This window comes from Lupinus angustifolius, chromosome LG07, assembly GCF_001865875.1.
Source record: "Lupinus angustifolius cultivar Tanjil chromosome LG07, LupAngTanjil_v1.0, whole genome shotgun sequence".
NCBI classification, from domain to species: Eukaryota; Viridiplantae; Streptophyta; class Magnoliopsida; order Fabales; family Fabaceae; genus Lupinus; species Lupinus angustifolius.
The window spans coordinates 2140697-2257628 of record NC_032015.1 but is presented as its reverse complement, the minus strand read 5'-3'; the positions used below and the strand labels follow the sequence as shown (position 1 = coordinate 2257628).

The 116932-nt window shown below is 32.5% G+C and overlaps 12 protein-coding genes, 2 long non-coding RNA genes, 1 other non-coding gene and 2 pseudogenes across 22 annotated transcripts in view; 6 read left to right on the top strand and 11 right to left on the bottom strand.

Moving 5' to 3' along the window:
• Positions 1718-6178, bottom strand: LOC109351692. 2 transcript variants are annotated; one of them, XM_019593252.1, is made up of 9 exons: positions 6070-6178; positions 5118-5981; positions 4575-4693; positions 3610-4235; positions 3171-3441; positions 2777-3089; positions 2353-2515; positions 2125-2230; positions 1718-2022 (listed from the first exon to the last, which is right to left on the bottom strand). In XM_019593252.1, exons 2-9 carry the CDS (start codon positions 5940-5942, stop codon positions 1905-1907), a joined length of 2541 nt encoding a protein of 846 aa, XP_019448797.1. In that variant the 5' UTR covers positions 5943-5981; positions 6070-6178; the 3' UTR covers positions 1718-1904. The 2 variants fall into 2 exon arrangements, with proteins under 2 accessions (XP_019448797.1, XP_019448796.1); XM_019593251.1 differs by having other exon boundaries at positions 3171-4235.
• On the top strand, positions 27501-37993 carry LOC109351691. Its single transcript, XM_019593250.1, has 19 exons — positions 27501-27711; positions 27929-28883; positions 28992-29078; positions 29180-29384; positions 29482-29572; positions 31728-31820; positions 31961-32042; positions 32124-32183; positions 32286-32338; positions 32585-32751; positions 35439-35649; positions 35884-35938; positions 36054-36110; positions 36295-36543; positions 36722-36786; positions 37046-37102; positions 37196-37289; positions 37432-37572; positions 37648-37993. The coding sequence occupies exons 2-19, from the start codon at positions 27942-27944 to the stop codon at positions 37726-37728; spliced, it is 2790 nt and encodes a 929-aa protein (XP_019448795.1). The 5' UTR covers positions 27501-27711; positions 27929-27941; the 3' UTR covers positions 37729-37993.
• Positions 38807-40042, top strand: LOC109351690 (cyclin-dependent kinases regulatory subunit 1-like). 2 transcript variants are annotated; one of them, XM_019593248.1, is made up of 4 exons: positions 38807-38909; positions 39033-39102; positions 39201-39261; positions 39713-40042. In XM_019593248.1, the coding sequence occupies exons 2-4, from the start codon at positions 39050-39052 to the stop codon at positions 39854-39856; spliced, it is 258 nt and encodes an 85-aa protein (XP_019448793.1). In that variant the 5' UTR covers positions 38807-38909; positions 39033-39049; the 3' UTR covers positions 39857-40042. The 2 variants fall into 2 exon arrangements, with proteins under 2 accessions (XP_019448793.1, XP_019448794.1); XM_019593249.1 differs by having other exon boundaries at positions 38859-38909; positions 39029-39102.
• LOC109352515 (probable histone H2B.3) lies at positions 43951-44498 on the bottom strand. Its single transcript, XM_019594525.1, has one exon. The coding sequence runs from the start codon at positions 44435-44437 to the stop codon at positions 44015-44017; it is 423 nt and encodes a 140-aa protein (XP_019450070.1). The 5' UTR covers positions 44438-44498; the 3' UTR covers positions 43951-44014.
• LOC109352833 (protein SENSITIVE TO PROTON RHIZOTOXICITY 1-like) lies at positions 46594-47682 on the bottom strand. Its single transcript, XM_019595019.1, has one exon. The coding sequence runs from the start codon at positions 47680-47682 to the stop codon at positions 46594-46596; it is 1089 nt and encodes a 362-aa protein (XP_019450564.1).
• On the top strand, positions 50034-53023 carry LOC109352309 (50S ribosomal protein L9, chloroplastic-like). Its single transcript, XM_019594234.1, has 6 exons — positions 50034-50258; positions 50415-50542; positions 51201-51246; positions 51577-51674; positions 51757-51804; positions 52580-53023. The coding sequence occupies exons 1-6, from the start codon at positions 50121-50123 to the stop codon at positions 52698-52700; spliced, it is 579 nt and encodes a 192-aa protein (XP_019449779.1). The 5' UTR covers positions 50034-50120; the 3' UTR covers positions 52701-53023.
• On the bottom strand, positions 53352-53424 carry TRNAV-UAC. The gene has a single exon. It is a non-coding gene; the product is annotated as a tRNA-Val (tRNA).
• LOC109352269 (zinc finger protein ZAT5-like) lies at positions 57171-58984 on the bottom strand. Its single transcript, XM_019594178.1, has one exon. The coding sequence runs from the start codon at positions 58559-58561 to the stop codon at positions 57668-57670; it is 894 nt and encodes a 297-aa protein (XP_019449723.1). The 5' UTR covers positions 58562-58984; the 3' UTR covers positions 57171-57667.
• On the bottom strand, positions 61926-65136 carry LOC109351689 (superoxide dismutase [Cu-Zn], chloroplastic-like). Its single transcript, XM_019593247.1, has 8 exons — positions 64805-65136; positions 64071-64132; positions 63953-63992; positions 63740-63835; positions 63617-63648; positions 63390-63465; positions 63033-63086; positions 61926-62246 (listed from the first exon to the last, which is right to left on the bottom strand). Exons 1-8 carry the CDS (start codon positions 65046-65048, stop codon positions 62221-62223), a joined length of 630 nt encoding a protein of 209 aa, XP_019448792.1. The 5' UTR covers positions 65049-65136; the 3' UTR covers positions 61926-62220.
• Positions 69393-78758, top strand: LOC109352746 (annotated as a pseudogene).
• LOC109352747 lies at positions 74467-76535 on the top strand. Its single transcript, XR_002108398.1, has 7 exons — positions 74467-74672; positions 74757-74823; positions 74904-74960; positions 75775-75852; positions 75989-76067; positions 76173-76394; positions 76501-76535. It is a non-coding gene; the product is annotated as an uncharacterized LOC109352747 (long non-coding RNA).
• On the bottom strand, positions 82211-86785 carry LOC109351688. Its single transcript, XR_002108267.1, has 6 exons — positions 86114-86785; positions 85966-86035; positions 85539-85786; positions 85138-85262; positions 84105-84241; positions 82211-82703 (listed from the first exon to the last, which is right to left on the bottom strand). It is a non-coding gene; the product is annotated as an uncharacterized LOC109351688 (long non-coding RNA).
• Positions 87952-89691, bottom strand: LOC109351687 (receptor-like serine/threonine-protein kinase NCRK). The gene is made up of 3 exons (XM_019593245.1): positions 89339-89691; positions 88935-89231; positions 87952-88636 (listed from the first exon to the last, which is right to left on the bottom strand). Exons 1-3 carry the CDS (start codon positions 89360-89362, stop codon positions 88565-88567), a joined length of 393 nt encoding a protein of 130 aa, XP_019448790.1. The 5' UTR covers positions 89363-89691; the 3' UTR covers positions 87952-88564.
• Positions 89621-91102, top strand: LOC109352832 (annotated as a pseudogene).
• LOC109351685 (BEL1-like homeodomain protein 8) lies at positions 94242-99979 on the bottom strand. Of its 4 annotated transcripts, XM_019593242.1 has the most exons (6): positions 99822-99979; positions 98647-99068; positions 97821-98607; positions 95626-96038; positions 95455-95515; positions 94243-94747 (listed from the first exon to the last, which is right to left on the bottom strand). In XM_019593242.1, the coding sequence occupies exons 2-6, from the start codon at positions 99039-99041 to the stop codon at positions 94301-94303; spliced, it is 2103 nt and encodes a 700-aa protein (XP_019448787.1). In that variant the 5' UTR covers positions 99042-99068; positions 99822-99979; the 3' UTR covers positions 94243-94300. The 4 variants fall into 4 exon arrangements, with proteins under 4 accessions (XP_019448785.1, XP_019448784.1, XP_019448786.1 ...); XM_019593240.1 differs by having other exon boundaries at positions 94242-94747; positions 97821-99070; positions 99818-99979; XM_019593239.1 differs by having other exon boundaries at positions 94242-94747; positions 97821-99068.
• Positions 105085-109800, bottom strand: LOC109351686. 2 transcript variants are annotated; one of them, XM_019593243.1, is made up of 10 exons: positions 109424-109800; positions 108969-109022; positions 108233-108349; positions 107622-108074; positions 106665-107107; positions 106455-106554; positions 106220-106279; positions 105817-105903; positions 105580-105702; positions 105085-105488 (listed from the first exon to the last, which is right to left on the bottom strand). In XM_019593243.1, the coding sequence occupies exons 1-10, from the start codon at positions 109760-109762 to the stop codon at positions 105180-105182; spliced, it is 2085 nt and encodes a 694-aa protein (XP_019448788.1). In that variant the 5' UTR covers positions 109763-109800; the 3' UTR covers positions 105085-105179. The 2 variants fall into 2 exon arrangements, with proteins under 2 accessions (XP_019448788.1, XP_019448789.1); XM_019593244.1 differs by having other exon boundaries at positions 105580-105681; positions 109424-109776.
• Positions 112105-116932, bottom strand: part of LOC109351684 (ABC transporter G family member 28-like) — an 8364-nt gene continuing 3536 nt past the window's right edge. Inside the window, exons 8-15 of one of the 2 annotated variants that reach the window (XM_019593236.1) lie at positions 116484-116932; positions 116076-116372; positions 115453-115559; positions 113909-114293; positions 113455-113603; positions 113061-113350; positions 112474-112613; positions 112105-112390 (exon numbers count right to left, since the gene is read on the bottom strand). The exon at positions 116484-116932 is cut by the window's right edge and continues 405 nt beyond it. In XM_019593236.1, the coding sequence (XP_019448781.1) occupies positions 112234-112390; positions 112474-112613; positions 113061-113350; positions 113455-113603; positions 113909-114293; positions 115453-115559; positions 116076-116372; positions 116484-116932 (1974 nt within the window). In that variant the 3' untranslated portion in view covers positions 112105-112233. Of the gene's footprint in view, positions 112391-112473; positions 112614-113060; positions 113351-113454; positions 113604-113908; positions 114294-114613; positions 114763-115067; positions 115560-116075; positions 116373-116483 lie in introns of both variants that reach the window. The other variant, XM_019593237.1, reaches the window with a different exon arrangement.

The following is a 116932-nucleotide window of genomic DNA, read 5'->3' as shown; positions in this document are numbered from 1 at the left end:
ACTAGGGGAATAAAGTTTGGTATCTTTGTAAAATTATTTATTAAAAAACAAGTGTTACATACAAGTATTTACTGTTATTATCATTCTCTTTAGTACGGGTGGGAATCTCAATTCATACTTAGGGTTACGTAAATATTTTTATTTATATGTGATTAAGAGTGGAGATTAACTTACTCCAAGAATAAATTTTTAAAACTTCCACCTCATTCAAGCCGTCAATTTTAGAGAAATCTAATTGTCTCTTTTTTTTTGGTTTCCCACAGGTATCCTCGCACTGAAGACAATCCTGTCCGAGTCAGGAACATCCACAGGTACGTGGGGCTAACTCTCCCAACATGCATTTTTTTCATTCACAAGACTCGAACTTGAGTTCTTGCTTAAAGGGAATCAATCATGTACCACTTGAACTAACGTCCGTCAGTAGAAATCTAATGATTTAAATCAATCCATTAATTCAAACGATTAGATTTCTCTAGAATTGTAGCTAGGATGTGAAATATGTTTAAAAAACTTATGCTTCGAGTACGTTTAAAAAACTCACCCTTGAAGCAAATTTAAAAAGCTTAGTCTTGGAGTAAGTAGATCTCTCCTCTTTTATTAATGCCAATGTAGTATATTTATCTTTTAACACATTTATATTTTTCTGTAGAAAAAATATTAAAGTAAAATTAGTTAAATAATCTTGTCCTAACAACTTTAAAAGCGATTGATACCTATATTTCCAACTTCAATTTTTAAAGGCAAACCTATTCGAGTCGAACATTTTTCATTACTAGAGAGACAAGTTGTAAGAAAATACACTAAAAAAATAAAAAATAATGACATTTATGACATTTAGTTTTTATTGAAATTATTATTTTGGCCTTAAAAATACACTATAAAATATAATTTGTCTCTCCATTAATGGTTGAGATAGTTTAGATGTGCTCCAATCCTGTTCCAACAGGGAGAGAGAAATCACTCTCTTTCCAAATTTATATAATGAAAAAAAATATCTATACCTTGAGAAACATGATTTTAAATTAAAAATTCATATTTTGTCCTTTAACGTATAGTAATATAAGCTATTCGGGGGGAAGTTGTAAAAAAGGATTTAGCTAAGGAAATTGAAATTACCTCCACCCAAAGTTAAGAATGGCAAAATCACCCATGTGCAGGATCCTGCAGATTTCTTTATCTTTCATTTTCTATTCATGTCATTCATCTATGATAATGAACAATTATTTTAAACAACATGTAATATAATATTTTAAGATGCAACTAATTAAAAGCTGAAGATATAAGAACAACTTCAACAGCTTCTAACACTTGTTTTCGTTTTTTTGTGGAAGTTACCTTTATATGATTATCCATATTGGATGTTAGTCAGTCATAGCCCCAAACCCATACAGCCTAAGAAAATTGGGTGACAAAATTAGTTACATAGATTCCTAAAAGTGAAAAAATTGTTTAAAAGGGATGTTAATATTTGTTGTCTCACCAAACTACCAACGAGCAAAAGTAAATAAAAAAAATGCATTTTTAAGTGGTGAGATGGTATCCAAAATTCTTTCCCGTTGAATTATGCTGTCATTTTTCAAGCACCTTCTACCTATATTATTAGGACACCCCCAATTAAAAATCAGCATAACCTATAAAAAACACAATGCAGAAACAAGCCATTCTATCAAAGGGAAGGAATCTACATCCCCGAAATGAAACAAAAGGAACAAATAGAAACTACAAAAACAACATAATTTTTTTATTCATATCAGAATAATGGCCCCAAAAAAATGCCATCATGTGTTTCATTGGTACACTCCACATAAATACAATAACCACAGTAAGAAACATAAAAAAAACGAGTACCGGGGAACTTCCAAGAGATAAAACTGGTTGAATGTAACCCCTTTTCACTGTCAATTTTATAGCATAGAATATGCACGTATCACCTCCACCACAGGTGCTTGACACATTGGGCATTTCCTTCGACTTTGGAGCAACTCGTTAGCACATTTTAAACATGTGCACAAGTGTCCACATCTGCAACCAAAAAAAAAGAGGAAAAAAGCACAACAATATTTTAAGTGATTATACTCAGGTGCAAACTGGCTATATGATGTGTCCAACAAATAATGAAAGTACCTGTACAACAATGAATCAATACTGCTTTCGCAGCATATACAGCAAATCCCTTTTCTCACACATTCCCATTTAGATTCATCATATGATGGTTCACAGACATTTGTTCCTGGGATTAATTAAATAGATCTTCTCAGAGAATAATCCACAGAGCAAAAAAATCCCTTCTAAAATAACATAACAAGTCACATTGAAAGGCTTTAATATGAAGGGGCAAAATAAAGTGTGAACCTGATGAGTCAGCTGATCGATTTAGAGCTGCAGAAACTTCTTGTCGGATTGAGCGCTGCAACTCAACCTGCAAATCCATACAGGCCTCCAGCATTCTCTGCATAGAATTCATCCTTTGATGTAGTCTAGCCATGTCAAGTCTCAAGTCATTAACCTCCCAATCCTTCACAAAATACAAATCAGAAAATTATAATTAGAACTGCATGACTATAAAAACTACAAAATAAACAATCTACTACATCATGGAGCATATCAGCCTAGGATAAGTAGTTATGCCCCGTCAATCTCCATTATTTGGGACATACAGATAGCTGCAATGTAAAATCATCTGACATGCAAATAAGTTACACCAGTGCCAAAGAGAAAACACGTTTCAGTTGATTATAGCATATGAAACAAAAAGTAGCCGAAAAAATGAACTCACCATTCCTGGACGCTGATTATTTACGTCATTTTGTGACCAGTTGTCACGATGAGGACGCCGACCCCAAAGAGGCAAAGGAGGAGGTATTGGTAAAGCGGGTAGGCCATGAGGACTATTAACAGTACCCTCCTCACCAACAATCTGATCCCTACTCTGCTGCTCAAGGTCCTGTTCTACTGAGGCAGAAGACGGGGTTGTTTCTTGCAACTCCCACTCAATGTGAGCATTACCTCCTTGCCTTTCAACATATGATTGTATCAACTGGTCAAGACTCTCACGGAAGCTGCTATGAAGAAGGTTAGAAACACTTCTCCTGCAAAATGAAAGGAATACATATTCTAGGTTATCTTTCCATTTTAATAACAGCATAAACTCTCAAGTCATATTTACATACCTACTAAGCAGTTCCCTAAGTTCAACACTGTACACATTGTCATCATCAGGGAAATAAAAACCAGGAATTCTACCAACGGGAGTGTCTTCATGACCAGAAGGCCCTCCAAACCAGTTTTCCATGGCCTCTTGGAAGCCACTATCTTCTTGCCACACTTCAGGAGCTACTTGCAGACGAGTATTATCTCCATCCTCATATCCCAAACGGTTTTCAGGCCATTCGTTTGCTGTACTACTAATATGATTATCATCCACGTTTTCCTCAGTGCTATTTCTCCCTTCGGTATTACTCTGATGCCAGTCACTTCCTTCACTATCAATAACTTCTTCCAGCTGGTCTCCCTGCAGTGCATTGGATTCACTCCAATTCATATCATCAACAACGTTGCCCTCCATATGATTGTTTTCACCATTACGTATATCCCCCAGCTCAGAGCTATTTCTCCCTTCGGTATTACTCTGATGCCAGTCACTTCCTTCACTGTCAATAACTTCTTCCAGTTCATCTCCCTGCAGTGCATTGGATTCACTCCAATTCATATCATCAACAACGTTGTCCTCCATATGATTGTTTTCACCATTGTGTATATCACCCAACTCAGATTGTTCATTATAAGCCTCACTAAATTTCTGCAGATTACTATTCTCCGAGTTTCCAATTCGCAAACTTTCTTGCGTGAGTTCGTCAGCACTATCTTCAGTTAGCGCAATATCAACATTTTGCTCGGTGCTGCCTCTTCCTTTAACATCAACACTTGGTGATGGTTGGGAATGTAGTGATTCAATTTGCATAGACTGCAACTGATCTTCTACATGAAGAGTAGAGTCTTGTGTATCTACATTTTCAAATGTGACTCCATGTAAATAATTTCGGTCAGCTGATATGTGAAGTCCATCACTTCCTCTGTTATTAGGTTCAGAATGTATAGGTGGGACCAGCTGTGAACTGTTGTCTCCTGTTTGCTCACTAGAATTAAAATCAATATCACTGATAGATGCGGTATCAGATAGGTTGCTGGTTGCTTGATTGCAACCAGTATCATCCTTTCTAGAGAAGAATCCCTCCCTGCTCAGAAGACACGTAAATTGTCACTGGCAATTTAACAAAAAGCATATACATAAAAAAGCACAACCTTTAATTTAATCAGAACAAGAACCATTAAGTTTTAAGTGGTATAACAAATTAACAAGATAAAAGTTATGATTCATTTCATTTTAAATAGAAGTGGGTGAGAAGATTGTTTTCACCCGTCTATTTGCAAGTTGCAAACATAGAGGGAACGTTTTTACATTGGTTATAGAGTATTTATTTCAAATAATAGGAGGGATCTAAAAAATACAGATACAAATAATTAGTCAGGAATTCTCACTTTCCATCGAATTAACGGTATAGAAAAATGCATACCTAAGGCCTGATACAGTTTGTCTTTGCCTCAATAAGCCTAATTCACTTCGTGCAGTGGAAGTGGGCATGTTATTATCACCGCATCTATCATTTCTCAAGAACCTTCCTCTAAGCAATGCCTGAAAACATTTTAACAAACATTCATCAAATAGAGCACAAAGCTCAGGATTTAAACCATGTCCTATATTTTAAATTATGTTTGCCTTGTCAAGCATTTACAGTATTTCTTTTTCCAAGAATAGTGACATTTCAGATTAGTTCTTGTACTAGAACTTTGTTACTCATTGCCCCATGCCAGATTCTACTTTTGAATTGTAAACATAAGTTGCTAAGCCTACAAGGCTACAATAGATCATCTCATTTTAATTTCACCCGGAAAACCAGCATAAAACCAGAGTGCTCACTTAAAAGTACTTTCTGATTCAACTGAATAATCACTTCAGCTCATAGTAACAAGGTTCAAACTCCTGACTTAGTATATATAACCAAACAGTACAGGAAAATGTGTGATAAAAATATATATTAATCATTTATTTGGCAAACCTGTATACGATTACGGTGGGGGAAATGAGATACAGCCCGATGGTCCAATAACTCCTGAATTTCTCTTTGCCTTTCCCTCTCAGCCTTCTTAAGCATATCAAGCATAACCTGTCGACCACACAATTTACGAATGCCTCTCCGTGTATGCTCACTCTGGTTAAGAATAAATCCATCCCGAACACGTTCAATTTGAGTATCAATTTCAGCAAATTGTTCTTTCCTATTTTCCACAGAAGAAACACCTCTCTGCTGGCTACTCAGTTGTACCCACTCCCTTATGATTCTCACCCTTTCCTGCTCTGTTTCACCAAGCCATTCTCCCATCGGACTGCTATTTCTTCGGGAAATGTTCGACCCATACTCCCTAGCACCACTATTCATCCATTCCCTGAAAATTTGCCTCACTCTTTCTCTTTCAACTTCTCCCAAATCAGAAGAGTTTTCACAGCTAGAGTTGTTTAAATCCTCGTGATCATCATGCGATTCATTCTGACTTTGTGACTGTGACCACATTTCAGAGTCATTATCTGCCAAAACTGCCTCTTCTAGCATATTTCCCCGTCCTCTCTCACGGCTACGCGGCGTATCCGCATGTGAGAGGTCAACAATCAACCCATCACTCCTTTGTTCAATTAATACTTCACCAGGCCTGCCATGAACTTGACTCGCCACATGCTCATCCTCAATCTCTCGCCATATTTGCAACAATGATGATTGAGTGCTTCCTCTTCTTCCATCTCCGCGCCTCCGAGATGACTGAGAAAGGGATTCCCTGAGAAAAGAAGAGTCGCGTACGGAGACATTATGCAGACCAGCAATAGCCATATCTAACGTACTTTAAGCAAACAGATCTCTTCAACTCATCTGATTCAAATGCACTAAATTTACATCAGATAACATCCCGGAAAAAAAGAAGTCAGGAACAGATTTTTTATATTCTCATTGATTCAACCTTCATCAAATTTGTCAATAGCATTACTCTCCGTGCAACCATTAATAGCTCCTCGTCAAGGCAAAGAATTAAAAACTTGTAATTTCCCAATTGGAGGTTCTACTGCTAGCTACACAAAAAATAAAGGGAAGAATAAATCACATCAGTTAATGCAAAATTTAATTCACTATATAATAAATAAACATGTAACTAAATAGAAAAACATTTCAACGTGTTCTATACCAAGCATATATGTCTATAATATCATCAGAGAGTGGCCAAATAAATAGCTATGATAACAATCCCAAATCAATCTCGTGAACCTCAAATTCCACAATCCAATTCGGCTCAAGGCACTGGAATTGTTCGTTTCGACTCCCTTGGGGAGAAGAAATTCGAAATTTCATTTCTCACCATTTCACTCAACCATAAATCACAGAGAGAAGAGAAGAGAAAGAAATAGAATAAATAACCAAACCGAATTCAGATTAAAAAAATGCAGAGAATTCAGGAAGAGAAGGTAAAACAGAAGTTCACATTTAAGTGCAGGATTGAATAGTGATTATGGAAAAGGGAAAAGAAACGTACCAGTGAAGAATATGATTCGCTTTTAATTTACAAGTAAAAAGAAAAGAAACCCTAGCTGTGAATATAAATTTTTAAGAGAGAAAGAAAGAGAGAATAATGACAAAGAAAATAAAATGGAAGAAGATAAAGAGAGAAAGCAGGGGGAAAGAAAAAGGAAGGACGGCGAATTTAGAATTAATAAATGTTGACACGTCATTCGATGTGACACGTGGCATTTTCGTTACGGGCAAATCACGCGAAACCCTCTCATTCAAAGAAGACTTAGTTTTGAGATTGAGAGCACACATGGGCCCAAACGTAACGACGGGATCCTTTATGAATTATTACGTTTGTATTTTGAAAATAAAATATATTATTAATGGTAGAAACTAATCTATATCTTTTGAGGAAGTGTGATTATCCTCAACAATTATCATTCATAAAAATAAACTCTTCAATTTTTTCTTTTTCTTAAATCTAGTTGAGTTTTACCTCATTAGACCAATGTGTTATGGGCAAATAAAAAACACAGTTATTTATTTATTTGCTTAAAAAGAAAATTAATTTTTTAAAGGATACTTTCATTATTTGATCTAGCTCAGTCTTTTATGAATTATTACATGCTACTAATAATATTTCTTCTATTTTTTAATAAGAAATTAATATGTTTATTTTAGAGTGTGTAATTATCTTCTCCAATAATTTATCACTTAGTGAAATAAATTCTTAACATTTTTGTCTTTTCTAATATATAATTGAGTCTTACATTATTATACTAATATGTTAATCAATAAATAAAATGCGCAATTACTTATTTATTTGCTTAAAGAGAAATATAATTTGTAGAAGGATGCTTTCATAAATGCAATAGATTTTAATCTCATAATGAATATTCAAAATAAATATTTTAATTAATTATTATGAAGCAATAGTTTGCCGTGATGCTCTTCTTTTTTAATGAAAATATTTTATTTCTTTCAGTCCCATTCATTTTTTTATATGTCTTTTTTAGAAGGTCAATTATATATTAATTGTCATACCATTATTTAATACTTTATTAGTTCACATAAAAATAAGCGATATAGTCATAAAAGGAAGAATTGATTATTATAAGAGAGATAGAAAATGAACAAAAGATAAAAATATATAATATTTTATTATATAAATAATAATATTTTTCATATTAATTTTAATACTAAAATATTATTTTTTGTAAGAAACAAATGGAAGGCAAACAATGTGCTTACAATTTCTTATGCAATTGTTGTTGTGAAATTGAAGGTAAATTTGTTATTATTTCACAAATCCAAACTCCTCCATATTTTGTTTGCTCATGTGTAAAGTATGGTGGGTTACCGTAATTTTCTCTCTTCCCTATTTTTCATGTCAACCAAACCCAAGAAAAATGGAAACTTTATAATTCTTATTCTTTTTTTTATATTCTTAAAATTATTAAGTAAATAGTAGTGTATTTAAATTAAAAGTTTAATAGTTAAGTATTTTTTTGATCGATTATAATTAATGATACATGATGTGACACATTTTATAGGAGAATAGATACACTTTAAATTAAAGATTGGTCAAAGTAGTAACCTATCATTTTCTTCCCTGGCCAAAATGTCTCCAACTAACAATTAAACACTATAATGACATAGAAATCAAGAAGAAAAAATTAATTCCAAGCCCTTTCTAGGTAAGGAGGTGATATCAAATTATTAATACTGGCTTAAAAATATGGTTCTATCTAACATTAGAAATGACAAGTTGCATGTGTTTGGAAAACCTTACATTGAAAATTTCTCTTAGGATATATTTGCTATTTTTAGAGGTAGAGAATGGAAACATATGAGAGCCCTAAATATTTATAAGATGACTCTAAATCTTTGTTTTTATTTTAAAAATTAACTTCCAAACATGACTCATATGTGACATTTTTTTTCAAGGACCAGGTCATGGAAAATCTCCACATATGTAAAATAGAATAATGTATTTCATTATATCAGAAGATAATTTATATTCTACAACCAATGAAATATATGTGTACTGTTTTATTTAGTTTTAGAAATATTTTTATAGAAAATTATTAAATATAACACATATCACGATTTTAGTGGTCACATGAAATAATTTATTTCCTTATAACATGAGATAATTTATTTCCTTATACCAGGAGATAGTTTATTCTCTATCTAATAGGGCTCTCCCCATGAAACTAATATTTTCTATATAAAAATCTTAATACATAAATACACATATTACATTTGCAAAAGAAGTATAATTTCCGTTTATATAAATTTATTATATTAGTACTAATATTAATTAGAGTGGTTGAACTTGATATCTTGATATTTTACTACCTTTTGAGTTTCTTTGACTTTTGTATCTAATACATACATTTTAATGATAATCAACATTATACTGGTATGACATAACACATATATCAAATATAATAAAACTAGTCAAAATAAAAAATATTGTTAAGTATTGGTCATAATTGAGTTGTGCATGAAAAAATTTCATTTTTTCAAACTAACAAAACAAATGATTTTGCAATAATTGAGTTATATTCTGCAATTAATAATATTTGTACCTTAAAATTATATTTATTATATATATATAACATAACCGACATTTTTTCACTGGTTTAATAATCAAATATTTTGATAAGATATAGGATATTAATAAAATTACTTTCAACTTTATATTCTAGACATTTTTAGCTTTATACTAATATCTTATATTCTTTGACTTTTCTGTTTGTCGAAGATGTTAATTTTTTACCATCTCCGAGAGGTAAGTATTTGAAGAAAAATAAAAAGAAAAAATAACATGAGCATAACACTTATATTATTTTATATATAATATATAATAAATTAATGTTTTTGTTAATGAAAACAAATGGAAAGAAGAACTCTCCATAGAAGATCTTCCTTCGGCTTTTAAGAGTCCATGAGGCATTTTTTCTTTCAAAAATCAGGTGGAAAAAATCTCCTCATGCAACCTAATAACAGGGCAAGATACCGTGCCTATATAATAGTTAATATATTCTATGTAAAAAATTCTTAATATATACACATATTTCATATGTAAACAAAGTATAATTTGACATTTATATAAATTTATTATATTAGTAATAATATTTATTAGAATAGTTGAGTCTTTTGGGTACATAATCAGAATAGTTGAAATTGATATATTGCACCATGGTATTTTACTTTATTTTGAGTTCCTTTGACTTTTGGGTTTGTGGAAGAGACATTTTTAGTTTTATAGTAATATTATTCTATTTTACTAGGTTATAAAATTAAAGTAAAACGACAAGAAATTTAATGAAGAAAACAATATATATATATATATATATATATATATATATATATTTTATATATTATTATTATATTATCTATCATTCATTTTAATCATCATTAACTTTTAAAAAACACAATACAAAAAATATAATATAATAATTATATATAAATCTTTATGCGTACATATACAACTTAATTTATAAACGCTTGTGGCATGTTACAAAATTATGGCTGATCTAACTATTAATTCCAGGGAATCTAACGGTAGAAAAGTAATAATAACTTAATCACTCATGTGACACTTTCCCTTTCTCCTTTAGGAATTAATTCATAACCTCTGTTGCTATGAGACTCTATTTTATTATTCTTTTTCCATTGTTAGGGTTCTAAGAATGAATGCCACAACTAGGAGAAGGAAAGGGTCGCGTGAGTGACTAAGCTTTTGTTGGAATCACATTTAATCTAATTGTTGTAAATCTATCTTAGCACGATTGGATCTATTATATAGAGATTTGTCAACACTAGTTTATTCAATTAAGTAAATGATAATATTAATATTGTACACCATTTTTAGACAAAATTATTCACGCATGCTTCCTTTAAAAAAACTTTGTTATTAAGGTTATTTTATTAAATTTGTATTAATTTCAATTTAAAAAAGGTTTATTCTCCCTCTTATTCTCTCTCTCGTTTTCTATGTCTCCGTGAGCTCCATTTCTTCATTTTCTCCTCTCAATGTCATTTTCAGTATTTTTTTATTTTTTATATAAAACAATGAATCAATCAAATAGTCATACATTGTTTTATTTTCTACAGAATGTATCAATATTATTCTATATAAAGGAATGCATCAACATATAGTCAATACATTGTTATATTTTCTACAAAAAGCATCGATATTATTCTATACAAAAAAATGCATCAATCATATAGTCAATACATTGTTATATTTTCTACAAAATGCATCGATATTATTCTATATAAAAGAATGCATCAATCAGATAGTTATCATTGTAAGTTATAAACGTTTAATAATATTCCAGATCTCTTCATTTCTTCCAAAAGCTTAATGAACTACACCTCTTTGACACAATCCATAAATTATCACATTAAAATAATTGCTATCCAAGGCATATAACATAAATAAATGTACCAAAAGATATAACATAAATAAATAAATGTACCAAAAGATATAACATAAATAAGGAATTGACTTTAGGGCAGAGTAATAAACACTAATGCTGGAATTTTTCCATTGGGATGATGTGATGGTAGGTATGACCCTGAAACTAAAAGTGGTTTTTTCCCTACAAATATAAGATTGAGAAAAGGTGGGGAGTTAATTATTGGGATTAGGAACAAGAGGGAAAATTTAATATTGAAATTAAAATAATTTTACTAAAATAACCTTAATAGCAAAGTTTCCCAACAATGCACAATTGAGCAAATTTGTCCAACATAATCCTTCACAAAATCAAATGGACTTATGTTAAGCAAATGACATATATATCTGGCCTATTGGACAACATATAAATACTTGTTCAATTGGTACTACTGGAAGATGTCTATTTTGAATTGATATATTCAGTACATATTCATTGATTGTTAACTTATATTTAATAAACTTTAACGAAAAAATGTTATAAAGTTAAATAATATAACAAGGACAACTCCTCCAATACCTAATAACTAAATATAATATAATTGAACTGCACATATTTGTCTTCTGTTTATTTTTTTCTAGTTAAAGTTCTCTTTTCGATATAATTATATTATACTTAAATTATGGGTTATGTTATTGACACTCTCAAATGTCTACATGCATGTTTCTTTGGTCGATCAATTTTTTTTGTTAAATGAATATAAATAATTTTTTACTTCATTGAAAATTTAGATAATATTTTTAGTATAATGGTTTCATTATTCAATCATGTCTCATGTAAGTCTATTTGTATTATGTGTTAAGGTTAGAGCACAATGCGGAAGCACAGGATTGAATCAATTGAGAACAAAAGAGAAGCAAGTAAAGGATAAAGAAAATAACACACAAGATTTAACGTGGAAAAACCCCTCAGTGTGAGAGGAAAAAAACCATGGGCGATCAAGAGCAAAATTCCACTATGTAAAAAAGAAGAGTACAAGAAATCCTCTTATAATGATGAGGACAAATGACAATATTTTTTCTCACAAATACTCTCTCAAATGGAACAAGAATTCTCACCAAGAATGCACTCACAATATATGTGTAAATGAAAGAGATGTTGTGTGTTGTGAAGATGATTTTGAAGCTCTCTATATGTGTCCTTTTATAGGCAAGCAAAGTCTTGGTATCTTGGATTCCAAGCATTAGATGCTTGGAAACAAAGCCATAAAAGTGACATAAAATGCCCTTAAAGAGAGCCATAAAATTGTCATAAAATTCTTTTAAGGCATAGTAATGAGAGGCATCTAAGATTATGTAAAAATGATATTTGTACTCATACCAAAATAATATAATTATACATCTCATTTATACATTAAACCCCTTCACCCTTCTTTTTTAATTATAAAATAAAAAGGAAATAAACATAATTTGCAAAAAATAGTGAATAATTTGAGAGCCTTGATCTATAAATCATATTATTTTGTTTAAATGATATAAAAACATTATTTAATTATATATATTGTTAAGGATGGAAAAGAGTTGAGCTAGATGGCTTTTTTCATTAAGGACTTTAAAATTTTAAGAAGTATGTCTGATTATTTACTTATGAATAGCTTTTTTGTCATGTCTTGCCTATCCTATTTGAAGGTTTGTTTAGCCTAAAATATTGGTTAAAATCCTACTATACTTGGATGTGTAAGCAAAATACGATAACAAATTAGGGAGATCAAAGCAATCATGGTATTGTGACAAAGAATTAGAATTATTATCTTATTGAGTTAAGAAATAATAATAATAATATATAATCAAAGGTCAACATATTGAGTCTACTAGAGCAAATAAGCTCTCAACAAAGCTTATGTTTAGCATTTTTTCTGAACGACTTAGTCTAGGTCACGAGTCTTTAATAAGATATCTGATCTATTTCTATTCCTACTAATAATAATAATAAAAATAATGCATCCACTTCTCTTATATATGTCTCTTTGATCATTAGGATAATTAAATACAACTAAAAAGTAAAAGGAACGTGTATACAACAAGTGTGTAAATCAACTTTTGAAGAGTTTTAGTAACTTAATTAGATATTAAGTTCAAGTTTTAGGACAAAAGCTGTGGCCTATAATAATCATACCTGTTCATCAAATAAAGATAGATGTGATTTAGGGAAAAAGGCTAATTAATCATAACTGATGTACTTATGAGCCTGTACAACTTTTGGGATGGGGATCTAGTGTCCCCGAGCAAGTCTTCAACCTTGTTTCAAACCAATCACAATGAAGCAAAAATAAACAAAATTATGAATATTTAATTTTTTTATAACTGATGTATCATATTATGATTGATTTGAGATAGACTTTGGGACATGTTCAAGGACAATAGATCATTGTCCCAACTTTTGTTCTGGTCACCCTCTAAAATATTGCAGGGTTATCGACAAGTGGCGTTCAAAAGAGAGTTACTTATACATAGAAATTGTAGTCATCATTAAGGAAAAAATGTGTAATCCATCATCAGATTCAGAAAAAGCTGCCTCCAAAACATGAAACATTTGGGGACACAACTCCCTTCGGGTTGGTCATGAATTGGTACATTCATGTTTCTAAAAGGATAGATTTTGGTATAAGTTAGTAATAAACTAGCAGCTTAACTAGAACGAAAAGTACTTTTATTAATAAAAGGATAACCTATTCATAAACATGTCTACCTAAAGGTACTTCATCGCCTAATGATCAGTTTGCTTTATATACAAGAGATACCACATTAACTTTATGACTTTACCTTGTGCATTAATTATGCCTTCTTGAGACTAAAGCAATCCTAAAATCAAATTAGTTTGGCTCAAATTTTCCCATTTTGATTTGTTTTCCCTCTTTTCCATATGTGTGTCTCCAAGGAAATTTATTTTAGTAAAAAACAAACCTCTAAAGTTCACTGTTTATCATGTTATTCTTGTCCCCTATAGAGACTTAAAATCAGAAGTTCAAAGAATGAGTTTGACTTGAAGCCAATGCCGACAATGTTAGTTAAATAATTGTGTTAATAGTTTTATAATAGCACTAACGAACCTATAGTAGTTCATAAATATCAGATAATGCAGCCCACACAGAATGAAGATCTTTTGTCTTCATCTATATTTTTATTTAGGTATTGGACTAATTAAAATGTATCATTTAATTAAATAAAAAATATAAAAAATTATACTACTTGGTATAATTTTATTGAATAGGACAAGGAGAGACGATTTTTAGGGATTGAGAATCTCTGTTACCCACCGAGGTATCCCAAGTCCCAATATAATGATATATCAAACCATGCATGCACAGCCAGATTAATAAATCAATCAAATTGGTCCAAAGAGAAGCACAAAGTAGCCCCATTATATGGGTGTGTTCATGGTTTAAATCCATAAAATATCTCATCTTATATGCCCTTTTGTTAAACTATGCCCCTTGTCTCCACCCCACCAACTTGCCATTCATTGTCTTTCATGTTTGTCAAGTTTCCCAACACAATGCATGCACACTCCTAAAGGCGCGGGAATGGTCATGTCCTTTGTCTCTGTCTCTTGCTAATAGGATAGAATGCCTAAAAGTATTGAAGGTTGATCATTTTTATATTTCCGTGTTTTACACAAAATAATAATGTACTACAAGTGGGGTTTGAACTAGAGATGGCGAAACGGATCGTCCGACCCGTTTTGCCCATGTCCACAAAAATTTAAACGGATGTGCGCATGTCTGTATTGGTTTAACGGATAAAATTTAACGTCTTACCCGTTTTAAAACGGGCTAACGAACTTGCAGACAGCCGCAGACATTGTTGAATAATTAAAAAATATATAAAAAATCATATAATAAATAAAATAAAATAAAGTAGTTGAAGATAAAAAATTAACAAATTTTTTGATATTTTATATGAAGTTTAACAAATCACATTAGATTACAAATTTTTAGAGATTAAAAATCACATTACATTATAACTTATTTAAAATTGTCTTACTTTTTCTTTAAATTATGTTTATGGACCGTCCGCATTGCCTAACGAAAATGCCCACAAACTTGGTGGGCAAAATGGGCCGAGAGAAACACGCAAATAATGAGCAAAATGTATATGTCATGCTCTCAAAAAAATGTGGGCAATGCCCATTTTTACATCTATAGTTTGAAGCAAAAGTATCGAAGGTGGGTCATTTTAGTATTTCCTTCTATATATCAAAACATAATGATTAATAATATTTCTGATACTGTAATTGATTTAGGGAGTTAAACTTTTTTATTTTTTGGTACTACCAAGGGTATTTTATTTTTTTTGAGTAAAAAGTTAATCTCTTTTAGGGTTTGTGGTTGTCCTCCCAATAAGGGTCATCTCAAGAATCGAACTATTGATTTTGGGATCCAATAAGTCTTACACCATTAGACTAATGTCTGGTTGGTATTTAAACTTTCTTATAATAAAATAGTAATAATAATAATAGAAGTGTATTCCATCCTATCTTTTGTGAAAGAAACGTTAAACTGGAAAATAAAAATACATTAATATTGAATTTAAGTTTTGACATCTAGAAGAAAAAAATGAGGCTCTTTAGTTTATTATTTTTCAAAAAAATGAGGATGGTTGTCACACAGATATATCTACCTAACATCCAAACAGCCACATTGAGATAGAAAGGTGGTGTTAAACATGTTAGGTTAGATGTCTTTCATTCCCTCCTTTCTTATCTATTAAAATAATTATTTTGAGCAAAACTCCAATTGAAACTTGTCCAACCTGAGGGGTAGAGTAGAGATATAAGTGACTCATGAAACATTGCCTTTATTTGAATGACATTAATAACATGCCAAATTTTACATACCTAAATGTGAAATGTGAAATGTGCAATGGATCAATGAATTACCCAACCATCCCCTAGACTAGGTGATGCTTGTTTTAAAAGCTATTACCTTGTGTGACATCCCTTGCCTCACCCTTTTCAGAACAAAGACCCCTCCTTTGTGTTTTGTATTTTTGTTGATGCAAGACAGACCCTTTCCAAAAACAATTAATGAATACATATTCAATAGATGGGATCATGGGATAAATTTTGTCGATCTCGTGAGATAGCGAGTTCATCGAGTGTTCACCGATGGTGTAACTTTTTTAAAATATCACTGTATCATTTACTATGTATGTAAGTATGAGACTATAAAATTGCGATTAATAAAAGTTATATACATAAATGATGAAGTATAATAATGTAAAAAAATATATGTCTGACATATATCATACAGCACATGTTCTATTCTGATCAATATCTTTACTGAATGTCATTAACATGCATTCAATATGAGAGAGATAACTGGCACATGGACTTTGTCCATTACATTGAATGCATCGATTTTGAACCCCTCAGAATATTTTGCAGCTTCACCATGTATGGCATGTAGCTAGTGTATCTGGGTCTCAACAGTACAAAATCCTAATTTGGCTTTAATTTGACAAAAAATAGCTCTATTTTCATTTTGGTTGGTAAGAACAAAAGTAGTATGGATAAACCATGTTAGGGAATGGCGAAGAGTCATTTACTCTGAATTAATTAGTACTGTCTTAATCACAAGAGTCGTTTCCTCTCACCATTAATTGAAAGCTATTAAAGTTGAAAGGAGTAGGCAAGTATCGGTACACATCTGATGTTCCATAAATTGTGTTATTGTATATACCATTAGCTATGGTTAGTCAGAAAAATAATTAATTATTAATTTTTTAATTTAATTTTTTTTTAATTAAACACAGGCTAGCAGTACATGCGGTGGTACAACTTATAGTACAACCTATATGCTTTCTACAACTACTTCCACAACACCAACCATGAATATGAGCCCCTTAAAATAAATGTTTGTTGCAAAAAGTACCATCCAAACTTATATATATCTAGATTTGGACAAGTGAATTGGACATGCAATTAGCAAGTGGACTTCAGCCAATAATGTTGTGCTTCCAATTAAAGCCCAGAGGCATAAAATCACACTGAGCTCAATTATCTTTTACTCTTTTATAAACAAATATCAATAACTCAATATAGAAGTGAAAGACCAAGTTTTAAGGGCCTAGTGCCCAATTTGGCTATACATTGTTGCAAGCATGAATTTCTTAAGAAGGATCCACCATTGTTCAGCTTTAGGCTTTAGCCAACAACTACCCAGGAAGCCTCACTAAGGAAGTATTTGACAACTGTGGACAACGGAAGACGGATCTTTCATCCCTAAATGGGTATGTCCTCATATCCCAGACTAATCAACTTCATCCAAATAACATAAAAATATTAATCTATGTTTTTATAATTTTTCTTTTTAATTTAGTGGTACCTTCTCATTACTCTAATGCTTAAAAGACATCAGCAAAACATTTATAATCACTTCCATAATTCTCAATCTTAAGTGATAACTAGGTCACAAAATAACCTAATTGCTTGCACTGGTATTAAAAATCCATATTTCTTTATCTTAATTATCCATTTCCAAAGGATATAAAGCTATGCATAATATCAATCCTCTAAATCATGACACTGGTAAACTTTGAAAGGAAAGAAAAACCAAAGACAAATCATAAAAATAGAGAGAAAAGAAAGATTCAAAGCAGTAGTAATTTGAGCATCTTAGCTATAGTATGTTATTTGTTTAGAGTTCTACATTATAGTAGGTCCTCTCAATACCTTTAGAACTAGAATGTACACGAATTACACCAGTCAACAAGAAACAAAGCAAATTTGAAATATATAACACTTCAATTTCCACAGCCCAACCTTGAACTCTATTCTTGCCTTGACCAACACATAACCCCTAAGGAATTTTCAAGTCAAGCAGAAATTCCATAGTGACCAAGCCATATTAAGCCAAAGTTTGAGCAATAAGCCTCACTTGCTAGAGTCTTATCCTCATAACAGAGATACATCAAGGGTCTCATAGTGTAGGACTCTAGAATTTGATTGAAGAAACAAATGATTTTTTATATATTGTCTGAGCTACCATTGTGAAATCTTATTTTTAAGTTATACTTTTCTCTTTTAGAATGGCTTGCAAGACAAATTAACACATCCAAGGGGATTCGGGTCCTTGGATTGATGTTCTTTGCTTTAGCATGTGGTTCAAGTGCTTAATAATATACTATCTTACTAATACAAGGAATATTTTTTATATAAATGTGCACAACTGCACATGAGTCAAGGGTTTAACCCGAAACAAAGATCACTTGTCACATAGTTTGTCATAATTCCATGTCTCCATTAATTAAAAATTAGCATATAAATAAATAGAAAAAATTTAAAAATAAAATACTACATTTTGTATTACTTACTAAAAACTGATTAGATAGAGACAGGATTTGAGGAAAGAGTATGGAAATCCAAATACTCTGGCTTTATATCCTGAACACCATAGTTCTACTAACTGAAATAACTTTTGGAACTTATGACAAGCAATATATGGTTTTCAGAAATGAAGTAACACTTGGGAAAAAAATGGTATAATAGTGTGTACATTTTGCCTAAACTTAATCCTTTATCTACATTATCTACATGTAAGAATTAAACTTTTGGACTAACTTTTCTTTGATAATAATATATATTGCATCCTGCAAATTGTTTGTAGTTTTAGTTGACTAAGATTTTAATTTTAATTAGACATAAACAAAATATATTATATGGAATGTTCTTGTTTTAAACTTTTGGGCATGCATATATTGGCTAATCTTTGAAAATTAGACAGAAGAGAAAATGGAATATTATATATCATCATGCTAGATTGATTTGATTCCATTTGTTGGTCTTAATTCTGAGTAACATCTTATTTTAGCTAATAATTCTAACTTAACTATATAGGTTTTGGATTCTGTTCAAGCTTTGCCATCAAGGTATTCCAAAGCAACGATCGTAAGCTGATGCCTTGCTTCCGAACCATGGGTTGCTGCACATGGCCCCAATGTTTTAGTTATATATAAATAGTTTTACTTTCATAATTGGTTATTATTAATTATTACACTGCCCACATAAATTTGTTCAATATTTTAGCAATTGTAGTAATCACTGCGTTATATTATAGTTGATGTACAATTAAAATAATGGTCATATCTGAAATGTGCAAAATATAAAATCTTGAGACTCATTAAGAAGATGCAAAATATAAATATAAATTTTTACTTATTTAACTACGGTCTAACCTAGGCAAAAGAATCTTTGAAACCATGACCCCTCTTTCTCGCTAAAAATGTCCCTAACCAACTTTAGTTACATCTAAGTATTTGACTTGTTAAGATTTAAAATGTGGCTAAATAACAATTACTATAAATGTATATACATTTTATGATCTACCCTTCTTCAATTCCTATACTTTTTGGAATCATCCTCATTTACAACTGAAATAAACAAACAAAGAGCATGGTATTGAAAAAGTTTTTGTTTATTTCATATTTGACATAAAGGTAAGAATAAAGTAATTGTAGCATAAATGTGAATATTGAGGCTGATGAATATGAATAGACGAGAAAAAGATTTATCAAGTGATATAAGTTGATATTTAAATATTGTTGAACAAATAATTTTATACACTATCATTGTATCATATATTATTGATATTTAAATATTGTTGAACAAATAGGTCAGGCTACTGTCTGATACAAATTTCTTGGTTCAAATAGGACAAAACAGTAAAAGCATGGTAGTAAATTTAGTATATGCAGCCACAACTAATTCTAAACCAGTAGGCGTGATATAACTCAAAACCAAACATAAACTAGGTATATAGCATATACCCTATAAGATACTTGCTAGGTACTTCATAATGTTAAAGCATGACCTAACATCATAGCCACACCATTATATACAATTCTAAGTATAGTGAGTCTCACATGTTAAGCCAACCTCCCAACATCTTTCTTTACCAAATTCTTTTTGTGCCATTTAGTAATCATAATATGGGACGAAACTACTACTTAAACCTACCCTTTTTCTCCTTTTAGGTTTAAAGTCCATTTTTATGAACAGCGAAAGATACTGCTTTTGTAAGAAGTGTTATATTGGAGGATGCGTATTCCACACGCGCTTCAAATTGTATGATTTGTGTAAAGGTTGTATGTTGCTTGAGATTTTTACTCAAACTAAGCGCGTGTATCGTTATGAGCTGTAAAATTGAACCATACTTATGCAATTGTATAATATAATAGTAAGGGGAGGCAAAAGATTTTGAAAAAAGAAAGCAAAAGAAAATAAAAGAGATTCTTGCGTTCCATTTAGTATCTTTTCTTGTTTTAGATGTATTTCAAAATTATTGTTGTTTTATACTTTTATAGTTTAAAGATCTTGTCAAAATTCTTCAATTTTATTCTCATTCGTTAAACATACCACTGATACTTTTTATTAATTACACTTCTTCTATCTTCTAAAATAAACAATGATGTTTTTTTTGGGTACATAAATAAACAATGATGTTTGAGACAAAATATATTACTATTCAATGGTGCATTAAGCTTAAATAATAAAATATAGGGTATGAAGTTATGAACTATGAACGGGTTATATTTCATCATTAGTTATTAGCTATTTTTTAAAAATATGTTTAAAATGAAAAGTAGTGTTAATTACTCCTAATTTTCAAAATTAATGACACTCAATACTAGAAAATTTAAATGCATTATTCTTCACAAAATTTATTGCATAAGAAGTTAGTCTCCCAATTCTTTTTAATTAATTGGTTTACGTTTTTCATTTGTGTTAGTTGCTTATATGACTAAGCTAGCCATTACTAACTAGCCCTTTTCCGTTAATTTTTATACATAAACTTGACAATAGGAACTAACTTCGTAAGAAAGGTTTACATATCAAAATCATTAAAAAAGCAAGTGACAATCTTTGCATATCATCAAAAAATAAAAGAAGAAAAAATGCATATTTAGGCCTATAAAATTTTATTGTTCCACTAGCATCTGAATATTTCTATGAAAATGATCATGAGTGGTGATAAGTGTGTAGAATAGTGAAGGTGGTCGCCGCATATACTTAGAAGATTCGACTATTACAATCCCAAAACCTTTTGGAGAAGCAAAGAACATTTAGGGTACTTTTATCTCTCTTTATAAACCCATTGTATGCATGATATCCTCTCTATCTCGTTCTAGCAACTCCTTCACCATGAGTTGAACCTTTGTTCTCTTATTTGCTCTCTTTTACTTAATTATCAACCTCAACCAAGCCAAATTGGATACTATGTAGTACCTTTGTTGTTGTTGGGGACATGGTGTGATAGAAGGAAATGGCTTAACGAGATCATCATGATTTGGACAAAATGGAACTTGGTGGATTGCAATCTAGTTAGTTCCATTTTATCCCACAGGGCAACTTCAATCCTTTGGCATAACTTACTCCTTTGGTAACTGTTCCGTACACATTGTATTCAGATCTTGATGCATGGGTCAGTTAGCTATAGCTCTCTCTTATGTTTTCTTTTGTATAATTCCTCTAGGATTTGTTGTCTCCGATCATGTCATAGACTATGATATACATAACATGTTTTTATTGGTCTATGATATGTTTGAATACTATTTGAGACAACAAATATTGTCTGTATAATTGATATTAACTACAATCTGAGGGTTTTTTATGTAGTTTCAGTATGCAATCTTTGGGTGAGAATAAATGTATTATGTTGCGAATAAAGTTGAAAGCTATCATCTGGACTAAATATGTAATTTTATCGTGTACATGCTTACTATTGCTGATTTGCTGGGTTGAATGTATTTGTGGCTCCTAATGTATATGGAATCATTATGGTATCGAGAAAATTGATTCCATACTCTATATATTATCACAAATATATGTGTGATTCTTTCAACAGGGATCACCTGTCCCAAAATAAGTATATCTTCATGTCCCTACTCAGTGAGATTTCTCCAAATAATGCAATTATGTTATTTTATGATTTTAGAATTTTTCTTTTTAATAAAATATCACTTTTTCATTGGTCTAGTAAATGGGACAGTACTAACATTTTTGCAATAGATTATTTGAATTAGATATATTTTGAGTGAAGTGAATGAAGTAAGAAACATGGCTACGTTGGAAAATTATAACAATTAATATGAATTGTATAATTTTATTTGCTTTTTTAATATGAATGATTAATATTATTTAAAAATGACATGTATGCATTTTATTTTTATATTTATCAATTAAATAAGGTTAAATGTTTCATATTAGCTATTATTACTCACACTAACAAATGTTACTTGATTCACTTGTACCATTACTACCAAAAAAATACTACTTAAAAAAGAGAGAAAAAGAGTAACTGCATATCATTATACTATTTATATTGTGAACATTTATACCAACTATTTATATGAATCCATCTTCTTCTGGGTACGCTACTTGATAGGGATGATGATAATACTATACACAGATAAACTTTTAAGAATAAAAAATTAAAATTATTTTTTAATATGATAATTTTAAAAATTATCAAATTCTTATCTACCTCGCGTACTCTCTTGTCTCAACTCCTATATAAATCATCTTAATATGCTTTATAAATATTATTTGATTGATAGGTGGTTCAAATAAGATCGGTTGTCCCATTTTTGTGTCTTATTTATCTCTTAATCTAATTAAAACATTCTATCTAAATAAAAATAAAAATTATAAAAAAAATAAAAATTTGATATTATTTAGTGGAATGTGATTGACTTGAGATATGAACACATGACTTTTTTGAGATATGCGATCCTTGTTTCAGATGAAAGCACGCCTTCTGTCATGTGCAATGAGTTGTGGTTGACCATAAAAATATTTAATAATTAAAATTTTAACTTAAATATATTTTAGATCAATCAGACTTCATGTCACATAAAATGATACAATTTATAAGATATCAAATGTGATTCTGTTCCAAATAATGACCACTAGTTAATCCAATAACTGAATACAATTAGCGGTCCAAGTGTAATAAAAATGTTAAGAAGTCCATCTTCTCTTCTTGCTTTCTCTTAGCCTTCAATTAATTCGGTAAAGAAAGAGAAGAAAGAAGTTGAGGAGAGAAATGGTGGAGATAATAAAAACATAGGATCCACATAAAAAATTTTCTCACTTAACATGGAGAGAAAGTAGAGTGAGAAGTGTTAAATAATTTGAAATGACAAATATAACCTTAAAACTTACTTCTTATTATTTTTCCATTTTTTGTTGTTGTAAAAGTATTTTTGTCTTTTCAAATATATTGTTCATTAATACCAAATAATATAAAATCTACTATTTCTCTTACCTATTTCTTTCTCTTTATCGTCCTTTTCATATTTTGTTTCTTCTTCTCCCTTTCTTTTATAAATCAAACAAAGCATTAAACTGTAGCGTTTATAGGTTCACTCGCTCTCTAGAATTTGCACATTTCATTCTCCTACTTTAGAGTAGGGGTGTTCGCGGTTCATTTGGATCAGTTTTTAGGCAAAAAATAATTCGATCCAAACACGTAATTAACTTGCAGTCTGGATCGGTCAGGTCTGTTTATATTAATATGTCCGATCCAATCCAATCTAAATATAATATGCGGTTTCGGTTCGGTTTGGATCAATTTTTTTATAAAATATTAAAATTGCACTTATATTCGAAACTCATAAAATGACTAAATATTAAGCATAAAACAACAATAAAAATAATGTTCAACAACATTGAAACAACATTAAAATGTGTGTAACAATAATACAAGTAAACAATATCATAAAATAGTAATAAAAAGTAAGACAATAATAATAAAAGTAAAAAATAGTAACAACAACAAGAAGATATCAATAATAACAAGACAACAAAACAATAAGATATCAATAATATGAGCACATGTAATGTAATTGTAATAGTTACAATGTTCTATCAATGATTAATAACAATAATACTTTCACAACAATAAAATTGATAATAAAACACCTAGTCAGAATAATACTTGAAAACTCTTTATTTGGTTATGTGAATTATTTAAGTTCTAAAAAAATGTATCAAATATAATAAATATGATTTAAAACATAGCAATATATATATAAGTGTGCGTTATAGAATATAACAAATAAAATATAGATCCAATTTTGGAGTTTGGACTTAAGATTAAGTTTGGAAAACACTTAAAAGTATTACACACTTAAAATTTACATATTATTTCGGTCTGATCTGGACCGGTCTGGATCCAAGATGTGAAATCAAAATCCAGACCGGACCAATCGGTCTTTAAAAAATAAGTCCAACACGATCAAAATGCATTCGATTTTTACGGTTTCAGCTTATTTTGGATCGGTTTTCGATTTTATTGTTGGATCGGTTTGGATTTGAACATCCCTACTTTAGAGTACGTCACCAAATACCAAGGTTTAAAAAAATAATATTATTAGTTTGTAGGAAGAGTTACTTTATTTGTATTGTCTTTTCTATTATTAATACTAGCGTGTCGACCAACAACAAGTGATAAATGATATTAAATTATTAATATAAAAAATGAAAGTAATATGTGGAAGTTTATAATAGTTATTAAAAATATAAAAGGATAAGTTTGGAATATAAAAATTCAAATGATATTAAATTATTAATATAAAAAATGAAAGTAATATGTGGAAGTTTATAATAGTTATTAAAAATATAAAAGGATAAGTTTGGAATATAAAAATTCAAATGATATTAAATTATTAATATAAAAAATGAAAGTAATATGTGGAAGTTTATAATAGTTATTAAAAATATAAAAGGATAAGTTTGGAATATAAAAATTCAAATGATATTAAATTATTAATATAAAAAATGAAAGTAATATGTGGAAGTTTATAATAGTTATTAAAAATATAAAAGGATAAGTTTGGAATATAAAAATACAAATGATATTAAATTGCCTTTATCAATAGTATAGATTACATATTTATTTAAAAAATATGTTTATTTGTTATCACATCACGAGATCAAGGAAAACTTCAATGTCAACTGTTTTTTGTCCAACATTATGGACCCCATACTAATGCAAGAATAATTGATAAAAACTATTAAGGGGAATGCTCAATCAAGTTTTTTCCTTCACTTTCATTTAAAATTAAAACACATTTTTAATACACAATAATTACACTCGGTTATCATATTGGCCAATTTTTATTTAACTTTTTATGTTATTATAGAAAATCAAACACATAACGATATATAATTATTATATTTATTTATACTTCTAAATATATAACCTACCATCGAGACACATATTTTATTTCAACTAAAAACATTTATCACATTCTTTATTAAATTTTCAAATTAATGTTAATATAATATATAAATATATATAACTTCATTGATATATGATTTAATTAATGAATAATTGGTTGAACGATTTACCACCACATCATAATAAGATTATGGTGAGTTTGATAACGGTTAATATTAATAACATAAATTACACACAACTTATAATTATAATACTATATTATGTATAATATAGTAACAAAATATAATAATAATTTATTATTAAATTTATATACTTTGACTATATTATAATATTATATCAGGTATAATATAGTAACAAAATATAGTAATAACTTACTATTAAATATGTACACTTGAATTATATTAATTATTAATTAACAAATGAGATTGATAATTACTTTGTCTAGTTCAGTTTTGTTCTAGTTGATAACTTTTTTATACATAAAGTTTTATATTCTAAAATTAAATTTAGCATTATCAAAAATAATAATATGTGTGTATTGACTTATTGATTTAATTAGCATTATCCTCATTGATAACTTTTTTTCTTCAAATTTCATTGTTATATTAAAAAAATAATATGAATTCTGCATTTGTTTAACCTTTTTCCCACAAGTGATCATATAAAAATGCGAGGGAGCAAAATGTGATTTTATAACTGCGACATATAAAAAATAATATGAATTCTGCATTTGTTTAAGCACGTTGACTTGACCTTCTCATTCGTAGGATGTGTGATTGGCACCCAAGTGAACAAAGTAACATTTTGCATGTTAAAAAACGAGATTACATTTTCGGTTCAAAGATATGTATAAACTCCATGTACATTTTTATTTCTATTAGTAAGAAAATTTGAAGTTAATATGTATTTAATTCTTGTTTTATTTTGATGGCCAATAAAAAGTATGAAATACATGAAGTGTTACAAACTTTAAAACATAATACATAACTCATGAAAAAATACACAAATTTATTTACCTCGTATCATGGATAATGATGCATGTGTTTTAGGAATAAGATTCTCTCCGGTAATACAATTATATGTGGCAACAATATTTTTTAAAAGTGCATACGTTACTATTATTTTAAACCCTAAATTATTTTTATAATTTCTCCATCATATTCCACTAGTGAGGAGAAACCATTCTCTAAATTATTTTGTATTTGAGAGTTTGTTTGAGAGTTGAGACACTCATCCCCAAGCATGGACGGTGGTTTGTTGATTGACCATCAACAAGATTTTAAGTGTTGTGTGGGCCTAGATTCGAACCTAAATTTTGTTCTTTCCATTTTTAACAACAACAATTTTAAGTTTTAACCATTCAATCTTCACAATTTTTGTTTTTAAAAACAGTATTTTAATATATTAGGAAGTATTGAACTCAGTTTTTAACGTCAATCTCCTTATTTTATATTCCTTAAACAATCCAATAGTTTTTTATTCATTAAACAATGTCATACAATATTTTTCCACAATTATGAGTTACATGGTTGTTACAAGCAAAAAGTGGACCTTATCAATACCATAACGAAATCAACCTTTTGCTATAGAGGAATCAGACTCAAACGTCTAGCTTGAAACGTAGCGTAATGATGTAAATCTTGATCATATAAAACCATTCTTATAGTTTATGAACATTTTTAATTTTGTCCCCCTTAGAACAAGCACAAGCGCACGACACAAGTAGCTTATTAGTATAACATCTTTCTAACAAGCACAAGCACAAGCACACGACACTCTTGAGCAAGAACTATTAGTCCATCCATTAAGTTTTCTAATGGCTATGATCTCTATCATAGCACATAGAAAACCATAACATCCATTGAAGAAATCAAATAGTTGTTCAACTATAACACACATAATATACTTTCACTAACTTATTATTATCATATTTAGTAAATTAATGAATACAAATAATTAGAATTTAGAGGAAAATTTTACATAATTCATTTTCTATATTTACAGATGAGAAAAAAAAATTATACACTAATATTGTATAAAGTTTTATACAATGCTACTGCACCATCAATGTTTTATTATTATCGACTCTTCAAAAAAAATACAAAAAAATAGTTGACGACACATTCCCAAGTACAATATTTATTTATAAACCATCCACATCAATACTAATATGTGCAAAAAAAAATAAAAAAATAGGGTTTAGTAAAGAAGTGAGATATGAAAAGGCACTTAAAAATAAAAAAGGAAAAGGAAAAAAGTATTTTGAGAAAGAATATTGGCAGATATGTGGAGGGAAAATAGAACACAACACAAAACACGAGGAGCAGTTGAGAATAAAAGCCGAAGAAGAGAAGGAATGGGGAAAAAGACACCGTTTTTTCGCCATAGCAAGGTTATTTTTGACATTCCACAAAACCAACACAACACGCTCTTCGCCTTCTTCAAGGTAACCCCCCAATTCCCCCTTTCCCTTTTCCAATCCTAATTGTCTCTCAAAACCCTAATTTTTCACTTTTCAACGTTGTCTTCGATTTTTGATTTTTGATTCAGTCTACTTGCGAATCAATCAGACATGTAAGCGATTGCACATGAGAAGTTTATATTTTTATGATTTCTGAGTTTTGGGTTTCAAAATTTCTATTCCTTGCGTTCTTGTGATTCAGTACGCGCGGGTGTATGGCTAAAGGTACGGATTTGGAGCAATCTGTGGCAATGTCTCGGTTCCGTACAGGTCTCAAGAGGGAGCTTGCATTTGCTTTGAAGGCTCAGTCTGAAATCAATGGCGGCTCTCTCGGTCGAACTCGGTCAGGCAAGAACCGGAATACGATTCAGGTTCAAACCACTCCTGCAAGAAAGCGACCCAAGAAGGAAAAGAATGTGGGTGGTGATGCTGTGAGTGAGGAGGAGGAAGCGAAAAGTGACGTCGTGGATCCTAAGATTGGAGAATTGATTGAAAAGAGGGAACTTGAGGTTGAGAGAGCAAGGCCAATGGGTGTTTCTGAAGAGGAACCAAAGAGTGATGCTGTGGTAGAAACTGCCAGTGACGATGAACCTAAACCCGGTGGCGATGAAATTGTGCACCCCATTGTTAAAAGTGAGGTGAAAGAAGAACCCAAGGTGGAAAAGAGGGAGCTTGTTGTTTGTGGAGAGGAACCAAAGAGTGATGTCCTGCTAGAAACTGGGAGTAATGTTGGACCGAAATCTGGTAATGAAGTTGGGCAACCAATTTGTGAAAGTGGGATGGATAGAGTTGATAGATCACCTTCTCCTCCCAAGGAAGAAAGTTTTAATAATGGGACAACCTTAGTATTGGTTAATGATGATCCTAAGGTGAACAAGATATCTGTAGAGAAGCCTGTAAGACGATTTACGCGGTCAGCACTGAAGAAAACAGTGAGTGATGCAAAGGTTGCGAGTGTTGAGGAAAATGCTAGTATCAAAGCTGTTGATATTGGTGATGTGAAAAAGGAAATTGAGGCGGAAAAGTTAATAGCTGCGACAAGTCGAATGGAGTTGTCTAAGACTGCGACCAGGAAGAAGTTACCATCAAAGTTGGAGGACCTTCTGGCCACAGGGATTCTCGAGGGACTAGCGGTGAATTATGTCTGTGGAGTGAAGGTATTACTGTCTTGTTTTATTTTATAGTTCTTGAGTTTTGAAGTATCAAGTATGATAACTCCTGTTCAAATTGCCAGTGCGTGATAGATGCTTTTGTGAATTTTGTAGGGCCAAAGGCCTGGAGAATTTGGTCTTAGGGGAGTGATTAGAAGCAACGGGATTGTGTGCCATTGTGAAATTTGTAACGGGGTTGAGGTAAGCAAAACGAATATACATTTTATGTTTCTGTATCATCTAAAATCATATGCCTGAGTAAATTTATAATTAAAAGGTTACTATTTTATTGCTGAAAGTAGGTTGTCACACCCACTGTGTTTGAGCTTCATGCTGGTAGTTCAAACAGATGCCCGCCGGGATATATATATCTTGAGAATGGGAATACTCTTTTTGATATCATGACTACATGTTTGAATGTTCCTTTAGACACCATGGAGGAAGCTGTCCAAACTGTCCTTGGAGGGTTCACTATGAAGAAATCTACCTTCTGTTTTAACTGCGAAGGTTTTAAGATTTCCTACCCTTTGTTGATGTGTTTGCATGTATGTCTGTTCCAGACAGTTTTAGAAATAATTTTCAATTATATTGTCTACTTTTGAAGATGTCAATGTTGTATCAAGACTATTGTGCAATTCATGCTTGGAATTGAAGGACTGTCAACCTAGCCCAGCTCAAACAACTGTTCCATCCAGGTACCTTTTGTTTGGTTTGTAATCATAGTTACCATCATGGCACATTGTGTGAATTATAAGCATGTCCTTCATGGACTACTGGACATTAGTTGGATGTTGATTTTGAAATGTTAACAATTGAAGGCATCATGATTTCTAATATTAGAAAGGTTATCAAACTAAGATTCCTTTCATGCATCAGAAGACTTATTTTTTGAGTCGTAATTCAAATCGAGTCATGGATCGTAAGATACCTGACCAATAATGAAAAATAACAAAATATATTTTTCTCATAAAGAAACAATTGATACTTAGCATTTTAAAGTCAAAAAATTAATTAATAACCAACAAACTAAATAGAAACTGCAAAGTAAATCTGTAGTAAAGTCATAATCCAAAGTGTAGAACATAATCAACCTCACAATGATTCCATGTGATGTCAATCTCTTTTTTCCCCCTTGTTTTGAACCATGGCTTAAACTCTAGAAATTTATAACATTTATTTAAAGAATCCTAGAATGACTAGGAAGGGTAATTGTCCTTTTTCCATTAATAATATTCCTTTCAAACCATTTTTTCCAAAATTTGAAATTGCGCCAAACAGACCCGACCTGAGTGATGATTAAAGGATCCAGAAGGAACCCTCAATATCCCTCCCCACAATCAATTTAGGATTTGTGGTTCATGTGATTCAAACTGATTCTGCTATGATTCTCCATTGATTCTTCAAAGAATATGATACAATCCCTGTTCTTCATCACTGTGTCCTATTTTTGTTGTTTTCATGAGTTGAATTGCTAGTATTGTATGGTACTGATAACAGTGAATAGCTTTCAGTATAGTCAAGATAGTCAAAATCGCGATACTACTCGTGAGATCGCACGATCTGACAATCCTCGACCCCCAACCCATGCTCGATCTCAGTCTTGGGTGCGCCTCCATGGGATCGGGTGGGTCGTCGTGCAGGTGCGTAAAATCGGTGGAATCGACGAGCCCACCGATCCCTAAATCTCTGTCACTCATCGTCGTGCAGGTGCGTAAAATCGGTGGAATCGACGAGCCCACCGATCCTCTCACTCTATGCCTCACGTCCTCTCTCTCACTCTATGCCTCACGTCCTCTCTCTCTCAACGCCTGCATGACCCTCAACTCCAGCAGTCACAAGAGTAGATACACGACCAGAAACTCCAGCGCCGTCATGGGCAGAGAAGAAGGGTAGAGAAGAAGGGGAACCGGGTGATGTGTGACCCGGTTTGTTGAAACTCTAAATTTTTATGTATTTATAAAAAACAGATCTGATGGGCTTTTAAGCCAGTTTTTTAAGCCCAGTCTGTTTTTTAACCCTATAAACTTATTAAAACGTGAGCAGTGGCTGTAAAACACTAAAACCCTATTATTTTAGTTGGAATTTGTGGAGTTGTATTATTTTGAATGACCTATGAAATGTTATATCAATGACTCTTATGACTTGCATATATTTTACTTCATAATTTATATAATATTACCTTATAATTTATTTACTATATATATACACTATTACTTCATAATTTATATGATTTTTTTATTATTATGATTATCTTTAGTATTATGACTTATGAATATATCTGCATATTTACGAACATCTATAGTATTATATATATGAATTTTTATGAATATATATATATGTGAACTTTTATGCATATATATACTAATAAGAAGGATCTTACGAGTCGTGTTACGATCCTACGTTTACGATCTTTGACTCTTTTCCCTATCCTAAGTAAAATCTCGATTTTCACTACCATGAGTATAGCTATACATTAATAGTGACAGCATGAATTCATGCTACAGTGCTTGTTGGTACTTGTAAACTAATGCTGTAAGTTACCAGGCAATTTATTTTCCTTGTGCTAGAAACCAAGAGCTTATTATGTCTATGATAGGAATGTACTTCTTCCTTTACTGACAGGACACTTTGTTTATTTGGCTTCATTGCGTTGCCAATTTATTTTCGCACTTGTAGACATATTCGGTTGTGTGCTAAAGTACAAATGTACACAGTGCAGGATTCCTTTTAAGTGTACATATATACAAAACTTGCTATTTTGATGTTAAATGTATTATTAATGTTTAAAGATGACAGCTTGTTCTGCATTTTGTCATATGATTATTTGACATGAATTGGCTGACTATTCAGATCTCTGGAACCAGTTGTGAACACAAAATCATTAAACAATGGAATGAAGCACAGCACATCCCGTGATAAGAGTCACGGAAAACTAACTAGGAAGTAAGTGTGTTTCTGTTGTACATATCTCAAACATTTGCTTTTGTTAGTGTATTTTTGTATGAATGAAGTAATTAACATCTTCTGTTTTAGTATTATCAGAGATGTAATTTCCCCCTTATATGTGTTTGAAATTTTGAAAGGGATTTACGCTTGCATAAGCTGGTATTTGAAGAAGATGTGTTGCCAGATGGAACTGAAGTAGCATACTATGCTCGCGGGGAGGTTGATTTGATTGTGCTTTATTCTTATTTACCTATTTATGTTAGTTCCAACTTTTCTGAATGTGTTTTGTTTTATTGGCAGCAACTGTTGGTTGGTTATAAAAAAGGTTTTGGAATCGTTTGTAGCTGTTGCAACTCTCTGGTACTCTTCTTTTAATGAACTAATCCTACCTAAAGTGGCCATGTTTTTGTCTCCAAGTTATTTGACACCTTTTTTCCTTTCTTTTAAAAAATGGATGTACAGGTCAGCCCCTCCACATTTGAAGCTCATGCTGGCTGGCCATCGCGACGGAAGCCGTGAGTTTTTTTGTTTAAACTCTGTTATTGGGTGGTTGTATACCTGCTTTATGCATCTTGCTTTGCATTAAAAGGATCATTGCACACTGGTTTTTTATCTACTTTATCTCTGTCCCCCTTTTTTGTTGGCCTAATTTCCTAGGTCTCCGTCAATTTGCCGGACCCATAAATTGTAGTATGGTGGTGGTGTAGGAAAATTGACTAGTATTTTCTTTTCTGTTTAACACTGAGTTATCTGTATTGCAGTTACCTGAACATATACACATCTAATGGAGTCTCACTCCATGAGCTGTCCATCTCTCTGTCAAAAGATCCAAGGTTTTGTATCAGAGATAATGACGATCTCTGCACTATATGTCAAGATGGAGGGGATCTTTTGTGTTGTGATGGATGCCCAAGAGCTTTTCACATAGGTGTGGTCTTGTTTACCTTTTTAATGTAGAAATTGATTCTTTCTGAATCAATTTTCTGTTATTAAGCTTTATGAATGAGTACAGGTCGTAACCACTATTTATAGTATGTTGTTAGAAGGCAAGAGGTTAATCCTCTTAACTAATGTATATACACTTCAATCATACAACACTAAACTAGTCTCTAATATTCCCCCTTAAGATTGGAAACTTGTCTCTGATGTTGAGTTTATCTCTCAAAGTACTGAACCTGGAGTTTGAGAGAGGTTTGGTGAGAATGTCAGCTACCTGATATTCTCCTTAAACATGTTCAACAATTAGCTTCTTGCTGATGACCTTTTCTCTGACCCAAAAGAAGTCTATCTCAGTATGCTTTGTTCTTGAGTGTGGAACAAGATTTCTTGACAGCATTACTGTGCTAAGGTTGTCACAATAAATAACGGAAAGAGACACTCTTTGAAGTTAAGTTCTTGTATAAACTTTGAATCCACATCATTTCACCTGCTGTGTTTGCTAGACTTCTGTACTCAGCATCTGCGATAGACCTAGCAACCCAGTCATGTTTCTTTGACCACCTGGACACAAGATTAGGACCTAGGTAGATGCATGATCCAGATGTAGATTTTCTATCATATGGTTCTGATATACAATCTCCATCACAGTAGGCATAGAGACCAAGAGGACCATCAGGAGGAGCAGATCTTGGCAAGTAAGCAATGATCATAAATAGTACCTCTTATGTATCTTAGAATTCTTTTAAGAGCTTTTCGATGCTCTTGTAGAGGTTGAGCAATAAATTGACAAAAAATGCTCACACTATCGGATATTTTGGGTCTGGTAGTTGTGCGTACTGAAGTCCACCAGCAAGAGATCTATAAAGCGATGGATTCTCCTAAACGTTGCTAACATGTCTATAGTAAATCTGCACCCACCAATTTGGACTTGGTACACCTTTGAAATCTTCCATGTGAGCCTTTTCAAGTAAAACTCTTAAAAGGAGAGTGCCATTAGAGAGAGATTTAATTTTAATCCCTAGGAGGTAGTCCAATGTCCCCAAATCCTTCAAAACAAAGGCCAAGTTCGGATTCTTTGTGAGCTGCTTGACGAGAACAGAAGAGGTGCCAGTGATGATAATATCATCCACATAGCATAGGGCATGAGTAGGACTGAATTGCACAAATAGAGAGTGGTAACACTCCTAAACCCAAGAGAGGCTAGAGTACCAGCTATTACTGTTCACACCTAAATTTAGAAACTGAGAGGGTCAGAGGGAAATGAGAAAAAGAGAGAGAAGGGGATGCATAACTGAATCAGTTTTCTGTTATTGAACTTGATGAATGATTACAAGTATGAACACCTATTTATAATAAGTGGTTAGAAGCTGCACCAGCTGGCCATAACTAGCAAGAGGTTAATCCTGTTAACTAACTTATCTACACTTCTATTATACAACACTAAACTAGCCTCTAGTAATTTTTGTCATCTTGTGAAATATAGAAACTAAACTAGGAGAAGAGACGGAAAGAGAGAAATGAGGAAGAGAGAGAAGGATAATTTTCTTTGTTATCTTTCTATTTAATTGATTGGTTACAATGATTGCACATCTATATATAGAATCCCATGAGGGGAGTTGTGTCAGCTAAGCTGACCTCCTATTAACTTAACAGTAACAGTTTTGCTTAGACTAACTGTTTCTGTTTTTCCTTTTCTAACTAACTTTTATTCTCTAATACATATGAAACACTTTTGTTCCTTGCAACTTGATGTTGCAGTTAGTCTTGTCTTGTATGTCATCCTAGGGATGGCAGCGGGCGGGCGCGAGTAGTGCTTTCCCGTGCCCAAACCCGTAATATTTGCGGGTACCCAACGGGTTTTTAATTTTAATTATATATTTATATAATTTGTAATAATCAACATGTAAAAATAATTGTTACATGAATACTATGATATTTATATGATAAATTTATGATCATAGTTAAATAGGTATAATTTATTATGAAATATAATAAAGTATATGATATATAATCTTAAAATAATAATAAATATATATAAAAATTTAACTAAAAACTTAATACATAAATTTGCGAGTACCCGCAGGGCGGGTATCACAAAACCCGCTCCTACACATGAGCTATTATTGCAGGTACCCGTTCCGGGTATTTTCACGGGTACCCACGGGTCAGGTTTTTTTGCCATCCCTAAGTCATCCCATCTTCATTAGTATTTGCTTTTCTTATGCTTTTCTGTTGATTTCGCCAATTGCAGATTGTGTTCCTCTTCCATGCATTCCCAGCGGTACCTGGTATTGTAAATATTGCATGAATATTTTCCAGAGAGAAAAAATAAAAATAATTGTTACATAAATACTATGATATTTATATGATAAATTTATGATCATAGTTAAATAGGTATAATTTATTATGAAATATAATAAAGTATATGATATATAATCTTAAAATAATAATAAATATATATAAAAATTTAACTAAAAACTTAATACATAAATTTGCGAGTACCCGCAGGGCGGGTATCACAAAACCCGCTCCTACACATGAGCTATTATTGCAGGTACCCGTTCCGGGTATTTTCACGGGTACCCACGGGTCAGGTTTTTTTGCCATCCCTAAGTCATCCCATCTTCATTAGTATTTGCTTTTCTTATGCTTTTCTGTTGATTTCGCCAATTGCAGATTGTGTTCCTCTTCCATGCATTCCCAGCGGTACCTGGTATTGTAAATATTGCATGAATATTTTCCAGAGAGAAAAATATGTGGAACATAATGCAAATGCTCGGGCAGCTGGAAGGGTTGCAGGTGTTGATCCTTTAGAACAGATACACCAGAGGTGCATACGTATAGTCAAAACTGGAGAGTTTGACAATGATGGATGTGTACTATGCAGGTAATATCCTGCTGTATTTCTTTGAGCAAGTTATATATTGTGAATTTGGATATATTGTTTGTGATATTTTCTTCTCATTGCTCTTGTGTTTAGACCCGCAATTAAAAATGTTGTCATGTAATAAGCACTTGTTACGGTGCTCCTTTTAACTTGGATTAGGATTGCTTCTCTTTCTCACTCAATGGTACAAGTTCTTTTGGATCTGAATTTTATAAACTTGAATGTGATTTTCAGAGGCCGTGATTTTAGCAAAAGCTTTGGTCCTCGTACAGTAATTATTTGTGATCAGGTATTGCTTCATGTGAATCATACATTTTCAAGCCTGCTTATATAATTATATATGCATTTAAATTTTCATATCACTAATATGTTTGATTAAATTACTAATTGATGTGTGCTGGCAGTGTGAAAGAGAATATCATGTTGGTTGTTTGAAGGATCATAACATGCAAAACCTAGAGGTATGATATATTTATTTATTTATTTTTCATGCAAAACATTTTTACAGTATCATCATCCAATCTTGTGTTGACACATCTAATGTTTTTGACCATTGGATAGCAGTGTAATTTTTTTACATGACAATTTATCAAAATTAAACTATTTCATTGATACATGCAATTGTTGACGGGTGTTATGTACCAGGCATTGCCTGAAGGGAATTGGTTCTGCTGCTCAGATTGCAATCAAGTCCATACTGCTCTATTGAATTTGACAGCTTGCGGGGAAGAGGAACTTCCAGTTTCCCTTGTAAGTTTGATTAAAAGGAAACGTGAAGAAAAAGGTTTAGAAACTGAAGCTGGTCCTGATATAAAATGGATGGTTTTGAACTGGAAAATGGTTGCTTCTGATGAGAATAGACAGTTGCTTTCTAAGGCTGTTGCGATCTTTCATGTGAGTATGTTAATGTCTGTAATATTTAGTATTCAATTTTGGTCGGTTACACTTTTGTATGTAATAATGGGATGAAAAGCTACTCAACATTTGTAGGATTACCTTTGGATTAATGATGTGTATACGTATAGCTTGAGGGCTTCGAACTTATATTCAGAATTGAATCTTTCTTTTTCAGGAGCAGTTTGATCCTATAGTTGATTCTGCTTCTGGCCTTGATTTCATTCCAGCAATGCTTTATGGGTAAGCACCAATTTGTTCTTTGAGTGTAATATCTATACATTGTTAGTGTAAAGTTTTATACACAATCAGTACATCATCCCCTTTTCATATGTGTTACTTATATTTATTATATTCAAGAGTTAATGATTATTATATATATAAACTCTTACACTGCCGGTATATACATTTTTTCTCTTGTTCTTTATATGGTTTGGATTTCATTTTTTCTTACATTTCCAGACATGTAAATGACAGTTTTTTTTGGGTTTGATTTCCACAGAAGGAGCATCAATGGCCATGATTTTGGTGGAATGTACTGTGCAATGCTCACTGTCAAGTAAGGCTGAAACTGAAGTGATTTTTTTCTGAGTGCTTATTTTACTTGAAGAGATACTCATTTTGGTGTGTATTTTATGTTTTATACGTGTAGCCAAGTGGTTGTATCTGCCGGAATATTTCGTATATTTGGGTCAGAAGTAGCAGAGCTTCCCTTGGTGGCAACAATTGCAGATTACCAAGGACAGGTTGTTTAATTTACTTCAGTAATGTAATATACTTGCATACCTTTCCCTAGTGCAAGCATTTGAATTTGAAGAGTTATTTAATGTCAATAGATTAGGTAAACCTCACAAATATTCTAACTGAAAATGTTATGAATTTCTTTAGGGTTACTTCCAGTCCCTTTTTGCTTGCATTGAGAGGCTGCTTGGATCACTAAATGTGAGACATCTGGTCCTACCAGCTGCTGAGGAAGCTGAATCAATATGGACCAGTAAATTTGGGTTCAAAAAGCTAGGCCAAGATGAGGTTTATTACATTTTATGTTAGCTTTTGAGTTTAATTGGTTAATCTCAGTAAAATATAAACTTATTTTCATTGCAGATAAACAATTATAAGAGACAATATCGCTTAATGGCATTTCAAGGGACCCCATTACTACAAAAGCCAGTTCCTGCACCCTGAAGTACTTTTCCACCTGAATATGTTAAAATTTTGGGGAGTCACATTTGCAAAACGTTTGTTTTTTGTAGAGGCCGAGCAACAAACATCTAAGTATATTGTACAGAAGCTATTTGATGTTCAGAAAAGAAATTTCTCCTTGAAGCAGCGTTCATTTATTTGTCTTACAGATATGAATTTAAAGGCAAGGGATATTTTGGAAACTTTGCAATTTTTGATGTTAAATTAATTCACTTGGAATTTTAGGTGCAGAGCGGTTGTGACCTGATTCCAATGTTTCTCTGCATACTCGTTTAATATCCTCTAAAATTATAATATTGAAATATTTCATTCTTATTATTTCTTCTCTAAGGATACTTTGAGCCATTTGTATTTAGCATTTGTTCTCTAAGGATAGTTTGATTACTTTCATATTGAGTTCAATTCGGGGATTGAATGCAGTAAGTTGAGTTTTAGTGGAATCAACTATTCAACAATGTTTTGGTAGCTCTCAGTTTTTTATTTATATTTTACTGCAAATGACATTGTACTTTAAACATCAAAATCTAGAAAATTGTATAAATGTACTCGATAATGTACTTTTCATTCATATTTTCCAGGAAATGTTGTTATGTTTTTTCCTCTACATGTTTTCTAGGTTGTTAAGAATTGTTCCGTATATTTAAGGAACAAAATGTTTGCTGCTTCAACCGTGCGACAGGGATGCACAGTTGATTAGTTAAGAACTGTTTCCTCTACATGTTTTCTCCACTTGATAAGAACCGATGACTTTTATATCATGATAAACAAAATTGTAATTAGTTGATTAGTTAAAAATAAGATCGTGTTTTGAATTTTATAAATATTAGTAATTAATTATTCCTAATAAAAGCATATTATTTGAAGGAGTAAAAAAAACCAAAACCAGTTAATATGCCGTAGTATATATGCCTTTGGGTTATGAGATGGGAGCGTGTAGAATCTTCTATTTTGAAGCGGGAATATTTCAAATTTTGAAGGAAAAAATGAAAAATGTTATTTTTTTTTGCTAGCCGTTACGTTATAAAAAAGGTAAAATATTTAATAGTGAAGGAAATTACGAATCCATCCTTGCAGGTTTCAGTTTTTATTTTTATTTTGTAAATTGACGCAGTGCATATATCCCTCCCAACGCTTCACTTTCTCCAAATCCTATCGCTTATCAGGTATCTCTAACATTTCTCTTTCTTTCTTCATTCAAGTTTCCATTTCAATTCCACCCTATACCCGTTTTGATTTCCAATTACTTTTCTCTGAATGTTTGTTACATTTTGAATTGATTAAGTCAGAAACCCTAGTTGTGAAGATGGGTCAGATCCAGTACTCTGAAAAATACTTTGATGATACTTATGAGTACAGGTATACATAACTCGAATTTCTACTCCCTTCATTTACGTTATCGCTAACTGAATTTGATTTCATGGTAATAAGAATAATAATAATAATCTATTGTTCAGGCACGTAGTTCTGCCTCCTGATGTTGCAAAACTGCTTCCCAAGAATCGCCTTCTCTCTGAAGTATGTAATTACTTTTTTATTATTTTTTGTCTCAACACAATTGATACATTTTTTAATCATTTTTCATAAATTACATGGTTCCATTTCTTTAAGGTTTGTTCGTTTCTTTAATTTGCCGTTGACCACTGATTGTACGGTTCGATTCGGTGGCTCTATACCCGTTTTTATTTGTTAGTGTTGATGAACATTTTATTATTAAATTTCATAAATAAGTCATGATCTTTGTAAGTTAGTTTGCCTGTTGGGTTTTAGAGGGAAGATGTTTTCAGAGTCTCCCTAACCTTCAATTTATCTTCCCCCTCTTGATTCACAAACATTACATACCCTAAAGCAACCTATTTCTATGATTTGAGTATTTTTCTAGGGTGTGTAAAATTACGATGACACTGTAATTACATCATTTTAATTCAAAATTGGTGGGAGATATGAACGTTGGTTTTTGGCTTTGTAGAATGAGTGGCGTGCAATTGGGGTTCAGCAGAGCCGTGGATGGGTTCATTATGCAGTTCATAGGCCAGAGCCACATATAATGCTTTTCAGGAGGCCTTTGAATTATCAGCAGCAGCAAGAAACTCAGGCGCAGCTTGTCAAATGAGTTATGAGTTTATTACTTTCACATTTAAACTCAATTATTATACTAGTTTGTTCGAATTATTATGTGGGGTTTCTGTAGACATTTGAATTTCCTGATGTTTGTTGGTAGATATATGTTGGTTTACCTCTCGTGTACCCGTTATCCTTGGTGGATTATAATAGTTTTTTTCAGACACATTCTGGTTTTGATCTTGTGAGTTATACATATGGTCTGTTGTGGCATTTTTTGTTTGCACTAATAATTTGTTGATTTTTATTCCATTGAGCTGAAAATTTCAAAACATCGCTTCTGAGTTTAGGTGGTCTTAAATTTAAGGGTTACAAGAACCAATGTATTATTTAAGAAATACAAAAGAAAAAAATTAACAATAAAAAACTAAGTGCAGTTCCTTATGTTTTAAGGTATAATTTTTAAGAATAATTCCTTTTTTTTCTTGAATGTTTTCCTTAAGATGATTTTGTTAACATTTTCTTGAAAATGACTTCTGAAAATGATAGAGCCCATAGTTGCTTTATAGTGATGTGACATGAGATAACTAATAATTGGATGTCTTGTTTCAAATAATTCTAGAGAACATTTAATTGATTCATATGACAAAACATGTATGGGCATCTCTAATTATTCAGAAAATGAAGGAGTGCTTGCTTTCATGTCGGACCGACATGACTTCAGTTTGATTTCATTGTCTTGGTTCCAAATGAATTCAAAGGACATTAAATGATCAATGATTTCAACGTCTCCCCAATAGCTTTATATATTTATCTGTGAGATGATTTATGATAAAATATTATGATGTCGGTTGACCTAACCCAATAAGATAAAAACTTGATTGTTATTTGTATATAACATAGAGTGTAGTTTGATTTGTAGTATTGTTTTAGGACCAATAAAAAGAAGGTAATTCCAAACTATGAATGTAAAGAGTATGATGAATCTGCTTCTTTATCCTTTGATAAAACTGGTACAAATTGATCATACAAATTTTTGAACACCGAGGGGAAAGTACAAAAAACAACCTACGTGCTAACCAACTAAGTGCGGATACATGTTTGTTTGGGAAAAAATTCAACACCTTGTGTGTTGTTAAAAACTACTTTAGGAGAATATTTAAATCTCTTTTCTAATTAACTTTCTTTGCATCGCACTTAACCTTCTGTTGCAAATGTTACAGTATTATACTATGATTGACTTGTTGCTTGTTCGTAATTTGTAATTTGCCATTTATGTTTAATCAGATGAAATGAATGGTGGATAATATAATGATTATATATAAATCTATATGATGATGATGCATAAATATTACATTCCATCTATATATTGTTAGTGCCAAATAATTTTTACATTATCGATGAGTCATTCATCATTAAGTGTGTTACTTTTATTTAATGATTCAATAATAATTAGATATGTAATCTTATACCATTGGTATTCGATTTTTTGTTGTTTCAAATTTTGGAGTTTTGATATTGAGCCTTTTGGAAAAAGAAAATATGATTCAAAATTTTGTTTGGTAACCCGTGATAGACTGGGTCGGGCCCGTTTCCTCAAAACTCTGTTCCCAAAATCAGATGATCATGTTCATGCTTCAATTCTTATTATTCTCTCCTCATCTTCTCCAAACTCTGATCGTAATTAGGGTTCAAAAGTTTCCATTTTGAAGCCCAAAGACGAGCTTGCATCACTACCTGGTTCTCTGATTGCTCCAATAATTCTCGAAAAGATTTAGACCACTTATTAGAGGTAGTTTTGTCTCCCCCTTCCTCTAAATTTGTTAAATGTTTCAATTTTATGATCCATTTTAGCTTATCTTATACCTAATGCATTCTGATTCTCAAGCTGTTCGTTGTGTGTCATTCTATTACCTTATTTTATTTTCAAAGTTAGTCTTTGGAAAAGAATATTTTGTGCTAAAAATTAGGCATTTGATGCATTAGGCATGATATGATCAAATAGGAATTGCATTAAAGTGAAGGTTGAAGCAGCACCTATTGTAGAAAAGATGTTAGAGTATCATCTTAGATGATTGCATGTGTAGGAAAGACCCATAGAAACCGTAATAACAAAAAGAGCTATAAGTGAAACTATTAAATGGATTTAGATGTAAGTGATTTGCTTATAAACATGATTTACAATAGGATATTATACATAACATCGTTTGATATATGCAATTGATCCCACCTAGTGGGAAAGACGAGTTGGTTGTTATTGTTGTAGGCGAATCTGAAGTTCTAAACAAACTTGTCTTCATTATTTAGCTGGTCATTTTTATCTTGGATTTGCAGTGTTTACCCGGACATGGCCCGGGCACGCAATGTAATTGTTGCTGCTGGCTTAGTTGCTTTTGCTTCAGCAGGCTTGGCATTTCCCTTCTACATGGCGTAAGCCTAATCAAATAATTTATTGCCTTTCATTCACAACTCTGTCTATTCCATTTCATACTAGGTACTCTGGAACTCAAGTTAATACCGGTGTTTGTATTGGCCAGGTCATCCAGGAAGCCTGTTATTGACTCAACAAAGCCATTGCCACCACAAGCAACTTTCCGAGGGCCTTACATAAACACAGGCTCGCGTGATGTCGGTCCTGATCATCAAACGTATGAGAAGAAATGAAGCCACTAGAGGATCTCCCGACTTAAGTTACAAGACCCAGCTTTAGCTACAGTGCGTGTAACTGGGTGAATTGTTCTTCTTTCCAGATTGGTGGGTTTCTTGTTGCTGGATCAGTAATTTGTGTTGTATGATGAATTTGGAGTATGAGGGGTTGGTCCCTTTGTAATTGTCCATGGTTTTGTTCTATATATGTATGAATGTGAGAATTGTTAATAATTTTTAATAAAAAACATGAAAAACATTATATTATTCATGCAACTTCATATGTTTACTCATTTATCTGTTTCCAAATAAGCAATACTATATAGCATACGATTGCAAATAGTCTCAGCATTGTATTTTGGTACACCACTTCAGTGTTTATGAAAGCCTGGGATGGCCGTTGCCGGTTAAGGTTTTTGATGAACCGATTGGCATGCTCTTGCACTAGGTAGTGTGTACATCAAGTGGTTAGTTTTTTGCTATCTAATTATCATTGATCACACTTAAATTACTATACATTTACATTCTGAATTTGTCAACTCTGCAATGTATTGTGTGCACCATCTATTCCTCATTGAATACTCATGGATCCATAGCCCACATAGCAAGACTTAAGGAAAATGCCTTTTGTCCATTGCAAGATCTTGCCCCAAATCTTGACTTGACCAATACTTTCTTTTTTACAACCCCTTTATTATTACAAAATCTCTAACCTCTGCCAGCTTTTATAATTGCTGCAAAGCAAATTGTGTTTGGAATTCTATGATCAAAGAACCTCCTTTTGGCATGTTTCATTCGTTCAGTTCCATAAAGATTTGTGAAACAAATGGAATGAAAATCTAACGTGGCATGCTCAGGATATAGTAGATACTCCATACCAATGCCTGACCGACAGAAACCATATGTCAGCAGAAGCAGCAGTATTAACCTTTGAATGCTCTCTTCAAAGTTGTGGATGCCCACTTTTCACTCCAAAACTTGTCCCATCATTATACTGACAAATATCAATTGTTCTTTTTCAACAATGTGTACCAATAGCATTTTGACACGAATACCTGGCAAACAAAATTAACCCTGTTTTTGTTTTTGGTTGGTTTACCACCCGAAAATCAACAATAAGCACCGTATCATCAGTCAACACTATAATCATAATGGAAGTGTGCTTCTGTAAAAGATAAACTTTTAGGTTGGCAATAATGTAATTAAACACTAACTTCAAACTACTTATAGCTGATCGTTTTCTGTTGGCTCAGACATCATTACAACAGCCAACCACAATGGTTCGGCACGGTCGATGAAGCAGTAGTTGACATCAACAGTTTTGTCAAAACATCAGGTCTAGTAAATATACATCAACATCACACACTTTCCACAAACTAAGAATCATATCCAATTGATTGTTGTTTTTGTAGATATTGGATTGATTTGAAAAATATGTATTGAAGTGTTCATCAGGTAAAGGAGCTTCTGAGGCATTACAAACATGGCAACAAATCTTGATTAACTCAATGAATAAACTATGAAAAGTTAAATCCTGAATTTCTTTCACCATACATTTGAAACCCTAAGAACTGGTGAACTTAGTAACTGCTTTGGTGCCTTCAGAAACGGCGTGCTTAGCAAGTTCACCAGGGAGAACCAACCTAACAGCGGTTTGAATTTCCCTAGAAGTAATAGTTGGCTTCTTATTATAACGAGCGAGTCTTGACGATTCCTGAGCGAGTTTCTCAAATATATCGTTGATGAAACTGTTCATTATCCCCATAGCTTTGCTCGAAATTCCAATGTCAGGGTGAACCTGCTTCAGTACCTTGAAGATATAGATCTTGTATGTTTCTACGCTCTTCTTTGACTTCTTCTTCTTCTTATCGGCGGTTCCTTCCTTTGCTACCTTCTTTTCAACCTTAGGCTTCTTCTCCGCCGGAGATTTCTCGGCGACGGCAGCGACAGGTTTCTTCTCTGCTGGCCTCTTCTCTCCCTTCGCCATTTTTGAGATTTTGATTTGAAATTTTCTTATGTGAATCGAGAGATTTCTAATGTGAATGTTGAGAAAATTGAGTTGGATTTGGGTATATATAGGTGGAGAGTCTGATATGTGATTGGTTTAATGGGATGTGGTACGGATCGATGGCATGGATCGTTCGATCTTTTCAGTGACTTGGACGGATAGGATTTGCTTTTACCGAACGGTGCCTTGTTTCATTTTTTCCTTCCGGAATTGAATTGTGGGATACTGTGATTTCTCTTACTCACTTTTCATCAAATCAGGTTTAATGCCAAGTCTTTTAATGAATATTCACTAATTCACTTTCTTTTTAATCAATGTATTCATTTATTTTATTATAAAGGATGTTTTTTATATGTGATTGTTCCTTTAATAATAATAAGTGTAGCTTTCAAAAATAATATTTAGGTGATTATTCAGTTTACTATTATCATTATATATTAATATGTATCCCATGAGATGATAATTGGAATATAATTTTATTGCTAAAAATATAATATCATGTAATTTTTTTGTAAAAAACAATATTACTTTTATTATATATATATATATGTGTGTTGCACTATGTCTCTCATATTCCATTAGACCTAAATTTGAGTATAAGACTAAATATTTATATAGTAAGTAAACCTAATATATAAGAACGGTAATAGTTACAAACGCAGGTTTTTATTGTCTAATATATAGATAGTCGTCCAATGCTCATGAACTCTGTGTAAATTGGTCAATTTTTATTATCAATTTTTTGTGTTATTCTATTTTTTTCCTAACTTCTTTTAATATTTGATTCTTCAGTTCAAATTAATTTCATGTCTTATATTATTTTTATGTTGTCCATGTTTTCTTAATAATTTTATAAAATAACAAAGATATGACATTCATTATATATTATCTGCTATCATGCAAATTATATATCTTAAAAGGATGGGTTAAGAAATGTTGTGATGACCTTATATAACCATAATTTTGAAAATCAATATAAAATTGAAAAATCAAGTGAAACGAAATATATCCTGTTTTACTTACTTAAAGAAGGAAAATGTTAACCTTGATGGTTAGGACTAATAATAAGAGGCTTAACGGGAAATTTTGAATGATAAATGACGAATTTATTTTCGATAATCAATGGACTAAATTCTTATGTGAAAACTTATCTTGACTCTATATCCTCAGTTATTATGGTTAAAGTTAACATAACCATTTAAACAAAATGAGGAAGACATTTATTAATGACAAACATATAGAAGATATATTTAAACACGAATTCGACACAGATACATATTCCTAGTGTATCAAAAATTAAAAATATATAAAAAAATAAAGATAAAAATATGTATCTGATATAATTTAAACAAAAAATATGATAAAATATGATATGTTTTATTAAATTTATGAATTATTATACTATATTTTTTAGTTTTGGTATTTGGAATTTTGGAGTAAAATAATTTTCAACTTTATATATTTTGATTTACGCTTATAATTTTATCATATTATATATATATTTTACTATTTTATAGATATATCCTTAAATGTATTGTATCTTACATTTAAAAAAAATGTATATCATATACGTATCCTATACACACGTGTCTGTATCTTTCATAGCTGTCTACCACCCAATTGTGGAGTGTCTCTCTGAATCGTACATAGATTAACAATTTTGTAATTTATACATGCAGGATACAAACACCAAGGTTAAATAAACAACATTCTACAATATTATTACAGGCTAGTCATCAGAAAACAACCCCAAAGAAAATAGAAAGAGAGAAAGTAAACCGCATGAGAATAAAGGAATATCACACAGGAAGTGCAAGATTACTAAAATTCTCTCCCATGATACCAAGAGTCATGCTAACACTGCCAACTAATTGAACCAACCTTGTGCAGAGACACCATTTTAGTCCAAGGCATGCAAATCCCAAGTGTTCATACTATACAGATACAGAAGCTGCACATAAAATTGTATAGACGGAAATCTTAGTTAATACATCAACTCAAAAAATTAGCACTAAATTTAAATAGTTAGTTTTTCATCTGATATATGTAAGGAAATTGTTGATGAGTATCATAATAATATTGATTAAAGATTTAAAAGTAAAATGAAGCTGGGAGAGAGAACCTGTTCATATTGATCAATGAAGGATACACTCGTGTTCTAATTTTCCTGTGTATGATGACAAGCCAACGAACAAGGCAACATGACCCATAAGTTTGTCCTTCCTAGAAAATGTATTGCCACACAAGCACTCCCACTTGGGATCCCCACAATGCTTCTCATGTGTCTTCAAATCAGATAGTACTGAGAACTGTTTCAGGTTACACATCTTGCACACATATATTTTAGGACAGTGGGTTCTCTTGTAATGATTTTTCACACAAATCATTGACTTCAAGGGTTGGAACTTGGCATGTTTTTTATTCCACCTACACCCTTCTTGAGGACACGAATATTTCTTCTTAATTGACTTCATACTCATAATCCCTTTGTTTTTCATTGGGTTACTTAAGGCTTCAGTGGTTTTGTACTCATCCCCATGTGCTCTCATGTGCATCCTCAAATTCGCGTCGCGCTTAAACCCTTTCCCACAAACATCGCAAAAATGTGTATAGCTAGCCAATAAATCAGCAGCATCGAATTCAATTATGTCTGTTTCATCCCTAGAAAGCAATTCCCCAATGCATCCATCATTATCATTATATGTAATGTTACTAGTACTATTGCTATTGTTTTTATCATCATAGCTTTCAGCAAACCAATCTAGTTCATCTGCCTCAATATTAGAGAAGAAACTGTGCTCTCTAATATTATCATGACATATGTTACTACTACTAAGCACACTTCTATAATTGTTATCACTGTTTGATTGATGCTGCTGGTGCAATTGTTGGTCAGTGAAAGTAGTAGTATTAGTACCTGGTGTAGTGGAACCTAGAGAAACCATCATTGAATTTGCGGCCAATATAATTTCCTGGATTGTGGAGTTCATGTTGGAAACAGCCATGGAATTAGGTAAGTTGTGTAGGGTGTGTTGAAGGGGACAATTTACACCTACCAGGTTCTGCAACTCATTAAACTTTTCCTTGAGGACAGTGAGATAGAAGAGGAGGGAACTAGAGTATGATGAACCATAACCACTAGAGGGTGAAACCAAATATCCTGTCACATGAGGCAACCCTTCTGGGGCATTTGAGAAATCACCAGATGTTGGTGTAGGCATCATTTTTTCGATGTCTAGTTGCACCTAGCTACACCAATGACCTTTGGCTTTGTTTTTGACTTTATTGGTTCATAAGAATAAAGATATTGTGTACACTAAGAGGCATATATGAAATCAGAAGCAGTTACACAGTGTATGGATTTATCTGGGAACAGTGAGGGAAATATATATATAGAGATATATAACATGATAAATCACTTATCTCAAATGATATCTCACTTTCTGTCCCAAGTTAATCAAAGTTATTTTTTATTACTTTTTGTTTTTAAATTTTTTCTTTTATTTACATATCAATATATAATTAGCTTGATATAGAGAATAAGACATTGTTATTGTTAGGGATATGTGATGCTCTTCCTATATAACACAGGCCAACTTGGTGAGGGAGGGTGTAATTGCAACTCATCCCCACTTAAGACCTCCCTTGTACGTGCCCAATAATTTCTGACACATTGCATATGGAAGGTTACAACTTCATTGGGCTATGCATAACATCACATCACATTTTTTACTTATTGAACATTATAAATTGGTTAAATCCTTCTGTTTGTTTCTACTCTCAATTTTCAAGTCCAGAAATAGTTATTTTTTTGTTTTGTATAAGCTTAACTGTTGTTTTACGTTTGTGTTGCATGTCAACTTCATGCGCTATAGGTTTGAAATGTTCATATAATCTTATCTTATTCGTAACATAAGGCTGCGCTCTGATAAAAAAACATAGTGTGTGTTGTGTCGTCATATCTTAATTGTTAAGCAACAGAAACATTGTCGTTGCTACAAGGTTTATCATTGCGAAAGCATATCCTTGCTTCAGAGTAGTATACTTGCTTTTCTCTTGACACAGAGATAGTGATTTTTCAGTACAAGAACTTTGTTTCTTTTGCTCCTTGCCATCAATTTTATTTTGGTTTTAACACAAATAAGAATTGTGTATTTTCTAATTTTTATTTAATCATAAATTCTTCTTATCAATTGCACAGATGATAGGTTATTTTCTTAAAATGAATACATCACAGTCATATAAAATTTATTTAGTATTCTTTATCAAGTAATAGTTCAATGAAAACATAAAAAATATAGATATTCAAAACTTTTAATATGACAAATAGAGACGAAAAAATGTGGTATAAAAATATAAGGTTTAGTAAAACTTTATAAAAAATATGTCAGGGATCATGTAGTATCTTTGGTGTATAATTTTTTTTGGTATTACCAAAAATTTAGATAAGAAATAATCATTTATAGGATTCGTGGTTACCCCTCCCAACAAGTATTTGTTCCTAATAATCAAACTCTCAACATTTGAGATGATGAAGCCTTATATCAATAGACCAACAAGTTTTTTTGTTTTTAGTACATTGTTTGATGAATACAAAACTCCCAACATCATTAATAGAAATTACACATTAGTATTCAAATGTGTATTTTATCAATTACGTTAGTCAAACTGATTAATATCCTAGCATATTTAATTTCTATTTTTGATGGGATAAGATGACCCATGATTATCAATTGATATTTTGTATGTAACTCTCCAATAAGAAAACTTTAATTTTATCTTTCTAGCGATCTAATGATGTCTTATACTATTAATAATGATCATCTATCTCAAGAATTTTTTGTCTTCATGTCCCAAACGAATCAAATTTCATAAAATAATATTAAAATATTAATTTATGTTTTTATAAATTTTCTTTTTATAATAAAGCTTTTAATTGACTTATAACACAAAGTGAGATATAAATAGAACATGTGATCTCATCTATAGATCAGCTTCATGTTTGTTATGAAGCAATGACCAATAAATGTTTCTCACCAAATAAAAAATAACACTTTATTTTAATTTTATTTTTCAAAAATAATATATTTAATCCACATGTCTATATAAAAGTGGGCGAGAAAAGATTGAGGATACTAAATTGAGACACGTAATCTTCATTCGATGATAATTGCTCGAATGAGGATTCACTGTCTCACATTTTGTGTGTGAGTCTAGTAGAAAATTGACACATACTTAAAAAAATAAAAAATAATCATAAAATAATATTTTATGTTATTCGATGAGACATGATTTGTTTGAGATATTAAGAGACGAAGTTTTGGAAACAGAGGATCCTGGTATGGATCAACCATTTACTCCAAAATATACATTATATTTAAGAGTTTAAAATATGTGCACTAATACTTTTGTTTGAGAGACAATAATAGCTAATATATATGAATGGTAAAGATTTCATGACAGTGCAAAAAACACTTACATTATCTAGTATATACATATTAAATCTTATATTTAATAATTAACAAAATAACATATCGTAATATGTAGTGTCGTATGGCTATAAAACGACATATGAGTAAACACCAGAGAAAAAGAGATAAGACAGCACATGAAAAAGAGGGAAAAAAGATAGTATTTGAGGTTTGTGAGTTGAATTGCAACAATGGCATCAGCATTATCCTCTCTCTCTTCCACCTCTTCTTCACTTTTGCACCACTCCTTCACCACTAACTCGAATGGACCGAGCAAGAGTAAGGGCTTTTTGGTTTTCGCTCAAAAGAAGACAAAGAAAATTCGAAAGGTTATATCAACGTTCTATACCATAAACCAAAATTTATAAGCTTTTCTCTATTTTCAACATCAATTGAATTTTCATTTTTTATTTATGCAAATGGGTATGCTTGGTTTTTATTTGTTTTATTACTTTCCTCACTAGCTTAGTTATTTGTGAAATCAGATAATATTGAAGGAAGATGTGGATTTGCTAGGAAAGAAAGGAGAACTAGTTGATGTGAGGGCTGGGTTTTACAGAAATTTTCTGCATCCCACTGGAAAGGCTCAGATTGTTACTCCTCTACTGCTCAAGTAATGTATTATTCAACAATTTCTTCAGTATTATGTGCCATTGATTGTGAATTTGCATTTATATGACTCAGTAAGTAGTGGAACATAATATTGTATCATGAGAACTAAATTTTGTATCTATGAAGGGCAATAGGGCATATTTAAAATGTGATTTGTTAGGGGTTTTATATTGATAGATGTCCTGTGCTATTGATTGAATTTAGAATTGTCGTGCTTGTTGAAGAATTCATGTTTTTTTTCATCCATGGAGTTTTGATGTTTCGGGTTGGACAGGGTTTATGTGTTTTACCATGAAGTCCAGAATCTTAAGTGTGGTTCCTGCAATATCAGTTCAACAATAACTTCTCCCATCTTGGATTATCAAAAACAATATATGTTGTCCTTTTACACATTTGTGTTCAACAATAACTCTCCGTATGAGATTGCTTAATGTCACAAAAATTTTAGTCAGTAAATCATGTATGTTCTTTATTAAGATTCTTTGTGAATCCTTTTATCATTGGAGAGCTGATCATTGGAAATTTAGGGCTAGCTATTTCTATGTGCAATGAGTTCCATATAAGAGGTTAATAAAGTAAAGCATGCTTGCTGCAGTTTGGAATTGAGTTTCCATTGCATTGATTGTCTTCATTTTAAGTTTTTTACCTTCTCTCTACAGGGAAATGAGGGTAGAACAAGAAAGAATTGATGCTGAGAAGAGACGGGTAATTTGCCCTTTAAATTTAATCTTTACTTGGGTAAAAAAATATAGATTTTGTAATTTGCAGAAAAAGCTATCACTAGTTACTAGGAGTAGCAGGTAATGAATGCTATGCTGTTAAGCTCTTCATATAAACCTTGCATCAAGAGTGGTTAGTGGCAATGAGTTCAATATTGCAGAATGAAAATTCATTTCAATGTTTATCCTCAATCACCCTCATAAGTTTGCATTTAGTAATTCATTTTCTCTTTTTATATCTTGTTTATAGGGTTATTTTTCCGTACCATGCAGTTTTTCAATACATTTCATGTTACCTAAATTTATATTTCTCCAGGTAAAAGAAGAGGCACAACAACTTGCTCAAATTTTTGAAACTGTTGGGGCTTTCAAGGTGAAGCGTAAAGGTGGTAAAGGAAAACAAATTTTTGGAAGGTGAGGTTTGACATGGGAAATCTTGTTCAGTCAATTTACGACCGTGTATGGATTTTGGGTCTAATTTTTGCTTATTGTTCAGCGTTACAGCTCAAGACCTTGTTGATATAATCAAGGCACAACTTCAAAGGTACCATCTTTCTGATCTCGAGAAATCTATATCTGTCAGCATTATAAATGTTCTTTTATTCGGTACATTCCTAAAATATTTTGAGTTTACACCTTTTATTTTATGTAGGTAAATACATGTAGTTTTGAAAGTTAGGGACACATTTCAATGGGGTGTTTATTGTTTCAAGTTTCAACTAGCTATATGCTTAATAATGCAGATGAGTTTTTTGTTTCTTATATTATTTTTTATACAAAATATGAAATAGTGTTTTGAATTTACTATTTGATATAATTTCTTTATTAGTCTAAACCAAATATTGCTGAAATATTAATACACTGATGTGATCTGTTAATGTTCAAAGTGAATCGAAGTATGATCTATGACTAAACATAGAATTCAATACAATTCAACATCCTACGCTACTTGCATAAAATGTGTTCTATCAATACAATTTTCTGAAAATTAAAGAAATTAGGATATTGTTCTTAGGAAATTTCAAAATCCGTTGTGCTCTTAACTTGATAAGCTACTTGACCTACGATTCTGGTCATATCACTTGATCAGATCTGATTTGCGATAAACTTTTATGTAGTTCAATATTCACATGTGAAATGGTCACCTTAGTTCTTGGGATCAGTTGCTCTCTAGGTAGTTAATTTATATATTTTTAATTAAGGTGTCTGGATCTTGTAAGTATATGCCCAAAATGTCGGGGAATATTCGATTTTCCTCCAATATGAGTTCATATTTTTTGATGCAGTCTGCTTAATGTTTACATGTGATTAATTTACAGGGAGGTGGACAAGAGAGTTGTTGAGCTTCCAGAGATCCGGGAAACAGGAGAATATGTTGCAGAGTTAAAGCTTCACCCTGAAGTTACTGCTAAAGTGAGAGTGAATGTTTTTGCAAACTAAACATTACTATGTTATGAAGTTCCCTACTTCCATATGTTGAATGGACAATTTTGGAGCTAACAACTTGCATCAACTTAAAGAACATAACCATCTTCTGAAGACAAATCTTCGGCGTTCAAGCTTCACAGTCCACAGTGTCCTAATTGTGATGTCCCTAGACTGTGATTTAGGAAGGATTTGTTATGGTCATATGTCCAGAATGTAGGAAATGTTGTTTATTAAACCTTTTGTTTTGTTCATATCCAATATCTATTCAAATCGAGGGACCATGTTTTTCTTGTAATGTACTACTTTGTTGATGGTAAGAGATATTCTGTCATTCATTGGCTTGGTGAACATAAAAATGGAATATTAAATAAACCGAACTAGTTTTTCCAAGACTAAATAAAAATCAAACATTGTGCAATGCAATTTCTCTATAGGACTTTGATAAAATCAAACATTTTTTTAGCTGTTCTTGGAGATGAACAATGTGCATCTAAGACATTGCCAATGTTGCTTGTTCAACCTGTGAATTGCGTCATTCTTATGTTGCCATTGACTTCAGCCATGATAACATTGTTGTTTTGTTGTACTGCGTTGATACTTGAAACTTGGTTGTGGTAATAAGTATAAAAATAAAACGGAACAAAAGTTAGAAAAAGTTAAATATGTTGCTGCCCAGGATCGAACTGGAGACCTTCAGTGTGTAAGACTGACGTGATAACCACTACACCACAGCAACATTTGATGATTACATTCTCATACAAAACAATAATACCAAAATAGTTTTCTAGCATCAAATATTTCATGTAAATCCATTTATTACAGTTTTTTTTATATTTCAATGTGATTTTTCCAAAATGTTACCCTACCAGCGTAAGTGTAGAATTAATTTTTTTTTAACTTCTATTAAGCCACAAATATAGGACTCTCAACATTTACACATTTGTGACTTGAGTATGGAGAACTAAACTTTTGAGCAATTCATTCATTCTGGAAAAAAATTAAAGATGAACTACAATAGTGGTTTATGGTTAAATGGGGACATGTGGGAATTACGGCTGAAGAGAGAGTAAAGGTTATGATAAAACGAAGTGAGTAAGGTAAATATCACTAGAATGTGATTGACTGAAAAAATATATTTAAGTTAAAAAATTAATAATTAATTATTTTTTTGACCAATCATAATTAATGGTACATACAGTGACACACAATTTGTGGGATATCAAATATGTAGCCGTTAGGGACTATGTGTTTAGTTCACATATGTTGTCTCACTTTTTGTACCACTATATCTACCATCAATTCTCATTGTTTAAAAAAAATTATTTAAGTTAAAACTATAATTATTAAATATTTTTTGGACAATGATAGATACATAGAATGACACAAACTAGTGAGAGAAGATTTTTGCTCTCCTAAGGGGTGAATGGCGAAATGGTTTGTGTGAGAGAATTTTGATTTGAAAAGGAAAAAAGTATTTAAAGAATATTAATATAGACTATAGAGTGTAGTGTGATTGATTAATTTTGGGGTGTGAAAAATCCGTTCATATAACTGGATGAACAAAACTATGTGCTTGAGCTTTTAATTGTCGTTTATGGGCCTAATAAAAACGTTAATAGCAATTGCGTAATGCTTTCCAGGCTGCCACAACCCACTAACCCTATACCTAATTCAAACTTAATTCACAACATAATTTCTGAAATGAATCATCAAATTCGTTCGTTACTAGGTCTATTTTGTTATTGTTAAATCCACAATTTTGTTAGTAATAATGTCCAAATCTACTTAAAAGTAGTTCTTTTCACTAATTGGTAACTATTATATAAGCTACTACGGTAACCAAACCCAAACTAGTGAAGTAGGTTTTAGGTAGCCACATTCCACCAAATTAATAACTAACACTAGAATGATGAAATAGTGGAGGGGGCAATTAATTAGATGCACATTTATTGTTCCGTCACAGCATACCAAACCTTTATTGTGATCTTAATGAATGGTTTATTAGTTATGATATTTAGGAGCCAAACCATGGTCATTGTCAACAATCAACACTAATTAAAGGGTTAAGCAAGTGAAGCAATTGATTAGTTGAGTGGAAATTTGTTTAACTCTAGTAACGCAAATAGAATTAATTAGTGCTGGCCAATGCCTACTTTTTGTTATTATGGGGTTTGAAGTAGGGACAAGAAGCCACATAGTAAACCACTCATGCATTTGAAGCATTGTCTCTATCACCAAAAGGATAACAACTATAGTCTAAACTCTAAACATAACGCAATGCATGCTTTAGTCTACTTCAGTTTTCATACACTAAATTCAATTACAACCATCCACCTGTTCAATTCGAAAAGCAGGCCAAATCGATTTTAGAAATTTATTAGTTAATTGTATACTTTATGTCAAACTTCTACAAGACTATACGTGTATCAGTACTATCACCCTCTTTTTCTTTGTTGGATTAATTACAAAAATGGGACTAAAAATTACCCAAGTTCATCATCATCATCCGGGAGAAATTTAAAAGAATCGGTGCGTCCTAATAGCTAAGAGTTCATGCATTATTGCTAACATAATTTAAGCAATATTTTTGAAGTACTAAATGTTCACTGAAAAACTATTTATATTTCCAACTTATATTGTATCATTTATTAAAATAAGATAAGTAACTTGATGATGCTTTACAAGTATAAACTAATATAGTAAGTAATTGTGTTTGATCCACTATAACATTTTGGTAAAAAAATAAGTCATTTTCATTTAAAAAAATTAATTTTAAATAAAAATTGACTAATATGATCGGTTTGACCAACATAGTTATATAACCAATATAATTATTATACCGCATAGATATATAGAATAGTTTCCTGTTCAATTAACAAGTACGGTGTGGTTTTCAGAATCCTCATCTAACCTCTTTTTTTGCTGATAATATTATATTATAGATGAGAGATTACTGCACTTACTTCTCGTCCTAACCAATAATTTTAGGGAAATTATAGGGTTTAAATTAATGAGTAGATCTAAACTATTAGATATCCCTAGAATTAATGGCTAGAATAAAGAGTAAATTTAAAAAACTTATTCTTGGAGTAAATGAATTCAACTATATATTATATATGATAAGTATACCTTAATAAAGAGAATGTATTATGGGGAGGTTACATGACACAAAGGAAAGCTACCCAACTACATGTGCTAATGTCAATGAATGAACTCTCCTCTCATATTCTTCTTATGAATTCGGACAAACTCACGCAATGTACGTGTCCACATGCTTCGTTTACCTGCATTCACTAAAACGTGCACATAACTAACTTTAGATAAGTGGCCACTGTAAGTGACTTCAAAGTCTTCCATCTTTATATATCTCTTAATTGCTTTATTTATGTTTCATCTCTCTCTCAATTATATATATCGTCACATTCATGCCATCGTTTCAAGCTATAAAGACAAATCAAAATTAAACTAATAGTTATGTATTTCTTTTTTTTCTTTCAGAAAGTGAGAAATTTTATACTATTTATAACCCTGTCGTTTTCTCATCTCTCATTATATGAACTGCATGAATTAGGCTAAAGTTATATAAATGTATGGGTGATGGGTCCCACTTTAAACAGTGGATATTGTATAACTCCTAATCATGTTTGTGCTTGAAAGTTATACCTTTCTTGTGAGCATTAACTTAATTGTATGGCTGGAACTCCCATGAGATGATACTAAAGGTAATTATTGATTAATCATTAACGTATATATTTTTTTTGGTTTACTACACATATCCTCGTACCGGAAGCAATCATGTCCGAGCCAGGAACATCCATAGATACGTGGGGCTAACTCTCCCAACAGACATTTTTATTATCCACAAGACTCGAATACTTTGCTTAAGGGAATCAATCATGTACCACTGAACCTAACACATATATATATATATATGTATATATATAATATATATATATGTACATACATAAAAAGTTACTAGTGCAATTAAATCAAACTTGTTTAACAATTAAGTTTGTTGATATTTTTGCTTTAGAAACTTGCAAAATAAGACATTCATAAATAACAGTTAGGTGAAACTGATTAGTTTTAATGAAATAAAACTATGACATACCGTAAACCTACAAAAGAAAAAGGAGAAAAGAGAAACATGACTTTATACTCTTAGTGTATTTAAAATAATATTAAGAGACAGATAGCCAGCCATATATCACTTGAAAGATACATGCTGATGGATACGGCAGTGGGCACAGTCCATTATCCAATCCAATACCGTTCCAGTTTATGAAGGCACATTTATGACACTTATACAATATTATATAGGTGCATATGAATGTTCTAGTATATAGAAGATAAAAATAAATAATATTATATGCACAAATAAACTTAATATCAATTGAGTTTCTTATTTTTAGTGATAAAATATAAGAATCCTTTATTCTTGTCATTAATGGGACAGAGTGAAGATGTGGTAGCCAGTGTAAGTAGACACTGAGAGAAGGAGATCTTTTAGCTTTATTATAATAAAATATAAATCACACAAAGGGAACCTAATCCACTATTTTTGGTTGTGGTGATGCCAAACCCTAACTAGTCATGCCAATCTCATACTTCAATATCTCTTCCTTTTCTCTCATACACACATATACCTCTTTGCCCTTTATTCTTTGACATCGTTCTAGCCTCTATCATATAAAAGAATAAAAAAATATCACTCCATATAGACTAAAAAATAAAAAATAAAAGGAAATAATAAAGATGCCCTATCACTCACTTTTGTGGAATTAAAGGCAACCATGAACACTAACCACTTACTCAAAGTATTCCAACTTCAACTATTAGATGATGATCATATACATCTCAAAATGGCAATTATTAATAAACAAAAAGAATAACTCAACAAAGAATGATAATTACTATTAATAATTGTAAATTAAAATAACAGTGTAGTAATAATTCTCTCAAATATTCCCTTCCTCGGCCTAATAATGGCAATCCACCAAAGCAGGAGAAGCAGACAGCACCATAGATTTTTGGACTGCCGGAAACTGATACTTGGACTCCCGGAGGTCCTCCTCCGGTGCCGGAAGGTTAAGATCCAATTCTAACATATTCCTCCGGTGCTGAATTTCCTCTTTCGCTGCTGCAAGAACCTGAGTGGCAGTGTTTGTGGTGGCTCTATGCCTCCTCATGTGTCCACCCAATGCTTGTCCTGATGCAAATTCTGCCCCACATATGGAACACTCATGAATCTTGGCCTTGTTAGCATTGAAAATTGATCTATTGGCCTGACTTTCCAATTTAAAGGAGATCGAAGGGCTAGTTTTGATGTGCGGTTTGCCTCCTCCTTCAAAATGATCAAATTTGGATACGACATGTGGTTGCGGTTCTGATTGCGGTGTAGAGAGTCTCTTTTCTTCTGACATCATGAGTTTGAGCTTTTTATGACTAGCCCTGTGGCCACCCAAGGCTTGAAAGGAAGGGAAGGTTCGGTTACAAGTTCTGCACTCATAAATAGCTGTAGCCATCTCAGCAAATTTTAGGGTACCATTACTATTGCTACCCTTTTCTATCTTGTTATTACCATCACCATCATGGTGGTCTTGTTGTTTCTGATGATGATGAGAATCTCCTACACCACCACCTCGAGCGAGAAGGATCAAGCAATTAGCCATGTCTTGATCTTCTTCATCATTGCTCTCATAAGTAGTAGTTGAGGAACTATCCTCAGAATTATTAGCACTCGTGTAAGTGCATGTGGCAGTGGCACCACTACCACCAAAATTAGGAGACAAAAGTCTTAGCCGTTTGGTGCGTTTTCCCTTTGCCATGATCACCAATTCTTCCTCACTGCCCAATACTTGATCCTTCTCCATCGATCTCACACAATAAAACAGACTACTGTTACAAGTAAATCAGAATTCAGAACTGAACAAAGACTGTTTTTTTATATATGAGAAATGAAAGTGAAGGTCGTAGAGTAGAGAGAAAGAGAGTCACAGTGAAGGTATGAGTTAAAAGAAGAGATATGTATGTGGGTATATATATAACAACTACTCTATAGTTTGCCAACCAAAAATCTTGCTTGCGTTTCCAATCTTCGAAGTGTTACTAACAAGAAAAGGTTACCTTTCGTTTTTTCACGCGCCTTTTATTGCTTAGGGTGTTACTTTTATGAGCGAATATTTTATTTTCTAATATTGCGTATGCCAAGCACATTGTTTGGTGGTTGGGCTAGATGAATGTATAATATTCATCCAAAGCTAAACATTATTCTTGTTTTGTAATAAATGTTGAATTTAATGAGCAGGAATAATAATAACAGTGTAACTTATGAGTTTTAGTAGTATTGAAACATATATATGTTACCATGTTTCTAGACGGTATGAAAGAAAATTAGGTTGAAACTAGATAGAGATTACTATGTGCGTGGCAGATGAATCTGGTTTTAGGTAACTGATAAAGTGGAAATATTTACAAGAGTTTAAAAGATTTGGAGAAAGGTTAGTATTAATGGAGATGTCTCCAATCGTGTTTTATTTCATGTTTCGGGCCGACTACATATTACCACATGAATAAAAGATAAATTTTAAAAATAAAAAAACATTATCATTAACTTAGGACAAGAAATGAGACATCGTCTGGGACAGATGATCTTTGTCTTAGATATTAATTAACGTTTAGTGTTGTTTCATCCTCTCTTTTTGCTTATTAGACCTTTTAGGCCAACCAGGGGTAACAATTTACACTAACCCATCTAAGCAAAGTGACATTGCACTTTAATTAAAAGCATATCAAGTTGTCAATCTTCATAAGTTCCATCCCTGTTTAAAGAAAAGTACAAATTCAGTTAGGCTTATTAGAGATTCGAGTGGCTTTCAATTTCAAGCAAACACTTTTATCCCAAAGAAATAGAAACTTACTTTATTATAATTACTAGAATATCATTCCATTCAATATATATATGAGAAGTTAAATCTTGGGTTTGGTCACGGTTTTACATAGTGATGGGTCCAAACAAGAAAAGAAAGGGACATGTAAGTGGCATGATAAGTATAGGATTCTGTTAAAGAATAAGGACTAAGAACAGTATATTTAGCATGCAAGTATGTGAGATAAACACTTTAGGAGGGTTTCTAATGAAGAATACGTTTCCTTTTAATTAAACTTTGCCTTCTGCTTAAAGGTACGTTGAGCTAGCAGTTCATTTGTCACCATAATAATAAATTATTGCTGAACTATATGTTAATGATTTCATATTTTCAAACTGGGTTTAATTGAAAAGTAATCATCATCAATCAGTTTGATTTAACTTGTATAGAAGACTTTGTTTGTTTCATTATAAACTAAATTATTACTATATTGGAAGAATGTGCTTTTCACACCTAGTTGTGAGATATTTAATCAACCAAATTATCACACACAATGTGTTATATATATAGAGATAGTATGCGATTATAGGTAAAATTGGGTATGTAAATTGTTTCAATATTATTACTAGTACTAGTATAGGTAATTTAAGATCTCGGATAGATTGAAGTGTTCCAATATTCTCTAGTGGTCCTAAATTTAATTAATAAAATTTTAGTTGCTGATAATTTTAGATCAATTAAATCATTGACTTAATCGTCTCCACTGAGACATGATCCACTAGTAAGGTGAGGCATACATTACCCACTAACTGATATACACTAAACAATGAAAAAAATACTCTACCAAACAAAATAAAAGGTTACTATTCATTTGGTGTATGTACGAAATCTATAATTAAATATAAGTCAATTTATAGTTATATATATATAATATATGCCACCACACAACTATTGCTGTAAGATCAATTTCGCTACTAACGTTATGACCACTACACTAGCTATTGGTACTATCTTCCACTTGTTGTGAGAACTTCCTGTTATTATTTTATTTTTTTGTTTCTGGCTTATATCTAAATTAAAGTAGTCCATTTTCTGGTTCATATTACCGGTGACCCAGTTCTTAATATATACCACAGCTTTTATATCTCCTATTTAATTTACACTTTCCATATGGTCAAGGAAGTTGATTGGTTGGAATAAATCCATTATTTGGTTTAATAAAGATTTTAAAATGTAAGTTATTATCTAGTCGATTCTGCACCAATCAGCATGGATAATACATTACAGTTTGGACTATGGCTTTAAAATAAGCTAAACTAAAATAAGAAAAGTTATAAATTGATTAAAAAAATCAAGTACATGTGGCAAGGAAGAATGAGGAACTGAATAGAAGGATATATAAATGAGTAACATGCATTTAAAGAGGTAGAGCGAAAGGTTCAATGTACAGTGAAGGATATATGCTAAATAAAAAAACGGAAAAGGGATGGCAGATTCTTAGCGTAACAAATTGAATGTGGTAAGCTATGTTGTGTGAGGCACGTAATGTGGCTTATACTTAATCTCTTTCTCTCATATTGGAACGTAACATAAATTGCTCCACCATACCCTTTTTACCAAGTATAGTACCCCATGCCCCAAAAATATGGTATGGCCTATGGATCAAAAAGTGAGCCTTTCTTTCTCCCTTTATTAACCAACGATTTAGGGATACAAATGACCACGCAGCCTTCTTCAATTAAGTCCATGCTACAATATTTATAGTTAACTTATTCAACTTCTAATAGACGTAACTTTAACAAAGATTTTCGTGTGGAAAAATAATAATAGGTAAGAGTTGGAGAGTGGTTAAAAATACAAATATTTTTAAATTACACTCTACCAAATCCAAGTTAAGGTTTGACTAAATGACATTAAGCCCCAAACTTTTTGTTATATGCATTAATAAGTAATAGTAAAACGATTATTATAACAGAAATATTAGTTTAGTTTTTCCTTCCAAAAGCAGTCATTATCCCCACTTCTCAATGTTACATCCTTTTGAAAAAAATATTTTATTTTTATCGAAGTATACGAAAAAAAGAGAACCTTACTTAGCTCACATCAAAATGTAAATGACTTGGGATAAACTAAAATTATTCTGCTGTATTCTCTAAGTTTTTTGCTAGACTGCAAAAGGAAACTAATACTAAAAAGTTTCACTTGAAGACTCATCTATCTACCCTTAAAAGCAAAATCCATATCCAATACTCTACAGCTACACTCTAACTGTTTCAGGGTGTGGAAAAATAGACCAACACCTCAACTCAACTGAACAAATGAACATTTAGACACAAGCAACCAACTATTGCACTTGCAGCATTATAGCTAACTCAGCACACAAGTAATATAGATTATCATTGTATGGTCTTTCACATGCAGGCAATAAGAAATACATTACTAATCAAATTTTATTGAGGGCAAATCCATGACAGCATGATGAATGTCCTCTAGTAATGGACTATCTCATTTTCAACGATTCGTTTTCACACCCATCTTTAAAAGGACATTATGCATCATATTTCATAGTTTACATTGGCAACTGAATAAAGCAGAACATGTCTAACCGAAGAGAGCAAACATTGGATAAAATAACATTACTGCTGCAAAATAATTTGTTGCATTCATACTGGAGTCAAACCAACCACACCTGCAAATAAAACAGACATATTAAGATAGAGGATAAACATAAACTTTATGATACAGAGATATTTAAGTATAAATATAATACAGATAGCAAACATACGAATAAGCTACAGCTTTTGAGAATTAAAACTATGAATCGAATTATTGATGCCCAAAAAACTATAGCAACAATAAGTGCTCCTAAAGCTTTTTCACACCAAATCTTATGCTTGAAGATACATTGCAAGTTTAGTTCATAGTTTATATCTACCAATAAGTTTAGTGCTTTCAAGTTTGTAATTTACTTTTAAAATTCAAATTTATTCTCCAGCCAATATTTTACACCCAAGGGGCAATAAAAATAAATCAGAGACATATTCCCAGTTTTAATTGGGCAAACCCCGCAGTTAAATCATTGCCTCAGGCCTAAAAGCATAAAAAGATCTTCTAGACCTCTGATTACTAAAAGCATACATTTAGCAACATATCTTTGTCAATAAGTCATGTCTTCGTTCAATTTAGAAGTCAATGGTATTCATCAGCTATAGATTGAAATCCAGCTAACTCAACATACTAAATCCAAAACTTTAGAAGATTATGCACAAAACTTGCTTCTTTACCCTATTAAAAAAAACTGCATTATTTATTGATACCAGTCTAGGAGGAAACCAATCGTAATTTTTGATCAAGAATGAAAGCCAATCACAAAGCTATAGAAAATAAACATCTGAGAACATCACAGCAAAACACGAAACAAATAAATTATAAATATAAAAGGATGGAACTTTTTAAATTATATTTTTCTTCATACCACATGCTAATCTTCCACCAGCATTTCCAGTGGTCAAACTAAGTTCATGGCCACCTGCAGAAGCATAAGCAAATGAAGATGAGATTAAAGTAAAAATTCCCCAGTTATGATTAACACATTGCACTTCATATACAAGCCAAAAATTGCAAATATGAGATATAATTATAATATGTCTACATGGAAATGAACAACCAATTTCATTTTCATGTCACTCCTCTCCTGTAAAACGTATACATCCATTGCAAATTCACCTTTACTTGAGTAAGAGAAAGGTGCTGAAGCTTGTGACAATAATCTCCTCTACAATACATAATTATTAAGCAAATATACATAAAAATTTAAAATGAATTGTCTAACCCTTTCCAAGGTCATCCTGAAGCTCATGAACCACTAAGGCTCTTCCAACTACTGAATTGGGGCCAGTGAGTGGTATCTGCACATTTACAATAAACAACACAATTATTACTGTGAGACAACTGTAGTTCCTAAAAAATGATCAGGGATATGCAGATATATGGACCATGGTTTTATAAAAGTTATCAAAAGGTTGACTATCATATCAAAATACAAGTTACAAAAAACACCTGGTTATCCACAATTGTTGCCTCTGCAACCCCTGCATTAAAAAAATGACAAATGATACATAAGCAGGTTCAGAAAGTAGTCCAAACTAGAGAGAGCCAAAAGTAAGAGGGAAAATGTATTACCATCTGCATTAGCAACTATGTTTCCCAGGTCACCCGCATGACGGACTTCATCCTCAGGAGCACCATGTGTTAGCTTACTGGGATTAAAATGTGGTCCTAAATATATCATTTAAGACACAAACGCCTCTAAGAAACTTCATTCAATTGAACAATATAGCAAGAAAAGTAAACCACGAGGTAAAAATGGAAACTAAGGTCAAGCACTGGAAATACCTGTTGATATACAGCCATTGGTGGTATCACCATACTCATGCTGCAAAGCATAACATCAGGAGTTAGGAAACTGATTTGAAGGGAAGGATATAAACTAGCAATGACATAAAACACTCACCAAGTGAAAACCATGAAGTCCCGGAGCAAGACCACTAATACGAACATTAACTGTTGTCGGGCCTGTACATAACAAAGGTAGTAATTAAAAGTTAGCATACTAAGGAAACATTTGGAATAGATCATAGAGAGTTTATTTGACCTTATCTTATCTTATCTTATATGCACATAAGCATGTACTCGGAACTTGGAAGAGCTTATGAAAATAGCTTATGATCTTCTTACGAGTTTAAAAAAGCTTATAGAAGGATAAGCTCTCATGTGATGAATATGGGCTTAATTAAGCTATTTACCCAAAGATGCCCTAAAATGTGAACTATTTCCACATAGGAGAAACACTGGGACTATCATAAATAGAGATCAATATCACTAAGATTTATACAGCACATAAACCATGAACCGAGTCTAGGTGAAACTATTTATCTCAGAAACTTATTACTCTGAAATAATACAATTCATTACAGAAAAGGGGCTGTGTTATAATGCAATGCAGTTTATGAGCTCTGATAAGCTTAAGCAAGTAATGTTCAGTTTCATAATGTATTCATTTCCAAATCTCATCAAACCCAGAAAACCATTTCTGAAATTGGAGTAGTTAACGGATCAGATTTGAAGTCTTTCATCGAAAAAAAGTGATTACAATTGTTAATAATACTATAATGTGCAATGGGAATGACACAATTCGAGAATCGAAAGGGAAATTAATGAAATAAGAAGAACGGGATAGGTACGGACCACCATCTTCTTGGGTGAGAGTGACGACGCCTTCGACGGCGGAGGTTCCTTTGAGGACGGCGACAGCTTTCTTAGCGGCGGCGACAACAGTAAGGGGCTTGGAGGCGGCGGCGGTGGTGGCAGAGAGGGTTATGGATTGGGGAGATAGCTTGAAGGAAAGACCTGAGAAGGAAGATTTGAGAAGTTGATTAGGGAAAGGAGAGAGAAGAGTGTGGGATGCCATTGTTGTCAATGCGGTTTGCATTATGAGGTTGAGGTGTTTGTGATAATGCCAACAGTGATAGTATTGTGTGATAGTCAATAGTTGGTTGGTGGGAATTATATAATCTTCTTTCACCTACTTACTGTGCCACTCAGCTTCACTATTTCTGAATCATATAAGCATGTTCGGAATTTGGACTTGATTTCACTTTTCCGCCATAAAATTATTATCATATTTCACTTAAAGACCAAAATTTTATATTACTTTTTCTTTTATGCACTTTCCTTTCCAATGCTAAATAATATCTTAAACCTAGAAATTTGGAATTCACTCGTATAATCATGTGGAATTGAGTCATTAAATTTCCTTTCAAAAACAACCAATAAATAAAAAGAGTGTAATATCTATATACTAAATAAAGACTTATATAATTAGAACATCATTTATTATTTATTTGTATAATTTTTGTAAAGATAATAATAACTAAACATAAATGATATAATAAAAATGTATAAAACTCATATATTAAATATGATGGTCCAAAAACCTGCTTTATTTAGATTGGGAAAATCATATGATTTTCTTAAATTATGTGATATTGCTCGAATTTACAATCAATCATATTTTCGATATTTTCTCCTATTTTTTCATATTAGTAATAGTGTCAAAATAAAAGAAGATCTGACTCAAAAGTGTTGTTGACTTCATACATTTATTCTCATGTATTTTTTTGTCACTTCAGGATAATAAAATCTAATGTAATGTATATGTTCTCTCAATTATATAGATTTATGTATAGTGATTATATCACCAACCATTTTTTCCAAAACTCTTAACCACCAATGCAATCATGTTTTATACTAATAGTTTATTCCTTTACCAAATAAGTTCAATTATTACCATTAAATAATAAATGAAAACATTTGGCATATATTTTTAATTAAATCTTTCCCTATCTATTCCTTTATCAAATAAGTTCAATTTTCACCTGCACACTTTCCTATGGAAACTACGGGAGATTTTGTTTAATTTCTTTTCGTATCAGATTCTTCTCAATTCAGCTCCTCACTTGTTTCTGCTTTGGAAGAACTTGGAATTAACAACTTTGGGTATGTAACTATCTATCTCTTCATGTTTAAACTATATCTCTTTCATTTTTTATCCATTGTATTTGGTTGGGTCTATTTCTTTGTTTCTATATAAGTGAAATTTCTAATCTTTATTAGTCTTATTTTGTTTGTATTAGGTGCATGCATTACAGGAGGAAGTGCAAGATTACAACACCATGTTGTGATGAGGTTTTTGATTGTATGCATTGCCATAATGAAGCTAAGGTATTATAATCTCATTGTTGTTATTTTTTTCTCTAAGCTTCTTTTGATTGAGAATGTTTATGAACTCAAATCAAATGTTTTTTCAACAAAACTCTGGAGATTAATCATCTTGATCACTGTAATATTCCAAGACATGAAGTTAAAAAGGAAGACAATTTTCTAATTTGTTTGAAATTATGAAATGAAAGTTAGATGAAGATGATAAACTAATGATAATGTAAAAATATTTTTTATTTTTAAAAAACGTAGTTAACAATGAGAAATTTACATAATGTATAATTTTACTAAATTTCTTTAGGTATTTTGACATTTTGTCTATAGAAAAACCTCAAATTTGGTGAACGTTGAAATTAGACACATGAAAGGTTTTAGAGGACTCGAAAAACCTTCAAAAACAGTTTCCTCCCGTTCATCCAAAAAAAAAAATAACACACATAAATAGTGAATGGTATACTTATTGTTTACAAATTTTTACACTGTCAATAAATATATATATATATATATATATATATGTTAATATCATGGTAATCATTGGTGTAATGTTATATGATTAATGCCTAAATTGTATTTTTCATTCATTTAATTGTAATATTAATATTATGTTAATCCATATGTAAAGTTATTTTGTTAAAATATAATTTTATATTATTCATTCATATAATCTAATGTTATGTTTATAAAATAATTCTTAATAATTAAATTTTTCTTCCCAATGTTGAAGTAATAATTTTATTTTTTTATATTTGTTTAAGTATAAACAATCATATATAATAATCAAATTAAATTGTATTTAAATTATGTTTTATAATATATATTTTTTCTCCATTTCAATTGCTTAAATAACTTACATGATTATTGGAAAACAATATACTATTTCATTAGTTGGTAATATTTACTTTAAAATTTTCTATATTTATAGGTTGTAATCCAACTCGTCTACCCATTGCATCCTTAGTTGCATTGTTATAGAAGAACATAGTAGTAAATGACTAAATGCCATAAGCTGACTGTTTCATAAAATAGACATGATTTGATTTTTCAATTAGTTGAAAATTATTATTTTTATAAAGTACTATATTATACCTTTTTCTTTAATGAAACGGAGATATGCCAATAAATTAGTTTTTTATAAATAAGAATGTTAACGGTCCTTTAAAAATTTAAGAGACCGTTAAACTAATTGCTATGGTAACCAACATGTTTTGTTATAAATATATGAATTAGGGAGCCACTAAAGAAGTCATTAGTAGTAAGTGGGAAAAAAACAGTAATGTACCCGCCATTCTTATCATACTGTTCTCTTTCTTTCTCTCTCTTCCCGTTTCATGCTTTCAATTTTATGTTTTCCATTCTAGTTTCGGTCCGTTATCCACATTCTCATTGCCGCACCACCATGTCCAAACCACCCTCCGCCGCACGAGCCGCCGCAATGAAAACCCCCTCACTCCAAGAAACGATAATCCCAAACAAGTATTCTCAACGTGTATTCTGATTCTTCACAGTAGAAGATCGCTGAATTGACGAAAATAGTTCCACTGCTGAAAAAGAAACCCTCCGAGTTCAATCCAAGCTCCTTTCTAAATGGCTTATTCGTGTGAGGTTGGTGTAATTAGTTTTTGTGCAAAGTATTTGAGGTTTCTGGTGATGATATCAACCTTTTTCCTTACCCATTAGATTTTTATAAAATTTCTGATTTCATTTTGAATCAGGCTTCAAAGATTATTCAAAAAGTCTATTATGTTCTTCGGGACTATAACAAAATAGTATCTACACTACCTACACAGAGTAATGGCCTGATGGGAGCTTCCAAAGACATTTAATTTTACTCCTGGACTCCTGGTGTTCCAGTTGGGCCAATGCTGGTTGTATCTGAAGTTCTAAATAAACTTTAGGATGTGGAGTTTACCTGTGAATATAAATATGATGGAGAGCGTGCTCATGTGATATCTCATGGTCAATTTCCATCAGAAATGTACTGCTTATGACACTTATTATATGGTATAATATTAGCTTTCTTGAGACAGATACGTTACATTGCAGAATGGAACACTGGGAAGCTTCCTGATGTTGTTAATGCAGTTTGAACGTAAATAAAACTAAAATGAGGTATTATATTTTAGGATTGATATCATCTTTTTTGCAGGCAAGGTTGCGTACAATGATTTTCATGGTATCATCTTACTGAGTTACTGATACTTTTTCAACTTTTAGCTCAAAGCACTCTGAACTGAGATAGTGGCATGATATTTTCTAGCAGTTTATGGTGCCTTTGTCCTTGCTTGCTATGACAACAATAATGAAGAATTTTAAAGTATATTTAAAATAGGTGAGCGTTTACATGTTATGTAATTACCGATTTCTTTTGTTTATTAAACTTAATTTCTCATATATTCATGTTAGGGTTGGTAGGAACAAGATTCTCTGAAGAAATGCTTGAACAATAATCTGCTAGTCTTCATTGTAAAGTGATTCTCAAGCCAAAGGTCCATGCCTATCTTGTTTCTCCTTGGACCTGGTTTAAATCTTGCTTGATATTTTATGGATTAACTTACTTGATTTCAGGGATACTATAGATATGCAGAGACAACCAATCCTGGTGTCTCGTTTGAAACCAGTGAGGTAAGAAAAATCTGGGTAAGATTGCGTACGATGATGTTAATTGTCTCATCTTATTGAGGTACTGATACGTTTTCAACTTTTAGCTTGAGCTGTGGCATGATCTTTTGTAGGAGTCTTATGGTGCCTTTGTCCTTTTTTGCCATGACAACAATAATGAAGATTTCAAAGTATATGTAAAATAGGTGATCGTTTACATGTTATGTAATTACCAATTTCTTTTGTTTATTAATCTTACTTTCTCATAATATTCATGTGATGGTTGGTAGGAACAGGATTCTCTGGAGAAATGCTTGAACAATAATCTGCTAGTCTTCATTCTAAAGTGATTCTCAAGCTAAAGGTCCATGCCTCTCTTGTTTTTCTTTGGACCTGGTTTGAATCTTGCTTGATATTTTATGGATTAATTTACTTGATTGAAATTCTAATCTTTATTAGTCCCATTTTGTTTGTGTTTGGTGCATGCATTACAGGAGGAGGTGCAAGATAAGAGCACCATGTTGTGACGAGGTATTTGATTGTAGGCATTGCCATAATGAAGCTAAGGTATTATAATCTCATTGTTGTGATTTTCCTCTATGCTTGTTTTGATTGAAAATGTTTCTTACCCAAAATCAAATGTTTTCTTAACAGAACTCTGTGGAGATTAATCATCTGAATTGCCATGATATCCCAAGACATGAATTGAAAACGGTTTGCATTTGCTTAACCCTTTTTACTTCTTAGTTCTTCAGTTAATTTGAATTGGGCATTATTTCTTTGGGCAACTATTGTATTATAAACCTTGAGTAATTCATGTATGCTCTGCATCATACTAATAATTTTGAAAATATATTTACCAATAAACAGTACTTCAGTTATTAAGTCATAACATATTTGCTTCACTCTTTAATCCTAATAATTAGCTCATTTTTATCTAATAGCAAGAGAATTGTCATTTTTATATATAATAAGGGTGTAATTTTATTAGAGATCTCTGTACTTCTCTTACATTAGAGAACAAAATATTTAATAATTTTGTACTAGTTCTTACCATATTTTTGCCACTATGTTATACCACACTTGAGGTTCATTCTCTGACTTCATCCATTTTGGTTGATTTTTAGGTCATTTGCTCCTTATGTGACACATAACAAGATGTACGTTTTTAGAACATTATGAAACATACTTATAAATTGATATTGTATATGCCCGTAGCTATTAATCTGTTGATTATTCCTCATGCTCTCAGGTTCAACAGTACTGCACCAGATGTGGAGTATGCATGAGCAAATATTATTGTGGTACATGCAAATTCTTCGATGATGGTGTAGGTTCCATACTGTAATATAATCTGAATCAGATAATGCATACCAGTTCCTTTAATTTCTTTTAGTGTGAGTTTCACTTGTACATATTGTATTAAAATATTGTTCAATCTTATAGATTTCAGAGGAACAATACCACTGTGACGAATGTGGCATATGCAGGTAAAGTTTTTCAACCAGTTCTGCAAATCTTTGTATTTAGTATTCCATTATTCTTAAAAGAATTTGATCAATCATCTCCTCTATATAATTGCTTTTATAGAACCTGAGGCAGGGATAACTTCTTTCATTGTAAGTGATGTGGTAAGTTCATTCTTTCATACTATTTTCTCGATTAACTGATCTTTGTAAGTTTACCACTGTTTTTGGATGTTGCTATTCCAAGAAAATAGAAGAGGGGCATCCTTGTGTGGAAAGTGCAATCACAATTGCCCCATTTGCTTTGGAGGTAAAAGAAACCGCTAGTACTACTAGTCTAAGCATTTTAGAATATAACAGTCTAACTCCTAGTGAGATGATTTCATTGTTTCCCTCATTTCCAGTACCTATTTGAAACTGTAAGAGATATTACTGTCTTACCTTGCAGGCATACCATACATAATTACATATAGAGTGTGTTAGAGAGATGGAACAACATCATAGATAAGAATTAAGAATTGAAATGCTATAGTTCTGGTATACCTTTATTGATTCCCATTATGAAATGCACGTCATATGCCGCCATGAATCCAGTGTTGTGCACCTTCAGCATATATACTATAAATTCATTATTTAAACATTCAGGTACTCATGCTTTGTTTGCTCAAAATCCATGCGTGACTTGACAAACTTGTGGAATGGGTGATATGGTTAGATAAGCATTTTGTTAAGGAGTGATGTCCATTCTCAACCTTTCCTTTCATCTAAGGTGGAGACAATCTATTTGATGATAATGGAATAAGGCTGAAATCTTGCTCAAGAAAGTAGTGAAGTTTCTAACTCTTGTCTATAGAGTTTTCTTTTGTTTTCTACAATGTTATGCTTCCAAAGGAGGCATAGTTCCAAATTGTTGTCATGAAAATATATTTACCAATAATAAGTACTTCAATTATCAAGTCATAACGCATTTGCTTCACTCCTTAATCCTTATAATTAGCTCATTTTTCTCTAATAGCAAGACAATTGTCAATTTTATATATAATGGGGTTGTAATTTCATTAGAGCTCATCACGTCTGTTACATTAGAGAACAAAATATTTAATAATTATGTACTAGTTCTTAGCATATTTTTGTCACTGTGTTGTACCACATTTGAGGTTGTTCACTCTCTGACTTCACCCTATTTGGTTGATATAGGTCATCTGCTCCTTAAGTGATATAGAACAAGATGTACGTTCTTAAAACATTATGAAACATAAATATAAATTGATATTGCATATGCCCGCGACTATTGATCTGTTGATTGTTCCTCCTGCTCTCAAGTTCAACAATACTGCACCAGCTGTGGAGTATGCATGGGCAAGTATTATTGTGGTACATGCAAATTCTTCGATGATGATGTAGGTTCCGTAGTGTAATATAATTTGAATCAGATAACGCATGCCAGTTTCCTTCATTTCCTTTAGTGTGAGTTTCACTTATGCATATTGTATTAAAAGATTGTTCACTCTTGTAGATTTCAAAGGAACAATACCACTGTGACGAATGTGGCATCTGCAGGTAGAGTTTTTCAAGAGTTCCACAAATCTTTGTATCTAGTATTTCATTATCCTTAAAAGAATTTGATTAATCAACTCCTTTATATAATTGTTTTTACAGAACCAGAGGCAGTGATAACTTCTTTTATTGTAAGAGATGTGGTAAGTTCACTGTTTCAATTTTGCCCCCTCATTTTCTTTCGTACTATTTTTTCCATTAACTGATCTTTGTAAGTTTACCACTGTTTGTTTTAGGACGTTGCTATTCCAAGAAAATAGAAGAGGGGCATCCTTGTGTGGAAAGTGCAATGCATCACAATTGCCCAATTTGCTTTGAGGTTAAGCAAACCACTAGTACTATTAGTCTAAATATATTTTAATATACCTGTTTAAATCCTAGTGAGATGATTTTTGTTTTTCTCATGTGCAGTACCTATTTAAACATTAAGAGATGTTACTGTCTTACCTTGCGGGCATACCATACATATAGAGTGTGTTAGAGAGATGGAACAAAATCATAGGTAAGAATTAAGGATTGAAATGCTATAGTTCTGGTATACCGCTATGTAATATACATCCTATGCCGCCATGAATCCAGTGTTCAACACCTTCAGTATATATACTTTTATTTTGTTCTTTAAATATTCAGGTACTCATGCCCTGTTTGCTCAAAGTCCATGCGTGACATGACAAACTTGTGGAAGAAGCTCGATAATGTGGTTTGCAGATGACAAATATTTCTCATGTTTTATATTAACAGCACATGATTACATTAATATCCCGTCTTTTATAGAATGTAATGATATTCTTGTATTAAAATTTTGGATAGGTTGCCTCAACTCCAATGCCTGAAATGTACAAAGATAAGATGGTATGTAATAGCCCCAACTCCAAACCTTTTGACTTATATATTAGGATTTGTTAAACATGTCTAGAATGGGTGATATGGTTAGATGAGCATTGTGTTAAGGAGTGATGTCCATTCTAAGCCTCTCCTTTCATCTGAGGTGGAAACAATCAGTTTGATAATAATGGAATAGGGCTGAAATCTTGCTCAAGAAAGTAGTCCAGTTTTTAACTCTTGTCTATGGAGTTTTCTTTTGTTTTATGCAATGTTATTCTTCCAAAGGAGGCATGGTTCCAAAATGTTGTCATTCATAGTGACTCATGGTTAATGCATAAGAAATTTTCTTTTCAATTGATATCAGTCTAGTGTTTTTTGGAAATTAAAATCAAGGTTTAAGCATTTCAGGGCTGTTGTTACTTGTGCTTGAAGCAATACCCCAATTTACTACTTCTTGCACTAAATAATGCTGCTTTATGAAATAGTGTGCTAATGCAGCTTCAAATGTGTGGTATAACTTTTGATTTTGCCTAATAAATGGAGTTGCATTAATCCAAGTTGACCATTAAAATCAAATTAACCTTTAGCTACTATGAGGATAAGTTAGGCTAGGCTTTGTTTAATTGTCTTAGAAATAAGGAGAAGGCACAAGAGAGGGGGACACTAATGGAAAATGTAATATTAGTGTGTTGTATTGAGTAGAAGATATATGTCCTATTCATAGGGCATGGGCATACTAAACTGTCTTTCTTTAATTGAATTTGCTATTAATTTTCTCTTATTTCTAAATATGTACACTTGTACAGGAATCTGGAAAAGACAGTTCAGAGAAGAGAAGAAAAAGAATCATATAAAGGCAACTTTTGTTGCTACAACTGACTGTGAACCTCAATATCTAATTCCTTTGTTACAGGGTGAATTTAGGCCATGCAGTATACACAGAATAACATTCTACATCACCTCCTGGAATTTTGTCTCCTTTTTTAGAGGTAAGCTAATCTCATTGAGATCAGGGAATATGGTACAGAGAGTTTATTAGTTTAAATGGCTCATTCTCGTGAGGTTAGTGTGAATGATAATGTGTGTTTTGGGTTTTGAACCATTTGGGGTTTTATCAACATTATATGTTGGGGGTGTGGGCCTACTGTTGCAATGTATTTGTGCTTTCTGGTGAAGATACCAACCTTTTTCCTTTCCCGTTAGATTTTTATAAATTTTCTGATTTCATTTTGCATTAGGCTTCAAAGTTTGTTCAAAACTTCTATTCCGTACTTTGGGACTATGACAAAAGTATCTGCATTGCCTATACATGGTTGTATGGGAGCTTCCAAAGACATTTAATTTTACTCCTGGTGTTCCAGTTGGACCAATGTTGTCAAAAGCAACTTAAGGTGTATCTGGAGTTCTAAATAAATTTTAGGATGTGGAGTTTACCTGTGAATATAAATATGATGGAGAGCGTGCCCAGGTGATATCCCATCGTTAAAATTTCTCTCAGAAATGTACTGCTTATGACACTTATTATGTGGTATGACATTAGCTTTCTTGAGACAGATACATTACATGGAAAATGGCTTGGTTGAGGTTTACAGTAGAAATGCAGAATGGAATACTAGGAAGCTTCCTGATGTTGTTGTTGCAGTTTGAACATAAATAAAAACTAAATTGAGGTATTATATTTTAGGATTGGTATCATCTTTTTGCGGGTAAGGTTGCGTGCAATGATGTTCACAGTATCATCTTAGTGAGTTACTTATACTTTTTCATCTTTTTGCTCAAAGCAGTCTGAACTGGGATAGTGGCATGATGTTTTGTAGGAGTCTATGGTGCCTTTGTCCTTGCTTTCCATGACAACAATAATGAAGAATTTTAATGTATATGTGAAATAGGTGAGTGTTTACATGTTATGTAATCACCGATTTGTTTTTTTTATTAAACTTGCTTTCTTATATTATTCATGTTATGGTTGGTAGGAACAGGATTCTCTAAAGAAATGCTTGAACAATAATCTGCTAGTCTAAAGTGATTCCCAAGCCAAAGGTCCATGCCTCTCTTGTTTCTCTTTGGACCTGGTTTGAATCTTGCTTGATATTTTATGGATTTAAGTTACTTGATTTCAGGGTTAGTATAGATATGCAGATACAATCAATCCTGATGTCTGGTTTCATACCAGTGAGGTAAGAAAAATCTTGGGTTTTTCTTGATAATTTCATTACTTCTGTTTTCTGGTTTTGTCTGTTAATGTACTATCATTAATGAGTTGTCTTATACCTGACTCTTAAGGTATTACTGTCCAATTGTTTTTATATTTCCCTATTACTTAAATGGAATCTGAATGTATTTTCATAGTGTTGGCCATACTATCATGGTCTCACCCTTAATCATGGCTGAAAGGTCTAATAATTTGATCAAGTGGTTAGATTGGGAGGTGATCTACTGTTTCTTTTTTATAAATAAAATACTGTTCTCTTGTTTTATATTGCATTTTGGTTTAAATTGACTTTTTAGAGGTGCATTATTAATTAGAATGCACTGGGCTACCGTTTTTATTTTTAATTAAAATGTGGAGGATAATTCTCAGGAAGTGTGGAAAGCTTATGATACGATGTGCTTAACCATTTTCCCCAAGTTCATATTATTATGGGAATATACTCCATCTGGTCCAATTATAATTAAAAAAACGTCAATATTTTTTAGTCTCAAATATAAGCAAATTAGCTACCTTTACAATATTCCACTATCATTTTTAATTGAATTTTTTCCCATATGTCACATGCTGAATAATAATTATAATAATTTGTATGCTTTTTATTAAATCAAAGAAATTAATCGACTTTTAATTAATTTCCTTAACGTGGAGTAATTATAAATAAGGGAAAGATCTAGAGTAGACATGATATTTTGCTAATACCTTGATACACACATGGGAACATTTATTATTCAGTAAAATTGCATTATGTTCACTGTAGCAATTAATCTTATTTCATGCAGGTGTCGGAGGTGAAAGTTGCTGACCTGACAATTAGCCTTATTTATCATGTTGCAATAGACGTATTAGATTCGAATAAGGTATTAGAAACAATGAATTGGTGATGGAAGTGCTACAATTTTCATTTCACATTGGAATCTGTCTGTTGCCATTGTTTAATTGATAATGGTTGATTCTATCTTCTTTTTTGTTGTGGTGCTTTTATTTGTGATGAAGGGCATTTTCACTTCGATTTCCGCATTTACTTTGTGTGCAACCTGAAAAAACTCTGGAAGAGGCCTCATTGTCTGAGCATGTAAGTAAATATTCAATATTTGATTAATTACAAAACATAGAAGATGCAAATAGTAACATGGGAATGTTAAACTTAATTCTTGGGTCATGTTTGACTCACTTTCAGGTTGCTGACATGTATATAATGCTCAGAAACATAATAAAGTGAACAACCGAGATGAAGATGATTGAGGATAAATCCTTGATTCATTTATGCCATTAAACATAAAATTTCAGCATTGTTTATTGATAATCCCATTTGAATTGATCGGTTGCTGCGTTGAAGGACCAAGTCGTGTATTAGTCTACGAGTATGTGGAAAATAGCAGCCTTGATCATGCATTACTTGGTAAAATGGACAAATGCTTTGGTGTGAATTATGAAGTTGCAAATTAAGATCTGCAGATCAGAGGATGAAATATATAATCTTCTTTTTTCTTCATCTTTTTCTATAGGCACATGGATTTCTAACATCAGACTTGACTGAAGAGTGAAGAAAAAGAGCCGGTATCTACATGGGTATCGCCAAATAAGAATAAAAGATTATTCAAGTTTACTATAGATGTAATTATTTTATGAAAAAAATGTAATAAATTATAAAATAATATCTGAGACTCAAATAAGAATGAAAATTCTATTGGTGCAGTGATTGGTCTAACATGCTAATATAGATATAATAGTACGTGGGGTGCATACTATTTTTGAGCAAGACCTTGTATCTTTCCTTTTACCTTTCTAAACAGGAGACTCTGAAACCAAGGAAGATCTTGTTTCATGTCCCTTTTTTTATCAGATTCTTCTCAAGTCAGCTCCTCACTTGTTTCTGCTATGGAAGAACTTGGAATTAACAACTTTGGGTATGTAACTATGTATCTCTTCATGTTTAAACCTTTTCTCTTTCTTCTTTGATCCATTGTATGTGGTTGGGTTTATTTCTTTGTTTTTATATGATGAAATTTCTAATCTTTATTAGTCCTGTTTTGTTTGTATTATGTGCATGCATTACAGAAGGAGGTGCAAGATTGGAGCACCATGTTGTGATGAAGTTCTTGATTGTAGGCATTGCCATAATGAAGCTAAAATATTATAATCTCATTGTTTGATTTTCCTCTATACTTCTTTTAATTGAGAATGTTTCGCACCTCAAATGAAATGTTTTCTTAACAGAACTCTGTTGAGATTAATCATCTGGATCGCCATGATATCCCAAGACATGAAGTTAAAAAGGTTTGCATTTGCTTTTATTTCTTATGCCAACTATTGTATTATAACCTCTGAGTAATTCATATATGCACTGCATCATAGTAATAATCTTGAAAATATATTTACCAATAAAAAGTACTTTAGTTGTTAGGTCATAACGCATTTGCTTCACTCCTTATTCCTTATAATTAGCTCATTTTTCTCTAATAGAAAGAGAATTGTCAATTTTATATATAATAAGGTTGTAATTTTATAAGAGCTCTCTTCACTTTTCTTATATTAGAGAACAAAATATTTATTTATTAATTATGTACTAGTTCTCGTCATAATTTTGTCACTATGTTTTACCACATTTGAGGTTGTTCACTCTCTGAATTCACCCAATTTGGTTGATTTTGAGGTCATCTGCGCCTTATATGATACAAAACAAGATGTGCGTTCTTAAAACATTATGAAATGTAATTATAAATTGATGTTGTATATGCCCGCATCTATGGATTTGTTGATTATTCCACTTTCTCTCAAGTTCAACATTACTGCACCAGCTGTGGAGTAGGCATGGGCAAATATTATTGTGGTACATGCAAATTCTTCGATGATGATGTAGGTTCTGTAGTTTTTGAATCAGATAATGCATACTAGTTTCCTTCATTTCCTTTAGTGTGAGTTTCACTTGTGCATATTGTATTAAAAGATTGTTCACTCTTATAGATTTCAAAGGAACAATACCACTGTGACGAATGTGGCATTTGCAGGTAGAGTTTTTCAACCAATTCTGCAAATCTTTGTATTTAGTATTCCATTATGCTTAAAAGAATTTGATCAACCATCTCAATTGTGACGAATGTAATGACATTCTTGTATTAAATTTTTTGATAGGTTGCCTCAACTCCAATGCCTGAAATGTACAAAGATAAAATGGTATGTAATAGCCCCGACTACAAACCTTTTGACTTATATATTAATGTAATAACTTTAATTTGTTAAACATCTCTAACTATAACCTGGTATGAAATCAGGTTTGGATACTATGCAATGACTGTGGAGCAAACTCTCACATACAGTTTCAAGTCGTTGCACATAAGTGCTAGTGTTGCACAACTCTTGCAACACAAGACAGATACTGGGAAACCCTGGTGACTCTTGCTTGTCTTAGAGTGAGTGATACTTTAATTTGAGCATAATATCTCCATAGTTTCTCAATTCTCGATTTGTTTGATGATATTGGAATAGGGCTGAAATCTTGCTCAAGAAAGTAGTGAAGTTTCTAACCCATGTCTATGGAGTTTTCGTTTGTTTTCTGCAATGTTATTCTTCCAAAGAAGGCATATTATTGGTGATGATAAATGAAGGGTTGGAGATGGGAATTGCAATGCTTTCATTATCAAGGTGCATGCTGAGGCATATGGAAGGACTGAAGTTCAGATTAAGAAGCAGTATAAGGTGGTTGTGATTCTTTCTTGATGTTCTTGCAATAAAACAAAAACAATCAAACTTTAATATCAGCAGGTGAGGTCGGCTATATGGAATGAACAATACCATAGATCCATAATACTCAATCATATTCTTGCGCTTACATATATTTTCAAATTGTTTCCAAGAGTTAGAATTTTAGATCAAGAAAATATCGTTTGTTGTCTTTTATTTGGTAGGAAAAAGGTGATCTTGGCATTTTTGCCAAAGCAAGCCGTTCATGATGCCAAAGTCTTTGATGCAGAAACCTGATGCATTGACTATTAGGACGGTTTTCAAAACCTTCCACAGTATTGTCAATGTTATTCTTATTAGTACTTCTCACCCCCTGCTCAAGCATTTAGTTTGTTGATTAGTCTTTTAAATTTAGGGATTAGTTAGTGTTTAGACTCAACATGAGATTTTGGTCTATTACATGTAATTAATTTAGTGGTGATTTGCATGCAATCTAAGCTGATCTGCTGATGTGTAGGGGTAGAATTTGAAATTATTAAATCACATTACAACTTTGAGAATTGTTAGAGACAAAATGTAAAAGGGCCACCCTCTTTTGTGATGAATAGTTTCATTATATTCTCTAATGATGGTAGTAAAGTAACATGTACCCAAAAAAATAGAATTAACATGCATGAATTTTGAGATGGTGTTATATTGAAGACTCAACTCTGTTATTGATGCTCTATTCAAATATTATCCATAAAACAACAATCCTTTTTCAGCTCATTTTGTTAATACTCGAATATGGTTTGAACTTCATGTGAGTTTAACATGCTACATGTTTGGGAGGGAATCTCATTTGTTATTGTTTTACATATACATTTTACTAATTTACTAAAAGTTGTATTGTTTTCCTGTTTTGGCCTTTAAATTGGTTGCTCTCAGTTTGGCGAGTTTGCTGGAGGTTAATCTCTATAGTCTCTACCCTTTAAGAGAACGAAGAAGGAATTTATTGGGCTTGGGAACAATTGCTGTTGAGAGCTGAATGTTGCTATTAATTTTCCCGTATTTCTAAACATGTATGTGAGTCTGGAAAATACAGTCTAGAGAAGAAAAAGCATCATATAAAGACAATTCTTGTTTGTATAACTGACTATGAACCTCAATATCTATTATGTTTGCTACAGGTTACAATTTTAGGCAAAGCTGCAGTAATACACTGAAAATGCAATGTAAGACAAGAGAATAGCATTTTATTTATAAAAAAAGAATGACAATAGACAATATACCTCCCAATCTAACCACTTGATCATATTTGGAGACCTTTCAACCATGATTAAGTGCTAGACCATGATAGTATCACCAACAGTATGAAAATGCTTCTAGATTCCATTTTAGCAAGAAAGAGAAAAGAGGAGAAAGAAAGAAAGAGAAAGGAATAGAAAGAAGAAAAGTGAAAAGAAGAAGATGAATGTTACCTTCACTCTGTAAAACGAAGGAGAAGGAGAACTTCGGGACAGTGGAGTTATTTTTAACTTTACTTCCACACTTCTACCCCCTTCAAAGCCTGAGATGGGCCACTAAATTAGGAAATTAGGATTTTTTACAAACTGGGTTAAAAAATGGGTCGAGAAACGGGTTGCAGCCCAAACCGTTGAACCTCTGCACCTAGGAACGGTGGAAGCGCCGATTCCACGATCTTACCCGACGTTTTCATGATTTCACCTCCTCTCGAATACGTATTTGGGATCGAGCATAGTTGTGCTGCCAAAATACGTAAAAATGTGCGATCTCACGTACTGACATGCGATTTTAACTACCTCGATCATGGTTGATCAAGTGGTTAGATTGGGAGGTAGATTGTCTACTGATTTTCTTTATTATAAATAAAATATTGTTCTCTTGTTTTACATTGCATTTTGGTTTAAATTGAACTTTTTAGAGGTGCATTATTGATTACAATTTGGAGGATAGTTCCTAGGGGAGTGTGGAAAGCTTATGATACAATGTGATCCAATTATAAACAACAAAACATCAACATTTTTGGTCCGATATAAGCAAAACTTAGCTACCTTCATGTACTCTAATATCATTTTTAATTGAACAAAATTCTCATGTCACATGTTACATATTAATTTGTATATTTTTTATTAAATCAAAACAATTAATTGACTTTTAATTAATTTCCTTAACCTGTGTGAAAATAGTGAAATTTTCTTATAAAAGGAAAGTAATTAAAAACAGGGGAAAGATCTAGAGTAGACATGATTTTTTGCTAATACCTTGATATACATTTCTGAACATTTATTATCTAGTAAAATTGCATTAAGTTCATGTGGGAGGTGAAAGTTGCAGACCTGACCTATTTCAATTTCACTTTGGAATATGTTTGTTATCATTGTTTAATTGCTAGTAATTATTGATTCTATCATTTTTTTGTCGTGGTGCTTTTATTTGTGATATTATCGATTTCCGCTTTTACTTCGTGTGCAATCTGACAAAACTTTGGAAGAGGCCTAATCTTGTATGATCTCTTCAATATTTGATTAATTACAAAACACTAAGATGCAAATAGTAATATGGGAAATGAGAATGTAAAACATATTTCTTTAGGAATGTGTTATAACTCGCTTTCGGGAACTGAACAATGGAGATGAAGATGATTGAGGATAAATCTTTGATTCATTTATGTGAATGAGGACATGTTAGTCAAATCCTATCCATTTGGCTTATCAATTTCTCTACTACAACCAGATAAAATAGTCATATCCATCAAACTAGCAATCACCACCACTGTATAAATATGACACAACAAATAAAAACAACCATCATCACCACCTAAACCAATCCAAAATTCACACAATCACATACCATTATTTTCCAGACAACATTTAGAAAACCAGTTCATTCATGTTATTATTCTTTGTACCCATCATAGATGAAGACTAGTTCAAACTTCAAAGCACTTAATTTCAATGAAGAATTCAGCGTAGTTGAAAATTGGAAGATAAAATTACACACTATCTGCTCTCCCTTCCCTCATAATTTTGACAAAGGAAACAAGTTTTTATTATATATCATGATCATTCATGTATTTAATCAACCCACAAAATCATGGATCATACCCTCCAAAATGACCCACTAACCTTGATCTGCTCCCTGTAAGAGAGAACGGTCTCCTCCACACACGCCCAAAACATCTAAGACACTAATTTATTATATATTTTACAATAGGAGCTATTTAAACTTTCTCCCTAATAGATTCAATCATAATCCTAATTTATTTAGTGTGTCCGCTCATCCAATGTAGCATTCACATACCAGATACATTGTCAAATCACCACCTAGAAGTATGTACCCAAGTAATTGGCCTATGGACTGTACCTGCTTAGAAGTCACCACGAGAGAATGTCACATGCAAATTCAATCAAGCAAATATAAATAGTATAGACATGGTCATGAAATCAAAAGGAGTAGACTCCAACCTGGTTTCATGAGAGACCTGTTTGAGAAGCCAGCATATGTTTATCAGTGTCTGTGGGGTACCTTAAAAAAGAAAATTGAACAGCAAAAGAAAACCACAACTTAATCATCACCACTTTTTTTGGGTCATTTCACATTATTCCGGCTACATAGCCAAAGAGGGCATATACGGATGAAGAAAATGCTCAAATAACCAAGGTTATGTCAACTGCGCGATCCGGTAAGCCTCTTTGTGGCCTCCACATGTGTTGTTGTGATTCAACAACGTCCATGTTACTTCCACCAGACTTGTTCTTTTGAGAGCTTTGGTCCAAGCACCTTAGTCTTGCAATGTTATTGTCAATTGACCACTAGTGGTTGGTATGGATGAATCCTCTCCCAAGACTTCACATACAAGCTTGACCTGGTTTGAGATACCATTTTTAAGGCATTTGAAATGTCTTGATACTGATTTGAGAGCCAAGGAGATGTAAGGGGTAGCAGAACTAAGACCCGCGACTGATTCGAAGGATGAAACCACCATTTGCATTTGTTGATGATATTGCCTGTACCTCCTTGTAACCTTATTATGGACCAATGCAAAGCATTTGCATAAATCATAACTAGGATTAGTATCAGCCAAAGAGTTCTACAATCCAGACCAATAAAATATTTGAATTTTTTTACAAAAGAAATTCATCAAAATTTCATAATTATTTGTTGAAAGAAAAGGATTGATATTCCTCAAGGCACACATACAAGAGTATATTATCCTACCATATACTAGTACCACGAAGACCTTTAGATCACACATAATTGCTCCATAATAGTTGCTTAGTGACATATTAAGGAACTAATAAGCTAAGTGCCACGAAGACCTTTAGATCACACATACTTGGTAAAAAATCACAAACATGACAACTTATGCAAGTTGGCAGCTATTAGGTTGGGCATTTCTTCAAACTTTTTCTAGAGAGTTGTGAACAAATAAATTATTGAACTTTTGGAAAAAGTGGAATGTACACAGTTTAAACGTAAATAAACTATCACTTTTTTTTATTAGGCCTTGACTCTTAGATGAATTTTAAATAGCTATCAATTTGGTTTATTCTTGTTAAATATAGAATGCCTACCCACATTTCTGTTCTTAATTGACAGATACTATAGTAATCCCAAATCAGCCACAAGTGAAAACATAAGCAACCCAAATGAAAAAACAGCAACAATTAACACTCATTCATAACCTAGTATCTCCTTATTCATCAGCTAAAACAAAATCCTGCTAAATGTTCATAATATGCATAGATTGATTCAATTAATTGAGGCAAATCTGATTCTTAGAGATCGCTAATATTCTGTCAACAATACCAAAATGTTACCAAAGAAAAGGAGAAGCATGAGATGGAATATATATGAACTGAACATTGAAAAACTATGACCAATGCAAGAATAACATACAGTGGGTGATATGCATTAGAACATCAAATATAGACACTATAAGAACACATCAAACTCAATTCATTCGAATATTGGACCTTATCAATGTTACTTTTGACCCTCTTGTTTCCAATTTTTGAGGAGTGGGGGAAGCAAATCATCTAATTAGTGGCATAAAATTTGTCGATGGACCCCATCCCCCTTATAACAGCCAAAATGCTTCTTATCAAAATTAGAAAAAGAACATAACAAGATTGTAGTTGCAAATACATACCCGTGACAAAATAATCATCAAATGAAGTGAAACTTTAAGCACTATCGTTAACTAAACAATGAAAAACCCAATTTTTACAAGCACTCACTAAAACTTCATTATGTTTCCATTCTTTCACCATTTCTCTTGCTTTTATGAAACATCAATACAAATATGCAACACTATCAAAAGGCTAACTATGGAATGGATAAAAACTCTTATTTCATAATCCTGGTGTATGTACTGTAGACTGAGTCCCTATCATTCACTAAGACGCTAACAAATAACAGTTACCTTATCCTTTCAGAACATGACACGTAGGTCGCACAACATTCCTGGAAGGGCCAGCATCAGCAATCATGTTGTCATTGTAATCATTACCCACTGTTCACCATAGTTTCCTTTCTCTTAAGAGATGTCCATTTTTCACCCTTAACAAAAATCAATACAGTTAATTATCAAACTTTTATTCAATATGGATATCATATTTTCTTTCTCTCACTCTCTATTCTACCAGGTTCGTTTACCCACAATTTCAATCCACCATGAATGGACATTCTTGAATAATTAAGAATGTTATTCCATTAGAATGACTTAGCTTTGTCTAACAAGATTGAAAATCTAGAAAGAAAGAGAGCTCTACCAGGTTCAAATAATCCCTGATATTTATTCACCAGTTACCAGTCAGAAAGAGTGAAAAGATTCAAAACGATGTTTCCATTAAAATTTCAAATGTTGAAGACCAAACAAAAATCTAAACTACTGGGTATTATCAATCAGTGAACTCATAAATGGGATATGATAAAAACTCATATATTACTGTTTTCTGATCAACAAGGACGTCAATGGATGCACCAATCCAGATAGTGTATCAGACCATTAAAGATCAACTATAATTCCTGAATCTTTCAGCTTTTGGAGAACTCTAGAATGCAAATACAAACATCTTCAACCTTTTCCAACTATCTATAATCTTTGTCAGGAATAAAAAGAATATCGCCAACCCATCACACACATTAATACTTTATAACTATTATTTTAAATTAATTTTTAAGTTCAAAAGCCTATTTAAATTATTAGACTGTGATTAAAAAGTAACCTAATTGGTGGCAACATTTAATCCTAACTCCTAAATTCAAACCAAATCCCATAGTGGCCACATATGTCTTGATGTATGGGGAGATACATCAACTGTCTACTAGTAGATTCTCTTTTAATCAGAAAATTTAAATAAATAAATAAGTTCAATGAATTGGCAAATCTGAAGGGTGCCTCAATGAAGTATTCATAGATAAATGCAACATTTGCAAAGTTCACAATTACATACTAGTGTCTAAGATTGCCCACATGCTTCTGTCCCAATTGCAGGTCCACTACTAAGGCCATTGCATAAAAAGATGCAATAGAATGCAACCCATCTTTACCACAGATTCCTACTAAGATGCCTCCATTCTACGCAAATCAAATAAGGTCAAAGTTTGGTGTCCATAGACATAAAAAATTAAGTAACAACAATCAGAAAAAGATATTAAAAAAGTACTAGGACGAATTTTCAACACTAAAACATTCAACCATATACAAACTAATTAATAAATAAAATAAAAATGTCAGAAAAGTCAAAGTGAGAGATCTAAGATGATTCATTCAATAATTTAGAAAAAAAGATAAAGATTGAATTTTTTAACTTCAACATACGAGAAAATTTTTTGGGTATTGCTAATTGCTGACCTTAGGGGATCTGGCTCCTGATTTGGGTAACCGGAGACCTGAGGAGGATGGTCTAGAAGTGCTTCGGCGGTCACCGGATGAGTTATCAGCCGGCATGAAAACAGGGGAGGATGGGATACTGCCAGAAAACCTTTCGGGCGGATGAGATACTGTCAAAACATGTTACATTGTGTATAAAAATATAAGCAAACGTTCATATTTCTTCTCGAATTCACCAGTGAGATGTCTTTTCACAGAGGTAGTTTTCCCTGCAAAATATTACAACATCGCAATTTAGCCATACCCATAACCTATATCGTGATCAAGTAACGAACTTGCTGAGAAAATTAAAAAGGGAACATTGCATAGAGTTTGAAAACATGAATTAAAAAAAGAAGATGAAATGTTGAAATCGAAAAATGGATTTAGAAAGAAAAAAAGTTGGAACCTATTACTCCATAGCCCACAATGAAGAGAATGAAGCTAGGGTACTCAACAGTTTGCTGATTGGGAAGAGCCTGAAAGGAAAATAAAGGGAACGAAACATCAATTCCTTAATCAAATCGAAATCGAAATCGAATAAAAAAAGAACTTACCTTTTTCAAACCAAGTAATATCAAAAGAGATATCATATCTTGTACTAAAAGCAATATCCCTTGCTGCATTTCAGGTGCACCATATGCTCCAACTTCTGCACATTTAAACCTAAAAGCCTCTGCCAATATCTTAGTTAAAAGAACAGTTTTTAACAATAGAAACTCCATCCTGATAATTTGAACTATGGGAATTATGCATTGCAAGAGTCACATCTCCACTGGGAATATCTGATGTTTCGCCATCACATATTTCTCCATTGAGCTTTTCTGTCCACTCTACTCTGTGCACCTTATCTGTTGCATCAGAAGTTGCTTCACTTCGATATTTCTGGAAATATCTGCATAGGTCAATTCCACTTTTGGTGCCACTCCTGTATTAGAATCATGCTTCATGATTCAGAAGCTTTTTGAGAGCCAGACATAATAGTTTCATATGTGCTATAAAAAGTCTTTCTTCAATTTCCACATTCATTCTCTACATTTTGAACACCTCTTTTATCTTGCAATCGAAATTCAAATGCCATTCCACAAGCATGATAGAATCATCACGGTCAAGTTCGTGCCTTAGCAAAGCAGCAACAGTCCAATGCTGAAATTTGCATGGTACAAGAAAGAAAAACTTGTCAATTACAAGTACTAAATTCAAGGAAGTAATACCATGCATTTATAAGAGTTAAGAAACCTTGCCAAACAAACCACTTTTTGAGGCATTATTAACTGGAGGCGGTTAGTTTTACATCCTCCTCTGCATCTACATGGAAGGAAAGTAATTACCATATAATGGCAGTGCTCACAGCAAACCCATTTAATCTAAAATGGATACGATATTGCACTCCTACCATATTCATATTGGTTAGTAATAACAATCACATCTCAACAAATGCAAAAATTTCAAAAAGTTCAGTGTTCTGTCAATATTTAAACTTGAATTCTGGAACAAAATATGCAATTAGTTTTCACCACTCTACAATATAATCTGCAATTAGTAAAAAAGCAACTTATATGAATTTAAATAAGTTTTAGTTACAGGACAACTTTTGCAAAAATACATCCACTAAACATACACAAAGGTAAATCTCAAGCTAAATAATCAAGTGAATAATAACAGGTGAAAAAAAAGAAAGAGAAAAACAAATTTATCAGTTGGAGACTCATCATCTCTATTCCAATAACAAGTTAGCAGCACACCTGAATGGCAATCACATGACTGAGAGCAATTAGCAACAGAGTAGCTTTGGTTCCCTGGGAAGGAAGAACATCTATATTTCCACTGGCTTAGGACAGATGTATTTGAAGGTTTATCTGCTAAGAAACAATGGAAGCAAAAAAAGAAGAAAAAGGGGATTTTTGGCCCAGTTAGACTCTCGCTGAGATGAAACTTGCAAAACTTGGAAACAAATCCCAACTTAATATTTAAAGAACAGAAAAGTTAAACTTAAATGACTCATTTCATGTTGGGGGAATAAAGTGTGTGGCATTGCACAATATAATGTACATAGCTATTTCCTCTTTTATTTTTTTTATTTAAGAAGGTGAGCACCTCCTAAATATCACAGTATACAAGGTAAGCTGCTTCTGGCAAGAATTAGAGTCAAATGCCAAATGTTATATAATTTGTGATACTAGCTAGCTACGAAATGACTTGAGTGCTTGGCAAAACAGAAACTAAATACAGCTTTTCTAATGTTGCAGGAATGACATGTCCATGTGACATTCAACAATGTCAAAAGTTGATATATTCTCATTTTCTTCTTCCTTTAAAGCAATCAAGCATCAAACTTTCAGGAACAACAATTGGAGGGCCAATCACCAAATGTTCTCTAAATTATGATACTTACCACAGAATGAATGCTGAATCCAGAGCAAGCTAATAACAAAAGCAAAAACAAATTTGAGCTCCAGCTACATTTATTCCAACCCATACAGTACAAGTAAAAGAAATGAAACTATTTAGTGCTATGCAAATCCTTGTGAAAGAATCTTCCAGATGTTATGAAGCTATGTCAGTACTTGAGTGTCCATATCCTTTCTTAGTTGAGTTCATTAAGTTAGCTATGCAAAAATTCATACCGCAGCAGGTAGTTTATCAAATAAACCCAACTAATTCAAGATAGTAAATGGAAGATGAGATACATTAAAAGAAAGTACAAGACAAGATGCCTAAAACAAAGGAGTCTGAGCTATTATAAGCCAAGATCCTCATGCAAAATTATGTCATAGTATAAGCATCAAGTTGAACACATCTACAAATGTAAATTCCGGTTAATATTATGACGGTAGTTTAAAATACCAATATAACAAGGCTTTCTTCTTTGCCCGTAGGTTTATGGATGGGATGACGACCACCGATAAGCTCAAGAAGAACCACCCAAAACTGAAGACATCTGACTCAAGAGAGGCTCTCCCAACAATAGCATACTCAGGTGCGAAATAGCCAAATGTTCCCTGCATTCATGCTGGAGAATTTGAACAGCTGGGGAGGTAATCAGATCTCAAGCTTTTGGCCATACCAAGATCAATTATCTGTAAGTTGATTATTTGAAAAGAAAGTATACCTTATTATTATGAGTACAACCATAACCTATGGTATAATAATTAACTTTATTTAAACAAAAACCAGCAGATTCCTAACTTGGTGGCCGGAAAGGTGTTAAAAGAATTTTAGTTCAAAACCACCACTAGCTAGCATTAGCTTTTAGCTATCTTATTGGCGCCATATTATTAACCAAGCTCACATAGATACCTATATGCATATCCAGTCCTATTCTACTCTAAACTAATTTCCATTTGTTACTTCCCTCCAGAAAAACAAGACTCATACTTTTGCTTGCCAATTTCCATCCAGAATAATGTTTGATGATTTGACATCTCTGTGAAGAATTTTTGGAGCAGCTGCTTCATGGAGATATTCCAAGCCCCTTGCAGCTCCTATTGCAATTGCAACACGAGTAGACCAATCCAAATTTTGTCCAGAAACTCCATCCAAACAGCCCCTCAAATTCCCATTAATTATGTACTGAAATACTAGTAACCTCTGAACAAGCCTTCCTTTTAATTCTGAGCAGTATCCAAGCAAAGGTACCAAATGACAATGATGGAGTCTAGAGAATTGTTCAATCTGCGCAGCAATAATTTTTTAAGGTTATCTTTTCTATAGACACTATGGAACATTATATTGCATAGCATGACCAACCAAATAATACAGATGGCGAAACATTTAGTAACCTCTTTGAAAAATTTAGACTGCATCCAGCCCTCCTTGATCTTTTAGTCGCTTAACTGCCACATCATTACCATCTTCCAGACGACCACGGTATACATAACTACTTCCACCGAGTCCAATTAGGTTGGATGCTGAAAAGCTTTCAGTGGCATTCTCTAGTTCTTCAAACGAAAATTGAATAATACTTCCATGAAAAGTTTCTTTTTGGCTCCCAAATATAAAAGAGGCTTTCGGAAAGCATCCTACATAAAAAGCAGAAAATGATAATTAAGAACTAATGAATAATGGCAAGTTAACAGAAATATTTTACAGTTTGCACATGCGATCAGACAGGTTGGAAAAATAATAAACACTTAATAAATTAAAATCAAGGAACAGTGAACAAAACATCATCTTGCCTGTAATATGGAAAATAGGAGAATTTGTGATTGAATAGGACATTTGTCTCTTTGGTAGACATAAATTATAACCGAGGCCAGAGGCACAATGGTTGTGCACAAAACACATGTTAATATAATAATTACAACAGTTCTGCTGGAAATGTGTTTCTTTGAGCCTAGTGACATGCTGACAGTTCTGCCAGAATTTACAGACCATTTGACACAAACTGAAGCATCATTCAGGCTAGCATGAAGCAGCATCAATCATGGAAAACATCTTGAAGTGCTTTATGTTAAAGCAGCACACGAGTTACATGAGATAGACCCTGTCCAAAAGCATAAGCAAGATAGAAATGCTCTTCAAACTTCACCACAATGGTTAGGTCCTCAAATTGAAATTATTCGATCAACAACAACAAAATCCAACAAAAGGGAGATAAACTAGGCGAATGACAACCCTTAGATTGATGTGTCAAGGAACAAGGCAAAAAAGACCCCCAACAAATATCATGGGAAATCACCATAGTATTTAGCAACCCATAAAGTATTAATAAAATATTTGGCAATCCTAAGCAAATTCCAAGGTACTCACTACTATAGGAGTTTCAGTGGACAATACAAGATTAGCATTGGCTCATTTGGCTGCAATGGGAAAACTCATTTTTGCTCAGGATGTCTGAGCTGGTTAATATGCTTTCTACAATAACGGGCTTCCTTCAAATCTCTCCGGTGGGTCGCTGTCCGAGTTTGGATTATGGATTCATTGGCAGTGAGATACCAAGCTTCATATTGTTCTGAGCTTCAGTGTCTAGTAAACCCTGTTACAACTCATGTGCAAAGTGCAGAACAACACAACCACGATGTGAACCCATTAGGCCTAAGCTAGAAAAACAGCTGAAGCTGTAAACATATTGAACTTATGTCTGCAACTTACCTCATCGCTGTTTGCCAAGCTATAGATTTGAGGCACTTAGAAGAGAATTTAAAGAATACAGGTAATATTGTCGTGAGCCAAGCAGCTAAAAAGGTCTTGATTCTAGGCATCAACAGAGAACTTCATCCCCTTGAGATTTACTCAAAGTGATTGACCGTGACTCTACGAGTGTGTTTTTGCCTACATTGACGACCCTTGTGATGCTACATATCCACTTTCGCAAAAACTAAGGCAAGTGCTTCTTGGACATGTATTGCTGAGTAATGATGCTTTGAACTTGCTGAAGATTAGTGCTTTTGAGGTGGTACATATTCTAAGAGCTACTTGTAGCGTAGGAGATTAACAGGACTAGCTGAAGGTGCACAGGAAGATGGGCCAGAAACTAGAGAGGGACAAGTAGCAACTTGCAGTCTTGAAAGGTGACATAATTGTTGTGCAGAACTTGCACCTGAGAAAAAGATTGTGAATAAAAAGGAAAAACAGAAAAGGCAGAGTAGAATATAAAAAGGATGGTATGAAAATATAGTAACACAAAATTACCCATTTAAAAAACAAACACATTACCTTCTCCTGATGTTTACAAAAATATAAACAACCAACCTTAAAAAGCAACTGCAGCATAGAAAATGCTTTCGTAACTATGTTACTGCCATGCTATGTTTACTTGAATGCTTGATTTCCAATGCCCTCCACATCCCACACCAAAAGATCATTTTATCATGTTGTCCCCCATTTACGTGATAAAATATGAAAAGTACATAAATAATAGAACCACAATACAGTCACAGGGCAGGTTTAATGATTCAGTAGAAACTTATTCAGTCAAAAAGAATAAGAAGAAATACATGGCAAGAAATTACCACCATTACCTAATGTAGCATAATTGGAAGGGAACTGAAGTGAGATTAGGTTTTTCTTATTATATGCAATCAGGACTACAAAAGCAATATACCTTGCTGCACCAGATGCTCAAACTTCCAGACATTCAGTGTATTCAAATGGAACAAAATTAATTGATCAGTGGCAAAAAACAACAAAATAATCTGGTATATAAATTGGACTCTTGTCAATGATAAAGGACCAGGGTAGAAAAAACTAACTGTAAAACTTAAGAAAAGGGAAATAAACTGCATACAGAGGGAGACAAAGAAATTCACAAAGCTTTTCTGTCCCTATGTTGTTTCCTTACTTCATCATTGCTACTTTGAGGTCTCAATACATTTGATCAAACAAACAAATTCAATAAGAGATGCAATTCACATTGAATAAATTACCAATGAGTGTCAACCCGGGGCAGCAGGGTGGATACCTCTTGAAAGTGAAATAAAGTTTTTGATATGTCACACCAAAGTAATAGGTGGCATGTCTAATTGGAACATCAAATACAAACACTATAAGAACACATCAAAATCAATTCATTAGAATATTGGACCTTATTAATTTTACTTTTGACTCTCTTGTTTCCAAATTTTGAGGAGTCTTTGCCGTTAGCAGTAAAGATGAAGAAGCAACACCTGGTTCAGGAGAGATTAAACCTCAAGTACATGACGGAATAGATGAGATCAAGAACAACAACAAGGTAATAAAAAAGACTTAATCTTGGTGGTGGAGTTGTTTCTTCTTTGTGTGGTGGTTTTCTTGGCTTTTTGTTGATTTCAGCTTTTGTTGACTTAATCTTGATAGTTTTAGTTTCTTTGTTTGGTTTTGTTGTTTTTGTTATGTTGTTATGGTGGCAGTTCTTGTTTATCTTTGTTGGTTGTTCTTTCTTTCTGTGGAGTTGTTTTGTCTCTATTCTTTGAGAATTCTTAATAAAATGTTATACTTATATAGTAGAGAATAATAGCATTACCAACAACACAGAAAAGTGACACCACTTTGTTGAAATCAATTAGTAAAAACAATTGAAAGATTAAAACTGAAAAGGATGAAAGAGAAGGAAAATAAAAGAAGTCGGAATAACCCACAAAAGAACTAAATCATCAATTGCCTAAATTGCTGAAGGAAGAGAATGGAGATGGAGAAAGACAAAATTGAGAGAGAGAGATGAAATGCCACAAATTCAACTTTATTCTCTCTCACTCTCTCACTCTTAGTATTACTATTACTGTCGGAACCGTTAGCTACAGAAACAATATATAAAGGCGTAAATATGGCGTAAAGGTCACGCGCAAATGGATCGGCCCAAAACCTCATATACTTTTATTGTAAATATTTATTCGCTATTACATAAGGCCCAATAAAAACAATAAAAGATAGTTTAACCATTGCTTGGCCCAGATTTAAAACGGTTGCCAGCTAGATTGTGTAAATTTTATTTCTCAAATTCGAATAAGTATCCGATGATATAATGAGATATGTTATCTTCTACTACCACCACTAAAATTATGACATGTGTCAAATTTAATTATTTTTTACAAAAATATTTTTAAAACAAAACAGTACACATGTCATACTTTTACTAACATGAGGAAATAAGTTATCTCCTGATATGATTCTTCTTTATATTTTTCTTAATTTTTGAAAATATGAGAACAAAATAGAACAAGGTAACATGATAGTTATATCTGAAACGAGTTGAAACAGAGTTCAGCTTGGTTCAGTTCGATAAGGATTAATTCACTTCAAAACTTAGACTCAAGTTCGATACGAGTTATTTTTTAGCTCGAATTCGGTTCGGTTAAAGTTCACAAACCATTCAGTTCAGTTCGAATGGTTCATTTGGACAACTCAAATAATTAATTAAAATTTGAAAAAATACTTCAAAATGTTATATATATATATATAATCTTTTATATATATATATAATAACAATAAATATAAAAAAATAATGTATGAGTCATAATAAACATAAAATAGTTTATATATATATATATAAGTAAATAATTAATTAAATATATATATATAGGTAGTTCGTGAACCTAACGAGTCGAACTATATTCATATCAAGTTCGGTTCGTTTATTTAACAAGATCGATTTATAGTTCAAGTTCAGCTCATTTTGTTCATGAACCAAGTTTATCGAGTTAAATAATAAATCGAGTTTTGAACAAATACCAAGTTGGTTCGGTTCATTGTCGCCCCTAATTATATTTGCTTATCAAATTTTGGATTACAATAACATAAAACAAACTTTTCTATCATAACCACCAAAGTGCGATAAGAAATTTGTTTAAAACATTGTGTTTTTCTCTATAGGAATTGCTTAATGGTCTAGTCCAAAACTAATAGCAATTGAAGTTTATATCCTTCATTGATTTTAAGCATAAACTCTCGTACCTCATTTCCACACTTTATTCTTAAATGAAATTCACATTTTAATTTGCCATTTTTCATACTTCCAATTAAGTAATTTAGCTATTTTATATTTTTATGAAGGAACCATCAATTTTTCTAAAATAAACTTTACAATCTTCTATTTTATGCTACTCACCCATTAGAACACTATTATAACCAGTAAGAGCACATCACTTATATAAGCGTCAATACTTAAGTTTAAGAAGAGCAAATGGGATGATATCTATTCTTGTTATTATAGAAGAGAAGTTCAAACTTTCAAAGCTGGAAGGTTAGGCACTTAATTTAAATAAAGATAAAATTACACACTATCCACTCTCCCTTCCCTTAAATAATATCATGATTATATGTATGAATCAACCCACAAAATCATGGATCATGTGCCCTCCAAAATGACCCCTAAGTTGCTGCTCCTGCTCCTGCTGTAACTGTTGCTGTTGGTGCTGCACACCTTCAACGTCATGCATCAAACCCAAAGTTAGTGACACTGATCCAAGTCCTCCACCACCATGTCGATACGGCCCACCACCATGTCGATACGGCGTAAAACCCATCAGTGTTCCTTCCATGCTTGATGCCATCTCAAATTTAGACCGTTTCTCTAGATTCCCATGTTCGTCATTTGAATAACCCCTTTCTCCAAACTTGCGGCTGCTGCTACCTTCGGAAACACAAGATGTTCCCTCATTTTTACTAGGATTATTGTTGGCACCTGTTGTCGTGCCTTTTGTTTCAAGATTGTGTATTTCCTCAACCATTGGCTTCCACACACGAACTCGTGCATTGATAAACCAATTTGATACCTGCCATTTAATAAGTACAATGGTTATTCCAGAAGTTAAAGAAAGATTAAGTTGATACATATTTTGTAAAATCAACAACTTAACAAATTCTTATGACAGTAACTTCAAGGACTAAAATCAAAGAGGAGTATAATATCACAATCCAAAAGTTAATTTAATTTACACAATGAATTTTTCTACAACCAGCCTTAGTCTTATCAAGTAGGGTCGGCTAACGCCACAATATTTCGATCTTCATTGATAAAATATTGATCTCTAAATCATCTTAAACGTTTCACTTATAGTTTTCCTTGCTCTCCGTCTACCTCACTAACTCTATTTGATCTACTCTTTGTACCGTGGAATGGTCTCCTCCAAACAAGCCCAAAACACTTGGACAATTTTATCATATATTTTACGATATGAGTTATCCAAACTTTCTGCATTCAACCCGAATTCTATATCGATCAATGTGTCAACTCATTCAATGTAGCATTGACATATATGGTACATTAAGTTTATTAAGAATTGTTACATTTTACCACCTAACTTTTAGTTTCATAGCTATGCAGTAAAATTTTGGGTTAGAAATATGTACCTAAATAATTGGCCTACGGAATGGACCCACTTAGAAGTCACCACAAGAGAATGTCACATACAAATTCCATCAAGTAAATAGAAAAAGGAGTATAGACATGATAATGAAATCAAAAGGAGTAGACCCCCACCTGGTTTCGTGAGAGACCTGTTTGAGAAGCCAACATGTGTTTATCAGTGTCTGAGGGGTACCTGAAAAGAAAATTGAACAGCAAAAGAAAACCAAATATTCATGATTTCATGATTTCAAACAGAATATTCATGATTTCAAACTATTCGGGTCACAAAGCCAGAGGGCATACGGATGAAGAAAATGCTCAAACAACCAAGCTTTAAGTATTGTCACTGCACGATCCGGTAAGCCTCTCTGTGGCCTCCACAAGTGTTGTTGTGATTCAACAATGTCCATGTTACTTCCACCAGATTTGTTCTTTTGAGAGCTTTGGTCCATGCACCTTAGTCTTGCAATGTTAGTGTCAAATTTACCGCTACTAGTAGTGGTACTAGTGGTTGGTATGGATGAATCCTCTCCCAAGACTTCACATACAAGCTTGACCTGGTTTGAGATACCATTTTTAAGGCATTTGAAATGTCTTGATACTGATTTGAGAGCCAAGGAGATGTAAGGGGTAGCAGAACTAAGACCCGCGACTGATTCGAAGGATGAAACCACCATTTGCATTTGTTGATGATATTGCCTGTACCTCCTTGTAACCTTATTATGGACCAATGCAAAGCATTTGCATAAATCATAACTAGGATTAGTATCAGCCATAGAATTCTATAATCCAGACCAATAAATATTTGAACTTATTACATGAGAAATTCATCAAAATTTCATAATCATTTGTTGAAAGAAGAAGATTGATATTACTCAAGGCACACTACAAGAGTATGCTATCCTACTTATACTAGAGCTAATTATTTAAGGATTAGCAAGCATTATAATGTAAAACAATTGTGTGTAAGGCATAATAACAAGATACTTGTATATTGTTATAACAACCACAATTATTTTGGTAAAAAGATCACAATCATGCTGAGGTAGATGACAGAAACTAACCACTAATAATTATTAGAGTTTTGGAAGTTTTTATAAACCAGCAACTTATGCAAGTTGGCAGCTATCAGGTAGGGCATTTCTTCAAACTTTTTCTCGAGTTTTGAACAAACAAATTATTGAACTTTTGAAAAAAGTGGAATGTACACAGTTTAAAGGTAAAAAAACAGCAACACTATCACTCTTTCATAACCTATTATATCTCCTTATTCATCAGCTAAATCAAAATCCTGCTCAATGTTCATGATATGCATAGATTGATTCAATTAAATGAGGCAAATCAGATTTTCTTAGAAATCACAAATATTCTGTCAAGAGTACCAAAGTGTTACCTAAGAAAAAGAGAAGCATGAGATGGAATATATATATATGAACTTTACATTGAAAAAGTATGACCAGAATAACATAAAATGGATGATGTGCAGTCTAATTAGAACATCAAATACAGACACTATAAGAACACATCAAAACCAATTCATTCGAAAAATTGGACCATATCAATTTTACTTTTGACTCTCTTGTTTCCAAATTTTGAGGAGTCTTTGGGTTTAGTAGTAAAGATGAAGTAACACCTCGTTCAGAGGAGATTAAACCTCAAGTATGATAGTGAAAGTTGAAAAAAGAATGGAATAGATGAGATCAACAACAACCAAACATATACAAGATAATAAAAAAAAGACTTGATCTTGGCGCTGGAGTTGTTTCTTCTTTGTGTGGTGGTGGTTTTCTTGGCTTTTATTGATTTTAGCTTTGGTAGCTGGGTTTCGTTTCTAGGTTTGGTTTTGTTGTTTTTATTATTTCGTTATGGTGGCAGTTCTTGTTTTTTTTCTTCGGTGGTTGTTCTTTAAGTGGAGTTGTTTTCTCTCTTGCTCTTCTTTGATCTTTCTTGTCTTGCCAACAATGATAGTTTTCTTAATAAAATCTGTTTTACTTATAAAAAGGCTTGATTTGACTAGAGAGAGCCTAGGTAATGAAAACCGAACATCCCATTACAATTTTACCATTTACCAAAAACTCAAAGGGTAGAGAATAATAGCATTACCAACATCCCAAAAGTCATACAATGTGATGATATTATTAATCCATTTGCCCTTTATTTTTCACATGAGATTAGAACTATAACCATAGCAAACATAATAAAAAGCATACAACAATAACACCTTTTTATCAAAGTACATATTCAAAATATACAGGAAATGATGCAATTTGGTGTTCCACATATTCTCTATATGTCAAAACAAATTGTATCTTGGCAAAGAAGAGCGACCAAAGTTTACTGACACCAAACCAATGACTACTTGTTGCACACGGTAGTGTTAAAGTACCTGGTCTTTTTTATCATGTTACAAACAGTAATTTCCAATCACCATGCCAAAAACATACAAGACGCATAAAAGTAAAATCATAAAACAAGTTAAAAGGTTCATGAAAACCAACCTCCTCTTGCATGAACAGTAGATTTGCCTTATTCATTTGGCACTCCGGCCGAGAAGAAATACAGAAGCTCCTCAAGGCTCCACCATCAGCAGCAGTATCTTCGTTTGAATTATAGAACAAGGTAAAGGATGAAGCACCTGAAATGCCACGTTTTTCAGCAACCCAATTTTCATCAACATCAGCAGAAGTAGAAGCACTGAGTCCTCGGCATCGTGAGCAAAGTTGATCTAAAAGCTCTTGGCAAGGCTTCAAGAACCTTGAACACTTGAGAATGGTAGCATATCCAGTGAAAGGGCCAAGAGGACCAATATTTCTATGAGTAGTATTGTTTGAAGGTATTCCCATAGGGATAGACTCTTGAAATGATTTCACATGCTTTGAAACGCCACTTAGTGACTGAGTGTCGAATTCAAACTGAGAACAAGGGTTAGATAGTGAATTTGATGAGAGTGATAAGGACAACCCTTGAGGATTTTTGGAATCACTGAACACATTCCTGCCGTGTTTCTGTTGCTGTTGTTGTTGTCCATTGATCATCTTGTCATTGAAACTATTTTGATTAGTCCACATATTTGCTTGATTTGCATAGCTTTGGTGATAAAGTACAGACTCACTAGCATTCCCTCCCAAAATGCCTTGATTTTCTTGAAGTGAAGCCATTTCTGAGGTGTTACCACTGATAGAAGAAGACTTAAATATGTCTTGCAAAGAATTCTGATACAGTGAAGGCGAAGAAGACTGTGCATCCGTGACTACAATATTAGTATTACAGCTAGGCTTGTGATCATAGTGCTTCTGGTGTGTAGACATATTATTGTTGAGCTCAAAGGGCAGAATAGAGTTGAGATTATTGCTTTGGTTAGCCACAGAAGAAGAAGTGCTTCCATGATTTACCATCCAATTACCACACTGTTGTTTTGGGGAAGAATGAATAATGGTGGATGATGAATGGGGAAATGAAGCATATTGATGAGGAGGAATCACTTCAGATGAATAAAGAGGTGCCTCATCAAGAATGTTGGCGTTTCTAACATTATTATTAATATCCCGAGCTTGAAGGAGATCCAAGTTGAACTCTGGGTGCAAAGATAAATACTGTTCAAGATTGTTGGGGAACTCTTGTTGTAGATGTTGATGCTGAGAACTACTAGTCTCGTGGATTCTCAACTTATCACGTCTTAGTTGTTGTGCAACATGCAATTCAGGCCTTAAGCTGCTCATTCCAACCAAGTTCAGATATTCAGAAACCTATAAATTCATATATAGGATAAATGTCACAAACCCAGTATTGAATATAAATCTATGAACATAATTTCGACCCAACAGAGAAAAAAACAAAAAATAACTTACAAAAAATTACAAGTGATGAAAAAGGAAAACTGTGAGTAAAAGAAAGTAATGTAGAGAGAAATTAGAATCCAGCTTGAAAAGAAGTTGCAGTTAGAAGAGAGTTATAGAGGGTGGTTTATTTGGTACCTTGTATTAATCTACCGGTGTTGTTCTACGATTTATTATTATTTGTGTAGAGGGTAAGCCTTATTTACAAAGCGCCGAAAGCATCAATAATTCTCTCCTCCCTCACGCACCTAGCTAGCTTCCAGTATCAAACTATTCCAACCACCACCAAACCAAACAGTGCAACTTCCCATTCTATGTATGTGTCGGTAAGATTAATGAACATGAAACCTACAACAAACCACTAAAACAAACAAATTAAGAACAAGTTTAAGTAGTTCTCATCACATGACATACAACGTCTCATTAAACCCTAGCTGTTGATATGAATGATCTCCAACCACTCCATAAATAATGGATCTACCTAGAAACTTTGCTGGTTCTTAAAAACACCTTGATATGCATATATACGATAAAAAACACAGAAAGAACAAGGACTATATCTGCGTTGCATTAATTTACTGGATGGAAAAAAACTACACATAAAATACCTAGCTAGCAAGAAAAATGATGTTGAGTAAATTTGTTTTTGTTTTTGGCTATTACCTTAGATGCGTGATGGGGAAAATAAGTTATGGGGTGTGGTTTTTGGTTAAGGTAGTGTAGTGTAGTGTAGTGTAGTGCAGATTCTGGTAGGATTGAAAGTTGAAATGGAAGTGAAGGTGAAGAAGTAGCAGATAGCAATGTGCTACAATGATTGCTAAAACGATTATGACCCGTTACCTTTAACGTCTAAACTAACGTAAGTCCATATTTCTCTTTTTTGGTACTTTTTTAGTTTTTGTGTGACTCTCCTAATGAGTGAAAGTATTTCTCATGTATATCATCTGTCCCAATATTTAGTGTCTTATATTAATTCTAATTTTATTTCATTGCATATCTTATATTTTATTTTTTGAAGAATCCAGTAAATTTCTTCATTTTTTTTTACCTAGCGAAACTGTGGACGAAACTCATGTTGATACACCAAGCTGAAAATGATATTTGAAAAAATAAGTAATTATCAAAATATAAAAATAGACTCCTTTGAAATGAATAAAATATATATATCTTAAAATAAATAGAAAATAAGAGTGTATCTAATCTTAATTAGCTAGCACCATATACCTTAATTAGGATTTAATATATATACTATGTCAGAGTAAATATTTTTTACACTGTCAGCAAATCTTCAACCATTCATATTTTAATTATTATTAACTCTTAAATAAAAGTAATACAAATTAATAATGAATAATATATCAACAATGTTACAAAACTTTGATATTAATGGTGCATACATTTTAAACTATCTTAATTACTTACTTTATTTAAAAAGCTTACTTTATTTAAAAAGCTTATTATTATTGCTGACTGTTGAGTGTTGCCCTTGATATGATTTTGTTCATAATTTATATATTTTACCATGGCCAAAAATTAAACATAATAGTTAGATAATCAACCATTAGAACCGAAGATAAAGAGTTGAAAATGTAAATAAAACACTGAGAATCTAAATCTATTACCTCTCAATAAATTTAAGAGAATAATATATGTACACTATTATTATTGTGAGAGTTTAAAATTTATGCAAGACAATGTAAATTTTTTTATATTGTTAGTTCATCATCAACAGTTGATTTATATTACTTTTGTTTGAGAGTTAATAATAATTAACAGATGAACGATAAATAATTTGCTCACAATGTCATTTATATTATTAGTGTATATATATTAAATCCTTATTGTAAATAATTATACATAATCAATACTTTATTCATAATTCATTTGTATTATGTTTTAATAATTTGATGATTTTTAAATATGAATAATAAATAATACGATAATAGTATATAAAACTTATAAATTTATACATTCATACATTTTTCTCTAAATTTAATAGTTAACAGTAAAATTTAGCACCTTATTATCACATACACGACTTTTGTTGGGAGAAAAAACAAGCAGAGAGAAATAAGTGAGAATGAGAGAAAAAGATGAAAATAAAGTGGATTTTAGTGTTGTATAGGAAAAAAATTGATTTTTGTCCTATGCTTTTCATTAGGATAAGGATCTGTTGTCCCAAATTATATTTCAAATCATGTTAAAGATCAATGAAAATATTTAATGTCAATTAAAAAAACTAAATATTCATTACTTTTTATTTTTTGTTTCAATATTATTGGTACATGACATAATTTGAGATACAGTTTGAGACAATAGATCTAGTTCCCTCTTCCCCTCCCATTTTCTCCTCATAGGAGGAGAAAGAGATTTTGTGGAGCCCCTCATTTTTTATCTCTTCTCTCAAACTCTCTCTAAAATCAAATAAAAGAAAGATGACATTTCTCCTCAACTTTTCTCTTCTATTTCAACCTTCCAAATGAAGGGCTAAGGTTAAAACTAATTAATCTCACATGATATGAAATCAGTTACTCAATTTTTTCATTAATTTTTAGAACATTGAGACTTTTGTTTTGACACTTGAAAGAATTTTATTATTCATTATCATGTGTTGTTGCTTCGGCCATACACATATATCTTGCTTTCCCAAGAGCACGAAATGAATAAATATGATTGGACTTGTATTGGAATTCAAAAGATAGTGAAGACAAAACCGGATTTCCCAAAACTGAGTAAATTAAATGATCCCAATACTTACTGAAGCAACATAAGATCCCCATATTTCACATTTTTCTCCTTTTCTTTTTAGAAATTGGTGTTTTTGGGTTGAAAATCCACTTTCCTTCATTTTTATCGGCATTATAAACTTCTTCATGACATAGAAAATATTGTCCAAGGAAAGATCGAAAATGTTTTCAGCAATATTTCCATTTCTCAATCTCACTACAACTTTGTGCATTGTTAATTTCACGAGAATCCACAGTACTCAAATTAACCGTTTCAATTCGTACCCAAACCATGTCATAATTCATGATTAGAAAGATTGTTTAAATGAATAAAATTTGTGACTATTAAACCTACAATGAAAAATTGGCATCATTACCATATTGGTAAAAAAATGAGTATGAAAAATAGTAATAATAAGGCATGATGAGAAGAAAAATGTAAAAAGCCCTACCCCGTCATCTCCTACTTTTTTGTAGCATGCTTCTCTAGAAACAAAGATCTAAATTGATGCAATAGTGTATTGAGATAAAACCCAAATCCTCGAATCCAATGTTTCATTAATGAATTATGATTATAATCATCATAATTATATATACTTCCATCATCCTTATTTTGAGTGTTGTGTGAGGGAATTGAATGAAATGAGTGTTGTGTGGATTTAGAGTTCATTGGAAAAGGAAGATATGATCATAACTGTGTTTAAGCAAAAGATCTGGTGCAGGTAGACAGGTTCAATGCCCCAAAACTCTCACTTCCCACATCTCTTGCTCACGTAATCTTTCCTTGCCTCGTATACCTCACTAACCCCTTCACCTTTCACATATTCTAATATCAATTTAATTAACGTCATTATGAGATAAGTGCGAAATTGACAAATATTATAATAATAATACGAATAAATTAATGCTTTATTTTTTTAAATAATAAATATAAAATAACTAAATTTGTGGTTTATTTTATTAAAATTAAAAATGATATAAAAGAGAACAAATATATTTTAGACGGCATTAAAAAACACTACAAAAGGAACATTATATTTGTTCAATAAAGTGGGCAGCTATAGGGCTTTTTCATTATAGTGAGGTCACCCTATAATATTAGGTCACTACAGAACCCTATACTTGCGGCAGCTACCATCAAAAAGCTGGAGCCACCATTAAACCATTCCAGTTCCAGACCCTGCCCTGGGTTTGTGGGCCATTGTGGCATTGCGCAAAAGGGCCCTCACTCCATATAATCAAAATTTAATGTTTCAAATCATGTCTCAGATCTTATTCATACATTACTTAAAAATTTAAACCTTCGTTATTTACTTTGTTTTTATTTTTACTTTATTATCATTGATATGAGATAAAATTTGGGACATAGTTTGAGACGATATATATTTCCTACATGTCACTGTCAACCTTTCTTTTCTTTCACTCACTCACTCACTATACTTATTTTATTCTCTCTTTTGCCACCCTGCTTTCTCTTTATTCACGCCATTGCCACTCTTGTATATTCTCTGGACTCAACGTGAAAGCTTGTCCCTTCATGATGAAGAGTGAAGTGAACACTCATCATTTAACCATTTATACTTTTCTTATGCATAATGACAAGCTCCATAACCAGGCCCTGTCCTTATATTCATTTATGGTAACCCCAAAAGTTAAAAGAGACTAAGTTAAAAACAAAAGAAGCAAGCATGCACATGGTAATTTATTTTAATCATGTTTAATTTGACTCATTATTGGACCTTTTCTTTTGACCCTTTTTCTTTCATTTCAGTATTTCATAATTAACTAAGATTCGTGTTGCCAACTTTTGAGAAGCAGCTAGATCATAAAGATGAATTTTTAATTTACTCATTTTTCATCAAGTGGTTCAAATTTAGCTATAACAAAATAGTGTTAAATTGAGTTTTTACAAGTGTTTCTTTTGTGCAGAAAGTGACAAATTGAACTGTTAAAGTATAATATGCACATGTATATAGTATAAAAAAAAGCTGTTGAACATTTCGAAAATTACAAAAGTATTGATATGAATGACGGGATGTGATTCTGATGCAGCAAAACCAGCCAATACGGTCCAAATATATATATGCTCTACATAGATATGAGATTTCACAAGAAAGTACATTGCATGATTTATGAGTTAAGTTGACCATTCATTTGTTTAATGACATGAAAACATATAAAGAAGTGGGGTCTGTCTGATATGGAACAAGTTCTGTTTTTTCTCTAGTTGTAAGCATATATACGAGAAATGCTTCGGCCACACTTGCTTGGTGCTTAATTACACAGCATCAAATGATTCAAATCAATCACATTAGTGCATTGCATGCATGTGCACTTTCCGTTATTTACCATTTGCTTTTATCTCTTTATTAATGATGAAAAGAGAATGTTGTCCCTTTTATCACAGCTGCTACAACAAATATTGGAAACATTTTTTCTTCTTCAAAATTTCCCAATATAAATATGTAAGGGTCTGTCGGTTTGATTTCTCATGTTAAAAGACTATTTTCTTGAACAAAAAATAATTAGTCAAATAGACATACTTATTGAAGAAATATTAATATTTGGATGAAGAGTGAGTTAAACCTTTAAAAAATTTACATCACCAAGAGTTTCAGACAATAAGAAGAGAAGTAGTATTATTCATAAAAATCTTACATTTGATTATTGTAGTTTATTAGAATTAGAATTTGAGTCTAGCGTATAGATAATATTGTGTTAGTTTACTATGTTAGAGATAAAATTATCTTATGTGAAAGATGTAGCTAGAAAAAAATCATCAATAATTTAATAGTCTTTTAGATTGGTACATTATGTGACAAAAAATTGGATTAAAATCTTAGTAGAGTAATTAATTTATGAGTTGATTGTTGTTTGTCTGGTCCTGCCAGATGAAACCTTCAAATTTTGTAATTATATCTCACCTTGAAGAAAAGTGACTGGGCTGTAGTGTCATTCTAAATGGCCCATTAGTGAGTACAAAAAATAATATCTTTAATAGTGCTTCTCTGCGGAATTACTAGCCCCGGCCCAGATGATGTTTTCATTTTTTTGGTCAAAATTAATGTTTTGATTAAAATGCAATAAGGTTTTATATTTTTGTGTGTGAAAGTAATCGTTGTATACCGAAATTCAAAAAAAAAAAAATAAGTTAATTCAATCGATGTGAATCATCTAAAAAGACTTGATATGCTATAAAGAATTCTCTAATTCTTTATAACCCTTGTACTTTTTCATATACCGGAAGTCTTACATGTAACTATAAACAAGAAACAAGAAACAAGAACATGTTTATTTACATTGCCAACAAGTACTGGAAATCATAGTCATAAGGTATCTTTTCAACAATGGTAGAAGCCTTGACATTACTATAGCCTCTGAAGCAATCCACCATTGATTTCCTTAGAGTCCCAGATGCAGGTAACTGATTGAATATCCATTCCACTAATGAATCTGTGTCCATTGCAAAATCATACATGTTTCTCAAAAGGAGTTCAGGGAATGCAACCCTTTTGGTACTAGTAGCCAAAATAGAAGCCTGCAAATAGTCTAGTTTTGATTTCTCTAATTCAGCTATAACACCATCACTTGTGTAGATCCTAACCTGCATAAAGTGCACATTTTTAACATCATTGTTATATTCTGCATATACATAACTTACTCATTTTCATAAATTGAAGGTAGTTATGATTTACAGCTGGTGAAGAACGAGTTCCACAGCACAGTGCAAATGTGACATTAGGATTTATAGACTCAAGTCCATAAAGTTCACGAACAACTGATTCTTTCTCATCAAACTCACCCTTCTTATGTACCACCTAAATCATGAGGCATACAATAATAACATAGTTAACTACAACTATTATTCACCTCAATTGTTTATACATACATATAAAAAGAACTAGTAGATGGAATTGACTGATCAAGTTTACCTCTTTCATATAAGTAACTCGTTTCCTTAAAATGAAATGCTCTATTTCTTGAGCATTTATCATGTGGCCTCCTACATTGAGGGTTGCCTACACAGAAAGCAATTCAATTCAATTCAACATTAAATGCTTAGAATCTGATGTAATCTTTTCTCTCCTAATCTTTTAATGACATTGTTTAAGGAATAGAAAAAGAAAGTTAGTCTTGGAAAACTAAGTCCAGCACTTGTCTAAGTCTGAAAACATTAAACAAGTTTTTTTCTTTCCTTAAACAATATCTTTAATGCACTTGTTAACATTCCCCTTTTAATTTCGGCATTAATTGTCACTGGATCTAGCAGAGTTTAAGATGCTGCAAACAGGACAACTAACATGTATATCATAATTTTTGACTTTTGTAGTGTACCTTGTTCAACAATGTAAGTAGCTTTTCTGGCGTGGATGGCACCCCATATTGGATAAATCCCTGAAATAAGTAGTAGATTAGTTATAGTCATGATCCATGTCTAAGAATTCTCATTCACCAGATTGGCCATATATAAATTGTATTCCAAAACAACTGATGAACTGATTTTAATGTAAAGAAATAAAGTTTATAAATACACACATTAAAACATGACAGAAAAGTTTTTTTTACATACATGCATGATACAAGCATTGTAAAGGTTGATCCAGAATGCTAATTTTTGTTGGTAAGTAAGGCTTTTCAAATCAACTGTCTGAAGATTGCTCGTCAAAATCCTGTACTCCAAAAGAAACTTATCATGAATTTTGTCATTGTACCATGATATTAATTGTCAGCTAGAACTTACATAGTTCTCAAATATTAATTCTCATCATTCATTCCATACCTCAACTTTCTTAATAATGGAATAGATGAAGGACTTGAGATAAACTTAGGATCCATAGAGCTGGAGGTGAATATAACCAGGTTCTTGTAAGGACCAATATCCCTTGGAATAGACTCTTCAGTATCAAAAATACCATATGGATCTTGCTGCCTTGATGATTCTCTTTGCATTACAAGGCTTAATTTTGGATTTGACACAGTATCCACTCTGAAGCTTCTTGAGCTTAAAGAAGAATGCATAGACCTTGAAACCGGACCGGACTTCTCCAATTCCATTGCTCTTGATGTTCTGAATAGTCTTACATATATGAAATTCAAGCACTTCATGATGCTCTCAGATAACTTGTTTGGTTGCCATTTCAGGTCATTCTCTTCTAACAGAAGTGGATCCAGTAGTGATCTAGTTGGAAGGTCTAAGTACATTTCCGGATTACGTTCCCTCAGCTGAAAATCGAACAATGACTGCAAATAAGCTAATTCACATAATTGGCAACAATACTTATTCCATGTGGCCTATAAGGCTTTGGTCATTTTTGCATTTTGATATGAATTTATAAAGAAATGAAATTATCTAATGATATCAATTGATTCAAGCAGCCTTCTTGTCACATAAGATTTGACTGTTGTTTATTACTACAAAATAAAAGTAAGCTTGATTTGTTTTATGAATTTTATTTTGAAAGCCATGGTAGCATCTTTGGAGCATCAAGTTAGATTTTTGTTTCCCTTTACATGAGTTGTGTACAAAACTAAACTTACATTTTCATTAAGGAAAGAGATATGATGCTTATGTATCAACTTTTGAACATTGTATATATCTATTTCTCACTTATTTTGTATATATGCATTTTGGATATACCTAAAAAAAATCAAAGTTGTCCCTATTTTGATATTCATGAAACATTATATTTAAGGAACATAAGGCTAAGTACATGATTGGTAACATAGGCCTACATACCTTAGGTGATGGATTGCGGGGGTCACACATGGGTGAGAGAGGCTTCATAATCCCATTTTTTCTTTTAAGCCTTTCTTGAAATTTCACATCTTGGAAATTAAAATTATCTTCTTTCTGTTCAGCAGAATTTGTCAAAAATCCTGTTTTGTTGTTCATGCTGAATTCATTGAGATTGTAATCACCCTTTATAGCTTTGCTTATGAAATGCAATGCTTTAGTTTCAAATGCCATCTTTTCATGAGCATTTCTGTGTATAGGACTAGGACTTGGAATTGTTGCTGTTGATAAATGATTGTTAGAATAGCTCAAATCCCCTTGGTTCCATGCTTTTGACTTTGATTCTTTGTTTACTTTTTGTTCATGTTTCAAACCAGCTTGAAGTTGGTTTATTTGGCTTTCGAGTCGCGCTATCTCATCTTCAACTACAACCAGCTCTGATAAGAGTTCTCTCATCTGCACAAATGCCATCATTAAGGGGTATAAGTTTTAATGTGCCGAATACATCTCTTTACGATATAATAAATGTACTATTTTTGAATCTTAAACATATGTTCTAAGGACACAGCACAGGTTAACATTTGCTATAAAAGTAATGTGAACATTAATATTACCTTGGGAGGAAGAAAATTAGGAATAGATATGGTTGAACCATTTGGTCTATTATGCATCATCTCCAAAATTTCATGCATCTTTTCTTCTTGGTCCAACAACTTTTGTAGCATAGATACCTGTTTATTACATCAAAAAGTCATATAATTTTGTCATTGAGTTGAAAATGTCACATGTCTTATATATCCTTGAAATGAATATGCATTTCCCAAATTTAAACTCATTAAATATATATACACTTCTATTGTCAAATTGGTTGAGTATCTCCACTAGAACACAATTATTATACTCCATAAAGTTTCCAATTTAAAGCTATGCAGTTGAGGGGTATGGTTTTCATTCACTGCTCGTCCTCTTCATCGGCATAAATAGCAAATTTCTAGTTCCAAAGTTTGTACTAATTATTGCTGTACTTTGACATGATCAAGAAATTCTTTATCAAAAGGACAGTGACACTTTTTACTTCCATCTTAATTGAATTGAAAAATAAGGTAGCCCATAAACTACTCCTATATATAAATAGCTATGCTCTACATTTCTACAATGGCCTATTGAAAAAGAATAATACACTTCATAATTTTTCATTAAGGGGACATTAAATGGCACTAAGTTAATTAGTTGTGAGTTATGACATCTTCCTTAATGAACATGAATTGCATTTTCAGCAAACATTCTATATATAGTAATTATTAATAAGTTGCAATCAACTATATAGTAACATATGATGAATCCAAATACCTCTCTTTCAAGCTCTTCTCTCTTTTGCTGTTGCCCAGTAACTTTCTTTTTTCTCTGCAAACAGAGAAAAAGATGAGGAAATGTGGTTTTCAGAAAAAGAACATACTTTTCCGGTTTCCTGAAAATGAGGAACTGAATACTAACATGTACCTTGCTTTATCTAAGAATAAAAACATAGCATGTAATAAACTAATAATCATAAGTGTTTCCCCTTCACTAAACAAACAAAAATAAAGGGTGGAAAAAAATAACAACAAACCATCCCTATCTAAAATACTTAAATATATAGCATCATGTGCCATGATATACTAGTTGGAATTGGACTGTCTTATAGTAGATTATAATATATAGAGAGTAAAACAACAACTACTATTCATGCATGGTATATACAGAGATAAAAATTATGAAGAAAAGTTATGTAATGAAGAGATGCAATGGTAATGAAATAGACTTACAATGATGTGAGAGGGAGAATGAAGTGATGAGAATTCTACTTGAGTGGCCATAGAAGAAACTCCCCAACGTGTAGAAGAAACATTAAAACAACAATGGAAAGGTGGGCTATGAGGTTCATCTTGTTCTAAGTAATGTTGGTGAGAAGAAGAAGATATTGATGATGATGAGAGAAGCTTGGGGCCAAAGAAAGAGTGGTTTTGGCGGGTTGATGTTGAAGTTGTAGCTATTGATGTTTTATGAGATTCAGAAGATGAGAAAGAGCTTTCATGAAGTTGGTTCTTCTTCAAGCATTCAGATAATATTAACCGTCTCTGTTGTTGTTGTGAGTGGGACATCATGCAGATTGAAAATTCTAAAAAGGAGACTGGTTTTTGTTATGTTGGCTTAGCTTGCAATCCTCGTATGTATTTTTTAAAGGGTTAGATAACTTTTATTATATATTTCGGGACTACCAAGAGGTGAATGATTCGATTAGTGAGAACGTCGCTTATTGAGAAGGACAACCATCTCTATCGAAAGAAATTATTTTCTTATCGACGGTAAAGAAATATCATTAGTAATAACAAAAATATATAAATTGTGTGAGACTTACTTAACCATAAATTTGATTTATCTAGTGAGTATAAGTTAAGTTAAAAGGTGGAAGATTTTTGCATAGCAGTTTTTCTTTTTTACTTTTTGTAATTACATGACCCTTAAGTAAAGGTAACATCATTCCTCAAAACAACAACTTCAATAATGTTGTAGGGAATTATAAGCAAGATAATATATGTAAGAGTATATAACACTCTTTTTTTAATGCATTTGTATATCCTTTTTTGGCAGTCAACTAATCAAATATATTAACAAGTGACAAATTGTTAATTATGGGTCAATTATGATAAATCTTTCAAAGTCAATGTCCAGAACTATTTGTACTCACCATATTCTTATTGCCTTTGTTGGTCCACCTATAGAAAAATAGCTTCCTTTTTTGGAAAAAGAACGAAAAATGAAAAAATAAAATAAAATTCCTCCTATAAGAAGTTAATTAAGAATCCCAAATGCCCATGCTCTCGTGTGGCATTTTTTTCTACTCTCATATGGGCCATGCTTGCTAGCTCTATATAGTTTAGTGTAAAAGAATGTTTAAAGATGAGGCTAAGGTTGGAGTATGGTGCATTCCATAGATTTATTGAAACCCAAAGTTAGTTAATTTTAAATTAAAATGTGAAGGGCATTAACAACTAACACTTAAAAAATATTGTTTTCAAAGAGAAAAAAGGAGTCACTGTTAATCAGATATGTCTTCATGTGCATATGCTTGCAGAAGTGTTGACCAAACCTGATATCAGTGATTACTTTTTATTTTTTGTAGGTTCTACATTCCACAAAACCATTTGCTTTAACCTACATATAATGTCCATTCATCAGTTTTTGCATAAGTTGTTTTAATGTTATAGTTAATGTCGTTTCATCTTAAGATCAGTTGACAATGTAAATTTACTTCTTCGTATGTCCTCTTTACATAAGTCTGCCGCCATACCAGGTGAAGGGGTTATATCTGACCCATGATAACCGGAAATAAGTTGATGTTTGGGTCTAATATAAGTTAACCATCTCAAAATCAAACTCACAATAAGAGGAGTAACATCCTTTGTGAAACAAATGTGGGTTCAACCATAACTAGTCTCTCAAGCAGAATGACATGGGATTGCTTATCTTCTTGGCTGCAAATTTTGTGCAATGAAAAGGAAGGTAATCAAAATTATTCCTCCATGTTTCTATATCTTAATTGGTAGTCCTGCATTTATATAATGTGGTTTTCACACTTCATTACTGGTCAAACTTTCATGGTGAGAAATTTTTTTCTTCATTTTTCCTATGAAGGCATATAAATTTCCCTCCATATGATAGGTTATTAAAAGGTATTATGCCAAGCTTGGGAACCTAAAGCAGTAAATAATAGGGTAGAAGAATTACATAAACAGAGGACATGATGCATATGGAAAAAGATGGGATTATAATCAATATTCTTCTCTAGTAAATATACTAATAACATCCTTTACATTAACCTAAGACATTATATATATTAAATTTTGCTGCTTGATAGTTTGAGATAATTGCAGGCACCCTTAGTGTATATGGACATAAGGGGTGCTCCAGCTCTCAAATTCATGGGGATATGCTTTAGAGATAAAACTTACATTACAGAGAATTTATGAATTATAAGAATCTGGCTCACATTATAGAGATACCAGTTGAACATTTAGGAAGTTTAGAGAGTCTAGCATTCTTTGAAACAATGAGATGGGCACAAGAGTCTGTATCATTCTTTTTGCTCTTTTAATGAAATGCTTCACAATTCCACGCTGATAGTTTTTGACACGGCGCCAATCATGCAGAACATTTATTGAAAGAATAGAGCAATCTATGAATCTACAAATTGGTTGATAGTGTCATATCATACAATCTATGAATGATAATGTGAAACTTGAAACTTCTAAAATTCTATGTGAAACTTAAAACTGTTGAAGCTTAGTCTTATGCAGAACTTGCTGTTGAAACATATTGGAAGCTAGTAACTGCTTTGAAAACTGCGATTAGTGAGAAGTGGTATATTTTGTGGAAGTCTAATGCTACCTTATCCACACCTAACACTTGTAAAACTCACTCTGATAATCTTCTGTTCATACGAGGATACGTACAACATATGTCATGTTTTTGCTTTACCAGTAGTCACAGGCCACCAGTTGTAGCACCAACCAGAGTCGTGGACTCGCATCTTTAATTTGTACAAAAAAGAAATCAGAGGAATGAAGAGCTGAACCTATTTCTTCTGGAAAGTTACCATGCAAAAGAATGCAAGCATGCGGCTAACGATTCCTGTTAGTATAAGTAGGCCTAAACATTGATACCAATGGTTGAGATCATAACCACTTGCATAGAGTGCACCACATCTGCTTATTAACCAAACTCCGGCATATCTAAATGGCAGAAAAACCACATTACAAATCAGCAGCAGTGAAAAACTAGGGATAAATCAGAATAAACATATCAGAAGTTATACCTTTTGGCATTTGATATTACAAATGCTTCAAGAGCCCACTTTGTGTAGCACAAGTCGGATAGAAAGCGTACATATTTACTATCTTCTTGGTTATCATAGGTTGCTACGAGAGTCAAAACCACAGGAAGTAACACTGACCACTGCATTACAACAAATGATATGTAAACAAGAGAAAAATATAGCCACATCATCTACACTTAGAAAAGATTAAGGTCTCTTTGTGTAATGAATGGTAGGCATGTCAGAACAAGACTGAACAAGATATGAGTTCTGTTATCTACTTGATTTGTTATACATGCGGAAAGGATGAAACACTAGAAAGGAAAACATTTTAGTTTCACTAAAAAGGGTGAAACAAAATAAAGCAGAACAAAACATCTGATCCACCTAGTCACCTACCAAGTGCAACCTAAGGTGTTCTCCATATGTGACATTTGGTGTGTATCATCCACTCTAACATTAAACATGTTGACTAGAAAGACAAAAATAGAAATAAATGGTGTGATGCACATTAAATAATACATAGCAAGAACTTCATTATTTCTAAGAGCGCCTAAGATTTTTTTGTAAAGGATATAAATGCTTACCAATTGTGCTGGACCAGGTTGAAGGAAGATTGCTAACACATAAGCTATGCCAGTGACACAATACACCAAGCACAACAGAACAATGTAGTTATCTACGACAGATGATCTTGGATTGTTGAAGAAATAGAACATCGATAGATAAACCAGAGGTTTGACAATTGTACTGAAATGATCAACCGTATCCTTTGAGAGAAAGTAAGCCAAACTACTCATGCCAGAAGCGCTCTCCCTCCAGTAGTGCAACTTATCCAATGAGAATGATCTCAAAGCGGCAATCTTCGAAAGGAGTGCTGAAATGTGAGATAATATCAGTAGTCAAAAAGAAAAGATGACAAAGAGGTAGTAGGTAACACGGTGACAAATAGCAATGGCCAAGAATTTAGAGGAAACTTACATACTGCTATTACAGTGTATGTATAACCGGTTGATCCAAATGATTCATCACTCACTTTGGCAAGTGTACCTAAGCAGAGGCCAGCTAGTAGCAAAATTAGAAAATCTACAGCTTGCATTCTAGCTTCTCGTAACCTTTGCTTTCCAACTCTGCAGGGAACCAAGAGCACAAGAAAACCAAGATTAGCTGAAATATGCTCACTATAGCACGCGGTCATAATGTTTTTGGGAAAATGTTTCACGTACATCTATTATTGACAAGTCCATCATATTTCAGCTAATTTTTCATCTACAATAGTATAAATACTTTGCTTATAAAATCAAATTTGTCAAAAAAGTTGTCCAAATTATATGGTATGTTTTTTAACAGTTGGTCTCTACCACTTTATTTCATCCACACTTGAAACTCTCTTGAAATTTTTGCTACTTTTTTCAGGTTATATAAAATTACTTACCTTCCAAGGAAGTATTTGTATTGTGTGAAAGTTCCAGGTGTTTCTCGATTAGACAAATCATTTGAATAATTTAAGAAGTTGTGTTGAAGGTTGTCCTTCTTGAGCTCAACATTGCACTTGACATCCTGCCAAAGCTCTCCAGCAAAGGAAGTATCATCAGCATTCCCTGTTGTTGTAGCAGCTCCATGTGCAGAACCTTCACCGGGGGTGGCCATTCCTTCAACAGTCGACAGCATATCCATCGGCACAGGGTACCCGTTATGAAGCATCCACCTAACTGGCAGTTGTTTATAGTTCACTCCTGAGCTTACTGGTAGTTTTACTATTCCTTCTAGAATGTCAATGTAGTAATCTGGTGGATTCACTCTGTCAGGGACAACAATCCCTATGCTGGAGTAGTTATCTACGACAGATGATCTTGGATTGTTGAAGAAATAGAACATCGATAGATAAACCAGAGGTTTGACAATTGTACTGAAATGATCAACCGTATCCTTTGAGAGAAAGTAAGCCAAACTACTCATGCCAGAAGCGCTCTCCCTCCAGTAGTGCAACTTATCCAATGAGAATGATCTCAAAGCGGCAATCTTCGAAAGGAGTGCTGAAATGTGAGATAATATCAGTAGTCAAAAAGAAAAGATGACAAAGAGGTAGTAGGTAACACGGTGACAAATAGCAATGGCCAAGAATTTAGAGGAAACTTACATACTGCTATTACAGTGTATGTATAACCGGTTGATCCAAATGATTCATCACTCACTTTGGCAAGTGTACCTAAGCAGAGGCCAGCTAGTAGCAAAATTAGAAAATCTACAGCTTGCATTCTAGCTTCTCGTAACCTTTGCTTTCCAACTCTGCAGGGAACCAAGAGCACAAGAAAACCAAGATTAGCTGAAATATGCTCACTATAGCACGCGGTCATAATGTTTTTGGGAAAATGTTTCACGTACATCTATTATTGACAAGTCCATCATATTTCAGCTAATTTTTCATCTACAATAGTATAAATACTTTGCTTATAAAATCAAATTTGTCAAAAAAGTTGTCCAAATTATATGGTATGTTTTTTAACAGTTGGTCTCTACCACTTTATTTCATCCACACTTGAAACTCTCTTGAAATTTTTGCTACTTTTTTCAGGTTATATAAAATTACTTACCTTCCAAGGAAGTATTTGTATTGTGTGAAAGTTCCAGGTGTTTCTCGATTAGACAAATCATTTGAATAATTTAAGAAGTTGTGTTGAAGGTTGTCCTTCTTGAGCTCAACATTGCACTTGACATCCTGCCAAAGCTCTCCAGCAAAGGAAGTATCATCAGCATTCCCTGTTGTTGTAGCAGCTCCATGTGCAGAACCTTCACCGGGGGTGGCCATTCCTTCAACAGTCGACAGCATATCCATCGGCACAGGGTACCCGTTATGAAGCATCCACCTAACTGGCAGTTGTTTATAGTTCACTCCTGAGCTTACTGGTAGTTTTACTATTCCTTCTAGAATGTCAATGTAGTAATCTGGTGGATTCACTCTGTCAGGGACAACAATCCCTATGCTGGAGAAGTACTCTTCCACTTTGTTCACTGGTCCATGATACACTGTAAGACCTCCTTTAGCTAGTAGTATAAAATCATCAAACATCCTGAACAAGGTGTAACTGGAGTTCCCCGAAATTAAGGAGAAAAAAGTGTTAGTTTGATCCATTCGGTTATGCATCTCATACAATCGTAAGGGCAAGTGCACTATCATGTAGAAGGTATATCATGATGCATTCTAGTCTATAGCAAAAATCTTATTTTAGAAAGGAAATATATCATTGTACATTAAAATTCTTACACCTATTTACGCTGAGTATTGGCATTTTACATATTGTTAACAAGTATTGATTGATGAAAAATCTATATGTTTTCCAAAGCACGGTGAGTTGGTAGAAACTCGTTAACCAAAATTTAAAACATCATTAACTGGTCTCTAATAAATTTGGGATGCATTATGCAAATCTAACTATTTAAAATGGCAAAAGTTTCACAGAACACTAAGTAAAATCCCGATACTTGTGGTACAAACATTATTTTCTTTCACAATGGATGGATACTTTAGGAGTTAAAGCGAACTTTTGTTCGATTGAGTTGTTCCAATAAATTAATAACAATGATCTTATGCTCATATTCACCTTGGTTGATGAAGGACCATGCATATGTTTACTCCTTCAAGAGCTTCACGTCGAAGTGCTCTTAGCAGCAACTGAGAAGATGAGCTATCCAAACCAGATGTTGGCTCATCTAAAATTAGAAGTGAAGGTTCCATAACCATTTCCAGTCCTACATTTACTCTCTTCCTTTGACCTCCTGAGATTCCTCGCTTCTCCACTGTCCCAACCAAAGAATCTCTTATTGCCTGCAGACCCAAGGCCTCAATGACTCTTTCAACCACTAAAACCTTCTCTTCTTTTGGTAGATCAGCAGAAAGTCTAACAATGATATAAAAATGCAACAAAAAGTTAGAGTACAATATTAAGTAGCTAGGAAGAAAGTGCATGCAATACTTCTTAACTTCTTATCTGCATAGCAATGCAACACACCTGCATCTGGCACTGAACCACAGATTCTCCTCCACTGTCAAATTACCATGCACAATATCATCTTGTGGGACAAAACCAATGATTTTCTTGTATGATGTAATAGAAGATTCTTGGTCATTTACAAGAACTTGTCCAGTTGTGTGACATCCGGTTGCTTTTCCAGTTAAAGCAGAAAGAAATGTTGTCTTACCAGCCCCAGAAGGGCCCATGACTGCTGAAACTCTACCAGGATATAATTTCCCAGTAACACTTCTTAATAGATGTTTATTTTTACCTTTCAAAGTGAGTGTTAAATCTTTAAAAGCAACCTCAATTGTAGGCCTCTTCCTTATATCAATATCACTAGCCATTGAAATAACTCCAGAGAAGGTCAAGTTTTTATTTTGTTCCTGTAAGGCCTTTTCTTTTTCAATCTGACCATATGCATACCTGAACATTTGGCTCTGAGT

Bases quoted from the DNA above. Each gene is read 5' to 3' on its own strand.
- LOC109352309 (XM_019594234.1), top strand. From the start codon at position 50,121: ATGGCATCAGCATTATCCTCTCTCTCTTCCACCTCTTCTTCACTTTTG. The intron at 50,543-51,200 runs GTAATGTATTAT...TTCTCTCTACAG, and splicing joins GTTACTCCTCTACTGCTCAA to GGAAATGAGGGTAGAACAAG. The intron at 51,247-51,576 runs GTAATTTGCCCT...ATATTTCTCCAG, and splicing joins TTGATGCTGAGAAGAGACGG to GTAAAAGAAGAGGCACAACA.
- LOC109352515 (XM_019594525.1), bottom strand. From the start codon at position 44,437: ATGGCGAAGGGAGAGAAGAGGCCAGCAGAGAAGAAACCTGTCGCTGCC.
- LOC109351689 (XM_019593247.1), bottom strand. From the start codon at position 65,048: ATGCAAACCGCATTGACAACAATGGCATCCCACACTCTTCTCTCTCCT. The intron at 63,649-63,739 runs GTAATACATTTT...TTTTTAATGCAG, and splicing joins CATAGTTGCTAATGCAGATG to GGGTTGCAGAGGCAACAATT. The intron at 63,466-63,616 runs GTGTTTTTTGTA...GTAAATGTGCAG, and splicing joins CAACAATTGTGGATAACCAG to ATACCACTCACTGGCCCCAA.
- LOC109351692 (XM_019593251.1), bottom strand. From the start codon at position 5,942: ATGGCTATTGCTGGTCTGCATAATGTCTCCGTACGCGACTCTTCTTTT. The intron at 4,236-4,574 runs GTATGCATTTTT...TCTTCTGAGCAG, and splicing joins CAAACTGTATCAGGCCTTAG to GGAGGGATTCTTCTCTAGAA. The intron at 2,231-2,352 runs GTTCACACTTTA...AATTAATCCCAG, and splicing joins TCGATCAGCTGACTCATCAG to GAACAAATGTCTGTGAACCA.
- LOC109352269 (XM_019594178.1), bottom strand. From the start codon at position 58,561: ATGGAGAAGGATCAAGTATTGGGCAGTGAGGAAGAATTGGTGATCATG.
- LOC109351685 (XM_019593240.1), bottom strand. From the start codon at position 99,041: ATGAGCAGCTTAAGGCCTGAATTGCATGTTGCACAACAACTAAGACGT. The intron at 96,039-97,820 runs GTTGGTTTTCAT...GTCCATAATAAG, and splicing joins TACTGTTCATGCAAGAGGAG to GTTACAAGGAGGTACAGGCA. The intron at 95,516-95,625 runs GTATGCCCTCTG...TTTTCTTTTCAG, and splicing joins TTTGAGCATTTTCTTCATCC to GTACCCCTCAGACACTGATA.
- LOC109351690 (XM_019593248.1), top strand. From the start codon at position 39,050: ATGGGTCAGATCCAGTACTCTGAAAAATACTTTGATGATACTTATGAG. The intron at 39,103-39,200 runs GTATACATAACT...TCTATTGTTCAG, and splicing joins GATGATACTTATGAGTACAG to GCACGTAGTTCTGCCTCCTG. The intron at 39,262-39,712 runs GTATGTAATTAC...TTGGCTTTGTAG, and splicing joins AGAATCGCCTTCTCTCTGAA to AATGAGTGGCGTGCAATTGG.
- LOC109351687 (XM_019593245.1), bottom strand. From the start codon at position 89,362: ATGCAGTCTAAATTTTTCAAAGAG. The intron at 89,232-89,338 runs GTTACTAAATGT...ATTGCTGCGCAG, and splicing joins AGTCTAAATTTTTCAAAGAG to ATTGAACAATTCTCTAGACT. The intron at 88,637-88,934 runs GTATGAGTCTTG...ATCAACTTACAG, and splicing joins ATGGAAATTGGCAAGCAAAA to ATAATTGATCTTGGTATGGC.
- LOC109352833 (XM_019595019.1), bottom strand. From the start codon at position 47,682: ATGATGCCTACACCAACATCTGGTGATTTCTCAAATGCCCCAGAAGGG.
- LOC109351686 (XM_019593243.1), bottom strand. From the start codon at position 109,762: ATGATGTCCCACTCACAACAACAACAGAGACGGTTAATATTATCTGAA. The intron at 108,350-108,968 runs GTATTTGGATTC...TGTAATAAACAG, and splicing joins GAGAAGAGCTTGAAAGAGAG to GTATCTATGCTACAAAAGTT. The intron at 108,075-108,232 runs GTAATATTAATG...GCATTTGTGCAG, and splicing joins CTAATTTTCTTCCTCCCAAG to ATGAGAGAACTCTTATCAGA.
- LOC109351691 (XM_019593250.1), top strand. From the start codon at position 27,942: ATGGCTAAAGGTACGGATTTGGAGCAATCTGTGGCAATGTCTCGGTTC. The intron at 29,079-29,179 runs GTAAGCAAAACG...TGCTGAAAGTAG, and splicing joins AAATTTGTAACGGGGTTGAG to GTTGTCACACCCACTGTGTT. The intron at 29,385-29,481 runs GTTTTAAGATTT...CTACTTTTGAAG, and splicing joins CTTCTGTTTTAACTGCGAAG to ATGTCAATGTTGTATCAAGA.